This window comes from Perognathus longimembris, chromosome 4 (assembly GCF_023159225.1).
Source record: "Perognathus longimembris pacificus isolate PPM17 chromosome 4, ASM2315922v1, whole genome shotgun sequence".
Taxonomy (NCBI): Eukaryota; Metazoa; Chordata; class Mammalia; order Rodentia; family Heteromyidae; genus Perognathus; species Perognathus longimembris.
This window is the reverse complement of record NC_063164.1, coordinates 10,688,441-10,832,619: the sequence shown is the minus strand read 5'-3', so window position 1 is coordinate 10,832,619 and position 144,179 is coordinate 10,688,441. Positions and strand designations below refer to the sequence as shown.

The window sequence follows — 144,179 nt, the reverse complement described above, 5'->3', positions numbered from 1 at the left end:
ACTGATGGTGACCAGGATTCTGTCAGAAGAAGTCTCGTCTTAAGTCATGAAATGTGTGATCGCTTGTTAAACAGCCTGCGAAGCAAATACAGGCCCAAAGAGAATAAAGCAGAGCCCTGGGCTCCATGTGCCAGACGGTCTCACTTGATCCACATGAGATTCCTCGCTCCTAGCCGGGACCCACGGACACGGCCCACGGGAGCAGTCTCCTCTCCTTACCAGCCACAGTGGGGTTTGGGCCAGGAGTAAACCCTTTCGCCGAAGGGGCCCTGCTTCCGCTCCCTGGCTCTCCCTGTGCTTCCTTAGCCTGCAAAGCAGGGAAGGAACAGGGCCTCTCTCCTCACAGCCACAAAAGAGAAAAGCAGCCCCCAAGAGAGTGGAGCATGAAGGCATCAAAGCCAAGAAAATCCATTTCCTTCCCATGGCGCTCAGGTGTTGGCCTTAGTCTTCACTTGCATCCATGTTATTTTGTATATGAACAGAATCGTTCTAGTGCAAGCTAAGAAAAAAAAATGATCAGAACCCTGAAGAAATGGGCTTAGAGAATGCATAAAAACGAAAGGATCGCCTCACAGACTCACAACCAAAATCAGGCTGTAGAACCAGCCGGTGCCTGGGATCCGGCAGCACCACAGACACTAGACATGGCGACTCCCTGGGGTCAGAGCCAGGGTCCTTGCACACACGTGTGCCCCGTTGCACACATGCACACACACAGACACAACAAAGGTTCCCATCAAACCTCCAGGTGAGAACATATAACTAGTAGGGCAATCTTCTTGGTCATGAACCCAATCAAGGGTCTGAGGGAAATTGCCTAAATAGAAATAAAAGTTTAAATATTCACGATGTTTTCTCTTGGCAACTATCTCCCTCCCCAATCCACACACACACACACACACACACACACACACACACACACACACACACAGAGAGCCCAGAGTAATTTTGTTTGCGTTGCAACAGTGCCCTCTAGTGGCAAATTTATGATTATGTATTTATTTATGTATTATTTGTTTGTTGCCGGTCCTGGGGCTTGAACTCAGAGCCTGGGCACTGTCCCTGAGCCTCTTTGTGCTCAAGACTAGCACTTGAGTCACAGTGCCACCCCCAGATTTTTCTCAGTAGTTTATTGGAAATAAGAGTCTCGTACTTTTCTGTCCAGGCTGGTTTCAAACCACAATCCTCAGATCTTAGCCTCTTGAGTAGCCAGGATTACAGACGTGAACCACCAGTGCCCAGCTGAATTTTTTTAAGGTCATCAACTACACCTCGTAGAAAGGAAACTCTGCTGAAATTCAGTGTTACTTAACTTGGTTTGTTAATTGCAAAAAGACAAGAGACAGTTCCAAAATTCAGCTGCAGTCCTGTGTGAGAGAGATGGACAACAGGACAGGGACTTACAGTGGATATTAGCTGAAATCTACCACAGTCTGTGGCCACAGGAATTTGAACAGCATTTGCGACAAGCCTGTCAGCATCATTTCCAGTGTGACCGTGGGCGTCTCCCTCGACGTTGGCAGTGTTTCTAGATCCTTGTAAGCCCTCACAATCCCCTTGTCCCTCAGCTGAGCTACATTAGGGGCTTTGCCAGTGAGCCTCGCTGGTTAAGACACGGAAGGAAAGCAGATCAGCCTGGGGCCTGCCACACAGGACCTGTTGTGGAATAGGCAGAGGAGACCCAGACCCCAGGAGTGAGTCTCAGAAACAGAGAAACAGAGGGAAGGAAGGATAAGGGAAAGGACTGGCAGGGATGTTCCCTTACTAAATAAAGAGGAGTAACCAGGAGGGAGCCGCTGCCCAGCTGCACGAGGTCTTCCCCAGGCAAAGTAGGAAAAGTGCCTACCTGAGGAAGAAAAGGAAACAGGAGGAACAGAAAATGAATGGAAAGGGACAAGGACGGAGAAGAAGAAACAGCAGACACAGTAGTCCAAAGACAAGAAGGCTTGGAGAAAGCACTAGAACAGCAGGCAGAATTGTTTCGGGAATTTCTAGACATTTTGTGTCATGGAGATGAAACTTTTTTTAATCAAAAAGCAATACGGGGGGCTGGGAATATGGCCTAGTGGCAAGAGTGCTTGCCTCGTATACATGAGGCCCTGGGTTCGATTCCTTAGCACCACATATACAGAAAACGGCCAGAAGTGGCGCTGTGGCTCAAGTGGCAGAGTGCTACTAGCCTTGAGCAAAAAGAAGCCAGGGACAGTGCTCAGGCCCTGAGTCCAAGGCCCAGGACTGGCAAAAAAAAAAAAAAAAAAGCAATACAGTGTGTGCTGGGTGGGACTCCAGCCCCCAGTTCTGTGGGGGAAGAAAGGTCTCTCTCTTTCCACCAGGGCCTCTCCCTGTGTAACTGGAATTGGTCCTCAGGATGGCTGGATGTGAAAGAGACCAGGGGCAGCTGGGGAGCTGGGGCGACAGCGCCACCTGCTGGCAGGAATCAAGTACATCTCCATCTCCGCATCTTCACCTGGTCACCTCCAATCTTAACATCCCTCACTCTACCTGGACTGACAGATATCTTCACAAGCTTCCCAATATTAATTCTGTTCATGTTCATCAATGGCCAAAGGTTGCTTGAAAAGTGTAAAATACTACAAATAAGGTTAAAAGTAGCCCAACAGTTACAATATAGCTGATTTTTAATATACCTAAAAAGAGAAATAAAATATTCTGATCATTGGGTTTAACAGGTGACAACATTTTACATGTTAGACAATGGTTAAACCTAATTTGACAAACTGGATTCAATTAGTTCCTAGTTCATTCTTACTGCATGTCTTCTTTGCCAAATTTCAGGATGTATTTGATTTTTTACTACACATAATTTTCCTCTGAGATTCAGGATCATAAACAATGGCACATGTAGTAAAAAAAAAAAAATCAGGAAAGCAGATGTGTCTTTTTACTGTTTCAGTGATCATACTAAAACTTGTCTCATAAAAGAAAACTATCTTCATGACATTTTAAAATAGTAGGCCTGAAGGTCCAGCTGTATTATTACTATAGTATATAACAATATTGAGGCAATAACAGTAAAAATCAAATCATCTCCCACATGGATCGTGCTTGGTAATACGTGAAAGCTTTCATCAGGCGTCAGCTGGATTCTCCTAATGACCTTTGCTACAGTACGTAGGCTCCAGAGGATCAAAGAGCCTGACATGTTCAAGGTCACATACATAGAAAATGCGGAAGCTGAGCCTTTCCCACGAAGGCCGCTGGCATAATGTCACAATTTGGATTTTTTATATTCTGTAGGACAGAATAGGTGGCATTTTAAGAGTGTCTTACCTTGCAAGTCAATTTTAGAGGGTACTTGCTCAAATTTCTCAATATTCTTTATGATTTCCATTTAGTTATTCTCACTCAGGTATTGAGTGAAAGACATTCAGATAACAGTAAAAAAAAAAAAAGAAAGAAAAGTGAGACGGATATTCTAAAACTCCCCAGCTATACTGTTCCAGGCAACTCAAAGTTCAACTGAAATAAGATATTTTTAAACCCTCTTATAGGAAGCCATACCAAAATTAAGTTATTCATTCTATTTTCTGAGATCAAGCTTTAATCTGGAAGAGCAAAAATAGAAATGAAATTATACTTATACTTTATGGACAGAAAAAAATGCAAAAATTCCATTTTTAAAATATTCTCTTTTTTCTTTTCCTTTTCTTTAGCAGGGTGAGTTTTGAACTCGGGTACTTATGCTTGCTAGGCTGGCACTCTACCCCTGGAGCTACTACTTCAGCCCTGGAAAATCTCATCACTTGAGTTTTCTGAGCAAGCTCAGCCTACACTTGCTTTTACAAGATCTGTTGGAAGGAAGAGAGGGGAGGGGAGGAGGGAGGGAGGGAGGGAGGAAGGGAAGGAGGATGTGGAGGAAGGGAGAGAGGGAGGGAGGAAGGCAGGGAAGAAGGCATTATTTTAGTGTGAGAGCCACTGAATGTATATCTACTATATGTACAACCAACACCTTTTCAAGCAGGAGTGTGCCATAAAATATTTATTGGGTGATCACATAGAATCGAACGAACAAGGAGCATTGCAAAGGCCCTGTGGAATTTAAATATGGTCAAAAGAATCCAAATCCTATGCCATTAACCAGTCTGTCCAATCTCCATAATATTCTCAGCGGAGATCTCAGATTATCCACATGCTAGGACTTTCTTGGTTTGTAACAGGACTTGCTGGCTCCTCAACAATATAATTTTTTTTTTAAATCAAGAGATAGAAAAACAGCAAAACTTGAGAGTGTAACATCCGTGTTAACCTGATTTTCTGGCTGCCAGTGTTTCTGCTCATTAAAAAGCAAACAACAACGTCGTCGACGGTTTTCCCCGCACACTTTGAATTTTCATTCGCTGCGGTGCAAGCACATTTCAAGGCGGAAATCGCAGGGGGGGGGGGGGGAGGTGGCGAACAAGGCTGGCCTAGTTTCCAAAGGAGGGCACATAAAAATTAAAAAGCACGAACGCCTAAGCAGTCCCGTGCTGTCCACGGGGATACACTCTGCAAACCCAAGGAAAACGGAAGAGCGAATGACACATGCTAATGACCGTGCACGCAGCGCACGGGGCTGCAGCCCAGGCCGGTGCGTCCCTCTCTGCGCCCCGGGAAATGCACGCCTGGCCCCGGCTGCCTTCCTCTCCGGCGGGACCCCCGCAGGCTCCTCCGCATGGGGGGGCCTGGAACGTTGGAAGGGAAAGCAGAATGGACTTGCACGTGGCTCGGCCCTTTTCATGGACCCAAGAGCCGGGGCCTAGGCCCCATCGTTGCGTCCCATCCGATCCACTGGAGCCACGCCCTCCGGTTCAGGCTATATAAAGAACTCCTCCTCTTCCTTTTCTGCACCCTGGATTGGCAGGCGATGGGGGCACGGGGAGGTTCCTGTGGCTTCAGGACCGTCTTTACCTGGGGAGGTGACCTGCGGCTGGCTGGCCTGCAAGTCCCTTGGAAATGGGCTCCAAAAGGGCTGGGAATTCATGATGGTGAATCCCGTGTCCACGTCCGTCTCAGCTTCAAGCCGCTGGAAGCAGGCCTCCCCGGGGGCCTGCGCTCTAGATCCGGGCTGGCCGGGCTGAGCCCAGTCCCAGCTCCTGCCGCAGGGCTCTGGAAACTGCAGGGAGCGCGCCCGGAATCTCCTGCTCCGGCTCCTGGGGGGCCTCGGTCCTAGGGTTCGGTGCGCACACCCGGCAGCCAGCCTGGACTCCAGAGCGGCCCGAGAGGAAAGTTCCCCGTTCTGCACACCCAGGCCTGGCCCCAGCTGCACCTACGGGGCCGGAGAGGAGGACGAAATGGAGGTTATTTTAAAAAGGCACCGAGTACCACCCCCATGCCTTGCCCAGGCCCTGCCACACCACACCCCTGCCGGCTCCGTGGAGTCAGAGGAGACCCCGGGTCAGTCTGATTATCCAGTCAGCACCGACTCCCATCAGCTTCTTTCCCTCCGCTCGCTGTGGGCAACAGCAAGAGACTGGGCATGGCGTCTGGGAGCGCTCACCTGTGGCCACAATGAGCAGACAGGCACAGCTAGGGTTCGAGGACCTCACTCTGCAGAGCAAATTTTGGTCTTCAGAACCTATCCATGCCTGGGGCCCAACCCTTAATAAAATAAAATTTAAAAAAACTAAACAAAAAAGGAGCCAGGTGCCTGAGACTCAAGCCTGTCATCCTAGCTACTCAGGAGGCTGAGATCTGAGGATCGCAACCCAAAGCCAGCCTCGGCAGAAAAGCCTGTGAGACTCTTATCTCCAATAAAATACTCCCAAAAAGGCAGAAGTGGCGCTGTGGCTCAAGTGGTAGAGTGCTAGCCTTAAGCATAAAGAGGCTCCGGGACAGTGCCCAGGCCCTGAGTTCAAGCCCCAGGACTGGCAAAAAAAAAAAAAAACAATGTACAGAAAAACTATAAATACATAATACTAATCATAAGATAGATGAATCTATCTATCTATATATATACACTCAAGAAATAAGAGAATAAGAGAAATAATTGACAAATGGATTTGCTTTAAACTTCTTGGATGCAAAGACAAAACAATGATCAGACTAAATAGACAACCCAAGAACAGAATAAACATATTTGCAAGCTATTTATTCCACAGAAGATTAATACTCGGAATATATAAGAACCCTAAACATGCCAAAAGAGCAGATAATCCAACTAATAAATGGGCACGTGAATTGAACAGTTCTCAGAAGTACAAAGGGTTACTAAAGATATGAAGAAATGCTTGACATCTTTAGCTACAAAAGAAATGTGAAGCCAAATGGCACTAAGATTCCATCCCATCCATCGCAACGGTCATCATCAAGAAAACAACGACAAAGGCTGGCAAGGATGTAGAAGAAAAAAAATTGAGTCCTTATACATCGTTGGTCAGAATGTAAGTTAGTGCGATCACTATGGAGATCAGCGTGGAAGTTTCCTCCAGAACTTAGAAATATAACTACAATAGGATCCTGCTATATGATTCTTGGGCACAAAGCCCAAGAGACAGCCTGGCATATCCATGTTTACACTCTTTACAATCACCAGGCTGGAGAATCTGCCTAGGTGCCCAAGATCTGGTGAGAGGATGAGGAAAAGATTGTTTGTACTTAGAGAGTATTATCCATCAGTAAAGAAGAATGCAGTGCTGTCATTGAGAAGAAAATAAATGGAGCGGAAGGAGATCATCAAGTCGAACCAGATGAGCTGAACTCAGAAGAAGAAACAGTGCATGTTTTCCCTCACATGAAGACTCTAGACCAAATAGTAATCGTCACAACAGTCATCATTCTAGTTATTACTAGATGACATGATTGTAAGAAGGGGGGGGGCTGTTTGGGGAAACACCAGTGGGACAGAGGCAGAGCAAAGGAGAGGTGATAAAGGAGAGAGATGTCCCAAGTATATTATGATAGATATGAAAATGGCATAACGAAACCATCAGAACCGCTTGAAAGGAGGGGGAAGAAGGGAGGGTGTTAAGAAAGGGTAATGCAGAGGCAACGGATTTGGCCAAAAATCACATAAAACCTTTCATCTCACTAATTTCGGCGAATGCTCTTTTTTTAAAGACAGAACATGGCCGCTTGTTCTCAGGAGCGTTGTAGGGCTCTCCGTTAGTCCATGGCGGTGGGGGCGGTTACCAGCAGAGCACAGGTAGGTAAGAGCCATGCCAACTCTACCAGTGATGGGTGGGCCTGGTGATGCAGTGAAGAATTTTCCAGAAGACAATCCTTCATTCTCTTGGCAAAAGCATAGAGTTGTAGATACAGAGATATGGAGGAGAGGGGATGGAGGAAGAAGTACGTACATGTTTGGGGAGACTTTTCAGGACCCAAGGGGGGCAGCTGTGAGGATAAAAGGATGCTCTGCTCCACCCTAGGGGCAGACGATCGTGAGGGGATGGGGCTCTTGTTATATTTCTCACGGGTTTTCCCCTTTATCCAACATCATCCTCCCACCCTCCCCAGATGGGGCTCGACTTCACAACAAAACGAATGGCATACACTGTGAGTCCAAAGGAAGCAACGTGTAGCCTTTAAAACAAGAAGAAATAAGGTCGTGCCTGCTGCCGCACAAATGTGTAAACACACACGCACACAGGCACGCATGCGTGCGCATGCATGTGTGCCCCCCCCCCCCACACTACATTGTTATTAGCCAGTGACGTTGACATTAGATCCTGGAGATTAACACTGAAGGAGAAACCGCGGATGCCTTAGGAACTTGACATAGTAGACATTTAAAGAAAACAAGGCAGGCGAACAATTCTGAAATCATGTAAGGTAGAATCAGTCGGAGTCTTGCTTTATGAACTAAGATAAGAGGCTGCACTGGAGAGGGCAGCTTGTTTTACTTTGTGATCTGTTTATCTGATAGACCTGAAGGGGATTTCTAATCATTACTCGGGGACACAAAAGGTGGGATCTTTTCCTGTGAACATTGCGATGAACACATTCATATACACATACACGGCCACGGCCTACTAGACTGAACAATTACTTTCTTTCTTTCACTCATTCTTTCTTTCTGTCTGTCCGCCTGTCTGTCTGTCTTAGCAGTCCTGGGGTTTGAAATCAGAGTCTTGCCTTTGTGAGGCAAGCATTCGATCATTTGAGCCACACCCCAGCTTTTTCTTTCTTTCTTTTTGCTTTAGTTTTTAAGACAGGGTCTCCCTTTTGCCTGGGGTCAGACTTAGACAGTGATTTTACCTCCACCTCCCACAAAGCTGGGATTACAGGTGTGAGTCACCGTACCTAGCCTATAATTGTTAACCACATAGACTTCCAGGCCTGAGAAGCACTTTCTAACTGTATCTCAGACAAGTAACTGAGCTCTGCACACCTGTTTCCTCACCTAAAAATAGGAATCATAGTAACATTGTACATTTTATAAGGATTAAATGAAATTATTAATTTTATAATCTTAATGTAGGGCCCTGTCTTAAAGATGTTTTGAGTAGGAACACTTCCAGTAGATAACTAATGGCCAGTGGCCATCTAGTAAAAGAGCTCAACACTGAGCTGATGAGGAAACTGAAGCCCAAAGCTCAGCTGCCACATCCCACCTCGTAAGAGACAGTACAATGTGACTGTCACATTGGGTTTAACTCCTACTGAAGTTTTGACAGCTACAAAAAGAGGTACAATTTCAAGATTTTTCTTTCTAAGGGGTTCTAGCCATCTAACTTAATTGGTGATAAAAAAAAAAATGGCAGTGATAGGAGTTGCTTAAAAGTGAAGTTGATAATACTGTGATCTCAACCTTCCCCAAGCGCAACCTCCAATTGAAAAGTTCCTTAGGTCTGGTGGGAAAAGCTCATTTTATTCCTGACCCACAGCTTGGACAAAATATGGATAGTTAGCAGATGTGTTCAATGCAGTGCTCAGGAGAGACATTGTCTGACCCCAATTACAAACTGCTTTTCAGGTGCAAGTTCGCCAAACGAGAACTTTCTTACCTGTACATAGGGAGGTTTATTAATACTCAACTCTTATTACCATCAGCGAGTAGCTCCTGTTTGAAGCACCTCTGGGTCCCCAGCAAAGGATTCTGGGTGAACTGGCCTGGTGTTGAGCAGGGTGTGGGAAAGTTTGAAAGTTCCCTGGGACTTCTAAATTGTAACCAAGATGGAAAACCATCTCCAAGGCCTGTCTAGATAGACAATCACCCAGTTCCCGCCCGGTACTTAGGGGAGTCATGCCTGTCATCCCAGCTATTCAAGGGGTTGAGATCTGTGGGTCACCGTTAGAGGCCAGCCCAGGCAGGAAAGTCCAGGAGACTCCTATCTCCAATTAAGCACCCAAAAGTTGGAAGTAGACGCCTGACTCAAGTGGTAGAGCACCAGCCTTGAGCAAAAAAAACAAAGCTAAGGGACACAGCACCCAGACCCTGAATTCAACCCCCTGAACCGGCACAACAAACGCGCACCGTGCCAAGTCCCAGGAACCAAGAGCTACCTGCAGCAGAATCGTGTGGCCATCGTAGTCCTGGGTACGCCAGCGGGTGCGGCTGATGGGCGCACAGGGGTTGGGCAGCAGAGGCACCAGCTGGCCGAGCTCTTGCACCTGGAACTGCAGCACCGAAGACTCTTTGGGGTCCACCGACCTCCCGGGGGGCAGTTGCTTCAGGGAGAGCTGCAGGGCGAAGCGGGGGGTGCCATAGAGCACGAAGACGCAGAAGGTGCTCTTGTGCACGGCCGCCTCTCGCTGCAGGATCAGGCCGTACAGCCGGATGGCGTCCTCGTAGTTCTCGAACCGGCAGCGCAGCGTTACCCTGAGGATGTCGGGCCCTCCGCGGCCCTGCCGCACGCTCCACGTGGGCAGCTGGTGGCCCAGGCTGTAGACCTCCTGCCTGGCGGCGAGGAGGTGTGGGCAGGGCCTCCCCGGGGCCGCCTGGGCGGGGACCCACTGCCAGGGGGGGCGCCGGAGAGACTCCACTATCCGGAACAGCCGCGCCTGGCCCAGGCTTGCATTCAGCAAGAGCATCACCGACTTGCCCGGGAGCTCAGACCGCCGGGCGTGCTTCTTGCCGCCGTTGTTGTCCCTCCCCGATCCGATCCGCTCGGACACCTGGAAGAGCCGCACCTCGGGGCAGATGGGATCCAGGAGCTGATCCAGAGCCTGCTGGAGAAGCGAGCCCTGCCCGGAGTCCGCGAGGAGGTGGACCGTCATGGCCAGAGGCTCCTGTGGGTCCTCCATGGTGGGCCAGGGCGCAGGCTTCCAAGAGGATCGGTCTCTGTGTGACCTAAAAACCCATCCTCCTGAACACCACGGGTGGCTCTGACACACAGCTCAGCCAAGGAAAGGGCGGAGTAGGAAAGGCAAGCATCCCATGGCCCCACAATGAGCTGGGATTTCCTGGTTACCGATCCCAGGCGCTTCCTGCAGGCCGCAGCCATTCCCCACGCTGGTCCTTCCCCACTTCCCCTCGTTTTGTATTTTTGAACAGCTGATGCTAGAGCCTGAAGAGAAGATCATTTAGTCTAAATCACTCCCGCTTCTCTGAAAATTGCTTGCTCTAAGGAATGAAGAGGGTTTCAATGTACTAAAGAGAAAGGGGTCAGAAACCAAGAGCTAAAAGTCAGCTATGATTGATGCATTTCTGTTGTTTTGGGGGTGGGGTTTGAACTCAAGACTTGGTGCTGTTCCCTTGGCTTTTTCACTCCAGGCTGGTGCTCTATCAACTGGAGCCGCATCTCCACTTGTGCCTTTTGGCTGGTTTGTTGCACATAAGGATAGGTGAGATTTTTTTCTGCCCTGGGCTGACTTTGAGCCCCAGTCCTCGATCTCAGCCTCTTATACAGGGAGGATTACAGGCAGGAGTCACCGGCCTGCTAGTCATGCAAATTCTTGAGAAAGGTGAGCATTTCACTGTTAATAACAATTACTTATACCTACCACGTGATCTTAAACTGCCCTAAAACAGTTACATAAATGGATTTAATCATCCTCTAGGAAGAGGTTATTGATAAGGGAATTAGGGCATAGAAGAGTTAAGCCCAAGATTTCACAGTAAAGGAGTAAGTAGTTCAGGGAGTATTTGAATCCAGGACCTGAGACATTCAACTGCTGTACTGCCTTGTTGGAGCAAGAAATTCCCACCTTAGGTATTCTTCCTGGAGGAAAGCAAGGAACACCAGAGCAATTTCTAGTTGCTTTTGCTTCACATTTGCTAGCCACTGTGTACTGAATGAACTTCAATAAGCGGTTGCCAAGCTTTGAACCCAATCCTTCAATGTGTTCTAAATAGCAATTCCAAAATCACTTGCTGGGGGCTGGGAATATGGCCTAGTGGCAAGAGAGCTTGCCTTGTACACAGGAAGCCCTGGGTTCAATTCCCCAGCACCACATATATAGAAAATGGCCAGAAGTGGCGCTGTGGCTCAAGTGGCAGAGTGCTAGCCTTGAGCCAAAGGAAGCCAGGGACAGTGCTCAGGCCCTGAGTTCAAGGCCCAGGACTGGCAAAAAACAAACAAACAAAAAAAACCCCAAGGGGCTGGGGATATGGCCTAGTGGCAAGAGTGCTTGCCTCATATACATGAGGCCCTAGGTTCGATTCCCCAGCACCACATATACAGAAAATGGCCAGAAGTGGCACTGTGGCTCAAGTGGCAGAGTGCTAGCCTTGAGCAAAAAGAAGCCAGGGACAGTGCTCAGGCCCTGAGTCCAAGCCCCAGGACTGGCCAAAAAAAAAAAAACAAAAAAAAAAAAAACAAAATCACTTGCTGTTCTGACAGCTGTACTCCTAAAATTCTGTGGACAGGAACATTATACTAAATGTAATTCTCCTTAAAATTGAAGCAATTTATTAATGCTGGAGTGGATCACATTTTTTTGGTGTATGGTTTAATTTTGTAAATTAAAAACCACTTTGGGGATGCAAGCTATAACTTACTCTAATTGTATGTATGTGGATAAAAGTAGGAATCTTAAATTAACACGATTTGAAGTTTAAAAAAAAATATCATTACCCAAGGAATAATCAATTCTATTCCCAGTTTACTTTCTACATCTACCACTAATTCTAATAGTTTTAGTTTCATGATTCCTATGCTTGTTTCACCAAAACAATACATAAATATATGGTTATAACAGATGAGTAGCTTTTTAATTGCCATGCACAATTCAATGACTAATTCCTTTGCTTCGTCTTTCAAAAATCATTATGATTTTTTTAAAGACATTTCAGCTGAAAAAAAAATTAAGAACACCTTAATTCCTGCCACATGATGGCATTTGAAGGCAATGATGTCTTTTCCTCCGTGCAAACCACTTAGAGAGCTGACTCCAGTGAATCACTTTAGACAAAACCATGGCCTGGAAATTCTGTAAATAGCAGAAATAATTCTAATGACTAGAGGAGCAAAGAAGTTTAAACCCCAAGACAAAAACATCCACACACCACATTCTGTACAAGGCAACAGCTTAGCTCTTCATAGGCATTGGTTTGGCTTCTTGGTGGTTCATTCTTGACTTGGTGTATACTGAATATCTAACTGTATTTGTTTCCCCTTCCTTCCCTCCATTCCTATACCCCCTGCTTACCCCCCCCCATAAAAGGCCCCAAAAAAGGACATCAGAAACAAACAACTACACCACCACCACCACCAAAAACATTTCCATTTACTGGAATTGGTTTTCACCCAGTGATGAAAACACACTTTCTCCTCTGGGTATTATCACTTCTGTCAGGATCCATGACTGCTTTAATCCACTGATAGCCACAATGCCAAGAAATTGGGGTCTAGAGGACCATCATTATCCCTCTGCCTGTCTGTCTCTGCAGTTTCGTTCTCAGAAACAACACAAAACACGGGTGCTTGCTGTTGCTGACTGGACTCCGTCAACTCCTTCCACCCTTATGGACGCTGGCATCTCCGCTGTGCTCCATAATGAACCACATCTTCTGCCCCGAGTGGATCACCCTCCACTTTGACTTTCAGTACCTCAGGCAGCCTGCACTTGGCTCTCCACCTGCTTTACCCCAGACTTGGTCTGGGTGCCCAGGTTCTTGTCAGTGACCAGTGCCTGGACAGGACAGCAGCTAGATGTTCGGCTCCTGAGAGAAAAGTGGAGTGGGCTGGTGACAGGCAGCGCGGGGAGCAATGAGAAATCTGACCCGGGCATCTGTGGAAGACCAGGCCGTCCTCGCAGATTCTGTCCTTCCACATGTGTCACAGACACACGGGCATGTGTGCAATACACAACGGGACTTTACACACCCATTTGAATCGACACAATTACGTCATGTGCAGGGAAGTGGATGGACCTAGAACAAATCATGTTAAGTGAAGTAAGCCAAGCTCAGAGAGATAAACAGCTCGTGTTTTCTCTCATATGCAGAAGGTAGATCTAAAATGTAACTGGACGTGAACATTTTATACAGGACTCTGCATTCACACACAGACAGACTAGTGGAGGAAACACAGGAGGAACTCAAAGGTGTGACCTTGTGAACATCTAAAACACTTCCTATGGAAACAAATTCCAGGAAATGGAAACAAAGTTTTTGTGGTTGGTGGTGGTGATGATGGTGTCATTCTTTGTTTTTGTTGTCTTTTTTTTCTTCTTTTATGGGGTAGGCAAAAGGAGGGGGGGCATAGGAATGGAGGGAGGAATGGTGAAAAATCGCAGTTTTGTTATTCAGTGTACACTATGTCGAAAATGAGCTGAGCAACTTATGGGCAAGAATGGAGTAGGAAAAGGAAGGGGTGACGTTGTCTAAGAAGCACTGTACCTATTAGCTGACTGATGGAATTGCAACCCCTTTGTATAACTCCTTAATAATAACAATTAAAATGGTTTCCCATCATAATTCTCAAGAAAATTAAAAATTTTCCTTTCTCTCTTTAGGGTTTAAGATATGTGTATTCCATGTCTTGAGAGCCTGGCATGGTGCCGGAGGGTAGCCACAGGTCCCACTGCAGAGAAGAGACTGGAATCGTGTCATTTATGCCATGGTGACGTGGATACTTCTGGAAGAAGCAGCTGCGAAGTCCAAGCCATGGCAGGCCTGAAGGAGAGATCCTACTCGAGTCCTGGGACCAAGCAGATCAAGCAAGGACAGTGGATTGGGCTTGGAGCAGAAGGGAGCTGATAGGAGAAACTACAGATGGCACAAACTGGTGGGAAGATGGGTGGGAAGCTGGAAGGCAGCCTGGGGCTTGGTCAGGAAGGCCCTTTTGTCCCTGCAGGAATTGTCTGGGCTTTGTTCTCATGTGAGAGTTCGCTTGAAACAGGAAGCCATGGTTTGAGGAAACTAGGGGTCAGGATGACATATGCAAAGCCAAAAGGCAGCTCGCGAACTGGTAGAATATAGGCAGACAGAAACAGTGGCCCAACCCGAAAAACCTCCCAGAAGTGGAGCTACTGCATGTCTGGGTAAAGCTGCCCATCCCCAGTAAGAAATGCTGCAGAAACGGGCCACCAGGAGCAAGGATGAGGGACGAGATGTGGATGTGTTGAGCAGATGCCTAGTGACTGTCAGGGTGGAGATAATGAGCAGCCATCTGACCAGAGAATGTGGACTGTGGAAACATTGCTCTTCGGATGGCTCTGGGGGTCCCCAGGAAGAGGCCACACAACAGGTATAGGGCAGCAGTGTGAGGAATCCTGGGAGTACTCTGTGTCAGGAATAAGCAACGTTTAAGTTGTGCCGAGAGAGAGGGAGTGGCCCGTTGCTGCTTGTCTTCTAGGTTACAAGGCTCTGGCTGAAGACATCAGCCCCTGGCCTTTCAGAATAACATGAGTGCAGTATCCTGGCCACCCAGGACTTGAACTCACCACAAGAAAGTCACCAGTACTCAGTCAATCTGGCTAGAAGTCTTTACTTAGCTGTGCATAGCGTCTGCTCTCCACCGTCGGGATGGTAAAGAACAGCAATGAGCCACGGCAGGGCTGGGTTTTTCAAGCTAGAAGCCATGCATTCTACAGCAGGTGGTCATGTAGCAAAGACTCAAGGCTAACGCAGGGGGTAGAGCAAGTCACAAATGGGTTAAGCAAGCCGATTACAGAAGCAGAATTTCGCTATCAGGCTGACCTAATATCAACTTTATTTTAACAGTTGTTACCATGTTCCCCTAATATCCACTGAGCAAGCATGAGCGAGCTAAAACAATCCAGTACTCAATCATAAGTGGACCAACCTGACGGTCACCATGGCATTTCCCTAACTACTACTATGGATATTTTTATAGTCTGTTACTATGATCATTTTCACAATCCCTTACTATGATTGCTACCTAGATACAGGGAGGAACAAGGACTATATATTTTTTTAAATGTCAGACTTCAAGGAACTAGTCTCATGGGTGGGGGTGCAGTGCTCTAGCATGGAGTCACCAAAATGGAGTTATAGAAGCTAAGAATAAACTCTAAGACAGTGTAATTTTACAAGCCCTATTGTTTGTAGAAGCTCGTGGGCTACACTTTTCCTTGGTTATCACAATGAGTGGCTCATTCTTCTATTTTCTCAACCAGGAAAACTCAAGGAAGCAATTGTTCCAGCAGAGCCCAGAATCATGCAAGCCTCGGTGTTCTTCTTGTTCTCAAAAGAACCTTAGCTCAGATTCTTTGTCTGATTCTCCCTTTTCCTGTCCAGATGTGAGGCACTGTGGAACTCGGAGCCATAAGTGGGAAGGAATCACATACACATCACTTGAGCTGCTGACAGCAGCCAGTAGCCTGGGTCCTACCTGCTCAGTGGGTACAAAATGCCCTGGCGGGTGTGGGTGAAGGAGTCTGGCCACTCCATCACAATGAGAATTCCAGGAAGGCTGACAGATTTTTCCCAACATGCCAAGCTGGGTGCTGGCAGAGTGTAGGTTCCTGGGGTTTAAATCACACTTCCCCATCATGACCAAGGGGGATAGGATACAGCAGCTGCATGCTCTAAGCCTTTCTGGTTATTACCATGCTGTCCTGGTCCTAGCCACTACACACACACACACACACACACACACACACACACACACACACACACACACACACCCGCAAAGGCCCTTGGGCCAAGCTCCTGGCTTCTCAGGGGAGTTCTGGCAGGAACCCCAGCACACACACACACACACACACACACACACACACACACACACACACCCCACAAAGGCCCTTGGGCCAAGCTCCTGGCTTCTCAGGGGAGTTCTGGCAGGAACCCCAGCAGGCGCAAGGGAGGACTGTGGAGCTCCATAAGGGCAGAGGAGGAGAGGAGGAAGTAGCAGCAATAAGCACCCCCCAAAGCTCTATCTCCCAGTTCCCCAGACACCTCCTGCTCAACCCCAAACAATGCTATCAGGTTCCCATTAAACTGCCATCTGTTTCCCCTTTTCCAGGACAATGGAGCCCAGGGATGATGGGAGCTGATACCGAGGTTGACATAGGTGCAAACAAAGTGGGAACGTTTCCTCCTGGCTCTTTGTTGTAGTCTGCTGCTGACTTAGAAGTCGTCACTTCCTGTGCTCCACCCAGTTAGGATTCAGTTACCCGAGAACAAGCTGTGAGCCACAGGCCGGTGCCCCTCCACCTGCCTGTATTCTGCATCTCAAGGACCTGAGAGTGCTAGTCCCTCAGGTTTGGTTTCATCACCCATTGAAGGAAAAAAACAACAAACAGTAGCCATGATATTAATGAGCCTCACTCTCCCCAAGGAGAGGTTCCAATGCATTCAAATATATTAACATGAAACAATCCACATTTTCTATTGTTTTAGCCCCAAAATAAAATCCAGTATGTGCAGTGAGGGAAAGAGAAATAAGTTCATGTACCTGCTTCTCATGGAATGTTGTGAAAGGTGTTAGCATATATTATTTCCCATAGGATGTTAAACAGCGGTTAAAAAAAAAAATCCACTGGGGGCTGGGGATATGGCCTAGTGGCAAGAGAGCTTGCCTCGTATACATGAGGCCCTGGGTTCGATTCCCCAGCACCACATATACAGAAAACGGCCAGAAGTGGCGCTGTGGCTCAAGTGGCAGAGTGCTAGCCTTGAGCAAAAGGAAGCCAGGGACAGTGCTCAGGCCCTGAGTCCAAGGCCCAGGACTGGCCAAAAAAAAAAAAATCCACTGAAGAACTTGGAAGAAGTGGAAGGATGAGGAGGATGCTGTCCTGTCCTCTAAAACTTGCCTTCCCAAGGGGCACAGCTGGAGAACCTTCCCTCACCTGCCCAACAGAGAGCAGAGAATTGAGCTGGGAATATGGCCTAGTGGCAAGAGTGCTTGCCTTGTATACATGAAGCCCTGCGTTCGATTCCCAAGCACCACATATATAGAAAACAGCCAGAAGTGGTGCTGTGGCTCAAGTGGCAGAGTGCTAGCCTTGAGCATAAAGAAGGCAAGGACAGTGCTCAGGCCCTGAGTTCAAGGCCCAGGACTGGCAAAAAAAAAAAAAAAAAGAGGAAAAGAGAGCAGGGAATTGTAGCATATTCTCACACGAGTCTAGGCTGTGGTAAGGGAAGCGGATGAATTTGAGCTACTCACTTCATTTTTGCATAAATCTCCCAAACACAATTTTGAATGACAATATCAAGATGAAAGAACATGCACACCGCATTCTACTGTTGATATAAAATTTGGACATTTGTAAAGACTCTGTAGTGGTTATAGAGAAAAAAAACAGTAATGGAGGAATGAAGAGGGTTGGGGATGTGGCAGTAGGAATGGATCGAATAGGAGAATGAGAAACACCAAATTCAAGATGGCAGATGGGGCTGGGGATATGGCCTAGTAGCAAGAGTGCTTGCCTTGTACACATGAGGCCCTGAGTTCGGTTCCCCAGCACCACATATACAGAAAACGGCCAGAAGTGGCGCTGTGGCTCAAGTGGCAGAATGCTAGCCTTGAGCAAAAAGAAGCCAGGGCCAGTGCTCAGGCCCTGAGTTCAAGGCCCAGGACTGGCCAAAAAAAAGATGGCAGATACCTTAGGTATGGGAGGAATGTGATCTATGTATTGAAAATCTTCACTAAAGCTAGGTGGAATGTTCAAGAGTGCTCATTTTAGTGTCTCTTAGACCTTTCCTAAGTATTTCATAATTACTTTCATAAGTGAAATCTATTATCTGCGGACATAGAAACAGAAGTCTCTCGTGTAAATTATACAAAACTATAGAGTGTTGAATTAAAAAAAAACAACTATACAGTTCATGACCCCCTGTATGATTGGGAGGGAAATGTCTTGAAATTTGTATGCTGAGCTGATTAATAGTGAGATTAGCTAGGGATAGGAACATTTCTTAGTTCAAGTTATCTCTGCATAATTAGTATTTATTACAAGCATTGTACACCACTCTTGTCATTAAATAATGAATAATACATAAACTAAATTTGACCAATGCATGATTATCTTCCAGTCCATTTCACAACAAATGTCTATTACCCTATGTCTATTATCAACAAATGTCTATTCTCCCTAAATTACTCCATAATAAGTATATATATATATGTATATATATAGTTTCATGTATGTTTATTTATTTATACAAATGCAAAATGAATCATAATGGCTAGAAAGACCCACCTGGCTTTTTTCTTTTGTGTATGTGCCAGTCCTAGGGCTTGAACTCAGGGCCAGAATGTTGTCCCTGAGCGTTTTTGCTGAAAGCTAGTGCTCTACCACTTGAGTCACAGCTCCACTTCTGGCTTTTGGTGGTGAACTGGAGACAAGTCTCACAGGAAGGAAGTCTCATGGAGGAAGTCTCACAGACTTCCCTGCCCAGGCTGGCTTTAAATCATGAGCCACCAGAACCTGGCTCACCTGAGAACTTGCAGTTACAAATCAATGCATCTAAAATTGCTCAGGACAATGCCTCCTGACTCTGTAGCACCCACAACTTTTAAACATTTTCCTAACATGTAATGTGCTTCTTTAAAAGTAAGACAGAAATAGCTAAATAAGATAGAAATAGCTATATAAGATAGTACCGCACCTCAAATAATGCTAAAGATGATTCTCCAACCAAAAGTCTGGCTTTAATTACAATGTAGGTTACAAATAGACTTGGAGAGATGCGTGGCAAGAAAACCAGCTTTTTATGCCAACCTTTAAGTCATTAAAGCCAGCTCAGCATAAAGCCAACAGGTCAATCAGACCGAAACCAGCATGCCTGGGCTGGTCTCTAGGCCCTGCACAGCCAGAGGCTTTGCTACGCTTACTCAGCTGTTTTCTGAACTTAATGGGCCTCAATTCCCATTTTATATTTATACCTCAGCTGCTTCAAAGGCCATGACTGTGCCAAGCAGACAGACAGCAGAAAATAGAAAAGAAGAGAGGGGGAAATAACTATAGAGAAGCATACACACTCTACTGTTAAAACACAAAGCAGGAATTTGGGTCCATTCAGCTTCAAAAAGAACTTTTATAAGACACAAATTGAGCTTGCGGTTTCTGCAACGGGCTTGTACACATATCTTGTGGTTGAATCTTTCTCCAACTATGAATTCTTCCAAAACACTTTCTAAATTCGCTGGTGCCGTCTATTCCGTAGCATCTCACGCGAGGAAAAAAAATTGAGGACAGCTCTTGATTAAGCACAATGTAAATATAAACCATAATATTGCTGAGCTAAATCCTTGTCACATTGCATACAAAGTCAAGGTGCTTTGCTCATCCTCAAGTGGACAGGTCAGCTTTCCCCTTGGGCACTGTGTCCCTAGTTAAGTAACGGTCTGCATGGGCCTGGCCCCAGGTTTAGACCCCAAAACACACTTCTCTATGTAGTATAGACGATACAACTATTGCATTCAGCATCACTGCATTTGTTGATTTTGTTCTCTAAACTCAACTAGTTTTAAGCAACCCACCTTTTTTGTAATTTTAAAAATTGTTGTTATGAAAAGGATGCACCAAAGGGGTTACAGTAACATGAGTCAGATAAAGAATACACTACTTTTCAGTCAAGGTCACCCCTTCTTTTGTTCTCTTGCAGTTTTTGCCTCCTGTCTCCACTCACAAGTTGTATTCTTCATTTTTCAACAGCAGCTATGAGTACCACAGCAGCATTTGCTCACTCTTTGTCTCTGTTTCTGTGTCTCCCTTGCCCTTCCAAAGACAGATAAATACACAAGGCAAAAAGAAAGAAAAACAACCACAAAGAAGAAACCTTTTGTTTCCATTTCCTGGCATTTATTTTTGATAAATATTGTATATGATCACAGGCACACAGGCATTGTACTTTTGTGGCAACCCACATTTTAACCCAAATAAAATGTATGTTTGGCCATGAAGCTAAAGTAGAAAAGGGAGTTGTTTGCGCATAGGAGAAACCTCAAAGCATCCATACATAGACACAAATGAAGTACACAGGAATGTCATACCTGAAGACCTGACATCAGGGATCTCTTGATTCATAGCTCCCTCACCATTACAGAGACTCCCAGGGTACACAGAGGTAAGAACTTATTAGAAAGGCTTACTAATGGCAGGAGAGGAGTAATAAAGGAGATAATTGAAGTTGCTGTTAGCAAGATGACATCATTGTGCTCACCAGCTGGAAAAGTCTAGACTCTCTCAGACTGAGAAGGCGAGGGAAGATGGGTAGCTTACCTTGGGTGACCCATTTAACGACACAACTAAAACTGGAGTCCTACAGGTGTAACATCTCATTTATACTAATTGACAGCTAGGTACCACTTTCTATATTTTCATGTAGAAGTTTAAAATGTTTTTTAATGTCCTTTCATGGTGTAAGATTTTAAGCCTCCTTCCCCAACGTATACATGCTGTAAGATGTAAGGTCACCAGAGAGAACATTGGTACTGGCTGTCATTCTGACAGGAGAACTTTCATTTCCATATGAGAAAACAAATGAAGAAAAGGGTTATATATAGCCAGGTAGAACGGAAACTCCACCAGCATCATTCAACTTAGAATAGTCCCTTACCCTTTGTAGATCTGGTGGAGATTGCACACATTCCCTAAATCAACCCACATATAGAGATGGCTAGCTGGCTGCAAACTGAACTGAGAACCAGGGAGACGTGGGAGGAAGCTACCTGGACATAAGAAGTCACTAGGTTGGTATCAGTGAAGGGCGACCACTGACTCAAATATTCACAGATCCAAACCATGGGCTTTGGCTTCAGGCTGGTCACACATCCAATCAGAGCCAAGTTACGATCATGTATGTTTGTTGTTTTTGCTTTTTTTTTCTTCAAGTTGGGCTTTGGATCAAAACCATAGGTCATAGAATAAAAACAACTCATTTAATTACAATCACAACACAATTGCCGCTATTTGTTGCTGCCTTTAAAAAAAAAAACACACAAATCTAATTGTTGCAGAACAATCATCCAGAGTTCCTCATCCAGTCACTGAGGCAGGGGCAGTAGACAGTTCTAGAATGAAATAGACTTGAGACAGAGTCACCTGGCTTGCCTGGCTCTTAGCTCAAGTAAGCTAACACGAATCAGGGATATGTGAAAGAAAAATGAAAGTTGTCACTACCAGGAATGTTACCATTGTTTCTCTCAAGATGATAATGGGACGGGCAGGGGTTAGGTAAGAGATGTCCTTTCTTTTTAGGAATGTGCAGTTGGTACTTAAGGGGAAAATGTTACAGTCTTCAAGACACAGATGAAATAAATTAGCTACAAAATGAGCATTCTTTCTGTTATGCCCATTGGCTACCCAAGAAAACAGTCCTTCAGATTTCATTAGGAGAAAGCACGGCCATTCAGTGACATTCTCTGACTTGGTTTAACAAGTCCATTTGTTCCATCATCCTGGTATCATGGAAGCTAGATTTCTGAAAAGAAACGAGGCTTTACATTATTGGACCCTTCAAAAGTAATGACTACTATCTGGTGACAGTATTATTCTTAAGTGTTTTGTTTTGTTTTTTCCTTTTCCTTATGCCAGACCTGGAACTTGAACTCAGGACCTGGCCACTCTCCTTGAGATTCCTTTACTCCGGGCTGGTGCTCTGCCGCTTGAAAGCCAGCCCCACTTCTGGCTTTTTGGTGGTTCATTGTAGAGAAGAGTTTCCAAGACTTTCCTGTCTGGGCTTGCTTGGAACTGCGATCCTCCTATCTTAGCCTCCTGAGTCGCCAGGATTACAGGCATCAGCCACTTGTATCCAACTCCTTCGTGGCTTGTTGAAGGGCCTCTGACAGCACTGGCTGTAGGCTGTGTGATGGCTTCAGATTTAGTGCTAAGCGGTAATAAACACGACGAGCACGGGCTGCTGCAGGAAAGCTCTCCCAATAAATTAGAAAACAGATCTATTAAAGCGTTAGTGATACAATCAGAAGTTCCTCATTAGTGTCATTAGCCTCCTTTCTCCACTCATGGGTGCGGCGGGCCACGCGTTCTAGGCTGGGCAGGCTGGAAGATGGAGCCAGTCCCATGGGGTTTGGGACGGCAGGCATAGGTGCTCAATCTCAGATCTCATCCATGACTATCCACTGCAAGCTTAGGCCATGGTGATGTCTGGGGCTTACGTGGAACAAGCTGCTGGCTGGTGGGCTCCACCTATGGGCGCTCAGACCGCCTCAGCCTCCTCCCTCCTGTTAGCTTGGACTCGGCCTTTGTGCCCATTTGAAGTAGGAGCTGTGACAGCTGTTGCCTGGCATTTGCAAGATAAAACCATGGTTCGTTCTTGAGGCCCATCTGCAATTGTGTTCATTAAAACTAAGGTCCTGGCTGGGTACCAATGGCCTACATCTGTAATCCTAGCCACTCAAGAGGATGAGATCTGAGGATTGAGGTTCAAAGCTAACCCGGATGTGAAGTAACCCGGATGTAAGTCCATGAGACACGTATCTCCAATTAACTGGCAAAACACCCGAAGGGGAGGCGTGGCTCATGTGGTAAAGCACCAGCCTCGAGTTCAAAATACTAAGCAATAGCACTTGGGCTCTGAGTTCAAGCCCCAAAATTAAAACTGGAAAGTTCCTTGGATAGCAGGACAGTGATGATGGTAACAAGTGCAGGTTCAAACATGTTCACCCATTAATGCAGTTACTCTCATGACGGATAGCTGCCAGTTTTAGATTGCCAGCTAAGATGAGGAGAATTGCCTGCGGGACATTGGTGCTGTTGTTTTTCTGGTCCTCAGGGACCTGCCTCAGTTGTACCACAGTTCCATGGACAGAGCAGACCCCTGCTGCCCTCGGCCACGCTCAGCCACTTCATTTCTGCTCAGAAACAAGCAGAAAACTGCTTGAAAAGATTCCTAGACATAACATAATCACAGTATCAACACACATGCTTTTTAATAAACTCTGAGCGCTAATCGCCCCTTTGTAGTAGGAACTGCCACGCCTGTCTTCCAAAGCCAGGTGGACAGGAGCCCAGCGACTGCGTCTCTGCACGCAGCAAGCGCCCGAGTGGCAGGAAGTCGGTGCTGTTCATGAGAACCCACTGCGGCCACCGCTCGGGTCCCAAGTGTCGTGGAGGTGCTGGAGGCCTCCTGTTACCATGAAGCCTGGCAAGACGCCCAACAGGAAACGGCCAACCTGCCTACCTGCCTGCCCTGCACCGCCTGGTCCACAGAATGCATACTGTGCCTGTACACACACACACACACACACACACACACACACTCAGAGTCACATAATACTACATACCCAAGGATAGGCACACACACACACATATACAACACACACACAACCGACAACACACACACATATACACTGAGATACACAGAGAAACACACACATGACAGAGACATACACAGTCACTCAAAGATATATACATAGACCCTGACACAAAGGCATATACAACTACACATAGAGACACATGACACACACATCACAAACACATACATACACACAAAGAACACAAACACACCACACACACACAGGCATACCCAAAGACATCCGCAGATGCAAAGACACATACACACTGATGTACACCCAGATACACACACAAACACAATATATAACACATATATGACACACTACATACAGACACACACACACACACACACACCACACAGATACAACACACACAGGCACAAAGATGAACCAAGACACACAAAGACACATGTACAACCCAAAGGTTTGATTTACTTCTTGCTAATTTGCTGTCTTCCACCACATCAAAGCCCTGAGCAATTTCTTGTTGTGCTCAGTCAACGGGAGGTTGAAAATAAATACTTAAGACACAGAAGAGCCAAAAAGATTCACTGGCCTCAGGAGTCTCTCACACCCTATCTCATGAAGAATAAAATGACTGGCCAGAAAACTTAGCCCCTTGGAGTCATTGCTCCATGGTTCTCAGGTTACTTTTTTTTTTTTTTCTTAAATGTCAAGTTCAAGGCTGGCTTCCAATGATATTTACCCCTTCACCTGAGAGTGCAAGACAGAGAGCTGGTTTTCTAACCCACACACTAGGACTTTTGGCAGATTTCCTCTCATCTCTTTTAAATCATGCCCTAAATCTTCAGGCCCTGGGGGGACCGGCTAAAACACAGGTTTCTATTTTAAAAGTGTAGCTTTTCACTGATAGGATAGAATGCTCTCAGAATTTAAAGCAACCTGCCTCCCCCACCTTTCCCTCCAACATAAAGCTCAAGCCACCAGACTTGAAGGCCCACACCTCTTTCTCGAATAATAAAGAAACAAGTATGCAGGAGATGGAGACAGGAGAATACTGCCATCACGCGTATGCACTTCCGGGTCATTCTGGATGAAGGCCTCTCAGAATGGAGGCTTGCTTATACCTTAGGAACACACCTCGGGCAGGAATCCAAGATGAGTCTAATTTGCTCCGATTTCAGCCTAAAGAGGAATGCTAAAGTACCAAAATGAACATGTGATTTTCCTGAAAAACTACTTCTTAAACATGGGTGAACAATGGACTCTAATTTCCTTTTTGGAAGCTATTCTTTTCTTGCTTTTATTTTGTTGTGCCAGTACTGGGACTTGAACTCAGGGACTTGAGCTGTCCCTTAGGCTTTATTTATTTATTTATTTATTTATTTATTGTTTTATTGCCTCAAGATAGAGGCTATACCACTTTAGCCACATCTCCACTTTCAGCTTTTTGGTGGTTCATTGGAGGTAAGAGTCTCATGAAATTTCCTGCCCAGGGTGGTTTCAAACCTCCAACCTCAGATTTCAACTTCCTGAGTAGCTATGATAACAGGGATGAGCTAGTGGCATCTATTTAGCTTTGGTTTGGTGGGTGTTCGTTTGTTTATGTGTTTCTGTTAGTAAGGCTGGGGCCACAAACCTTGATAGGCAAGTGCTCTGCCACTGAACTACACTCCCAGCCCTTCTAGGAAGCTATTTTAAGCAAATATTAGCAATGCTGAAAAACAATTGTGCCCGGAGACATTTGTCATACTGAATGTCTGTAAAAATGGAAACACATAGCTTAAGTTTCAAATACTGAGATAACGTATAATGTATCTGCACCATAGGAGAATGGTAAAGAATGATAGTTACCAGTTGAAAACATTGCCTTCAAATCATACCAACTGATGAAAAAAATCACTGCTGTTAACCTGAACGTTTAAGATGAAACCGTATTATTTATATGATATTAATAGGAAGAAAAGTGTGACAATACAAATGTGAAAGTATGGGTAATTTTGTTTTAGTTTTTTTATCTTTCTGCATTTCCAAATTCTCTAAAATGTGCATTCAGAAATTCAAGAAGCCAGTTGCTGGTAGCTCACACCTGTTATCCCAGCTATTCAGGAGGACTGCAGTTCAAAGCCAACCCAGGCAGAAAAATCTGAGACTCTTATCTCTGATTAACCAGCAAAAAGCTAGAAGTGGGGGTGCGGCTCAAGTGGTATAGTGCCAACCTTGAATAGAAAAATCAAGTGAGAGCTGAAGCCTCTAAGTTCAAGCACCAATAATACCATTATTCCCCCCCCCCACACACACAAATACACAAACTAAGAAGGATAAAATAACGCATTTCTTAAGTAACTGAAATGTAGTATCTTACCCTCCTCCTTTATATCCTGCATAAAGATATCATAAAGAGTACAAATGAATTCAGTCTAGTAGTTGAGACATCAAATACTTACACCTTGCAACCGTTTTGGCAATTGGCTTTACAACACACTGTAGTGCAATGTAGATAAAATATATACCCAGGTATATCCATGATACATATTTATATTGATTTATGAGACAGAATCTTTGTGTGAAGGGGGGAGGGTGAGTGACAAGATCTTGTGGCATAGCCCAGGCTGACCTTGAACTCATGATTCCCCTGCCTCTTTCTCCTGAGTGTTAGGCTTATAGGCACGAACCACCATGCCCAGCATAATGGTACACACATGTCCCAGTATTTTACCATGCCATACCATTTTCTAAAGCTGATTTTGTAAAGCTGATGCCCTAATTTCCTGATATCCCAAAGCATATTTGCACATGCACATGTGTGTATATGTGTTTGTGCACATACACACACACACACACACACACCTGTAATGAGGCTTGACCTCAGAACCTCACACATGATTGGCTTTCTTATTTCAAACTGGTGCTCTATCACTTAAGCCAAGCCTCCTTCCTGGCTTTTGGCTGGTTAGAGATGAAACCGCCTGGACTTTTCTGCCCAGGTTGATTTGGAATCATAAACCTCCAAATATCAGCCTCCCGAGTAGCTAGGACTACAGGTGTGAGTCACCAGCACCCAGCTTAACTACACACTTTCCTGAACACTGATTACAACCTAAGCACTCTACTAACGTCTAATTAGATACAAGTAAATAAAACAGGTGTGTCCTGCCACTTCTTGCACTCTCTTTGGAATCTGGGTGCCAATATGAAGCAAACCCTCAGTACAGATAACAAAGAGTTTCATTAAGGAAAAGGGCCAAGTGAAGACCTACCATACCTTAGGCATCAGGAAAGCCTTCCTGCAAGGGTAGGGAAGAAGCAGCAATACAAATGGCACTCGAGATCAATGGGATACCGATACCGTATGCAGATGTCCTGGGGCAGGAAGACATTTGCTGTGTTCTAGGAACTTCCAGGAATCCAGTGTAGTTGAAAAGAGACTGAGGACAAGTGAATGACTTTGAGTGGGGTTGGAAAGAAGCCTGGCGAAGGTCAAGGCAGACAATGGTTTCAGTAGATGACGGAAAGTCATTGGATTTGCCTCAGTGGTAAATCAGTGAAAGAGCTCCTTTCCACTTACACAACTGATTTAAAAACTTCTTAAATTTTTAACAAATTTTAGACTCTCATGAAATTGCTAAATGCATACTGACTTCTGCCACACCTTCTCGCAGCTTTCCACAATGATACCATCTCCCACGAGTGGGATACCATACATCCAAGTCAACACTCCTCACCAGAATACAGACTTCCTTCAGAACTTAGCCGTGCCCACATGCACTCATCTTTCATTTTATTTATTTTTCTTTCTTTTGTCAGTGCTGGGGATGGAACTCGGGGCTTTTGGCATCCTAGGCAAGCACCCTACTCCTGAGCTACATCCTCGGCCCACATTCTCTTACTTCTATAGTTCCTGAAGTCTTTCCCCCATGTTCACATTCTAGTAAAGGGCTGCATGTGTTGTGTGATCTGATTTGTGCTCTGACACCACCGCTGGAAGACGTGGTTTGGTGGGAGGAGCCATTAGGGAGATGTTACAACAAGGACCAAACAAGTGTGGGAGCAACAGAGGTGGCCAAGAATTGAATTTGTTTGGGAAGTAGAAGAGGCAGAGCTTATCATTCTTGGGGTACACTGGATGAGGGGGTGAGGGAAAGGGAGAAATGAGAATGCTCTCTGGTTTGAACAGCTTGCTGGGTAGGGAGGTGGGGACCCAGGTACTGGGCCTTTTGGTCAAGGAGGAGGCTGAGTTGGAGGCTGCTTTGAATATGCCAACTCGGCAGTCAGATGAGAGGTCAGTGGTGAGAGACACATCTGACGGCCTCCAGCGAACAGACTTTACAGCGCGCCATCGAACCTCCCTGCTTGAGATCAGCTGAGGAACGAGTTGTCAAGAGGAAACATGGCCCCAAGTAGAGCTCTGAGCAACTCATTTCCATAAGTAGCACATGTCCACTGCCCACTCTCACATTTGCTAGTCATTCCACAGGTGGTAATGTCTCCTTAGAAAGAGTGCAAACCTGTGAAGTGGTCAGGAGTCAGCCTATGACAATGCTTTAATCCTGGCCATGCCCGGCATGGTTGGGCACCGTGGTAATGCTCAGGAAGCTTAGTTCTGTTTTGTAAACACTAACCCAATAGACCTTGTTACCTATTGAAGAAACAAAAAGGGACACTGGGAAGTTGGTTCAAAAGTGACTCTTGCCAGGTGTTAAGGGACTCATATCTATAAGCACGGCTCAGGAGGATCATAGTTCAAGCCCAGTCCAGGGAAGAAAAATCCACTAGAACACATCTCCAAAACAGCCAGCAAAAGTCCGGCCTAGAAGTATGGCTGAAGCCATAGAGCATCAATCTGGGGAGGAGAAGTCTCCGAATTCAAACCCCAGTACTGAAAAAAAAAAATCACACTCAATTTTTTTGTAATAAAACAAAGAAATGAGTGGATTCTGATTAGACATTTTCCCCACCTCTGAAACTGACTTGCCTAAACCAAAGAAGATGGCAATTTAGAGCAAGATGTTCGTGCTTTCTTCACAGTACTGGCCCCGTCGTCTCTAGCAGTACTTTTTAAAGGATTTATTTCCGGCAATTATTATAACCAAGCTAACTGTTGTTCATAAGAGACTTCTGAGAGGTTTTGGAAATGATTAAATATGTCTGCTGTGGTTGTACAATTCCTAAATGCTAATGGAAGAAGCACTTAGAAATTGCTTGACTATTTCAATTATAGAAAAAGAGTTTCTTGTACCAAAGGTTTCAAATATCTCCATGGTAAGAAAAATCATCTAATACCCCCCAAACAAGAAAATCCTATTTTCTATTCCATAGACACTTCCATCTGAACCTGTCTGGATGCTTAGTGCAAAACTGAACTGAGTAAGAGGGCGATCTCCTTCCTGTGATCCTTTGATGGATAGTCCACAAACTTCTTCTCTTCAGAAAATCCACAGGAGTTTTATCCCTTTTCAAAAATACCTGTCATTGAGCTTGGCTTCAGTTGATCACATTTTTAATCCTAGCTATGCAGCAGACTGAGATGCGGAGGCTTGAGTTTCAAAGCCAGCCCAGGCAAAAAAGTCCCCAAAACTTTATCCTCAAAATAACCACCAAAATTCTGGGTTAGAAGCGAGGCTCAAGTATAGAATTGCTGTCTTTCAGAACACTATCCTTGATCACTAAAGCTCAAGGACAGCACTCAGGTCCAGACTTCAAGCCCCAGGACCAAGAAAAAAAAGACTAGTGGATGTTTATTAAAGCAAGTTGTTAAAACTCTGCTTTGGACTTGCCTCTTATCCAAAAGAATCTCTATAGGAAGCAAATATTGCACATAAGAACTGCCTTGAAAAATCAAAATTGAAAGTTTCTTTTTTAGTGGTGGCAGCTGAATTTATGAGAGGCGACTCTCAAGTGTACAGAGACACCTTATGGCATTTAAATCTTACAGATTTCTCAGAGGAATGCAGAGTCTTTACTCAATAACTTGTCCCTTGAGGTCACCCAGATTTAGGACTACAAGATCTGAATTGATTTCTTTTGACCCAACCTTCTATGTCCTACAAAGGCATACACAAGAGAGAGATAGAAAGGAACATCCTCAGCTTGGATCACACATTGCATGTCTCATCATTTAAACCACATACACTTCCCATCATTGGCCAGCAAGCAATTCTCCAATCCATTAAAATGATTATTCTTGCCAGACACCAGTGGCTCATGCCTATCATCCTAGCTAGTCAGGAGGCTGAGATCTGAGGATCGTGGTTCAAATCCAGCCAGAGCAAGAAAGGCTGTGAGACTCTTATCTCCCATAAACCACCAGAAAACTGAAAGTGGAGCTGTGGCTCAAAGTGGTAGAGTGCTAGCCTTGAGCAAAAAAAGTTCAGGGACAGCACTCACACCTTGAGTTTAAGCCCTACACTGACACACAATATAAACACATATAATACATATATGTATATACATATGTGTACATATGTATATATGTGTGTATATATATTAATACGGTCTTAATTGGACTGATGTATAATTGCCTTTCTTTGCTCCTTAGTTGAACAAGATACCATGCTTTACAAATCAAGTTTTCCCTCTTTGTGGAGATGAAGCTGTGTGTTGCTCTAAGTTACTTCATATTGTACAGAACTGTAGCCTTCAGGCTGTGTCTTGACCTAAGTGACTCCATTTTATTAGACAGCAGTTGGTCTGAGTAGAAATGCAGCGGGAGAATGACCCCGTCTTCTTTGTTCGAGTATACATGCACCATCTGTCCAGTAAAAACTATGGGGAAGACTGATAAATAATTTATTTCTGCAAATAAAGTATTAGCCTCTATGAACTTACTAAATTGCAACAGAAACACATGAGCAGAAGGGCATATCAAGCTTGTGAGCTGATGGAATACACCAGACTAAAGAATGGTATCACTCTCTTACCTGGAGCACCTAACCTTGCGATACAGCAGCACCCACAAATCCATTATCAGATCTGGTGCAGGTGTCATAGCTTGACAGACCCTCACAATGTCATGCACTCAGCTCATCATGATCCCTTGGTTGTCCTACCCAGTGGAATTGCTGTTTGTCTGAACCCACAATGGCGCCATCTCTGGGCTTTATCAGCCCTGTACTATAACAGCTGTGGAACTGGTAACTTCGGTTAATACCTTATCTAAGCACCTGCAGGTGACACTCTGCATCTATTATCAGGTCAGCTCATGCCTTAGGTAAGGAAGGCCCCTTTGAACTCCACTTAACTCTTTCTTGGCTATTCTGTAATATAGACATACACATGCAATATATAGAAAACATGTGTGTATAACCTATACATGCTATGTATAACATATATCCTACATATTACATATACATGAAGTGTGAAATGGAATATGTATATATGCGCATAGATATACATGACATGTGGAGTAGAATGTTAACATTTGTAATTAAGATGAAAATAAATGAACCTGTCATTGCAAATAGCGACAAATACTAAGAAATCAGGGAATCAGTAGTTCTTGACTGAACAAGACAGTGAAATTGATGTAGCTTGTGAATTTATTGCCTTGCGATAAATTCTGACATTGTGGAAAGAGGCAAACAAGTTCATCTATGTTTCTTACCTAGTTTTCTCATAATATCCCTTTTTCTTTTGCTCAATAGGCTGCAGCTTAGAGCTATGAAGTAATGATTCCTGTGCATTGCACCCTGGTGGGGTACCTCTTTCTGGATTTTTCCAACTGCTTAATGCACTTATTTGAACTAGAATTTCTCTTTCTCCTACTTTGTACTCCTCAGAGTTGATGAGGGGAGACATACTCCCCGCTCTAAATTGAGCCATTATTCCTTTAGGCATTAACTTGACAGGTAAGTTTCCACTGGAATTTTTCTTTTCACTGGCTTAGCATTACAGAAGTTATCAGTAAGCGGTTGGCCTTCATAAGCAAACCTGTGAGGCCGGGGGTGAGAGCCATCCCGGTGGGTAGCGCATGCGCCTCCGGTGCCACATGCTGCTCAGGCTCAGGAAGTTCCCTTCGGCTGGACAATCCCCTTCCCTCCAGCTTGCCTTTTCCTCTAGTAACAACACTGACATCTATAGCTTACCAGAAATCCAGGAAAGGGGGGCGGGGAGGGGGGGGGAGAGCAGCTTTGAAAGCTCAGAGGGGATGGACTGGAAGGCATTTAAATGAGGAGCTCAATGGAAGCAGGAATCAAACCAACACTAGCACCGAGCAAAGTTCGCTGAGGCCCTAGGTGGTCAGGAGGTGGGCCAGTGAGGCTCTGCCCACTCTAGCCCTGTGGAGGAAGTGGGTCCTCCCTCCTCTCCACCCCAGGATGCAGGACTGTCTGAGCAGCCCCCCAACAGCGTATGCTGATGGGGACCCTGGAGAAAGGGTGCTACGGGGCAGAATCCCTGGAGGCTCCAGGGCCGAGGAGAGAAGCCAGCCTTTCCTCAGCAGTTCACCCTGGCTTCCTTTTTTCCCTTGCACTTTCTTTTACGATTTTTCATTAGCAGCGATTAACAGTGCAAGATTTCATGTTGACGTGTGTGTGTCTATAGGTGCCATGTGCCTTGATCACTCTCCGTGCCTCTGTCACTCTCCCTCATTCCAAACCAACCTCAGCTAGTGTCATTCTTCCATGTTCACGCAGGTCCATGAAGTATTCTGGCCACCTTCATCTACCTTCATGGCCTCTATGTGTTGCCTCTCAGTAACCAGAATAACAGTAACATTCCTGGCATTCATTTTTAAGGTATGATAATTGTTCATCCTGGTCTTGCACATATGCATAGACCCCCTCCTTTCCCCAATCCCCACTATCCTCTGCTGTCAGTGAGATCAACTTGCTATCTTCATGGTGTATTTCAGTGTTGTTGACTGTCTATCATTCATTGTCCACCATCGAATTATTATTGTCTTTGCCTCTCTTTGCTCCCACGAATCCCCTCAGACAGCACCGGCCCCCCCGCCCCGCCCCCAGCCATCCCCTTAAGCAACACCTCTTGAACAACCCGTGGCTTTTCATGGCCAGTGCAATGACCCCCAACGCTGGAGGCTTGTGCACGGTTGCTTTGCCTTTCCCACTTTGTCCTTCATGGCCCTCTGCGTACCTGGTGGGTGTGTTGTGTACAGGTATTCTTCCTCATTGTGTACAGATGTTCTTCCTCCCTCGCCCCCCCCCCCACCCTAGGGATAGCATGAAGGTTATCTCCGAAACCCACTCCCCTGAATGAACTGTTTGCAGTTCCCAGGATTGAAGAGCTCCCTGTTGCTCTGTTGATTGGTTTATTCTTCCCCTTCTCTCCCAGGCTCAATACAATGTTAAGGCATTCTTGCATGCTGAATGCAGCATTCACTCTTACAGAAGACAGACACGCCTAGGTGTGCAGACTTGTTCATTAGATAGGTCTCTTCTCTTCCTCCCATTCTCTGTTTCTTGTATATACCATTATTTAGAGGACAGACACCTCGATGTTCCTAGCAGCTGAAGCAGGCTGGGATTTTCCAAAAGAAAACTGGCTCTGAGGCCTGGGGATATGGCCTAGTGGCGAGAGAGCTTGCCTCGTATACATGAGGCCCTGGGTTCGATTCCCCAGCACCACATATACAGAAAAAGGCCAGAAGTGGTGTTGTGGCTCAAGTGGCAGAGTGCTAGCCTTGAGCAAAAAGAAGCCAGGAACAGTGCTCAGGCCCTGAGTCCAAGGCCCAGGACTGGCCAAAACAAACAAAGAAACAAACAAAAACAAAAACAAAAAAAGAAAACTGGCTCTGAAAATATCTTTAAGAAAAAAAAAGTGCTTTTCTTTTAAAGGCCAGTATTACAAATGTCCCCATGAAATCTGCCCTGTATAATCAATGGATACTAATGAAAAACAAACTATTGCTAGAGGGACTTGAATTCTTAAAAAAAAAATAAACATCAACACTGATTTGGTCATGTTGTGGCACAAAATGACAAGGAAATGTCCTAGTTAGTAGTTCAGGTTTTCAGTCATATTTCTCACTACTTTCTCCCAAGTCTGACCCACAGACAGTTGCTCTCTAATCATTGAATCAGGGGTGCCCCTGTTTATCAACCCCAAAATCTTCTCCTGGGAAAAGCTGGGGTCCCAGCCAGAGCTGTCATGGCCATCACTCTGGAGAGAATTGCAAATTAAATGTGCTCTCCACTGGAGACAGCCAACTTTATGAGTTACTTGTTTTAGAAGAAGCTTTAGCTATCTTCCATCTATAAAAGCCACAGTCGGGCTGAGTGTGGATTATTAATTTTCTTAGAGTGACATCATGTGGTGAAGGAAGGGCCAGCCAGCGTGTTTTCTGAAGTGCCCATATACATGGAGAAGGTGCTAGAGGTAGGGGGTGGGACAGATGGACCCAAACACACGGAGCCAAACAGTAATTGCGGATTTGGGAGCTGCACTAGACTTAGTTTCACGTTTAAAATACCTCCCACACGACTGAGAAGCCCCAGGAAAGGCTGTTCCAAAACTCCCTGGGCACCTGGGCACATGCTCAGAGACTTTGCCTTCCAGAGATGTGCCCTCCAAGCCCTGGACAGGAAGGAAAACAAGACTATGTTTTGATGGGGCTTTTGTTCTTGGATGGCAAGAAGAAATCTTATAGCCCCAACAAGTGCCAAGGTCAAAACAAAGATGCTGTTTACAAAAGGTTTTCTTCCTTCAGGACTAGAAATGTGGCTTAATGATAGAGGGCTTCGCTTGCATTCATGAAGCCCGGGGTTCGATTCCTCAGCACCACATAAACAGAAAAAGCCAGAAGTGGTGCTGTGGCTCAAGTGGTAGAGAGCTAGACGTGAATAAAAAAGAAGCCCAGGGACAGGGCCCAGGCCCTGAGTTCTGGACTGGCACCCTCTTCAAATGAAGAGTAAAATGTCTTCTAAAGCACATTCTAGGAATCAGAAGGTCTCAATGGCCAAGCAGATGGGATTAAACAAATAATTGGGCTTTGGAAGCATTTTACAAGGCAACATGAGGGCCCCTTGTGATATAAGGGGACCCGGTTTCTTGTTTCCATGTTAACTTCCTAGTTATGATATTGTAGTGTTTTGCAAGATGGAATCATTGCAGGAAACTGCGCAGAGGGTGAATAGAATCTATGACTCCTATATAGTTTCTTACATTATATATAAGGAGCATTTTAATATGGTCTACAATTATCTCAAATAAACAAAGTTATTTTTTAAGTGGAGCAATTTTCAATGCGATGTCTTTAAATACTTAGGAGCAATGTAGACCTTTACTTTACAAATGTCATTGCCAGCCTCCTACAGCTCCCCCCAGTGGTCCTGGTTTCCTGGCATTGGGCAACTCCTTTACTGAATGTGCCCAAGACCAAACAGCAGAGGGGGCAAAAAGGCCTGAAGCATTGCATATTGTCCTAAAATCTATTTGCTGGGATGTTAATGAGAAATTATGCATCTAGCTCACACATAATTTGCCTATGACCTTATTTTGTAGGGGCTTTGGTCTAATTAGGTACCATGATTACATACATTAGTTGTTTCCTCTTCCTCCTCCTCCTCCTCCTCCTCCTCCTCCTCCTCCTCCTCCTCCTCCTCCTCCCCCTCCCCCCCTCCCCCTCCCCCTTCTCCCTCTTCCTTTTCCTCTTCCCTCTCTTCCTTTTCCTCCTCCTCCTTTATTTTTTTTCTAGTCCTGGGGCTTGAACTCTGGTCCTAAGGGACTGTCCCTGGCTTCTTTTTGCACAAGTCTAGCACTCTACCTCTTGAGCCACAGCGTCACTTCTGGCTTTTTCTGTGGTGCTGAGGAACTGAACCCAGGCTAGGCAAGGTCGGCATGCATGGTAGGCAAGCACTCTACCGCTAAGCTACATTCCCAGCCCCAGTTGTTTCATTCTTTATCTAGATTTCCCCCCCCCCCCCCCATAAAGCATATTTTGTCAGAATCAATATTGTTGTTCTAGCTGTTTAGGTTTATTATTTATGTGCAAGATACATTTTGTTGGTGCTGTTGTTGACTTTTTTTGCCAGTCCTGGAGCTTGAGCTCAGGGCCTGGGCCCTGTCCCTGGGCTCCTTTTGCTCAAGGCTAGCACTCTACCATTTGAGCCACAGCACCACTTCCAGATTTTTCTGTGATTAATTGGAAATATGAGTCTCACATACTTTCCTGCCTGGGCTGGAGTCAGAATAGATCTTATTCCAGGAGTCACAGACTCAAAGGCTTTCAGAGGCTGGGCGGGTTTTACAAATGTGTCACATAGCTCTGTGCATGACAAAAGATCAAGGTGTTGAATGTGGCAAAACTGGATAAGGCAGGCTCCACCCAATGCATATAAAATTGATGTCTTAAAAAGTTGAGAAAACATAAACACATAGGTGTAATGTAGAGCCAGAGCTTAATTGGGCCACAAGGTTCTTGGTTCAAGGTCTCTATTAAAGTTACTAACAAAGGGGCTTGATTCCCATGGTTTCCCCAAAGCTCAGCTGTGAACTAATTGGGAAAGTTCTTCCCACTCTTACTTTTCAAAAAATTAGCAAACATTCATTAAGACTGTGTTGGGCTTGTTGGATATTTGCTGGCAAAATCCAGTAAGGAAAAAGTTCATTGGTGTTATTTCTACATTTTAAATTAAAAGAAAAACTCTCTATATGATTTAGATATCATATAGCAAAATTCACTACTATAAAAATTAGATACTATACTAATTAGTTTCTACCTACACTTTTATACCAGCTAAAAGTTGAGTGACTTCTATGGAGAAATAAACTCATCCTGATAGAATGTGATGTGTGTGTGTGTGTGTGTTGTATCAGTCCCGAGGCTTGAACTCAGAGCTTGGTACTCTCCCTGAGCTTCTTTTTGCTCAAGGCTAGTACTCTATCACTTGAATTACAGCTTCTGGTTGTTTCTGAGGAGTTAGTTGGAGATATGAGTATCACAGACTTTTTTTTTTTTGCCAGTCCTGGATCTTGAACTCAGGGCCTGAGCACTGTCCCTGGCTTCTTTTGTTGCTCAAGGCGACCACTTGAGCCACAGCACCACTTTGGATTTTTCTATATATGTGGTACTGAGGAATTGAACCCAGGGCTTTATGTATACAAGGCAAGCACTCTACAACTAGGCCATATTCCTAGCCCCAGTATAACAGACGTTTTTCTGCATAGGCTGTCTTCACAGCGAGATTCTCAGATCTTAGCCTCTTGAGGAGCTAGGATTATAGGAGTGATTCCAGCCTGATAGTCTACATTTCTTTCTTTTTTTTTTTTTTTTTTTTTTTTTGCCAGTCCTGGGCCTTGGACTCAGGGCCTGAGCACTGTCCCTGGCTTCTTCCCGCTCAAGGCTAGCACTCCGTCACTTGAGCCACAGCGCCGCTTCTGGCCGTTTTCTGTATATGTGGTGCTGGGGAATCGAACCTAGGGCCTCGTGTATCCGAGGCAGGCACTCTTGCCACTAGGCTATATCCCCAGCCCGATAGTCTACATTTCTAAACTGGCAGCATAAGTAGAATAAGAATGGATTGCATAGAAATTAAAATAGCAGTAATACTCTGGGATAAAATCCTATGTTACATTCCCCCCCCAAAAAAAATCCAAATTATGTTTTAAATTAATTATAATTGATAAAGGACATAACATCTTGCACTGTGATTGAACTTATGCAAATTCTTTCTCCAGAGATTCTGATGTCTCTCTTCAAAAATGTTAGTGGCTCTCTATTTTCTACCTATTACATACCCAAGCTAGTCCCATCCAGTCCCCCACCATCAGCCTCTGCATCTGAAACGTCAGTCTTCTAGGCTTCTCCATGCCACTCAAGAAAATCTGTCAACTCACATCTTCCCCTAGTCCTAGCCTTCCCCACGACTCACAAGCCCACCAAGTGGAGGGTGGCATCCCAGAGGCAAGTTTCCCATACAACTGTCCCTCCGGGCAAATGGAGTCCTTGGCTCTGATGCTTTCCCCATGTTCTCTTCCCTTCATGCATGTTATCTCTGTTACATAGCCCTATTCATATATTCTGTTATATATCCCATTATATAGCCCCCCAACTTGAATGGCTGACACAATTTATGGTACAGTAGGAAACTTGAGGAATTGATGTTTTTCTGTATAGGTGTGCGTATATAAATACAAACACTTACAGGCACGTACACCCATATGTATTTTGATTGGCTTGAAATAATTGTCTAAGAGAAATTACTATTTAAAATAAATATCCAAGCTATGTACTAGTAGCTCACACCTGTCATCTTACCTACATAGAAACTGAGATCAGGAGGATTGAGGTTCCTGGTCAGCCTGGGCAGAGAAGTTCAGGGACCCCCTAACTTCTCAACTAACGTCTGGGTATGGTAGCTGACGCCTGTCAGCTCTGCAGGAAGCTGAGATTGGAAGGATTGTTTCCAGAGCAGTTTGGGCAGAAAAGTCTGTAAGTTGTCTTCTCAGCGGAAGAAAGTGGCATGGTGGCACACATCTGTCATCCCAGCTATGATAGGAAGCCTAAAATAGGTGGACTGTGGCCCAAGCAAATGCCCAGACAGGAAGTGAGACCATATTTAAAAAAAACAATTGGCACCTGAAAGGGCTGAAGTGTGGCTCAGAATCAGGGTATCTACCTAGCAAGGACAAGCCTCTGGGTTCAAACCCCACTGCAACCAAAAATAAAACAAGCAGATTCTTATATAGGATGATTCCAAAGATTCTCCATCAAAAAGAATTATACGTATACACAAACTGTTAAAGATACCCATGACAGTTACACACATACACTGGTAACTCTCTATTAAGATAGCATTGCCACGTTTTAGCAAGCAATAGAAAACTGTGTGATGCAGGGCGCTGGTGACTCACACCTGTCATCCTACCTACTCAGGAGGGTGAGATCTGACGATCACAGTTCAAAGCCAGCCTGGGCAGGAAAGTCCATGAGACTCAGCTTCAAGAAACTACTGAGAAAAAGCTGAAAGTGACACTGCGGCTCAAGTGGTAGAGCACTAGCCTTGAGCATAAAAAGGCTCAGGGACAGCACCTAGGCCCTGTATTCAAGCCCCAGGGACCAGCTTAAAAAAAAAAGAAGAAGAAAAAAAAAACAATTTTGTGGATATGGTTCAAATTGAAAATTCCTAGGTCTACTCTTCAGAGATTCCTATTCAGTACTATGAAGAGAAGTTCAGGCATTATGGCTGGTTTTAGCAAGTGTCTTTCTTTGATTTCTATCACTATAACCAAATACCTGAAATAGTATAAATGAGCTTAATTTAGCTCATAGTTTAGGAGGATAGGTTGGAACTCAGATTCTTGTCCTTTTTAGGTCTACGTAGCCGACAGAGTAAGTCTGTCTCAATGACAATAATAATAATAATAATAAAATAATAATAATGATGATGATGATAGGAAAAAAGAAAAGAAAGAGGAGTCTTAAATTTTCTACATAGAATTAGTTTTTGAGTAGTGGAGCTCTAGTTCTACTGGCACAAAGAGGCTCAGAGACAGCGCCCAGGCTCTGAGTTCAAGCACCACAACTGACAAAAATAATTTTAGGTTTTGTTATCCTTTTCCTTATTAATGTTGAACTACTCAACAAGAGAAAGTAGGCCTATAAGACATTTTTTACAAGGCTTCTTTTTTATATTATGTCAATCCTGTTATTGAATTTTTTTGTTATTATAAAGGTGATGTACAGAGAGGTTACAGTTACATAAGTCAGGTAAAGAGTACATTTCTTTTTGGACAATGTCACTCTATCAATCCTGTTTTTAAACTTCTGTTTCTAGCATATATCAGCTTCATAACGATCTTAGGAAAATCATTTATATTCCACAGTAAAATTTAAGTAGCAGAAAACTATATATATGTACATATATATATATATTAAAGCATGTTCATTTCCTCTGCCTTCCCATATATGAATGCAAGGTGTTCATCCACTATCCACCACCAAAAAAATGCTGGATAATGAGGATTGTTAAGATTCCTTTTTAGAAAAGAAATGCAATGATGAACAAAGAGGCTACAGTTTCTGACATTTAAATGGAATTTTGCAGTAAGAAAACAGGCAAAGAAACTTGAAAGTTAGTGGAAAACAATGAATGCAATTAAAAAAATTCCCTTTCTTCTCCTCAATGAATCAAATGCTAAACTTGTCCCAGAACAATGAAGAAGAATCTTCCCAGAGTTCCTCTGCCTCGAAGGATTAGCCTGGAAGGAAGTTGTCCCCATGGTGGAAAGAGGAAGACAAAGAGCTGAGAATGAGATATAGGAGAAGGCAGAAGGTAAATGGGGGGGGGGAGTCTTGGCAAGGGAAGCCCCTACCCATTAACGTGGTAGTGGGGGGGAGGACCAGGTAGTAAGACAACACTTGGATGGTGGTCCCATCCTTGTTCAGCTCTGAGGGAAAGACCTAGGCTGCAGTATGGATTACCAGTGCTCCTGCCGGGGTGAAAGGGGAACTGCAGCTTCAGGGGTCAGTGAGAGAGGCTGACAGGGAGAAAGGAGGGGTGGCTTTAACAGAGCTTGGAAAAATCTCCTATGAACTCATCCCTTGCAGAGGCCAAACGCATCCAAGATGCCCAGCACCCTGCAGATGCCAGCCAGTGCAGGCCCAAGGACCAACTCAGGAGATTCCATGACCACTGGTGTTCCAGATCACGCCAGGCAGAAGAAAGGAAGATACAGTGAATCTCCAAGACGGTCCAGTCAGAAGTGGGGGTGGAGGGCAAGAGGGGGAAGCGTGAGTCCTGAGTGAAAAAGCAAAGGGACAGCAAGACACTCTTGAGTTCATGACCCAATACCAGCAAAAAAGAAATTCGAAACAAAAAAGAAATGTACAAGCATGCCTTAGAAGTTGAGGGAAGCCTGGACATTGTACACTTGGAGATTTTCAGCATAAAACGAATCGAAGTACAATTAAAATTTACTATTTAAATTTCAAATTTACTAAAATTTACTAATTTAAATTTAAATTCAAATTTGCCTTTGAGCCAGGCACCACTGGCTCATACCTATAATCCTAGCCCTTCGGGAGGCTGAGATGTATAAAGATCCTGGTTCAAAGCCAGCCCAGGCAGGAGAGTCTATGAGATTCTTATCTCCAAATAACCACCTAAAGAGCCAGAAGTGGGGCTGTCGTTCAAGTGACTGCATGCCAGCCCTGAGCAAAAATGCTCAGGGCCAGCCCCAGGACAAGTACAAATTAAAAAAAAAAAAAAAAAGAACTAAAAATAATTTACCTTTGGCTGGAGAACTTAAAAATAATTCTTTTTAAAAAGTTACATGACTGGCCTGAAAATGTCTTTCTTTTGTCTTCAGCAATAAGTCATCAACTTTCTAATGCAGAATGCGCAGGAAATTTCAAGGTGTTTTATTCCTTCCCAGAGATGTGTCAACATTGCTCCATGTTGCATTTGGCATTGAATACTGCAAACAACATTTCCCAAATCACTCCTTGGTAGGCAAGCCCTGGAATGTATTTCTTAGCTTGTATTTGTTGACTTTATCCTGAGAAATAAAATGCAGGATTTTCAGTTTGTCTCAGCTTTTTTCAATACTTCTGCTAATCGCTGGCAAGTCAGCCTTAAGTGTGGGAAGATTTCCTCTATGTGTTTGTTTATCATTTGTCTTCCCTCTGCTGGGTAGTTTCTTGGTGCTCCTATTACGTGACTATGGGACTTCTTCCATGTGTTTGTTATACTTCATTTTTCTCCTGTCTATTCTCTTTGTGTTTTCTACTGTACTCTTGAGTCTTTTACCCATCAAATCAGTATCTACATTTCAGTGCTTCTAATGAGTTAATCGTATTTTTTGACCATTGTGTTTTGTTGCTGTTACTGTTGTTCCCAAAGGGCTTGCTTAGTTTGGAAATGAAGCGAATTTATAGTTGGATGGGCCATTTGAAGGTGGGACCTCGTAGGAGGAAGCGGGTTCCTGGGAGTGTGTCTTTGAAGCATAGGATACAGAACCTTTCTCTCTCTCCCTCTCCTCCCTCACCAGAGGTGAGCAGGTTTTTCTGACCATGCCTTCCTGCCATAATGCTCTGCCTCATCAAAGACCCAGACCCATGGAGCCAAATGAGGCTGAAACCTCTGAACCATGAGGTAAGTCTTTCCTCCTTTAAAGTTGTTTATCTCAGGCATTTTGCTACAACAATGGAAACTGATTAACACATTCTTTCTTATTTTTATAGCTAGAGTGGTCTCCTGACATACTGATTTATGGTTGCAACATCATAAAGTCAACAAGCATGCATTTAAATATTGTTAAATTATCTTCTCATGGTCAGCTATTTAGTGGCTTGTTTGGTCTGATATTCTCAAGTGGTCAGTCCTGCTCAGTCCATTTTTATTTGTCCTCATCCTCACCTAGCCCAGTAGATTCTAATTGTAGTATAGGAGACATGGACTCTTAACATGTTGGTTCAACCACAATAGGCCCCAGCTTACATTACTCCAAGTTAGGGAATTATGTGGAACACTTATCTCTTATGAGTCAGGGGTGGTTTGTCCTGGGCTTTAAAGGATGATGTGACTAATTCTTTTCCTACATGGACCATAGAGAAATCATCCTGTAAGTCATCTTTTTCACTCTAAAATAATTGATGGTAAATTTTCATCCTGGTTCTTACCACTCAGGTCAATATCTGGAACATCAACATAGAAGGTGGGACTCCATCTCTAGTTATCAGTAGTAAGAGCATTTTCTTTCCACATTAGCCAAGATAGCTGGGTGAAAAACTAGGTGAGGGATGGAGGAGGGCTGGTTCCTTAGGTTGTACTCTTAACCACAGCTGCCTGATAATGGGTAGCTGGGAGTGGAAAGAACTTAGGCATGATGCATTCAGCAGAACAGTCCCTTTCATGAAATCATACAGGCTTCAAAGAGGACTGCTTTGTTCCCCTTACTAGGTGATAAGCTTTTCCACTTCAAAGTCCATTGGTATCTGAAATCATTTGAGAAAGGTTGGAAATAAAAGTCTTCTGGATGGCACTTGGAGCTACCATGAAATGTAAGAGGATCATGGTCACTATGTAGAAACAAATTTAAAGTAATAAAAAATCTTCTACCATATTTTTTGTGGAAATGTCAGAGAGATGTATTGAAAACTCTATATTCAAGTCACTCTATCTGACTCTATTTGACTTAAAGACTCATTATAATAAATCTGTGATTTGGGTTTATTGGGGTTTTTTTTTGCCAGTCCTGGGACTTGAACTCAGGGCCTGAGCACTGTCCCTGGCTTCTTTTTGCTCAAGGCTAGCACTCTGCCTCTTGAGCCACAGCATCACTTCTGGCCATTTTCTATATATGTGGGGAATGGAACCCAGGGCTTCATGTATACTAGGCAAGCACTCTTGCCACTAGACCATATTCCCAGCCCTATATGATTTGTTATAATAAAATATTAGAACCCTAGAGTCCTGTAGGGACTATGACTAACTACCATAAATTTAATTGGTATTTGACTGAAACAAGTGGAGAGCCCTGTTTGTGTGGTTGTTTACACAGGATTTTACTTTCTACAGTAATCCTGTCAAAGGACAGGAAGAGTTCCTTCTTAGTAGTTCCAGATTTCTTGTTATCTCCTCTTGGAACGAGCCCTTTTGTTTATTTAGGCTAGCCCAGAGACAATCTAAACCTATAAAGACAGAGGTTGTGGAGACATCTTGGGTTTTGCCTTGTCTGTTGGTTAGTCCTTTCCTCAAAGGAGTGTTATTAAAAGATTATGATGTAATATTGAATGGGCATATTCCTTAATTCATTGCTCTGGAATCTCCTAGTCAGAACCAGAAATCAAGACAACATAATACGGGCCAAGAATAGACACACAGATCAATGGAACAAAACAGAAAGACCAGAAATGTACTCACACAAATATACTCCACTGATTTCTGACTACAGAACAAAGACAATTCAATATAAAAGCAAGTGGAGCTTGAAGTTGAATATGCTAAAAGCACAAAGAAAAAAGCGAATCTAGACATAGACTTTGTACTAAAAATTAGCTCAAATGGATTACATATGAAAATTTATAATTGTTTTTGAAAACTACTTGGAAGGAAACTGATGTGATCGTGGGTTTGGCAATGAATTTTCGGATTTAACGCCAGAATCACAATCCATGAGGCAATCCAAGGTTGGACTTAACTAAAATATAAAGCTTCTGCTCTGTCAAACACATGGTTAAAAGAATAAAATGTTAGTGGCAGTGGACTGGAAGTAAAGACTTGCAAAACATTTATCTGATAAAGAATCTACATCCAAGTATATGAAGAAAATTGGACACTTAACAAGAAAATCCAATTTTAAAATGGGAGATTAGTCTGAAAATATGCTTATGAGTAGATACTCAACATCAGATGTCACTGTGGAGCTGCAAATTTTAAAAATCAGATTTTTTTTTTTTTTTTTTTTGGCCAGTCCTGGGCCTTGGACTCAGGGCCTGAGCACTGTCCCTGGCTTCTTCCCGCTCAAGGCTAGCACTCTGCCACTTGAGCCACAGCGCCACTTCTGGCCGTTTTCTGTATATGTGGTGCTGGGGAATCGAACCTAGGGCCTCGTGTATCCGAGGCAGGCACTCTTGCCACTAGGCTATATCCCCAGTCCCAATAAAAATCAGATTTTTAAACGTACACTATTTTGATATTTTCTTCTTTTTTTTTTTGGCCAGTCCTGGGCCTTGGACTCAAAGACTGAGTACTGTCCCTGGCTTCTTTTTGCTCAAGGCTAGCACTCTGCCACTTGAGCCACAGTGCCCCTTCTAGCCGTTTTCTATACATGTGGTGCTGGGGAATTGAACCCAGGGCTTCATGTATACATTTTATTCTTAATGTTATCTTATTATCTATTTGACTAAAAGTAACTCCCCCTCCCAAATACTAACAAGGATGTGGACCAAGTGGGTCCACATTCAGGAGGGTATGTTGGTGCATATCTGCAATCCCAGCTGAGGCAGGAGGAAGAGTCTGAGACTGTCCTGGTTATACAGTGAGATTCTATCTTAGAAACCAAAAAAGCAGAAGAACAACAACAAAACCTCTCACCCATTGCTGGTGGAAGGATCAAATTCCAAAGTAGCCACTTTGGAAGGCAGTGGGGCAGTTTCTTACCAAAGATCCACCTCCTTGGCCTTTCCCAAATGAGTTGAAAACTTGACTCCATCCCACACCCGCATACTAATATTTACAGTGGCTTTACCCATTACTGCAAAATCTGGATACAACCAAGATAACCTAATTGGTGAACACATGAACAAACTATAATACCTCTATAAAACAGAACGTAGTACTCTGGGGTGAGGAAAGAATGGGCTATCAGCCAGGCACCGTGGCTAATTCCTGTTTCCTCCAACACTTTGTGGTCTGGGGTAATGAAGATTGTGGTTTAAGGTAAGTTTTAAGTGGGGGGAGGAGGGAACTAGAATGACCATCCTGCAAGTCTAGCTGGCTGTGGTGATGCATGACTATGCTCGCAGCTACAGGGAAGACATCGGTTAACAGGACCACTGTCCAAGGTAGTCAGGGAAAAAGCCTAAGACTTTTCTTTGAAAAACCCAAGCAAAACAAAAAGTGCTCTAGAGATGTCCCCTGCCACCGCGTGGCCACAGTCACCGGGCAAGCGTGGGAAGGAAGGCACAGTGGAGAGACGGAGGAAAGGCAATGGAGGGGCCAGCACACCAGACACAAGGGGAGGGACACTTCCAAGTTTTACATCCAGAAGGAAATCATCATGGCAGGGCTAAAGCTTGCTAGAGAAAAAGACAAACGGAATTAGAAATGGCTTGGGATGTTGTGGTGCTACGTAGAAATAAGGACACCAACTCAAAAACTTGTAACTTGTGGGAAACAGTGCTCCCTAAGCTAAAACTTCAGCAGGCTGCTTCCTTCGAACCTGGTAGGCCCCGCCCCTCTGCTCTCATTGGCTGAGCTCAGGTTCACAATCTGCCAAAGGATGATGGTTAATTAACAGGTTGTAACTAAAATCTAAGGACCTTTAGGACAGGATATCATAATTAAAGTGCAGCAGGAAAAGGATGTAACTAAAATGTAATTAACAAGGGCCATGCCACCTGGTCAAAGCAGGCATTTTTCAGGAAAACAATTCTCACAAGTTTAGCAGAAAGGAAGCTTTTGATAGAAAAGAAGCTTCCCCCCCCACCCCCCACAACAGGAACCTCATAAAGGCCTGGATTTCTAGTGGTTTAAGGCAAGGGGTTAATCTCATGGGGTCTGAATTGCATTCATCTCATGGTTAATCTCATCTGGGCTCAAATCAGGTTTATATTTTTCACTTTGTCTTTACTCCCAGACTGTGTATGATTTCACTTTTCCCCCTCTTTTTGTTCATAGAATCTACAAAGCCTCTGCTTTTCATTTGCCAAGCACTCTACGGGAAAGGCTCTTTGCCCTCCTTCCAGACTCCATCTCAGCTCAATGCTCATACTTAGACAGGACTTTCCTAACTACTGGTACAAATATACACTGCTATTCAGTGTATTCACTGCTGTCAGTGTGTTTCATTTCCTTAATTGCACAACATCCCCCCCAAAACTAGAAAAATATTTATTTCCAAGTTTACTACCTCTTTTCACCTTCAAAAATGTGACCTTCAGGACAAACTCTTACTCCTTCACCATCCCACTTCTTAAAACGATGCCCTAGATAATAGATGATCAATAAAACTACTTAAATTCTTATATGCTTTCTAGGTTTACAATAACTGTTGCTTTTAATGGTTTTAAAATAATATCAAGCTCTAAACTTAACACGTAACTAGTAATATTCCATGCAAACTCAGTATACCCATACAGGTACATACAGATGTGGTAGCAGGTATGTCCTGGGTGCAGGCTGAGAGGGGTAGGTACTCTTCATAGTCTGTGAATAGGAGTGATTTCCTTGTAACTGAACTCTACATTTAGTTTTCAATTCCTGTTGAATTTTAATAGGCTAATCATGTTCCTTATTAGCCTTTTTTTTTTTGGTGTCCTTGGTATAATGCTGTGATATAATTCTGATTTTTCTCCTTCATTTGCCATTTGTTAATTTTAACTCCTCTTTCCAACTTCTATTAAATTTAAAGAATTTTAAACAATACTTGGGGAGGGGGAAGGCATGCAAATGCCAAGAGCATTCTCTTGGGTACTGTAAGGCTAAGGCAGAGTACTCCAGGAGGAACTTGGGAGTTCAGCCTTCTGTAAATGGGGTGAAGGTGTGGAAGAGCCATGGGTCCCTACACGTGGGAAGCAGGAACAGCAGCTCTGAGATTGCTGGGCCCAGGCAGGTCAGCAGGTGTAAGGGATGGGCTGCATGAATGACAGCCACGGTAGGTCACGGTGGATGCCCCCCCCTCCGCCCCCGGGGAAGTTTAGGAATCAGTCTTCCAATGTAGACCACTTGGGCCCAGCTTTTTAGATCCTTTTTAAAGCATTTTTTTTTCTAATGAACATGGGCTGAAATTTAATTACAACTTAACATGAGAGGCAACTTTAAGTTACAGTTGCTAAAAATTGACACCATAAATTATAGCAGAGATATAAATAAATCTTTGGCCGCACTAGATACATGTAGCTTGTACATATGTAAACATATGCACACATGTAGCTTTGTGCTTTTCTAGTACCTTTTTTAACTAAAGGGAGATACTCACAACATGTTTGGTAACAATGCACTTAATAATGGGAAGTAAACTTATAAATCCTTTACTTCTTAGCAAATTTCCTAAAGCTTCACATGTGTGGATAGTGAAATGAAACAAGGGCTTAGATCATTTTATTACTATGACATTTGACAATCCCTGAGCTTTATATGCATTAGTACATAACAGAAATTATCTCCCCCTCAGCTAGCTCCTAAATCCAGTTCCCAGTCCATTCATGATGCACATACCATGCACACACACACATGCAGAAACATTACAAAAATCAAAGTTTCAATATGATTGCCTCCTACCCACCTCTGTAACTTGTATGTTGGTCATATTGACTGCAAAATATAAATCAGAAAAAAAATGTGATTGTTAAGAACTATGGGAGGTATGAGATTTATTTCAGGCTAATAATTTTGGCCAGTTACATTGTCTAAAAACAAGGGATTATTTTAATTGGGTTTGGCTTATAAATCAAAGTTTGCAGGCAATCAGGTGAGTTGATTGGAACATGATGCAATAAGGCAGATAGGCAACTTGGGTCCAGGCACAGGAAGACATAAGGGCCCCCAGCTTTTTTACTGTGTCATAAATGAATGCTGTTATTATCGGTGGGCCACAAGCAAGTTAGCAGTTAGTTAAAAAACATCAACAGCAACACAAAAACTAACCTTACACGTGTAAAGCCATTACAGCATGATACCAACTGTGCCTCTGGTCTTCCAGGAGTAACTGTACCACACAGAGAAGTCTTGCACAGGAGGGGCAATGCCCCCACCCACCAGATCTGCCACTCGATTCACAGTGGAGTCCATGGAAAATGAGAAGTTAGCAGAGAAATATTACCGGGTTGTGCATCTCTCCGCAGGCTGAAGCTGCAGTTACTGCCTCAAGGCGCCTGAGAAAAGCAATCATTAGTGACTGAATAGAGGATGCTTGCAGGACACTGGACAAGCTGAAAGGGGTCTTTCTTGTTTCATCAACTTTGAGAACTGAAGATTGTAGAAGAGCTTAGACTGTATATAATCTATGCGCCAATCTGATGTTAGTGTTTGTGGGTTTTGTTTTGTTTTTAAAATTTTGGTGCCAATCCTGGGACTTGAATTCAAGGCCTGGGGTACCATCCTTGAGATTTTCTGCTTACAGCTAGTGCTCTACTACTTAGGTCACAACTCTACTTGTAGCGTTTTGGTGATTAATTGGATATGAGTCTCATGAACTTTCCTGCCTGGGCTGGCTTTGAACCTTGCTCCTCAGATTTCAGCCTCCTGAGTAGCTAGGATGACAGGTGTGAGCCACTGGCACCTGGGGGGGGGGGGTGTGGTGGTGGTGGAGAGGACAACCTTCAAAACCATATTTTGCTTAAACTGTGGTGCAAGAAATAATCCAATAAAAATTCAAAATTGGGAAAGTTAGGAGTTACACTTGTGTATTAGAGTCTGAAGTGGCCCCTCACACACAGTGGCTGCTTATTAGTACAATTGTACTGGAATAAAATGAAGACTTTTTCTCACACTCAATTTTTCAGTCTCTTTGTCTACAATGCTATTTAGAAGATCAGGCTAGTGGTCATTTTTAAAATATAAAGTATTCTATAGAAAGTGAAACAAGGGTAATTCTATAGGTACTGGCATGTCAATTATCTAGTTGTTGTTGTTTTTTTAAAACAAACAACAATTAACATACACAGCTAATGTCCACCACCAACTTTCTCGGTGCAGGCCCCATAAAAGTCACACACCAAAGCGCTTATGAGTCAATGTAAACTTTCCCAAAGTATTTGCCAACGAAGTCTCCTTTTTAAGACCCGAAGTCACAGAGAGTTCGGTCTAGCTTAGCTAGACTACTGGAGACACACGAACAGTCATTTTCAAGCACTCCTGGCACACCACGGTTACCGGGACCTCGCAAACATTTTCATGTCATAGGAACCCATATCCATTTGCTGTCCGTGGGGGACGCCTGCCTCTGAGCTACCTCAATGCTCAGGATGCAGAGACCTTAGACACAACTCACTGCAACATGGCTAGTCGGGCTGCACTTAGCGTCAGCTCAGTGGTGTAAGTCACATAGGCTGGGTTTTTAACCGATGCTTGTGTAATGAACCACATATAAGGTAGACTGACCTGGCAAAGGGCTTATCTCTGTTGAGGCATCCAGAGTGTTGAAGTTAAGAGTCCAGTGCAATTTGGAATGATCCAGTAGCTGCTAACCACTAGTGTTAACCTAGTTAAAAACCAAACATCAAGCAACGTCAAGGTGTCAAAGTGAAACATACCTATGATCATGGTTATACCTGGTATGGTGGGTCCTATAGGATTAAGACATTTTAATTTAAGTTGCTAGAAAATTAAGTGCATACTTACCTGGTGCTTGTGTGTAATTTTAAAACTATTTTTGCATAGCTCATTCAAGAACAACTTAAGTGTTGAGGATCAAACCATTTAACTGGTGTGTTTACAAATCTGTACTTCTAAAATTATTAAATGGGGTTTAAAAACATTCTGGCTGTTAATCTCTTCCTGAGAGCTAGCTTCATGACCAATTTGATTAATTCCGATACCTTTCTTGTTAAATGACTGGCTTGGTATGAAAAGGGCACACAATAAGGAAAGGTCCACTAAATCTGTATAGTAGAATATAAGCATCTACATATGTAGGACCCACACAGGTATGTAAAAACTCTTGCTAGACTGTAGTGGCAACAAGCTTTTCTTTTAAATGGATTATTCCAGAATAGTGGACATCCACTGTCCGTCCCTGCTTCCTTTCCTGCCAGGTTAGTACTACTAAAGGTGAAGCCAGCAAAATACATGTAGAACTCCTGTTGAAAAGCTCACGTTGTATCTTCTTCGTGTAATTTTGAAAAGTACGTCATGTCCATTTGCAACATGGATAACTTTGAAGGGCAGAATCTATTAGACCAGGTCCAAATTACTACGTTGTTTTTTTTTTTGAAAATAGCAATAACCTTGGTCAATGTGGGTGTACCTGCTATCGTGTAGCCAATGTGATGCCTAAATGAACTACTATACAAGTACTGTCACGTGGCACAGGGCAGTCCTTGTTTGTACAGCTTAACATTTCTGATTATTTCAGAAAATACTCTTGGAATGAGAAACTTAGATTTTGCTTACCTGAAATGTTTTCAAATTATTGACAAAACGTGAATATGTATTGAAGGATCCTGAGCCATAAAGTAAACTATATGATCTACACGGATAGCTATTGGCCTTCTTGCCAAGACAAGACAACCCAGTAGCATACCTCTTGTAACTTATGGAAATTTAGACTATGCCTCAAAGTACTATAGACAAAGATAAATCCTGTTACTAGTCATTCAATATGAATATTGAAAAAAAACCAAAAACATTATTGCTTGGATTGAAGGTATTTTCCAAGTTGAGGAACAAAGTAGTAAAATGCAAGCGTACTTGTCTTCTGGAAAAGTATGTATATTCTAAAGATCATTGGTCCAAATCCAAGCCTTTCTTACTATACAGCAAACTTGGCTGCTAACAAGGATTTTGGTAGGTTGTGGGGCTTGCAATCAGGGCCTGGGCACTGTCCTAAGCTCCTCTACCACTTTGAGCCACAACACCATTTCTGGTTTTCTGGTGGCTTAATTGAAGATAAAAAAGAGTCTCAGGACTTTCCTACCAGGGTTGACTTTGAACTGTGATCCTCAAGATTTCAGCCTGCTGAGTAACTAGGATTAGGCTTGAACCACCAGTGCCCTGCTGGTAAGGATTCTTACTAAAAAGCTCCACACTGGGGATCTGGAAGGTATGCACTCTTTGATAACAATGCCACACGGCATGCATTTCTTCTTCTAGCACAGCATGCATCTTCATTCTCTTTCTAAATGAACTGACTTAAAAGAATCTTAGCAATTACAACCACTTTGTGTGTTTGTGTGTCTGCAGGTGCATGTACATGCACCAGTACTGGACTTGCATCAGGGTGTGGGTTGTTCCACTGTCCCTTAGTTTTTGCTCAAGGCTGGTGTCCTACCACTTGAGACATACCTTGTCCAGCTTTTTGGTTAACTGGAGGTTAAGAATCTCAATCAACTTTCCTGCCTGGGCTTCGAAACTACTCTTCAGCCTCCCGAGTGGCTAGCTAGGGTTACAGGTGTGAGCCACTAGAGAGTGGCTGGCTCACAACCACTTTTACTTTGCCAGGCTGTTTCCTAACTGCAATGTTTCCAATTTTCAGGTAACAATTTCTAGGATGAAAATGAACAGCCGAACAGAAATTGCTTCATTTTTGCCGTTGGAAAACTGTATAAACAAACACCTTCCCTGAAAAAGTCTTTAATTCACAATAGTTTAGTCACACCAACCAGATTAAGTAGAATGCACAATTCTCTTCAAATTAAAACACTGAAAATGGAGCACAGTACCACCAATGCCCCCCAGAAAACATCAGTCTTACCTTTAGCTGAAATAATAAGGTGCTTAAAACATTTTTCAGTAAGTTATTTTTTCAATATAGCACAGCCAACCTTCTGTAACAACTCAGCTCTACTTCAACTCTGGTGTTTAAATGTTCTTTGTAAGCATCTACAAGCATGAACACTCATCCTGGGTCTCTGTCAACTCTAGATCTGGTTCCTATAGCCATATTGAAGCAATAATTTTAATGTAATAATCTTTTCAATTTTTCCAGTATTGGGGTTTAAGCTTAGGAGACCACACCTGCTCAGCTGCTAGTGTTTTAGCCCTTAACCTAGGCCTTCAGCTCAGCTTTTTGATAGTTATTTTGGAGATGGAGCTCCACACTTTTTTTGCTCATGCTGGCTTTGAACCTTGATCTGGATCTCAAGTCTCTTGATTAGCTGGCATTTACAGGCATTAGCTACCAGTACATGGCAACGTAATGATTTTTAATGGTTTATAGTGGCACTTAAAATGTTTGTTTTAATGTCTCAGGAGATGTCAAATACAGTAGTTAAAATGTTTGATCATCTGTGTTTATTAACTGGACAGTCTGAGCTCTATCATTTTCCAAGTTGTTATACATCATCCAACCAGGAAAGGCAAACAATAAAAAGTTTCTCAAACATGAAATAGTGATCCTTAATATACACTCCCTTAAGGAAAATTTCAATAAAATCAGAGAGTGAAGCTCTTCACTGTTTCATGTTATAGTTCAGGTATGGTTAAGTGTCATGAGAATTTATGTCTGACATTTTTCATTGGAATCCTTAATTGTATCATCTAAATGTGGAAAATACAGAGGCTGTGAGCATAAAGCTTATACTTTTGTAATACAGACGAAGGCAGAGTGGTATTCAATAAAAGCATATTTGTAAATCTAAAAGGAAAAGTATAATCCAAGACGCATGGGGGAAAATATTTATGTGGAGCTTTTAATCCATATTAGAATTCAGTTGTTGTAACTTTACCATAAATTTCAACAGAAACCATTGTCTGAAACATACATTCTAATAAATGTATCAACAGCATTGATAGTCAATGGAGGGTGGGCTATTTTAACTTATTAGTAACATTTCATTTTTCTATCTAACAGAAGACTATAGTGGTTTGCCCCAATTACATATCTGAAACATTGTCTTACAAGAACAAAAATGAAACAAAATTAAATAAAATTTAAGATAAAAATACTCTGAAGTGAAAGCAAACTATAATCCTTGGCAGATCAATCAGGTAAAAAAAAACATTGGTAACAGTTGGAAGCACAGAACAACATGAATCTTCAGCACAAAGCACATCTTCGAAAACATAAAACGATGACTCGTCAGAGGACAAGAATCATCATGTCTGAAAAATATTGCTCAATCACTTTCTAAAACACAGCTGCAAGAACTGAAGATTTCATTAAAACTATCAAGGTCATCATATTTATTGCATCTTGAGACTGCATTTTGAAACAGAAAATGAATAATGTACCACAGCTTCACCAAAATATATATATTTAAACTGTGTATGGGGAGGGACCTAAGATATTTATTTATGGACAATGTGTAGACTATATGTGCTTTTCAAAGGGGCTGAATTAAATATAACCAGCTGCCAACTTGTGCTCTGACGTACTTGAATTAGTGGGTATGTGTATCCTAGATTCATTTATTCTTTGCTATAATAAATGAAAACACCACCCTATACAATCCACTATTAGCAGTTAAGTACAACAGCAAAAAATTATTGTACAATTTATACATACTAAAATATTTTCTTTCTCTAGAAATAACTCAGAACAAAACCTAATCATTATAAGACTTCATTTGGGAAATCTCAAATTACAACAGGGAAAACCAAATCAGAGTATGTACTGAGCCCAAAACAAAAGTTCTTGGTCATAAGGCTATAAGATTAGTAAGTGCAAGTGGGAGGATAAAGCATGCTCAAATTGAATGCTTGGGTCTTTGTATATATTTAATCAAACCTTTAAATTAAACAAGACTAGCTAAAAGAAATGTCATAAGCAGAGCAAGATAACTAGGAATTTGTATCTCTTTGTCGTTTCTGTTACCCAACTTACACAATGCGCAAAGTGCTAATAAGCAACACTACAGAAACACATTTACGTCAACACTGAAGACCTGGGGAATGAAATCCAACAATTTTATTTTAATGAGCTGTATTTTTCTAAATTTTTGTTTTATTTTTTTTCCTGCTTTCACACAGTATTGAGAACAGAACGCGGCACATTCACATTTTTCCCGAGGAACTGTAAAGATGATCTCTACAGGGATAAACGTTGAAAAGCCTGAAGCTCAATCAACTGATGTTGAAAACTCTCAAAGGGAGTAAAGGCTTGATCTGAATGGTCTAGAACATGTACTGCAATTTAATAGAAGAGATGGTCGTCTTAATATTAATGATTTAAAAGAACTTCCCAGTCCATGCGAAGAGTACAGTCCAAGAATAAATTGAATTTCTGAATGCATTTTATGCTACGTATGTGTATACTTTGCGATCCTCAGGTGTTCGTGCCAAATATTCTCTCTCAATAAGTCCTTCAATACGTTTCTTAATAACAACTGGACTTGGTAAGAATCGAGCCTTTAACTGTTGAGTTACCTAAAGAAAAAAGGGCACAAAGACTAATGCTTACCAGAAAGGTTTCTTCAACTATAACATTTCCATATAAGCATACAGCAATTCATACTGTCAAACTTTAGTGATATTATTAGTGAATTAAAAGTACAGAAAACGTAAATGGTTTTAGTTAAAAATGTAATGTATGGATTGAACACACTCCATTGTATTAGAATGTGAAAGATAAATGTGGATTAGTACTTGAATTAGTTGGATTATTTTAATATAATATACCACTTTATAGTTCAATCATTTTGATAATACAATCTACTGACTCTTGTTTACTCTCCTAGTTCACAGAACTGAGTAACATGACTGTACAGCTGCCAGCAAACTGTCCATGCATTATATATCTATCTTTTGTATTATTTAATTCTCTTTGTGCCACAAAGTAGCCTGTCTTATTTAATCAAGGAGTAAAATAAGGCAGAAGAAACATGAAGAAGTAATAAATAATAGAGCAGAGATGAATCTAAACAAAATAATCCTGCTTCTCTTGTATATCATCCATCCATCCGCTATATATATTTTTTTAATGTGGATCATGTGTTCTCCAAAAGCAGAGTGAATTGAAATTCTTTCGATTTCTGAAACTATGTAGTACTTTAGTCTCTATCCCAAAAGCTATCATCCTTCTAGGATTACTCTTCCAGAATTAAAACTTTTCTCAGCCCAGTGGAATTCCCAACTCTTTTAACACTGTTTTCTTCCAGGCTACGCATACTGCTTTCCTAGACTTCTCTTCCTTCCTTACAGGGAGACTTGGTTGCATTCTAGACAACTTTAGCTACAGTTAACATGCTTGATTCTCATCCCACAAACACCCTTTGATCTAATCTACGTTCTGTACCTATGACTTCACTTTAAATGTACTAGAGTCTCTGCTGAGATTAGCTGAGTACTATCTGAACAGATCAGGAAGCAACACACTACAGTCAAGAGTCCAAACAACATCTAATGCTTAGTTTTTGAAAAATTTCACATTATAATGTGTTGCCTCCATCTGTTTTTACTCCACAGCTGGCCATTTAGAAAAAGGGTGACCAAACTCTGGAAAAGACTAGGCTTAACACAAATTTATATTAGATGCATCGGAGTTCTTGAGCATCATTCTTCAAGAGATATTACTTCCAATTTCTGACAAGCTTCTTAAGCTCTTTGCTTTAAGTGCTGTACCTGACACCTCCTGTTTTACACAGGAGTAAGAAATCCCTCTGTTTGAAATACCCCAAATCCACCCCCGCCCATATTTATGTTTGTCTACCTTTTTATTACTCCCAGCTTAGCACATAAAGCTGACATCTGCCTTGCCCTCTCAGGAAGAGGCACATTTATACCATTAATACTGACTACCACCCACCTGCATTCCTATCCAACCTTCGCCTTGCTTTTCCTAATGTTGGTATCTTCTCATTCCACTTTTTTATTTGTTTTATTTTTAAGCATCATCCCTCTCTTATCCTTAACATATAAACATCTTTAATATCCTCCTATTTGGGGAAGTTCAGAAGCCTCTAACTTATCATTAATCAGAGTGCTCTTCTCTGTCCTTTTCTGAAGCCAGTATCTGAAAAGGTTAAGCCACTCCATGACTGTCACCTCCATGTACTTCCAAGGCACCCTTTCAAATGTCTGGGTAAATTAACCAGTAATCTAACTGCCAATCTGTCTGAAATGCACATTCACTTTAATCGTTTGTTTACCCCCCCCCCCCAAATTACTGACCACCCATTCCCTGTAATTCTCCTCTGCCCACATGACATTATCTTTTTGATTCTTTGGCAGTGCTCTCAAATTTGAACAGGCTTCAGAATGACCTAGAGTGCTTAAAGGCAGATTATATGCCCTAGCCCTAGGGTTTCTGATTCAACAGATTCTGGGTTATAAACTAAGAATCTGTAATTCTAAAGTTCACAAGTGATGTTAGTGCAGCTTAGCAGAAAGAATATCTTGAAATTCAGTGCTCAAAAGGCTCTATCTCAATGCCATTTGCTATTATCATATTCCTTACATAGTAAGGAACATGCTATCCCTGAAAATTTAACTTAACCCAATGGTTTTAACTATATCCCTAATATAGCTAAATTCTCAATTCACTTCTTCCTTAAAAAAAAAAAAAAAACTCTCATTTTCCCTTTCTGAAATCCATTTTGACAAATATTATTTTATATGATCAGATGCATTTAGGTAAATCCTCATTCCTCCACCTGACCATATTCTTAGCATTTTCATTATGAATACATTAAGTTCTTATAGTATACACAGACTGATGTACAATTCTGCTATCAAGTGTCTTGTTTTAAATGTGAAATATATATGTTTCAATTAATTGAATACTTCCCTAAAATCTGTAACAACGCTATTTTCCTTTTCAGTAATAACCAGTCTTTCATTGTGCTTACCTCTGCTACTAACACATTGTGTTGCATCTTCTTTCTAGATTTCATTATCCTCACTATAGCAGCTTCTATCTCATGCTTTCTGTCATCGTCTACTTTCTGCCTCGTTTCTTTCCTTTCTGGGTCAGATTCACCTTGTTTGGCAGCAACTGCAACAGAAACAAAGGCATTTACTGTAAGTATAATGGGAAGAAATGGTTTATACGAAAACTTCATACCATTTCAATCTCTTAGTATAGACATGCATTTACTCAATTACTCAGCAAATAGTCTATGTCCAATTGTAAATTATTCTCTTTAAAAATTATGAATTTTAATTTTAAAGAAAACAAAATGAACTTTTCTTTTTGCATTCGTCTCCTTTATTTTGAAATTATAACCACCAGGAAAATGAGATTGTGAACCACATACTGGGTTTTCTTTCTTTTATCAAACACACAAGCAATTAAAATAGTCAACAAAGTCATTTTTTTCTGCATTTCTTTGCCACTTTAAACAATATAAAAAAGAATAAACAAAACAACAACAAAAAGCATAAACAAACACCATCATCATGACCATTGTCAACAATAAAAACTCATGCTATGATTTCCTGGAATTTGTTTTAATATAAATCAGTAATTGTTTTCCTACGAGAAAATGGTAGTTGGATATTTTCAGTAGTAAAATGAGCAATAAATATACTTCTTCATTGCTTGTGCATTCCATTGGTGACTGAGTATTATAACATCATGACTCCAAGTTATATTTCACCCAAAAGTAGCTCATAGGTGAGTATGTGTTTAATGCTAACTCTAAGACATCAGAGACCAAGTATTCGTCAAAAGCTTATCAGCTACACAAACAACTGAAAAGCTCCACTATGATTAGGGACAGCAATAGTAAGGTAATTCACCTGCACCTCTAGTGAAACCCTGCCATGGCATCATTATCACACACACTGTATTCCAATCTCTAGTAGGAGAGTCTGCCCTATACATCTGCAAAGCAACTGCTATGGGATGAAATACAGAAGACCATTTCTTCTACAACTGTGCAATAACTGAAGTAGCAGAAAAAGAAAACTGGTAACTTTCCTGGCTTATTTGCTCATTAAAAAAGGTATCTGTAATGTGTCTGGTAGTAGAAACTGAGAGATACACCAAAAAGTACCTGGAACTTTGTTGACTAGGCACGTGTCTAAGCCAGGAGATAGCAAGACTTAGAATATCATTCTGGTGTTCATAACCATTCAGCTGTTCCTAATTAGTCCTTTTATTAAGAATAGTACTTTTAGCCAGGTGCCACTGCCTCATGCCTTTTTGATCCTAGCTACTCAGGAAACTGAGATCTGAAGACTGTGGTTCGAAGCCCAAGCAGGGAAATCCATGAGACTCTAATCTCCAATTAACCACTCAAAAAGCAAGAAGTGGATCTGTGGCTAGCACTGAAGAAGGAAAAAAAAAGGCTCAGAGACAGCACCCAGACCCTATGTGCAGAAAGGCAGAAAAAAAGAACAGTACTTTTAGTGACCTTTGCTAAGATAATCAGTATCTTTGAAAAAATAGCACATGAGATGAAAATAGTATAAAGAAAAGAAATGCTTTTCTTCAAAACAATGTCTGGGAAAAAGTTATAGAGGTACTGACACAGATTTAATGAAAGTAAAAGTAAACTGTAATGTGGAAACCTTCATAGGATCATGGATCTACAAAGTAATACATGAAAGAATGAAAGAACTGAACACATAAATACTGGTGGTATACATGTAATGGGAGGCGGTAATTTTCCTGAGAATAATGTGATATCTTAGACTAAGGAGGTATATGTTGAAGCATTAGAGAAGCATTAAGATGTCTATACTTCATTAATTTCAGGGGCTGGGGATATGGCCTAGTGGCAAGAGTGCCTGCCTCGGATACACGAGGCCCTAGGTTCGATTCCCCAGCACCACATATACAGAAAACGGCCAGAAGCAGCGCTGTGGCTCAAGTGGCAGAGTGCTAGCCTTGAGCGGGAAGAAGCCAGGGACAGTGCTCAGGTCTGGAGTCCAAGGCCCAGGACTGGCCAAAAAAAAAAAAAAAAAGATGTCTATACTTCATTAATTTCAACTGTTGTAACATAATCTTTGTATCTACATACATACCTGCAAATACCAATAATTATACACGTAATTATGGGAGGGCAAGCGAGAAAAGGAGAAAAGACTGACATGGAAATACTTTAATGACTGTTTAGGTGAGCATATGTTATATCTACACCATGATGTTCATTAAACAGTCATTTTAACTTTTTTAATGGGTTTGAAATTATAGAGAAAAAAACAGAAAGCTGGAGAGGAAAATTCCTAATTTTTAAACAATCTATTTGGTTCATTCAGACTTGGTCAACTAAGGAAGTATATTTCTTAAATTCCTGAAGAAAAATTAACAGGAAGACTACATGGTGCACAATAAATTAGGATGCTTCTGAAAAACGAGGAGCTCACTTTGAGCCAGGTTAAGACAGTCCTCTGCATTAAGAGCAGTGTATGAGAAGGCACTGCTGGATGTGTCCGCAGATGCATCAGTATGTAGGAGGGGTGGACAGACACCGGGACGGGATGCAGTCTTGAAAGGGAAGTAGTAATGGAAACAATGGCCAATTATGGGAATGCTGGTGATTACCAGGAATCTAATTATTTTCAAAAATTGTTTAAAAAACTTTTTGTTGCAATTTCTATTAGTAAGGTAACTACCTTACTATAAGGTAAAAGCAGTATAAGTATGTATGAGTTATTTGCTTGTGTTGCTTATTTAAGGAAAGTGGTTATAACATTTACCAGCAAAGGAAAGTTTTCACTTAAAATGTATGAGTCAAGATCATCTAAAAAACCATCCCTCAATTGAAAAGCGTATTTTTTTTTTGGGTGGAATTTTATCACTGAAAAGAACTTTAAGAGAACCTACATAGTCAAGTCCTTCATTATGGCATTGTATCTCTATTTTTTATTTTTTAATCAGTAATAGGGTTTGAACTCAGGACCTGAGCTGTCTCTGAACTCTTTTGCACAAGGCTAGTGGCTCTACCACTTTGAGCCAAAGCTCCACTTCTGTTTTGTAAGACGGTTAATTGAACTGGAGCTGAGTGTCTCGTGGCCTTTCCTGTCCTGGATGGCTTTGAACCTCAATCCTCAATCCTCAGCCTCCTGAACAGCTAGAATTATAGGCATGAGCCACCAATGCCCAGCTTGTACTTCAAACATACTTAACTATCATAGGCACATACAACACACACATACCACACAAACACACACACACACACGATATATGCACTCAACAGTGAAAACTAAAAATTCAGACTAATTTATGGTAATACTAATCCTGGTAATATTAATGGGGGACAAAAGGTGGAAGTAGGCAATTCAGATATATATATATCAACTTATATTTTCCTCCAAATCTAAGAGAAGTAAGCCTTGAAATCTAAAACACATTTCCCAAACCTATAGTCCCATGTCTTGCACTGAAGGGGAAAAATGAGCTTAATTCCATCATATATGTTAGTAGTTTCATTGTTAACATTCAAGTATATATCAAACGACATGGTAATCTGGGTGGATTAAGTTAAAAATGCTATGTTTTGTACCTATGGGGCAAGGAGTCAAGGCTTGAACAGACATCACTCTAGTTCACTAAAGCACACATAAAGAATTGGTTGGAAGTCGGAAAGGAAAACAAATTAGAAGCGTATCTATAATAATGTTCTTGACTCAATGTATATTAATAATCAATTGTGTTTTAACCATTAGGTAACTTTTATTGTTTTTTTTAATAAGTAAAATCTAAACATTTTAGGGTAGAATTTTTGTGTGTGTGTCAGTCCTGAACTCAGGGGCTGGGCTCTGTCCCTGAGATTTTTTTGCTCAAGGCCAGAACTCTACCACTTGAGCCACAGTGCCACTTCTGGCTTCATGCGTACTAGGCAAGCACTCTCTACCACTAGGCCACATTCCCAGCCAACATCTATAAACATTTTAAAACATCATTTTATTATACAGATATATTAGCTATAATGGAGGAGTTAACAATATTAATACTAGTTTTTTAAGCCAAGCAGCAAAATGCATTAATTTTCAATATCTGCAAGGGAGTGCCATCTTTTGTATTTAAACACACAGAAAACACAAATCTTGCACATTATGTTACATATAATAGGATTTTCTGTGTCAAAAGTAAGGCTATATAAAAACTGTTATTCAAAATTTCCGTTCTGAAGTCAGGAAGATAATTTCTAATATCAAAATATAAGTGGCTCCATCTAACAATAAAACTTCAAGTAGGTAACTCCAACCCCCCGAAATCTGTAGAACTGCTTTAGAAAGTAAGTTCCATTGCTTCTCAATGTTTTGTAAGATCAAGTGTAGCAAAAGTTAGCTTCCATTGAGAACAATTACCTTGTCAGTCCTAACATGTTCTTAAAATTGTGTTTCATTTGCTGAAGAACAAACACATGGAGTACCACGTTCCCACTATGAATCACTTTTACCACACTTGGATTCAGCGGCATGTGCCAGCAGCAACATCAAGGAAAGCTGCTTTACTTCTCACGCCTAAATGTCAGGCGGCCCCATGAGCACTCCCTTTGTTACAACGAAAAGCATCACTTTTTAAACAAAGAAATCCAACAGATCACTTTTTTCTACAGAAAAAATATATATGATTTTTCAGAGAGAAAAATAATTAACGATACCTGTTTGGATCTTGACTCTGTGTAGTTTGGATGTGAACTGATCATTAACTGTGAATATATGACCATTTTCTATTTCCTTAGACTTAGGTTCTTTTGTAAGAACCCGCTGTGTTGGTTTACCACAGGCAAGGGATTGTAGGGCTCTAACAAGCTCTCTTTCAGGGATATCTGTCTCCTGTTGAATTTCCTGAAATATCACCAGATTGACATAGTAAGACTTTTTGAAAATTATAGTTAACTAGCAAGTAAATTGATCAAGCAGTGGCTAAAGAGACGAAATCACATTAAATAATTTGTAACAAAAATGCTCTGAATATTAAGAGTTGTCACTAAAATCTGATTATATGAATAAAGAAGCGGATTCAAGTTACATTAACACTTTAAAAGATTCATAACATTTCTTGCTTCAGATAATACAATTACCATGCTAAAAAAGTCACCCTTAAGATAATACTAGGAACTTGCTTCAGAATTAGGTAAAAATGCACTGTTAACCACATGTTTCTTTTCCTAATATTTTACTATTTTCCAAGTTTTTCCACAGTACTATTTTGCTTAGCAATGTGCTTTCATAGAAAAAAAAAGTAAATCTGGGCTAAGGCCTTCTACCATAAAATCAAAATTTAGAATCTAAGGTGACCAAATCTATACTGTCTGTGTGATGAACAACCTAAATACCTAAATATTAAAATTAAACATTAAACCCTTAAGAAATCTGCTTTTAACTCCACATGAGAACTTTAGGGTATGAATGACACACACCAACAAAAAGAAAAAGGGAAGCAGTTTGGAACAGAATGCCACACAGTTTTCAATTCACAATTTCCTTCTCAGGTTGATGGGACATCCAGAGAATTGCCTACTTGCATGATTTAGTACTCTGGGGCTGTATAAATTTCAGAGGTCATGCACATTCCTTTGCCTCAAATAATTTCTGCGTTTATAATTGCTATACGTGTGCACTTATACGTGTACATGTGTTTGTAGGCAGATATGTATATATTTTGAATACCAATATGGAGGCTTGAAATCAGGGTCTTGTGCCCACTTGCCTGGCTTTTTCACTCACACGTGGCACTCTACCACTGACCCATACTTCAATTTGGCCTTTTTGCTGGTTAACTGAAGAGTCTTGTGAACGTTTCTGCCTGACTGGCTTTGAACTGTGATCCTCAGATCTCAGACCCTGTAATATTTAGGATTACAAATGTGATGCAACTGGGCCTCACTTTACTACTACATTAAACATTACAAATAGAAGTTAATCTAAAAAATTAAGTGTTATTATTGAAATTAAAATGTAGTAATTATATTGTGCACATGACACAGTGATTTATGTATTTATATTCAAAACACAAAAATATTTTAAGTGATATTTTAAAATTATAATCACTAAGCAGAGCTAACTACAGCAATTTAAAATGTAACCTTCTGGAATTTTTCCATTCATCTCTATCTGGCACATTTTAGTATGTTAATGCTTATGCATGAACATACCCATTTACATACTAGTAGTAAGTATGAAAGAATCATACGATGAGATCCTTTCCATTGATTTCTTCAGATTTCCCATGTTAGGGACAAGATTAATCTAAGGGGAATTCCCTAGTTTTTGTTATGATACAAGAGGAGAATGAGATGCATCCAATTTTATTTTGATCCATGTATTTCGGTACTTTTAGCATAACTGAAGACCAGTATTCCAGAAATATTTTTTCTCAGGTATAGTATTTAATTTCTTTTCAAGTTGCTTAAATAGTTAATTGAAACGGAACCTTAAAACCTATCTATAAAAAGTAGCTACTGAAGATAAAAATTAAAGTTTGAATAGTCCTAATAAATAATGTTTGAGTAAGGTACTCAACACTTGTTTAATCAATATTTGTGGTACTCCCAACCACATGATTTGTGCATAAAAACAAAAGCTATTCTCTAGGTAAGACCTAATAATAGACATAATCAAAATCCTTACCTCAAATGTGTATTTTTCTCTATTATTAAAGAGCATAAGTATGGTCATCTGGAAAGTGGAGACTTGCAATATGTGCTTCCGTGTATTAGATCCAGTAACTTGTGCACCTCCAACACCAACTTCAGATCCATCTTCCTATTTCATTTAAAAAAAAAAAAAGAAACAAAATACAATTATCTCAGGGTAACTAGAGCAGTGTTTCAGAAATAAGTCCTATAATCTTCCTCCTACTACTTCCTGAAATAAAACTACTTCACTCATTCTTATATAAAAAGGAATCTATTATCATCTGCATACACATTCTTTCCTTAGGACTTTCTCATTTTTCCCCATTGTCAACATTTCCAACAATTCCAATTCCTTTACATTTAAAGCTCAAATTATTTTAACAGTACACAGTGGGACAATAATCACAATGCACTGACAAAACACCACTAACAATCTTGTTTCTTTTCCAATAGTAGCACTAAGAAACCAAAAATGCCCTTCTCAAAACTGTTTCTGCTTTATGACTTAAGAGGTTTAAAGTGGAGCCTTATGTCCTCAATAATTAACAAGAGCATGTTTGAAAAATCTACTTCTTCTAAAGAAACTGTCAAAATGCTATTTAGAACAACCCCAGGTCTTTAGTCTCTGTTTTTGGGCTTCCCATTCCCAGTTAAGTATGTCAAAAAAACTTTCTACTGAGTAAACTGTAAAAGACTTTGCTTATTTCAAGTATAAAAAAATTATAATACTTACATACTTCCAACAATACTAAAAAGTACTTTGTTCTTACAGTAATATAGGTGTACGTATTAGGATTCTAAACTTAAAACCTAGAATAAAACTATTGGATGCCTATTGTAACAACTAGGTTAAATTTAAAAAATGGTTTCCTAGAGGCTTTTTATTAACTTTTACTTTTATGGGAAACAATTAGTATGAATCACACCACATAGCTTGGGTAGGAAAGTCCTTGCTTGAGACTCTTACCCCCAATAAACTACTCAGGAAAAAGCTAGAAGTGACACTGTGGCTCAAGTGGTAGAGTACTGAGCAAAAAAAGCTCGGGGACAGTGCCCAGGCTCAGAGTTCAAGCCCCAGGACTGGAAAGTAAAAAAACAGGGAACAAGCCATCAATGTGCCTTATAATTATTTGATTCCACTAATAACTACAAGCCTAACAAATCTCAAGTATCATTCTCCTGGTTTTGATTCATTAAAAACAAATAAGTACATTTATTTGTTTGTTTATTTATTTATTTTTATGCCAGTCCTGGGGCTTGAACTCAGGGCCTGAGCACTGCCCCTGGCTTCTTTTTGCTTAAGGCTAGCACTATACACCTCTTGAGCCACAGTGCCCACTTCTGGCCTTTTCTGCTTATGTGGTGCTGAGGAATCGAACCCAGGGCTTCATGGATGCAAGGCAAGCACTCTACCACTAAGCCACATTCCCAGCCCCACTAAGTACTTTTTTTGAAAAAGGATTCATGGCCTTTTATGTTCTCAAATCAATTCTACCTATCATTTTATGCAACATGATCTTGAGTTTTACCTCATCAATAAAGTTACTGTCTTAGTACATCATTATTTGAAAGAGAAAAACAAATTCTTTTTTGAACAAATTCAAACATACTCAATGAGACCAAGTTCTTTGGAGTAAGTTTACTCAGAGTGATAAAAATCTCAGATCAGTTATATAGATTAATTTTAATTCACCCAGTATGTTCAAACTATTAATATTTACCTTTTTAACTGGACCATAAAAGGTGGCATTGAGATCGGCGGAACCCATATGATGCTGGAGTGTGAGCTGTCGACCACTGTGTTTGGCTAAGTAGAACCTTCAGTGGATCAAAACAGGTTTAGAGAATCATGCAATTCACATACCTGACATACACACTACAATATAGCAATCCTTCACAAACACATTCAGTCGATACGAAACACAGGCATTAAGTTCATTCCCAGGTCTTCCAGAGAGGAAATTGAGGGGCAAAGGGAGATCACACCATTTAGCTAGGTTTTAAAACTTTCTCCATAGTAACCCAATAGTTATTTATACCAAGTCTCACTTGCTTACCTTCTAAATATCTCAAAAGCATGTCTTGGTGCTGGTGGGATGTTGCACTTTGGTGTGGCTGATTGAGTGGGCCAGTATCCTGTTGTGAGAACCCGTACTGTAAGGTCAACACCACCTAAAGAAACCTATGCAAAACAGAAAGAGACAGTCCTCTAACATTAACTAGGGCTTGCTTGTTTTCCATTCCATGCTTGTGTTTGAATTCTTAAAGCATTTGTACCAAAGTAATTATCTCCATGTCCAATGTGTAGTAAGTAAAACAAATTTTGGGAGTTGGACTGCTCTACAACTTCCTAAACAATCCCAGCAGAGAAACAATTGCTGCATAAACTGCTAACTTGAAAATATTGAACAAAAGATAATTCCTAGCATGTGTCTTACTGGGACTGTTCAAAAATACAAAGTTTTGTATTAAAAAAAGTTTTAGGGGAGTTGGGGATATGGCCTAGTGGCAAGAGTGCTTGCCTCATATACATGAGGCCCTGGGTTCGATTCCCCAGCACCACATATACAGAAAATTGCCAGAAGTGGCACTGTGGCTCAAGTGGTAGAGTGCTAGCCTTGAGCAAAAAGAAGCCAGGGACAGTGCTCAGGCCCTGAGTCCAAGGCCCAGAACTGGCCAAAAAAAAAAAAAAAAAAAAAAGGTTTTAGGGAATGGGAACATGGCTTAGTGGTGGAGTGCTTGTCTAGAATCATGCATGAAACCCTGGGTTAGATTCCTCAGTACCACCAATACAGAAAAAGCTGGAAGTGGTGCTGTGGCTGGAGTGGTAGAGTGCTAGCCTTGAGCAAAAGAAGCTCAGGGACAGTGCCCAGGCTCTGAGTTCAAGTCCCAGGACTAGCAAAAAAAAAAAAAAAAAAAACAGATAAACTGCAAAATGTATAATATCTTTTGCTTTAGATTTTCATACTACACCAAACAAGTAACATATTCCTAACACCCAGATTTTAACTACAGTGATGAAAAATTCATGTTTTAACAGTCAATACGCTCACATTCTAACAACCTAACACAGATGCATTGATAGCAGGTGCTCTATATTGTTATTGTTATTATATTCCAATATTTCTATAGCATATGCTGGAAACATCATCATCAGGTATTTTGTGCTTTTCAAAATTTTAAGTATTTCAAAATAACCTATGGATAACCCTTATGACTTCTAAGCACTCCTCATTCACATTTCTTCACCAATTATCTACTAAATGATTAGTCTACTTTATAGAAATTGAAACTAAAAATTTTAGGTGGTGCTGAAAAGAGAGCATCATACAGAGACTCTTTTATTATCACCAGCCAAGGTGGTGAACTGTTTGTAATTTGCAAACTGGCATGTGTATGTTACTATTTGAACAATCCATATACTCCTTATCAATATATATGCCCTATCCATAATTTCAAAGATGAAAACATAAAGTCTCTAATTTCTTCTATGTATACATCTTGTTCCTTAATCTCCTTTAAGATACTTTTCTCAAAATGTCTTTAGGCCAGGTGTTTCATTCTCCAACTATTCACTTACTTATGTCTTGGTTAGAATATGAGGGCTTTTGTCCCATTTACTGTTACATCTGAGGTAAACTATAAGAATGCTCAGCTGCCAAACACTTGATGAATTATGAAATGGGGAGAATTATGATTCTTGCACTGGTTAGTTTTTTTTTTCCTCTTAGCAATCCCACTAAGCTTATATTGAAACATAACAAGTACAGAGTTAAAAGTACCAGTAATGTCTGCCCATGTATTTTATGGCTTGCTGATATAAAAATATGCAACAAGATGGCATGGAGGTTTTTCTGCCCTCTTTAAAAAAATTCCTTAAAGCACATTATAAATAAAACTTATGTAAATAAAACATTATTCTTTTATTATAAAATAATTTCAACACAAACTTAGAAAAACATGTCACTCTCTTATTAGAAGTCTCAACTATCAGATATGTTTATGTAGACAATTCCAAAAACAATGGAGCACTGGATCTATCCTAACAAATTTTCCACAGAAAATTCATCCTTCTAAGGTGAGCTCTCTCTCTGGCTCTCTAGCTCTCTCTCTCTCTCTCTGTGTGTAAGAAATATAATAGCAAATAGAAGTATGAAAATACAAGCATTTATCAGTTTATACAGGTTAAAATCCCAAAAACAATAAAGAAGAAATAATCTGGGATAATACAATCACTAAGTTCCTATTAACACACATTTCTACTTCTTAGACTCCTCTGCTATGGGTTCTTTTACACTATTAAACCATTTGTGAGGCAAATTATAGTTATTTAGAAAGGACTCAATGCTTCTATCTACACTTACATGCCCAGACTATAGAGTTATTTTCTCCTATTTCATGTGATGGGACTGTGATAGCAGTAGAAATGAAGGCCTCTTATTTAAATATCAAAAGAAAGGCCTCCAAGTCTGTTAATGATTCTGAAAGTTTCTTAACTACCAAGTCCTAATGTGGTCACTTATAAAGAAAACTTTAAATGGCTATTAAATTCCCTAATTGAAAATAAAAGTTGAAAAATGCCACAAGAAGTAACACAACTCCCCTATCAACTCCAAAGCTATAAAACTTCTAGCTCAGCATCTTCTAGGAGTCACAACACAAAACACATTGATAACACACAAAAGCTGCACTTTTATAGTTTATTTCCCCCCTTTCTTTAGGATATGAGGAGTTTATGTTAAATTTACAATAAGAATGAAAATACTGAAATAAAAAAGCTTAGGTAACAATCCCAAAAGAATTCAACCCCAGGAAAATGTAAGAAACAACTCTAGGAAGCTTTGGTTACAAAAAAGTAAATTCATTAAATTTTCAATACAGTGCTTCAAATGAGAAAAACAAGCTTAAATTTTAGGAGAATTAGGAGAATTTAAAATTTTATTCTAATAGAGAAAGAGAAGACAGATGGGAAAAATAGTTTTAAGCACTCGCAGACAATAGACACTGTAATGCATTTAAATAAATGATTCCAGCAGACCAGTCGTCTTATTATGAATGAAAATTTCCATTACAAAGGACTTTAAATAAATAGCCTTACCCCAGTTGCCTGTAGATGTTGCCTGAATTCATCCATAGTTGTGTTTGAGATGCTCATATCCCTAAACATTCCTTCCAGTTTTGATGTGAACTGACATCCACATTCAGTCTGGAGGAAAAACACAGATATACACAAATGAATGGATTTTTCTCTACAAACTCTTGAAACAAAATTTTCCACCTATTGCCAAACCTTCCCTCTAGTTGTGATATGCACGTTTACTAAACTTTATAATATTTACTAACCCAATGATTTAATTTTCAAGTTCAAATTCCCATGAGTGTTCAGATTCCAAAAAGCGTCATGGAAAGCAAGGCCAAAAACTGCTTTTTTCATAAGCTCCTCAGGTGATTAGAGCAAAAGTTGCTCATAGTGTAGCTCAGAGTGGTCTCATGCTCAGGATCCTCTCTCTCTGCCTCATCCTCCTCGTTATTTACTGGTGTGCACCACCATGGCTGGTGAGACCCAACGAGGATATTCTTAGGAGAGGATCACAAAGGCTCTATAGCTATGTGCAAATGATCCTACAAAATGATGTTTATAGAAAGGAACTCCAAGAAATGGAAACAAGAGGCTTTTTGGTGTTTTATCTCCTTTGCCACTGATCAGTTTGGGAGAGGGTACGGAGGAACACGGAAATGGTGGGACAAAGGGAGAACAAATGTAGCAGTGATACACTCACTAGACACTATGTTGAAAATGACCTATACAACTTCTGGGGAAGGAGGGTCAGGAAGAAAAAAAACGGGAGAAAACAAGGGAAGAGGTGACACTGTTCAAAAAGAAATGTATTCATTACCTGACTTACATAACTGCAACCCCTCCATACATCACCATTACAATAAAAAGGTATTTTTTTTAATAAAGAATTTTTTTAAAGCAGCTCACGGATCATTCTTAAAGAAACACAACTATTGTAATTCTATTAATCCTCTTCTAGACCTCTGTGGATATATCCCACCACACCAATACAAACTCCAAAGAACTCTGAATATCCCACAACTTTAACAAATAAGCATAGCATATGTCTTGTTCAAACACAAATCTACATTTAATAGGTTCAGAAACAAGCAAGCATTTCAAACCATTTAGATGAAAGTATCACAAGGAACTTCTTTGTATAGGTAATACATGTATTTTTAAGTTAAAAAAAAATCAAGCCAATAATTTCCAGTCCTAGTGCTACATAATGTAATGACATTAATTAAATACCATCCATTCTCTCTTAAAGATATACTTTACCTTTAATTTAGATATCATATTCTTCTCAGAGTCATCAGAAACACTCTTATTTGTGAGCAGTCTCCTTGCCAGGTGTTGTTTATAATAACGTTCAAATACATCTTTTTCTTGCATAAACCTAAAAAGGACCATTGCCTTATCCAATATAGTTTCTACTTCTTGTTCTGTTAGCTGCAAAATTCATTAAAAGATGACTTAATAATAATACAGTGATGGTTATTGGAAAGCAGCACCCCTTCTCATCTACAAACAATCGTGTCTGGTAAGAGAAGAAGGGATCTGCTTTTAAAACATGCCTTCCACACAGCTGTATGGTGAAAGAGCATGAGATTTTAGTCACAAAAAGTATTTAGAAACTTGTATAACATGTAGGCATAAGTTTATGTAGTCAAAAGATACTTTCCTTTAAACTTACCTAGATTTTTCAAACAGAAGGGTAAAAATACAAACAATAGACTCCTTGCCCTTATGAGACCATGACTGATTATATTAAGCTTATTTAAATTTTTAAAGGGGGTGGAGGGGCAAGACTGGTAGGAGCCAGTAGCTCACACCTGTAATCCTAGCTACTCAGAGGCTCAGTTCTGAGGCTCAGATTCAAAGCTAGCCCAGACAGACAAATCCATGAGACTCTTTTCTCCAACTAACCTGCTAAAAGGGTGGAAGTATGGCTCAAGTAAGAGTGCCAGCCTTGATCAGAAAGGTCAGGCAAGAGCATAAGACCATGAGTTCAAGCCCCAGTACAAATACAAAAATAAAAAAGGAAGAGTAAATGGATGTGATTTTTATATATCCTCAGTAATCTTAACTTTCTTATAGCTGCTGCTTGTGTAATTGGTAAATATTTGATGTATTCCCCTTTATCTCAAATTCCAAGATGAAGCCAAAAGAGCCACACTCCTAAGATCAAAATATGCTTAAACTGATTTTCTGTGCTTCCAAATAAGCTCAAGATCCCAAAGATATTGTAAGGGTTTGAAACTAAACTTTAATACATAATTTCAAACCATTTTCAGTGAGCTATTCTTTTAACTGGGCTCACAAATTCCCAGAATTCAATTATTTTTTATATATAACCTTTACGAACCGGATGTTTCCTATACTACTGGAGAGTTTTTCAGATTATTGTCATATGGTACATCTAACTCATAGCCAAAAAATACATCTGTTTTACGCTACGGCTGTTCAGTTCATTTGTATGCAAATTATATACACTATCATGACTGTCCAATACACTGTTCAACACCTCACAGCTTACCTTTTCTATTTATAAAATTCCCTCATTTTTAAATTTCCTAACTTATCAACAAATAACATCTATTTTCCTGTAATCTATAAATACATGTTTGAATGCACTTGTACTTACCCCTTTGACTCCCTTTTTCAGCTTATCATCAATAAATAATGAGAGGTATTCAGGAGACCTGGAGTTGAGGTTGAGAAAATACTCAAAGTCACCAGCAATAGTCTGTTTAAAGAGCCGGTCATTATTGAACGATTCCTGGAGGAAGCGATCAAATCTACTCTTCAGATCCAATAAACCCTTGTAAATAGAAACAAAGAAATTTACAATGTATTGTAAACATTTCCATAAATAATAAATATACTTTTGATTGTGTGTTTTACCTTAATTCCCTTGGTAATAAATGTGAGTTCAGAATTATATATAAGGTCTATTTTATTGGTATCCAACTATATCTAAGCCTACATTCAAAATATCAGTGATAAGAGGTACAGTCCATCTTCCAGGTAGCACGCTGTATGGAAAGTACAACAAAAGAAAACTTCCCAGATTCTCAATTCTTCTATCTTGACCAAATGGGTAAACCACACAGAAAATTAAGTTAAAATAAATGCATTAAAAGAAATGCATTAATATACGAATAACATAGGGCAAAAATTATTCACAGGAGTATTTAAAAAATAAAGTGTTTGGGGATAAAACATATTTGGCTAAAATGCTATTTTGCTTTTTTCAAACACTCAATAATAATAAACTCAATATAAACAATAAAGCAAAGTTATATAAACAATAAAGCACATATAAAATACATTGGCTTTCATTGACAGTCTTTTCTTTTCTTTTTTGGTACTGGGGATCGAACCCAGGACGTTGTACTTGCTAGGCAAGCGCTTTGCCATTGAGCTACATCCCAGCCCCATTGACATTATTCTTAAAAGGTCTTGATAAAGTCAGCAACAAAAAGCTGCATATGACACCCTGATATAAATACACACCTTGACAAAAAAAATTCTGAGGTATTAACATGTACTAGTTTGCCAATCGGACAATAAAACATTAAGTGTATAATAAATATACGGCTTAGCCAAAGTACTTGTCAAAATGACTTTTATCATAAACTTAGAATCTTTGGAGTTCATTTTGCTTAGCATTATCTTATGTGTTCATATGGACATAGCTATTGAGCCACTGTGATCTTCTGCTAGGACATTGTTATTTTCAACATGCCATGTGAAATTATGCCTTTTTTCTTTTGTATTTCTTCCTCATGGTTTTACCCCTGATATCACTGTAACTGATTTTAGTACCCTGGATATTGTATATATGTGTATTAGAACTAGGGAAGGGAAAGGGAATACCAAAATCTAGAGACAAAAGATAAAAAGACAAACCTATGCTACAGCAAATCTTACAAAACTATATTGTGTAAACCAACTGCACAACTCATGGGGGGAGAGGGGAACGGGGAGGGGAGGGGAAATGAGGGAGGAGGTAACAAGTTGGATAAGAAATGTACTCACTGCCTTATGTAGGAAATTGTAACCCCTCTGTACATAATTTTGACAATAATGAAAAAAAAAAAAGAATCTTTGCTTATTTACCTGGATATAGTCAACAGGATTTTTTCCTTCTCCTTCTTCAGAAACAAGGGCTTTACCTTGCTCCCTCAAATAGGAACTCATACATTCACACATTGTCTTCAAACCATTTGGCACACGACTAAATAACTTGTACATGCAAGCAAGGTCTGTAATCAGAAAGAAAACAAATTAGAGCCACCAGTATTTCTGCCTTTTCAGCATCCTTACCAGACCAAATCCCCTAAAAAACTTATAAGCATTTAAAAGTGAAAGTTTAAGATTTTTTAAAAGAACAACAACAAAAACAAAAACCTGTATGAGTATATGTGGGAACGAAGGGCATCAAAACCTAGTGACAAGAAAAAGTATAGGAATTCATGAGGAGCTCACTGGCCTAAATAATATTTAATCTCATTATCTCCTCCATCATGAAAATATGAGAGAACTTCAAATGAATGGAGGGGGAAAAGCTCCAGTGTGAAATCTTCATTTATAAGGGGTATAAAATTTTACCATTAAATCCTATCAACATAATCAGTAATATGTCACAACCTGTAGAAAACTGGCATTTATAAATCTACTTTCCTTCTAAGAGAATTAAAAAATTACTGGTAGAAATGTATTTATTTTTCAAGGGAACACTTGCCTTCTGTCTTCCCATTTTTCAACATATGTACTAGACCAGAGTTCTCCATTTCTACTATAGTCTTCATGTGCTTAGAAATGAGCTCCCTCTCCACAACCTTTACAATGGGCTCTTCAGTTGATTTGTCAAGGCAGTGCATTACCCGTTCTATTTCTTCATTAATTCTAGCTTCTACTTTCTTTATATATACTGAAGCACTGTTTTCTGCTAAAAATTTCTGGCTTTCCATCTGCAATTAAAAAGCATGGCATTAAAACAAGGATAATGTATCTGTTTTGTGGAATTTCTATACTGTTTACCACAAATCATTAGTATAATAAGCATAAGACTTATTTTCATGTTGTACAATTTCTCATTAAACAAATTCATACATAGTCTGTATTATAGTTCTTAAGCATTTATTTACCTAAGACTAAAAATTCTGTGAGCAGTGCTTTTGTTTTGTATTCTTGCCAGTGCTGGGGCTTGGGACTCAGGGCCTGAGCACTGTCCCTGGCTTCTTTTTGCTCAAGGCTAGCACTTTGCCACTTGAGCCACAGGGCCCCTCCTGGCCTTTTCTATATATGTGGTGCTGAGGAATTGAACCTAGGGCTTCATGTATATGAGGCAAGCTGTAAGCAGTTTTTTAAAACGGCTACAATACTTCAAATAGAAATATCTGACCCCAAGTGTACATGGGAAATTCTTTTATGTTCTATGGTAAAATTATAATAAGAAGGATTACTGTTTGGTAAAAGCTTTCCTGGCACACTGCTAGTTACCAAGTCCTACTCCCATCGTAGACTCACACTCAAAGGAGGATACATTTCAAGTTTTGAGAAAAAGAGCTTTTACGTTAGTACTAATCTTGTCTGTAACACCAGCCTTACAGAAATCTCACTAGATTATTCCAACTTATTTTATCCTATTTCATACTAGTATCAGTGACTATTAAGAATAGGACATACTGATATAAACATTTTCAACTTTCTTAGCAGGTAGTTTTAATTTTTTAAATAGCCATAAATTTTTTTAAATAACCAAATTTCTAAGCATTAAGAATAAACAAAACTCTTACATACAACTCCATTAATTACTATAAACAGTGTAAGTGATCACACAAATGCACGCATGCATCTGCCACTGCAGCTTATTGTGGTGGTATTAGAACTATGAAATTTCCAAAGTATCTATAAACTAGGTGACATTGCAAAAAAATAAACTTTCCTATATTATAAAGCATAGTCCAGGCACACACGTGTGCCCACAAAATTCTTCGCAGTGGACTACTGAATGATTTGGAATGAAGCAGCACGTTTTTCCTTTTGCTCCTTTATGGGTAATCTGACACCTGAATTCCACTTTGGCATTTACCTAATGGCTTTTATGAATGATCTATTGATTATTATTAAGTGAATAGTTTTATATTCATTTTTTAAAGTATATTGAAAACTTTAAGTATCCTTACACATCTATCAGAGTAACACTACAAAATTGTGAAAAACTCAGCTTTCAAGATGCAACTTGGTTATCAGTACTTTATATTTAGTACTCAATTACTGTTAATTACATTACTTCATTACAAACTGGTTTTAGTGTAGCCTCAATTTTAGAAGTTAGCTGTACTGGAGTTATATAAACTTAGTAGTAATTTATCTGATTTTGGATTGATCTGTAATTTCATAACCATCATTCAGGCAAATATACACTATCAAATTGTACATATCTGTTCATTTTGTAAGAACTGGTGCTACTAAAACACACACAACTATACCTCATTAGTGATGTGCCTGTGTTATGTAATTTGAGATTCATAAGGCATTAAAACTATTGTTAAGTATATATAATTTTTGGGGGGGTTGAATTCAGGGCCTGGGCACTGCCCCCGAGCTTCTTTCACTCAAGGCTAGCACTCTGCCACTTAAGCCACAATGCCACTTCTGGATTTTTCCGTTTATGCAGTACTGAGGAATTGAACCTGGGGCTTCATGCATGCTAGACAAGCACTCTACCACTGAGCCACATTCCCAGCCAAGTCTGTGTACTTTGAAACATATAATTTTAAAACAACACAGGTTAAGTAAAAAATTTTCAATTTGTTACCAACAACTTCATTTACTTGAATGTGAGAATGTGGAACAGAATGCTTACAAAGCATTGTACAATCTACTCCAATGGGTTTCAGTCAAAAGGCTGAAATCACAACTACATTCAATTTAGTTACATCTTCATTAATTACCTGGAAAAATTCTGCAGACATTTCCAAAAAAGGAGCCTCAAAATCTTCTTCATAGACTGATCTTCCTTCAAGACCTAAAATCATTAACATCTGGCAAGCATTTCTTATTGCGCCCCTGTTAAAAGAAGTTAATCACATGATAATGAAATTATATTGAAGATTCGAAAGAAGATTTAAAAATGCGAAAGTAGACTCAATCAAATGCCTTTAGAACACTGCAATTTTTTTTTATCAGTGACCCATCTCCCAGTTGTCTAACATAGGATTTGAAAAGTTATTTTAACTGAAAACCAGACTTTGACTACATAGCTATTTAATTGTCATATCCCACTGTAACTCAAATTTTTTGAGGAAAACACATTTAAGATGTTTAAGTATTTCCATTAATTTTACTTGTTTTTGATGCCAATCCTGGGTCTTGAACTCAGGGTCTGGTACTGTCCCTCAGCTTTTTGCTCAAGGCTAGTACTCTACCACTTGAGCTCCAGCTTTTAGTGTTTCATTGGAGATAAAAGCATCTCATACTTTCCTGCCCAGGCTGGCTTCAAACCACAATCTTCAGATCTCAGCCTCCTGAGTAAGCTAGCACTACAGGCATGAGCCACTGGTGCCCCGCTCTCCACTAATTTTAAACTCCACTAATTTTAAACAACACAGAGAGCAGTGGCATTCAGTAGACACTATGTTGAAAAGGAACTATATAACTTGTGTATAGGTAGAAAGGGGAGGAAAAAACTGGAAGAGAGCAAGGGAAGGAGTGGCATTGTCCAAAAGAAATGTACTATTTACCTGACTTACATAACTATAACCCCTCTACACATCATCTTTACAATAACAATTTTAAAAGTGTAAAAACAAAACAAAACAAAACAAAACACAGAGGGGCTGTTTATAAGGCAGGAAAAAGGAAGAAGGTAGACAGATAAGTCAGGCTGTACTGCCAGCTACTACTACTGGGCAATCTAAGTTTTTGCACTAAATGGCTTTTTGGGAATCGTAATCAAGCACCAATGCTAAAATCTAGCAACAAGTTTAAGTTTCCAGCTAAATGTTGCTCTGAAAACAGAGAACTCAATAAGGAACTCATGTTTCAAGCCTCTTCATAAGCAGTATTGCGAAAAGTTGCACTGCAATCCTATCAGGAAAAGGCACCAAATGTAACTACTGAGAATAGCAGTTCTTAGTCATTTTAGACTACACTCAAAATTTTTGTTGAAAAATAGAATGCTTCAGACAAAAGCCAGTTGGGCATCACAGTACATGCTTATTTTTTATTCTAGATAACTGGGAGGCTAAGGTAGGATCCTGGATCACTTGCTCAGAAGTTCCAGATCAACCTAAGCAAAGTAACAAGACCCCCTCCTCCTCCCAAAATAACACACACACACACACACACACACACAGAAGTCACTAAGAAATGAAAATGTTACTACCTAGCAAAACAAAAAGAAACAAAATGTCAATGTGGCTATTATGTTTCAACAAGTATGTTAAATAAAAGATGAAGTGCTTAAATTCTAAGTAACCATGTCAATGGTGATAGGATGTTGTGAAGATTTTTTACTAGTGCTGAACATTCAAGCTTCTTTTTATTTTAACAAATCTATGACAGTGAATCTATTTTAAAGAAATTGCCATTGACAAGGAAAGAACACCAGGAAGTGCTATACCTGTCTACGACTTCTCCTTTTCGTTCTCTAGCAATCATATCCAATAGAGTTTGTCGAAGATGGTCTCTAATACACCCATAACGCACAACTTGATCTCGAAAAATAATTAATCCCAAATTGTAGACATTCTCCACATTATTTTGTTGTACATATACACGGTCCTGCAGTTAAAACAAATCAATATAAACTTGCGTATATTCCTTAAACATAAAAATCAATAGTACCTCCAGCAATAAAAAAGCAGTATTTCAAAAACAGTCTTTTCTCGTGAAAAATAGTTCAAATTAACTTAAGCACTGTGGAATTTTATAGTACCTCCCAAGTTAAAATTACATCTACCCTCTTTTTTTGGGGGGGGGGGGAGGGGGGCGTTGGTTGGTTGTGGGGCTTGAACTCTGGGCCTGGGTGCTGTCCCTGAGATCTTGAGGCACAGCACCACTTCTGGTTTTCTGGTGGTTAGTTGGAGATTGATGAGTCTCACGGACTTTTCCCCTGCCCCTGCTGGCTTTGAACGGTGATCTTCAGATCTTAGCCTCCTGAATAGCTAGGATTAAAGGTGTGAGCCACCGGGTGCCAACATCTACTGCCTTAAAGCTAATTATACTCCAAAGGTCCTTTTTAAAATACTTCACTTGAAGACCACATTCTTAAAAGCTGAATGAAATAGAGATCCATAGAACTTAGCTGACTGCCAGTGGTTAACATTGAACGCCTCTAAAAAATACCACAGAAACACATTCCTTCTTACATAATTCAAATACATGGAGGTGTCACTTCAAATTCTGCAAGCTGTATATGATTACAGGTATCACCTTTCACAGAAAATAGATAATCTAGAATTATCTGTTGCACAGTACATTATTTGAAATCCATACTTGTACCAAAATATAAGGGGAAAACTGACTTTCAGAAAGGATTAGTAATTCCTTTCTGTTCTTAACAAGGATCTTTGTGAGCATTGTAGCAGTCTGCCAACCTATGTTAGGAAATTATGTGCTTGTTTAGACATTGGAACGACAGCCCATAAGCTTTCACTTTAGTCTTAAAGGCCTGTATAATGAAAAAAGTTGATATTTGGACTTTCTGAAAAGCTGCATTGTATTGTAAAGCAACAAAACGAACATGAACAGAGCTATAAACAGTGTAACCAGAAGGATGCTACTAATCAACCTTCCAAACATTTAATTAAATTTTCTATGTCCACTTCTCACTTAATACAGCACCAATCCTCCAATCCTCTCTTTCATGCAACTTCTCACTTAATACAGCACCAATCCTCCAATCCTCTCTTTCATGCAACGTGCGTAAGACACATCTACAAGCCAAAGGAAAACCCTCTTTTTTATTAACACCTTCAGTGCTCTTTTGTTTCTACATTCTATATATTATCACAAGTTCGTTTTCATCACCATCACTGATAAGTTCTCTATTAAGTTCAATCCTCAAAGTCTTAAATTCGAAGTTTATCTCCTTTGATGGTTCTCAATCTCTCTGAGCCCCAGCCCTACTTCCAGCTTTCTCGGAGTAGTTAATCAGAGATAAAGAATCTCACTTTTCTGCTGGGTTGGCTTTGAACCTCAATCCTCAGATCTCAGCCTCCTGAGTAGCTAGGATTACAGGTCTGAGAAAATGATGCACAGGTGAACCTCTTTCTTATCCTCTGTGACCTTCAGGTTCAACCCTTCATGCTTGCCATTTTGATTCTATTTTTTTCAGTATAAAACAGATTTATGCAGGAAGAATTGTCATGGTTGTTTAAACTGCTGCTAAATTAACTACTCTGTAAATTCCTGAAAGTAAATTTCTGTGACACAGAAAAGCAGGAGAATCCTTTTTACCTGATGTGCTCAAAAGCAATATCTGATTGGTTAACTAAAGACAGGCAGTAAAACAGGGAAATTATCACTTGCTTGAGCACCCCCCACCACCTCCCAATACAGTCTGAAAGATACAAATGTTTATTCTAATACCAAGACAATTTGGGAAAGGGGTGCTATGATCTACAACTGCATTAACATCCCCAAATTCTCAGGTATAGACTTTCTTTGAACATGAATCCTGTGATCAAAGTTCAACACTAATTTCTTACATGCACATGAACATAACAAACTGCTTAACATTCCTAGTTTTAGTTTCATTAAGGTATAGCATGAACTAGAGAAATGTGTGAAGTAATTTAAATGTAAAGTCCTTCTATTTTTATAAGTTCTACATTGCTGTTTTTAATTACTCATGCCTCATTCAAATCAAGATGTAGGCCTTTGCCTTTAATAATGCCAAAGAAATTCATTTTTCAAACCACCTTATGTAAAAAGCAAGAACTGGCATAAACAAAATACAAATGAGTTTCAGTAAGCACAAAACTTACCTGGACAGTATAAGCTTTCACTACAAAGTAGCCTAACAACAGTGAAAGAAGTTATCAGTCAAGATGTTTTACAAGTAGAAAAGAAAGTTTTGGTAGCTGTAGCAAATTCTTTATGTCTCAACTAGAAACAAGTCTAAGAGACATAAAGCCATTTTTGAAAAGAAAAAAACACACATATGCACATAGTTTAGTACACACCTAAGATAGTAACCTTTTTCTGAAGAAAGCAAATATGCTTGGTTAGGTTAAGATAATCATCAAGTAACCGGGTCAGCTTTTACTGTTTATTTTGGCGAAATGACACTACCAAGAATTAGAGAACAGGGCTGGGGATATAGCCTAGTGGCAAGAGTGCCTGCCTCGGATACAGGAGACCCTAGGTTCGATTCCCCAGCACCACATATACAGAAAACGGCCAGAAGCGGCGCTGTGGCTCAAGTGGCAGAGTGCTAGCCTTGAGCAAAAAGAAGCCAGGGACAGTGCTCAGGCCCTGAGTCCAAGGCCCACGACTGGCAAAAAAAAAAAAAAAAAAGAATTAGAGAACAAATAGTATAAGTAATGCAATTGACATATCTAGTGTTTTAGTAGTATTTTAATATAATACTGCTTCACACTGATATAATTTTTTTTTGTAGCACTGGAGGAGTTGAATTTAGGGCCTCACACTTGCTAGGAAGGTACTCAACCATTTGAGCTATATTTCAGCCCTTTTTGTTTTAAGTAGTTTTCAGATATTTTCCCATTTTTGGTCAATCCATCCTTGACAGAGATCATCCTATTTATATTCCCTCCATAGCTGAGATTACATGGCTTTCTGTCTATATCTCTGGACATTTATACAATTATCATATACATAACGTTTGTGTCTGATCTCATTCACAATGCACAGTTTATAAAGCTTAATGCTGGTATTCTGTTCTTTACAGTGCTAAACAGTATTCCACTGCATGTGCAAACCACATTTTGTCTACCCTATTCATCAGCTGTGAACATTTTGGTTTGTTTCTTTCTCTCTTTCCCTCCTAATCTTCCCCCATCTCTCTTTCTTTCTTTGTCTACTATAGTTAATGTAGCTATAAAAATTTGGGTACAATCTTTTTGATGATATGTTTTCATTTTCCTTGATGAGTTCTATCAGTGGAATTACTGGGCCTGATAGAAATTACCAAGCTATTTACTTAAGTGGACATACATACCAGTCACAGTAATATTTTGTATATGAAACTACAATAATGCTAAGAATGTAGAATTATGGATTTTTTCATATGATTCTAGGCTGGCTCTACTGTTTACTAGACCTTGAATAAGTCATTTATCCATCCTGGTCCTCAGTAAAACAAAATGAGCAGAAATAATCTCTCAGTTTTTTAACGATTTCCTCAGATCAAAACTCATGCAGATAAGGTTAAGACATTTTTACAACAACAACTATTATTTCCTTTTGTTTTTACTATGTCGTCCCTGGCGTGAGTGTTCACAATCCTAAGCAGAGTGCAGCTGTCACAGAAGGTGAATAAGAACCTGACTACCTACAATGTTTGATAGCTCAGGCCTTGTAGCAAAAAGGCAGAGAGCGACTGGGTACAATACGGGTGGAGAAGGGGGTAGGAAGAATACAGGAAGCCAGGAATGATAAGAACACAGGCAAAAGGTGTAGACCAAATATAAAACACTTAAAGCCATGGGAAAAGGGAAACAGGTACTGTAATAAAATAGCCAATCCTCTTTGCTTTAAACTTGAGACTTTCATTAAATGATATGTATAAGAAAAACTAGAGGAGGAGAAAGAAAGAGTAATGGAATGAGTAAATTTGATCAAGGCATATTGTATGCATGTACAGAAATATCAAAAGGAAACCCCCTTGTGCAATATATACTAATAAAAAAAACTCTGAATAAGGTAACAAGAAAATACTTCAAATTACTGTTAAAAACAATGTTTCATAAATAATTACCACCAAGTAAAATATAGGCTATAGCATAAGTAATTCAAATATTTATGTGTATATGTTTAACAGAACTGTAGGCACACATTTACAATAAACTTGTGGTAGGTAACACGTTGAAATATTTGCTGACTGAGCATTCAGCCTTTCAACAGCATTTTAATAATAGATCTGCATAGGAATACCCCCTTTGAAATGTTGTTGATTTCACATAATGCATTATTATTTGCCATAACTATGGTCCCTTGAAATCACTTAGGTTTTTACTTTTTCCATGTTTCTACTTCTTAAGGTCTCAGCTCTATATAACCTCTACCTACCTAATACCAGATATGCACAGAATGGACAAGATTAAGAAATCATTCCCAAATACCAAAATTTGTTCAAGATTAAAATATTTTAATCACAGGCTTAGACCAAAATGTAGCTTTGTCTGAGTCCAACATCAACCACTTGTCTACTGCAGGTGGCCTCTATTTTAGAGCCAAAGTACAAACATACTTTTTTAAAGCCAAGTGTACAAAGCACATTTGTGTCAATTTAATCACCACAGAGATAATATCAAGACTTCAAGTGGGCAAGAACCTATACAAATTAGGCAGGCTCAATCTTGGAGCAAGAAGGAAGGAACCAATGATATGATGGGCACCACCTCACGTCCACATTTTACAGAGCTGGGTAGAACCAGAACTCTAAACCTGATTTCACTGCCATGTTAGCTTGACAAACCAACTTACAAATACTTCATATGTAATATAATTCTATCTCACAATGCTATTCTAATCTTGAAAAAAAATCACTTCTATAAGAACAATTTCCCTGTTCAGCAATTTGTCCAGCAACAAATGATGAACAAAAAAAAGAGAGAGAGAGAGAGAGAGAGAACTGGGTGCTGTTGGCTCACAACTGTAATACTAGCTATTCAGGAGGCTGAGATCTGAGGACTGCAGTTCAAAGCCAGGCTGGGCAGAAAGTTCCTAAGACTCTTATCTCCAATTACAACCCAAACCCAGAAAGTAGTAGAGCCCATCCTTGGGTAAAAGAGCTCCGGGACAGTGACCCAACAATGAGTTCAAACCCTAGGACTGGAACAATAAGGGAGATCCTTAACAAGGTGACCTTCATGTAACTCTAGGACCAATTTTTACTTTGGGTTTGGGGTTCTGGCATCTCCTAAAAGATGAGCACTCCAGAAAATATAGCAATTGGCATCATCTTAGCAAAGACTTGTCATTTTCTTCTAACTATTGGCTCAAAAACACCAACACATAGAAATCATTAACTGACATGACTGACATGAACAAATCACATGCAAAAGTATGCTCAGAGATGTTAAGACCTGCTATGCAAAGACACAGTTCTTAGGAAAGTTAAACTTATATAAAGTCAAAAGAATGTCTCTGTAAGTGAGTCAAATAGCGAAGCATTATATTGATAATAAAAAATAACTCTTCAAAATAACTTTACGTTCTTTCAGTATTGCTATTATTTAATGCTTTATTTTGGACAAAGCTTGCTTGCAAGGTTAAAATAGGAAGCTTAGGAAGCAAATTCTAAAGCTAACCTATAGATCTCACTCAACTATTCAAAATTTAGTGGTCCTTTATTTCAATCTCAAAGTTTAAAGGAAATCTTTACAAAATGTCTGGTTTATTGAAGTCCAATAGTTTTCTACTTTTGGTAATACAATGTAATACACACGATATAAATGTGGTTTGGATTATTATCATGCAATTGCACTTCACTGGCCAGTGTTACTTATACTAATGGTACCTGTTTATTCAGGTAAAGTTAAAAATGTAATGAAATATTGTGAATGGTGGTTTATTATTTATTTCCATACTATACATAAAATTGTGTCCTCACTATTTTTTATAGTAGGAAAAGAGAAACATGAACAGTTAAAAGTTTTTAAAAATATTAATATACTGATTGTGTAAACTACAGCTAAGCCCTGAGAAGTTAAACCTGGTAGCTAAAAACAAAATAAAGATGCAACTCTATGGCAAGCCCATCAGGAATGTTTGAGTCTGCCTTAGCAAGCTTAATCACCAAGCAACCTTTTCTATTAACAAGTAATCAAGTGCTTTCTGTGTTCACTTTTAAGTCATGAAATAAACACAGGTTAGGGAAAACTTGACATAGTGAAGGTTGGAAAAGGAAACAAAAAAAGAAAGTTTAATGCCCAAATTTATACCGCAGAATTAGAGTGAGAAAAGGTCTCATTCTATTAGTTTTTACAAAACCCAATATTTTCTGGTGTGAGTGCCTGACTGTATTTTTAAAAGGGCACCAATAAGATAAAGAAATAAACTGTACAGAAAAGTTTCTGAATTATATAATAGACCTGATACAGAACAGTATAGAATAGTATATGACACCAAAAAGCAAAAAACCTTGTGTAAAGACTTACACAGGACTTAAGCTTGGAAGTTCTGCCTGGAGCTTTTTTAGTGTTGTGAAAGATTTTAATAAAAATGTGCTGCAATTTGTCATTGCTAAAATATAGAACCAACTCAGATGCCCCTCAGTAGAAGAGATCAAGAAAATGTAGTACATATACACAATGGAATTCTATGCCTCTATCAGAAAGAATGACATTGCCCCATTTGTAAGTAAATGGAAGGACTTGGAAAAAAAAAAATCATACTAAGCGAAGGGAGCCAGACCCAAAGAAACATAGACTCTATGATTTCCCTCATTGGGAATAACTAGTACATGTCTAGGACAGTCCTAGTAGAAGATCACAATAGTTCAATAGCTCTGTCCATATGAACACATGATGCTAAGCCAAATGAACTCACAAGTTAAGGAAACAAGTGGCATATTATTGTTATTTTCAACATGCCATGTGAAATTATGCCTTTTTTCTTTTGCATTTTTTCCTATGGTTTTACCCCTGATATCACTGTAACTGATTTTAGTACCCTGAATATTGTATATACGTGTACTGGAACTAGGGAAGGGAAACAAAATACCAAAATTGAGAGACAAAAGATCAAAAGACAAACCAATGCAACAGCAATACTTACAAAACTATATCGTGTAAACCAACTATACAACTCATGCGGGGGAGAGGGGAATGGGGAGGGGAGAGGTGGGGGAAAATGAGGGAAGTAACAAGTTGGATAAGAAATGTACTCACTGCCTTATGTAGGAAACTGTAACCCCTCTGTATATAATTTTGACAGTAAAGAAATGAGAAAAACATAATGTGCTAGTTGTTAGGGGGAAAAAACTACTAAAGTAATTTCCATTGATGTCTACCAAGGCACAAGATAATAAAGCTCTTGTATGTGCCAAAGCTGTACAAATAGCACATTACAAAATAAAAGTGCAATTTTCAATTCCAACATTTTACAATTTACAAGCAGAAAAAATTTTTCCAAAGAACACTTCTAATTAGAACCACAGGTGAAAGGCTCAGGGAGATTAGTTCAGTATCTTCAAAGAAGATATGTATTAGAGAAATGTTATTCAATGGTTAAGAGCAATGACTCATACAATGTCCTATCTTTTCATATAACATGTAAGACAGACCATCATATTTGTCTGTTTCCTCATCTGTCCAATGACATTAATGTCAAATGCCATTCCATATATTTCTGCTTATAGTATTGACAGAAGTTGGTTGTTAATATGCTATTTAATAAGCCAGTAAACAGCAAGTGTTGACAGGAGTGCAGAGCAACTAGAACCCTTGCACACTGCTCCAGGAACGTAAAATGGTACAGCTGGTATAGAACAAGTGCAACAGTTAAATAAAATTATCTATCATGTAATTGAGCAATTTACTCTTAGTATACCAGTGTTCACAGCAGCAGTATTCACAATAGCCAAAAGATGGCAACAATCCAAGTGCCCACTGATGAACGACTAGAATAAAATGTGAGAGATACAGTGGAGTTTTTTTTCAAACTTGAAAAGGAATCTGACATATGCTATGACCTGGAAAAGTGAAATGAAGGTTGCAAAGGAACAAATATTGTAGGATTCCACTTAATGAGGTACTCACAGCAGTCAAAATTCATAGACACAGAACAGAATGGTGGTTAGTAGAATTGAGGGAAAGGACTAATGGGAAGATACTGTTTAATGAATAAAGTGTTTCAACTCTGCAAGATGAATAGTTTGGTGAAAGATGGTGGTGGTATCTAAAAAACAAAGTCCCATACTCTACTGTTTGCAAGCATCAGAGTAACAAAGACAAGTTTCTGGAAAAGAAGCAAGTATACCTAAGATAGCACAATATGTGCTGTCATTCTGACCTTGGGTTATTTGCTGTATATGGAGAAATAGAAGAAACCAAGAGGCTAAGCAGAAAGTCAAAGTGGTTACTAGCCTGTAGGGCCAGTAACCAGACAGCTGCAATGTAAAGGCAAATGTTCTGAAGAGGACAGAAATAAAAAGAAGAAACATACTTCTGCAACAAATTTCCTTCCAGTTTTGGGGTTATGGAGGGGGAGAAGGAAGTAGGAATGAGGAAGAAGGGAAGGAGGAAGAAAAAGGGAAAAAAGTGAAGGAAGAGAAAGAGGAGAGGAGGAGGAGGACGGGGAAAAAAAAGAGGGAGGAGAGAGGAGGAGGAAGAGAAGGTGCAATGAGGAACCTCCCTTCACTCAAACACCAAACAGAAAGCAGCACTGGGAGGCTAATAACCTGAACACATAAACGGACTACTGCACACTTGCCGTGATAAGAGGACTGAAGAGGAAGAAGTTGGGAGTTTGTACAGTAGTGCAAAAAGAAATGTACACAATACCTGACTTATGTAACTGTAACCCCCCTGTACATCACCTTTACAATAAAAATTTAAAGACAGAGAGAGAGAACTGAAGGTGCAGTAATATGGAACATAATCTGGTAAACACTGCAGGTTTTCAGCTGAATTTCCAGAAGGGCTATTTCGTGGGTAAAGACATATATGTCATGGGGAAAGGGAAACTGCAAACAAGTCGGCACTACCAAAACCTAATAGTAGCTCAACCTAATTATGGTAATGTGTCCATGCCAGTCCTTTTAACTCAGTTGTTTTTGGAGGAAGGCATCATCCTGTGTCCTCATAGTTTCTCGCATGTAATACTAGCATCCAATCCAAAATTATTGTGCTCACTTCCGTCCTCTGAAAATAAAATAGAACCAACAAAAAACCACCCAGGACCAAATATGTGAAAATTGAAGCGGAAACAAAGCAGGAAGCCAAAGTAATCTAAGGTCTTTCCACTGTCGAGAAAGTTTTTTTTTTTTTAAGGCACAAATCTGACTATCAACTATAAATGTACACAAATCACAAATTTATTAAGTGGGATAGTAAAATGTGCTTATAAACTTAAAGCATGGCTTCAACAGCTGAAAATAAGGAGATCAGATAAGACAAATGGAAAAAAATAAGATGGTAAATTTAAACCCAATCTAACAGTAATTACATAAAAATGAACTAGCCTGGCGCTTGGTAGCTCACACCTGTAATCCTAGCTACTCAGAAGGATGAGATGTGAGGATGTTGGGTTGAAGCTAGCCTGGGCAGGAAAGCCCATGAGACTCTTAGCTAGAATTAACCACCAAGAAGTCAGAAGTGGGGCTGTAGCTCAAGTCAGAGCACTAGGCTTGAGCAAAGAAGCTCAGAGATAGCACTCAGGTGCCAAGTTCAAGCTCCAGCTGCCACCCCTCAAAAAAACAAAACAAAAAACCCAAACCAAAACAACAACAAAACAGAAATAGAAATGTTTCAATTTAAAAATAAAGATTGTCAGATAAAGTTAGAAGTACATTACTATATTTTCCAAAGATGATACAGAAGAGATAAAGTGACGGAAAGAAATTTTTCTTACAAAAACATTAATGAAAAAGGTTAATATAGGTTTAGGTAACACAGACTGTATTACTGGAAACCAATAGTTATCTATAAAAATGAAAGTCAACAAGTTTCTAACAAAACCGCAAAACATATCAATTAAGAGAGCAACAAATCTAAAATCCACTCTAGAAATTACAGAGCACTCTCCAAAAAAATGGAGAACATGAAAAATGTCTAAGAACCTGGTTAAGCTGGGCACTGGTGGCTCATGTCTATAATCCTAGATACTCGGAGGCTGAGATCTGAAGATTACAACTAACCATTCAAAACCTGGAAGTGGGGTTGTGGAGCAAAGTGGTAGAGTGCTAGCCTTAAGCAAAAAAGCTGAGGGACAGCACCTAGGCCCTGAGTTCAAGCCCCACAACAAACAAACAAAAAAAACTGTTAATAAATCTGACCAAACTGTTATTTATACAACATCTCATTCAACAATTCTAGGTTAAAAACCTACAACTAAAATTAAAACCTAAGCCCAGGTGGTTCATGACTATAATCCTATTTAGGAAGAAGAAATAAGAAGGACTGTGATTTTTAGGCCAGCCTGGACAGAAAAGTCTGTTAGGTTCCATCTCACCTATCCTAATAAAAAGCGGTAGAAAGCCAGACTGAACATGTAGCCTAAGCGGTAAAGTGTACCAAGTTTGAACCCCAGCACCACAATAATTAATTTAAAACTTCTATTCAAAGAACACCATTAAAGAATAGGTAGTATCTTGAAATTCGTATCTGACTAGACTTTTATCCTGAATAAAAAATGTGAACCAATCACCAAAAAAGACAGACAACTCACATTTAAGGGGGGAAAAAAGATGAGGAAAAACCAAACGTGTAATTCTATGCTATACATAAAAGAAGTCTATTTGCATGCAAACTGAAGATTTTGGTTAAAGACTGGTAGATTATCAAATGGGTAAAATAAGTGACAGTATATCTAAGATTTTTAGTGAATTTCTAAGTACTTCAATAATGCTTTAAAATAACTTCGATGACCATCTTACTCAAAAATTACTTCTTTTTTTCCTTCTCTCTCTCTAGCAGTATTCCTAACACAATGCTAAGTAATTTCAATATTCACATTGGTCAATACAGAAGTGTCCTGACCTCCATTTTCTTTTTGCTTTTCAAATGAGAATCAGGCACAGTGAGACCATATCCTGTACCTCAAGAGTTGGTAACAGTATCTGGCCCAGCAAGCACAGGTGGCTCATGTCTATAATCCTACCTACTCAAGAGGCTGAGATCTGAGGATCATAGTTCAAAGCCTGCCAGCCAGAAAAAAGTTAGTGAGACTTTTTTTTTGCCAGTCCTGGGGCCTGAGCACTGTCCCTGGCTTCTTTTTGCTCAAGGCTAGCACTCTGCCACTTGAGCCACAGCGCCACTTCTGGCCGTTTTCTATATATGTGGTGCTAGGGAATCGAACCCAGGGCTTCATGCATATGGAGCAAGAACCACTAGGCCATATCATATTCCCAGCCCAAAACTTACTTCTTCATTGAGAATATTACTATCAAATTAAAAAAGTGATTAAACACAAAAAATTCCATATGCTTTGATAGTTTACAATTGAATCATAAAGCCACTGTGCCCAAAATGGGAAACTAGGACTTCCACATTAGCAAACTGCCCAATGAAAGAACCAAACAGTTCTGGCATATAACACATACTCAGTAAATACTTGGGAAATTTAATCTCAGAAAAAAACGTGGTTATTACTCTGGGCTTACTTTCAACTCAAATATATAGAATCAATATAATTCTTCTGCTCTGAATACAGCAAAGGAGTGAACACAAGCTTCTTTAATTTAAAAAAAAAAAAAGGTGTGCTCTGGGTACTTGTGGCTCATGCTAGCTTATCCTAACTACTCAGGAGTCTGAGATCTGAGGACTAAAGTTCAAAGCTAGACTGAGCAGTAAAGTGCATGAGACTCTTAGCTCCAATTAACCATTAAAAAACAAAACAAAACAGCACCAAAAAACAACCCATAAGCTGAAGAAGAGCTGTGGCTCAAGTAACAGAGTACTTAAGTCTTGAGTAAAAAGCTCAAGGATAGCACTCAGAGCCTAAGTTCGAGCCCAGTATGGCATACAAAAGAAAAACATAAAGGCTTCATCTAACTCTCTACTTTGTCTACATCGCAACTATATCATCTCTCTAACCTCAATGCTTAATCTTTCTAACCTGAATTTCTTTGTACACAAAATGAAGACTAAGCTGCTTAAAGGTCAAGAATATAAAACATTCGCAGAGTGATATAGCTATGTAATAAAAAGATGAGCTACTGTTATATGCTCAGAAAAGTACTTTCACTTTTCAAAGCAAAGTTTTCCCAAAGTATTGCTTTAAAATTACAGCTAAACATATAACGAGGACTAGATTAATTAATATAGAGTGCATAAAACAATGCTTGGTCAGGATTCTGACTTCTAGAAAGATAAGAATTAGAGTTCTTGTCCAGTAAATTTACTTCACAAATATGGACAAAGTCTTAACCAGAAAGGTTAGAGCACTTACTTAAGCGTATTAATGCCAAAGCCAAAGAAGTTTCTTATTCATCACTGAATGTTTTTCTACTTCAAACTTAGCATCTATATTGGCAGCAGTCTGACCTTTGTATCTTTCATTCCAGTAAGTGTTCTAGGTTGGGCATGGTGGCTCATGCTTGAACTAGCTACTTGAGAAGTATAGATTTTGCATAAAGTTGTTGAGGACCCCACCTAAAGCAATAACCTGGGAGTGATGATGTACACCAGTGAACCCAGACACACAAAACACAAGAAAATAAGGAATCTGAACTTTCTCCAGCAAAAAATTAAGAGCCTTTCTGCAAAATAAGTAAAAAGGCTGGAGGCATGGCCTTACCCCCAGTACTGTAAGTACTCTAGGCCAAGCACAATACACACCTATAAAAACCTTGACACTTGGAAGGCAGAAGTAAAAAGTTCAAGCTACATAGCCAGACCATCTCAAACAACAACGTGTTGCTGAGTACTTCATGCTGAGCAGTGTCAACCCTGAACACTTGTCCTCCACACTAATGTCAAGGATTGCTATGCCATCACCACACACACAAAAACTAGTTCAAAAGAGATAGGGATTGAGGTGTGTTTATGGTACTATTAATTTATTTCTAACAGAAGCTGAAGATATTAAGTAACAATTACAAACACCAAGATGAATAAAATTATGTACCAAAGTAAACAGGAACAAATGCAGAGTTAAAAACCCAATCATCTCCATGTTCTCATCCTATCTTCAGACCGAAGGGAAGATAAATCATCCTTGACAGCTTTAGCCAACTGTTTACAGTCTTCTAAGGTCTGCTCCTTGATGTTACCTTTGGTAATTATGGTATTTAGACTAATGAGCAATTTCACCTACTCATTGCAGATGCCTAATTTTCAACTCCTATACCAACAAAATCTATCCAGCCACATACAACATGAGCAAACCTTAAGTCTCAGCACAAGACCTCAGATAACTCTGGCACTGAAGTTCATCTATTTCTTCCATCTTGTGATATTTAAATAAGCCTCCTATTGTTGCTGAAGCTCTAGATCTACTAATTTTGACTCCTGACAAGGTCCACTATTCAAAATTTGTGAGGCACTTAAATTACACCCTCACCACTACAGTCCATTTATTTATTTTTTTTTTTGGCCAGTCCTGGGCCTTGGACTCAGGGCCTAAGCACTGTCCCTGGCTTCTTCCTGCTCAAGGCTAGCACTCTGCCACTTGAGCCACAGCGCCGCTTCTGGCCGTTTTCTGTATATGTGGTGCTGGGGAATCGAACCTAGGGCCTAGTGTATCCGAGGCAGGCACTCTTGCCACTAGGCTATATCCCCAGCCCTACAGTCCATTTATTTATACCTAGTTCACAATGCTGCATAGTGGGTACCCTAAATGGTTTTCTTTTATTAGTTTCTTATTGCTGCTACAAAAAACTGTAAGAAATTTAGTGGTTTATTTACTCTTTTTAATTCTAAAATGAAAAGGGTAAAATAAATGTCAGTAAAGAGGAATCTACCTCTTTGCAGCTTCTAGTGGCAGCATCTGTATTACTTGGATAGAAGAAGTTCCTTCTCCATCTTCTTAGGACATCTTTCCAATTTCTACTTATGTTGTGATTTAACTTTAACCTTTCTAATTCCTCCTGAGCCCCACTTGTGAAGGCAACTGAGATTACACTGACTAGGAAAATAGTGGAGGACATCTTATCTAGTGATCCTTAAGCACATCTGTCAAGTTTCTTTTGCCATAAGGCACATTTTCAGGTTCCAGACATTAGTCACAGACATACTTGAAGACAGGGGCATTATTCATTCAGCTTGTAACATTCTGCAAACTCCCAATAATTTACATGCTCTGTCTCCCTAAACTGATAGTCTCATTTTCTACTTTAGATGAGGGAGATTAAGCAACAAAAAGAATTTTGGTGCTTGTCTCCACTTTGCCTCCATATCAATCCTTGATGACTTCCCAAATAGCTTAAACAAGTAGTGACTCCTCTTTCCCGCGTTACTTTCTACCCATGTCTTTAAAATTATCTCTTCAATTTTTTTTTTTTTTTGCCAGTCCTGGGGCTTGACTCAGGGCCTGAGCACTGTCCCTGCTTATACCTTCTGTAATATCTTCACACTCTGATAATCATCATTGGCAATTTTCTCTTTTTCTTTTTTTTGCCAGTCCGGGGCCTTGGATTCAGGGCCTGAGCACTGTCCCTGGCTTCTTTTTGCTCAAGGCTAGCACTCTGCTGCTTGAGCCACAGCGCCACTTCTGGCCATTTTCTGTATATGTGGTGCTGGGGAATTGAACCCAGAGCCTCAAGTATAGGAGGCAAGCGCTCTTGCCACTAGGCCATATCCCCAGCCCCTTATCTCTTCAATTTTTAAGAACTTGCAATACTACTCTATATTTTTATTGTAAAAATTCAAGTAAAAATGTATCTTTAAATTTCACCATAAAAATTTTATGTACAAAATTCCTATTTTCTAAGATTTCATTTATACAGGCTGACATTGGCTCTTACAAAGGAAATACTGTTCATTTAAGAAATGAAACCAAAACCACCATCCACACTCAATGTACCGAGTAAATTTGACAGAAAATCAATATTTTAAGATGCTTAACAAGTAAAATTGAAAAGCAACAATCTGTACTTACCATATACATTAAGATGTCTCTAATCATCACCATAGCTGTTTGATGATCATTCCAAGCTTGATTTAGTGTTTGAAGAAAGTTGTTATTCAATGAATTTAATACATCTTCTCGCACCTATTAATAGAAGAGTTCATTAGTTTGTGCATCTGCATTAACACACATACACATTCTATGTATTTGTTTAATAAGATAATTTTAAGTCAACATAGTTAAGCAGACAGAAATATTTTAAGCTATAAACTATGCAGAGATGGCTACCAAATGTGTACAGTCCAGACTTCTCTTTGTACTTTAAGAAACAAAGAGAAACAAAGCAATCTCCTAGCATTTTTAACTAACAACTAATGGTTCGAATAAGATCCTAAACACTTGTAAGAGCCTGTAGACTGCTCCTCCAACTAATTTCCTACTACCTTTCCTTCCTACCTGTCTGAGTAATTATTTAAAGTACTGAGACTTTTGTGACTTAAGACAGATTAATGTCAGGGCCTCAGTTTCCTTGCATGTGAACTGGTATCACTTTTGTAGGACTTGTGTAAGGACACATAATATAGTGAATACACTTAGGACGATGCCTCACACTCAGTAAACACACAGACATAACTGGCAGAAACTGTCTCCCCTAACACTCCATCTCAAATTATCCCCATCCATCTCTACTTCCTAACGTTTAATTTTTTCTTCCTAGTATTCAGTCCTTTGAGTTTAATATCCTTTTTAATAAGAGGTTCCTGACCACTATTCCGTCCTGCCATGTTGCCAGCCCAGTAAGAGAATTTGTTGGAAAAACAGGCTCTACAATGAAGAAGCAGTGTGTCCATGCCCTAAGTTCCTTGAACACTTGGGGATTATACAGTCAGATATTCATACCCATGAATTCCACACCTGAAGATTCAAATAACTAGGAATAAAAAACACTTATGAAAAAAGCACTGTGTCTGAACTAAACACGTATAGAACTTGATTCCTTGTCATGATTACCCAAACAATAAAATGTAACAGCTTTTTATATAGAATTTACATGGTAGTAGAGGACCCTTGCAATTTATTGATGACTTAAAAGTACATAGGGATGACTACTATATTTTTAACTTGTATAATTACTCCAATCTAACCAACCTCATAGCCTACTTTTATTTATTTATTTTTTAGGACAGGAGGGCGAAGACCAGTTTAAATTCAGGGCTCTTCACCTGCTGGGTAGGTGCTCTACATTTGAGCCATAGTCTTAACTCCTTTATGTTTTTTATATAGTCTGACACTTATCCCTCAGACAGCATTGCTCTATTTCCCCACAGCTAGAATTACAGGAATACTTACTTTATCTACCTTAATTGTTGAGATTGGGCGGCGGGGATGGGGGGGGGAGTGGGGTTTCTCACTAAACTTTTTGCTTGTGCTGGTCTCAAACAACAATCATCCAGATTATAAATAATCTGTACTCATAACTGAAACTTTTCAGGTTGGGGAGAATCTGAAGTCATGGTACTGTTTGAAAAAATATGCACTACGTGTGCTAATATACAGCTATCTACAATAAAATGCCATTCCACAGTAGATAAAGTAGAAATGGCCACAAGCATCAAAGACTCAGAAGTCAATGAACTATAGGAGAAAAAAATTGAGGTGTTGTTTTAACAATTCTAAAATTTGAACTCAGAAGCCTACACTAAGTGAAATGTTGCTCTACCTACTGAGTCATGACTCCAGAGACGGAGTCTAAAGGAGTCTTCTGCCCAAACTGGCTTTCCAACAATAAGCCTCTAGAATAGCTAGAATTGTAAGCGTGAGCCGGGGGAACCTGGTTACTTTTTTTCTTGTGTGTTAGGGGTGTGGGGCTGAGGATTCGATTTTAATTATATAATAGTACAGATTATACACTGTGCTCATGGTAAAATCTATTAGCCTATACCACATAATTTAGATTATATATTTTGTGCTTTGTTCCTAACACCAAGCTTCCTGAATCTAATTCCCTGTAACTGTTCCACAACTATACTGACTATAACAAGTTACAAACTTTTATATTAATAGTTTATAGTGCTATGTAAACTTTTTTTTTTGGGGGGGGGGGGGCCGGTCCTGGGGCTTGGACTCACGGCCTGAGCACTGTCCCTGGCTTCTTTTTGCTCAAGGCTAGCCCTCTGCCACTTGAGCCACAGCGCCACTTCTGGCCGTTTTCTGTATATGTGGTGCTGGGGAATCGAACCCAGGGCCTCATGTATACGAGGCAAGCTCTCTTGCCACTAGCCCATATCCCCAGCCCCGCTATGTAAACTTTTATCCAAAAATGGATATACAATTGACAAATTATATTGATAAATGGATATATTGACTTTACTCCACTGATTTCAAGACATGAGCAAAATGCAAAGCATTAAATTTAATGTCAGACACAAATTTCAAAGTAGCTAAAAGTAAAAACAAAACAACAAAAAACCCTACCAAGTTGGTGCCTACGGAAGTTTTCACCAGGCTTCTTATATTTAAATTTAACCACTAACTTATGAATAGCAATTAAGTTTGAATTGTGACAATGTAAGCTGTGTGGTGATGTATTTTTGCAATGCCAGAACACAGGAGGTGGAGGTCAGGAAGATTTCAAGTTCCAGGTCAGCCCGGGGGCACATTGCTAGAATAAAGTACTATATACTATAGTACACACAAAAATAAAACTATACTGAAGATCCCAGAATATGTAACCACCTATTCTTTTTTGTTTTATTTTGGTTTGGTTTGTCATGGCTTGGGCTTCAGGCCTAGGCACTGTCCTGAGCTCCTTTGCTCAAGGCGAGTGGTCTACTACTTTGAGCCACAGCACCACACTTGTTTCATGTACTTTCCTGCCCAGGCTGTCTTAAAACTATGATCCTCTCAGATCTCAGCCTCCTGAGTAGCTAGGACTATGGGCCCGAGCCACCAGCACCTGGTCATCTATTCTTAATAAAGAACTTCGTTATGACAGCAAGTTTAATGTAAATTATATTAAAATTATTCTGATTTTGGAACATATTTCAAATTGGGAAATGATTTCCAAATGTACTTGGCACATCTGTCCAATGAATGAAAAATTAATTAGAAAAACTGATGTTATAAAATATTTTCTTTAAAAAAGTTTTAAATATTTTTATAAAGGTGATGTACAGAGCAGTTAGTTATGTAAGGCAGGTTTTATAGTTCAAAAGCAGGTTTTATAGTTCATTTTCCACACGGTGCCTGAGGACCACTGAAAATGAAAATAATCCCTAAATCACTGACTGAAGTACTTTAGAATAAAAAATACCAATACTAAACATATAATAATTATTTATACCTGGCTTTCTGCAAACAAAATGGTATCAACTAGCACAATGTCATATGTGACTAATCAGTAGCAGTAAACTACCAGTGAAATGACAGTAATTAAGAGCTAACTTTTTTATTATTTTTGTATGTGCATACAAAAACATATTTTGTTTACATACCTAAAAATGAAAAGTCTGTAAAATTATTGCAGGTCATTCTAGGTACAAAATAATTTTCCTGTAGTATTTCCCTAAAATGTTTCGTAATACATAAAAAGTGATGCATAATAAAAGACCAGCTTAAGATTGTAAAATATGCTTTAAAGTACTGTCATATAAACAAAAATGTACATTAAGTGAAAAACATGTAAAATTTTTTATTACTATTACATACAAAGTTGAAAAAGAAAGTTGGGACAACAGTTGAGTGTGTGTGCACCAACACTGCCAATATTATCCATTAACCATTATTATTTTGCAACAGCAAAGCCAATGGTTAAGAAATCTTGCAGAACAAAAGTAGACTAGACCTAAGTTCTACTGGCATAATGAGGGGAAAAAACCCTGTACTGAGGTTATCCACATACAGAGTGCAATTTGAAAATGAAGACAAGAACAGATTCAGAAGATTAAGGGTTGAGGGTTAAAAAAACAACAACACAAAAAAAATGAGTACCCCAAAAGAACTATGAGAAAGAAATAGCAGAGAACAGTAGATCAATCTGCAAAGACTAAGAGTACTTGAAGAACTTTTAAAAATAAATTTTAGCCCAGAGAATGAGAAGACAAGTTTCAGGCTGGGAGAAATATTTTTAAAACATTTATAGCATATTTTCAAAGAGCAATGGGCTATACTACAATGAAAAGACAACCTGAGAATTTTAAGCAACAGCCATGATGTAAAAATATAATAAGTTGGACTCTATCAATTCTCCTTAAAAAGCTTTGTTCTAGAGATCCTGTCAAAACAAAATAAAAGCTACCAACTCAGAGAAAAATGACTTTTACCCAGAATTTTTAAAAAAGACATGATCAGACACTTCACCAAAGTAAATATACAGAAAGCAACTGTGCATATCAACAGATGGATCCAACATTACTCATGGGAAGATACAAATTAAAACCAGAAAGGTCCATTAGAATGAGTAAAGTGAACTAAAACAATATCAAGTGCTGGCAAAGATTTGGAGTAACCAGAACTATAAGTACAGCCTGTACAGGAAAAGTTTGGCTATTCCTAGTAAGTTCAATACACTTACCAAATGACTCAGCAAATAGAGGCATTTAATCACAGAGAAATGAAAACTTATGTTCATAATAGCTCTACGCACAATCATAAAAAGCCATATTAAAAATGTCTGTTATCAAGTACACAGGTAAATGGGTAAGGAAACTGACACATATTCATACAATATCACTGAGCTTTAAAAAAGGAACAAATTAGTGGCATTTCCAACAACTCGATTCCATATCAATTATGCTGAATAAGGTCTGGAAGCATGGCCCAAGCAGTAGAGGTAGAGTTCCAATTGCAAAATCTCTCTCTCTCTCTTCCTCCCTCTCTCTCCCCCCTTCTCTCTCTCTGTCACACACACACACACACACACACACACACACACACACACAGAGTAGAAAGAAGCCAGACTCAAAAACAAAAGATTACTACTTATATGATATTCTTTTATTGTTTTTTTCCCGTTTTGTTTTGTTTTAGTGACAAAGGTTTCACTCAGTATGCAGAAAAGGCTAGTGTGGAACTTGTCTCTTGCCTTTGCCTCCGGAGTAGATTATAAGGTGTTTAATACCATATCAAGTTTGTATGACATTCTTGAAAATACAAAACTTTTTTTCATAGTATGAAGGGGCACAGCCTTTGGGAGTAAAGGGACTGTTCTATACCCAGGTTAATAGTGGTTACATGAATCTATCAACATGTTAACATTCAAATAATTATAGATAAAATAAGAGCCAATTTTGTTGCATATTAATCTTTAGAAATTTGTAGCAATTATGATTCTGAAGTTGGGTCCTGTTAGCATAATTCATGTCGCAAACTTTGTTTATAAAAAGCAACTTAAATGCCAAGCAATGTCATAACTTACTCTGAAACCAGCCCAGGTTAAAAAAAAAAAGTACATGGGACTCTATCTCCCAAATAACCAGCAAAAAGCCAGGCTGGATAAGTGGTTCAAATAGTAGAGTGCCAGCCAAGTAAGCATATAAAACCCTGAGTTCAACCATCCTCCCCACCAATACTGGAAAAAAACAAACAAAAAAACCCTAAGCTGCAGGTCCCTATCAAAGTAAATCAAACTATGGGTACCCTGGGTATTTTATGTATGTTTGTCTGAATTAAGGACGGGAAGGGGAACATCAAAATTTTGAGACCAAGGGTAAAAGGCAAACCAGTGCAACAGCAAGACTTGCAATATGTTGTAAATTAACTGTTCAACTGGGGTGGGCGTGGGGCCTGGGGAGGAAGGTGGGAGAAAAATGAGGGAGGAGGTAACAACAGGTTTGACAAGAAATGTACTCACTACCTTACATAGGTAACTGTAATCCCCTCTGCACATCACCTTGACAATTTTTTAAAAAAGTATGGGAGTTGACAAGAATCCTCACAGGGAGGAACAAGCATGAGCATGCTGTGCTTAGTTTTCCTATCTGAGCATCTCCATGGATTGACGGAAGGCTGAAAATGGAGACTTAATCTGCACAGTACCCGTCAGCAGGCATCCTCTATAAACACTCATAATGGTAACCATTTGCAGAAGTATGTTCACAATTTAATTTTGATTCATCAGGCAAAATTCCAGCCATCCAATCTTAATTACATATTGAGTTAAGACAAAAGAAATCACATAGGACAAATTATAGACTTTAATTCTAAACATCATTAAAAGCAGAACAGGATCATATAGTGGATAATCCATGGAACACTAAAAATTAGACTCCCTTCTTTAACAGAATAAAAATGACTTAAAATTTAGGACAAATACTCAAATCCTATAAGCACAGAAACTTATATCTAACATTATATTATTTATATATTTCATTATACTGAAAAATATAAATTATGCACTAGAAACATGGAATAGGACATGGATAACATGGACTACATGCTAATAACAAAAAAAAAACATAAAAAAGTAGAAAAGAGTAAAAGTGTGACTCATGTGGTAGAGCACTTGACTAGTAACACAAAGCCCTTAATTCAAACCTTAGTACCAACCAAAAATAAAAAAGTTCAAGAGTTGTAACTTCAAGAGATGTGCCCGTCTAGAAATCTGTAGTCTTGTAACATTCACCCAAAAGCAAAATAATCAGAATTAGTATTTGTAGACAAGGGTGCACAGAGTAGGTGCTAACTAGGACCCTGACTAAGTCACTGTATTTAGTCTATATCCCTCTTTTCTATATCACTGTGACTGATTAGATATTGAATGCATCATGCTCTATTGAGATGACTCACTCAATTAAGAAGATTCAATTACTCCTGATTTACTTACATTGATTTTGTATGACACTTTAAAGTGTTTTTCATAATTTTAAAAGAACTGACCACTTGATGCCTCATAAGTACCTTTCTGGCCTAAACTAACTCTATAACGTTGTTGCTTCATCCGATAAAGCCAATGTAATATACCAATAAGCAACATTTACTATGATCTATTAAAATAGCATTTGTCTCACGTGATAGTATTTAAATTTGAGTACTGTGCTAATCATGTGTGGTCATGATCAGCTTTTGTCATTTTACAAATTTTTCAAGTTAGTAAATTTCATTTTTCCAACACTAATAAAAATTCTAGACCTCAATTCTAGACCTCAAAACAGTTCCCACATTACCCAATCTGGCACAGATCTAACAATAAAATTAGCTTATTAAAGCGATGAGTCCTAATGGGAGGCAAGCCTTGGGATACAGGCCATCTCTATCAATCTGACAAAATAGAAAAAACTCCTCCAAGGCACTTTCCCTCAACCTGGTAATTCCTTACTTGAAAGGTTAAGAAGACAGACAGTGCAATGGATTCCTATTTTCATAGAAAGAGTACAAGCATGCACACACATAAAGAATGGTGGCAGTACAGGATTATAAATGACTGCTATCCTTTCCTCCTGACTGGAAGACGCCTTCATACCTTGAGAGGTTCTTAATAGTCAAAATCCAATTTATATAGTCAAGAGGACCATATTGACTATATAATCAACATACATAAGGTCAATTGAATATATAAATATTATGATAGCATGTGTCTTTTCCTGATTGCTGTCAGAAGATTCTTCCATAATTTTACTCACTTACAGTTGATAATATGGCTTAAAGGATTTTACAAAGACCATGCTACTTTAAATTTCAAATCAAATACACTTCACTTTTCACCTTTACTCTTTTCTTCAATTGTCATAAAGAAATGAGGTCCTAATATCAGTATCAACTACCCAAAGATAAAATATTTCCCCCAACTTAGAATCCAAATGCTTATAACTGCTTTCTTTCAACATGCAAAGCCAGATGTTAGGTACTATGAGAGGATATAAGATGTGATTATTTACTTTATAATTTCTACAGGGAAACAGGAGAAACCTAACATTAGGATTAATGTGATCTTAAGAGATGACATGACTTGAGGGAAGCACAAAGACAAGATGTGTAGCCAATATATTTTCATATTCATAAGTAATCTGCAACATTAGGGGCATATTTGGCACCATTTTTAAGATGCATTCTTGGTTCAAATGTTCTTTAAAAAAAAAAAAGTTAACAAATGTTAGAAAACTACAAGCCCAAAACAGTATCCTGAGCCGGGTGCTGGTGGCTCATGCCTCTAATACTAGCTAGTCAGGAGACTGAGAATTGAGGATCATGAAAGAATGAAGAAAGATAGTTCTTCACAAAAGTATTACATTGTAAATTATCACTTGTAAAGCACTCAATTCCCAATGATTAAGATAGTAGGTACACTGAAAGTTATCACAGTACTATTATCACTGAATTCTGAACAGTGTCCATGTTGCTCAGTTTAACTGTGAATAAAGTAGTAATAGATATGTAAACCGTATAGTATGACCATTACCATTTCTGTTCTCTTGGTGGGTACCATGGAAAAAAATGAGATACAATTTCACAAAAATCACCATGTGTCTTGAAGCAGGAACATTTGAATCTTAAAACAAACATTAAAAACAAGCAAACAAAAAAAGTTTGAAGGTACAAAGTCCCAAAAGCAAACAGCATAATTTAAACTGTAGTTAGGTTTAGCAACTAACTTGGGGAAGTAGAAGTATTTTCCTATACCAGAAGATAAAATCAATCTCAGCAATTTGTGGTTGGTTATAAACCACAGTGAGTTCTACTGAACTGCTGGTATTCTGAGATTTCTTTTCAACAGAAATCAAATGTAAATTATATATAAGAGTAAGAGATACAAAGATGAAAGGTCCTATAGCTCATTCACTCATATATTTACATCACTAAAACACCAACAAAATGGGGGAGTGGGAGAATAATTGCTCCCACAGCCCTTGCAGTTTCAGCAAATTACACAAGAATGGCTAGTTCTTGGTATCAACCAGTAACAGCTAAAAACCTGGTTCTTCCCTAACACCAACTCTCTTCCAACCCCTTCAAAGAAAGCAGCTATTAATCTTCTAGACTCTATCTCAATGGTCTCTACTTCATACTCAAGCCACTTATTCCACATATCAAAGGATTTTATATCCAGCTCAGCCTTTCTTTTCTCTGATTCCTATTGCCACTCCAATATTCAACATAATTTGTTTTTTTCTAACACCAGTAAGTTAGAAAATATAAGATAAGAGAACTGAATTGTCAGTGCAATACTGAAAACAGTGTTCATTGCTAACTACACCTCCACTGCAATCAATCTTTTTGAAAGGTTAAAAACAATGGCTCTTTCATCAGTGAAATAAAACTGCAACTCCAAACACTAATTTGCAAACCTATTTTAATCTGTTAAACACTTTCATATCCTACAAATACACTTAATGGCTTTTTATATTGTACTACACTGATCCATGGCATATACGCTATTTTTCCATACTAGGAACGTGTTCTGTCTTTGATTACATGATAAATGGGTAAGGTCCATCCAAACTGATATCTGCTTTGTATCTTGCCCTAAATCAATCAGCAAAGTAAGTCCCTATCAACTCTGATTACCACACTAAAACTGAGTTTCTTGCTGGCATCATGTCTTATTTGCTGGTGGACAAAATAAAAAAGAAATGTATTATCTGTGGGGCTATGAACTGAATCTACCTTTGTTAAGAAAAATCTTACTCCTAACTCATCAACATTCTTCATTTACTGCTATCATTGTATTTATATATTACACAAAATCACATTAAAAGTCTATTTCATCCATATTTGTCTACAAAAGAGGGAAAAACAATCAAAAACTTTATTATAAAAATCTACTTAAGTAACTGGCCTACAGAATGGTTCAGAGCTTACCTTAAAGTTACCAACTTCATTTCCAGAGGCATTAGTAGTACCCTCACATACCATCTTAAATTACCTATAAATGAATATAACACTTAAAACACTTGCTCTTCTCCTGCCCCCTCCTAAAAATGGAGAGAAAAATCAATATATTCAAAACATAGCTTACAAGGGGACTTCATTTTCAGTATCCATGCATACAAAAAAAAAGATAAAATGTTATTTGTTCTACAAACGAGACTTTTCAGTTTACAAAGAAATTTAAAGAAGAAAACCATTTAAAAATTCAAACTACTAGGCTGGAGGCATTGTCTCAGTGGTAAAGCCCCTGCTCAACAAGCATGCAGCCTTACGTTCAAACTCCAGACCATCAAAAAAAACAAAACAAAAACAAAAAAAAACACCCCAAAACCCAAAGAACAAAAAGAAGGGGTTCCCTTTCCAGGTTCCACTGTCCCTACCTGCAAAACAAAGAGCTCAGAATTTAAATTAGGATTCCAAGACACAGATCCAAATATGTAAGTCCAAAGCCCACCATATGCACAAAGGCAAGGATCTTTGCTTGATATACTGAAATGCCTAAATCAGTCACTGGCACTTTAATAGGTCCCCAATCAGCAGTTTTCAGAAGAAATTTGTTCTGCCTTCTCAATCGTTGTAAATTATTACTCAAACAGACTATATAGGTAGGAAGACTTTGGGAAAAAAATCATTGAAGTAAATCTTTTTATCAATAAGAAACTGATTCTGGATTTTCAAAGCTAATATCCTTTTTCTTTTGCTATTTTTCCCCAGAGGAAAGCAAAATTTCAAAGTACCATGTTACTCAATTATCACTACAAAGCATTGCTTTGAAAGATGACATATCTATAAAACCTGTCAAGCATTACAGATGATAAAGTTCTTGCCAAATTAGTTTCCCCTCTCACAACTGAAATGGTTTTAATTTGTACATACTATGGCAGAATATGAAAGGTAAGCTTCAAAAACTATAATGTTTCTAAGTCCTAATAACACAAATAAGCCAAATGTGATGACTCACATCTATAATCCAACAAACATCAAACTAACATAGGAGCATCATAAATTTCAAGCTATCCCAGACTACACAGCAAGGTGGCAATGAAAGAAACAGCTGACTCTACTCTTAAACTGTCCACGAGTGAGAGGACTGATCAATATTTCTGAATTTATAACTGTTTCTCAACATTTAAAACACATGCAAATAAAATACCCATGAAAAGCTGTAACTGTTAAATGAGCTGAGTCTTAAAAGTACCATTAAGCTGAGGCCAGATGTGATAGTATACAACTGTAATCCTAGCTACTCAGGATTAGAAGGCTAGAGAGACACTGTCCAAGGCCTGTCTAGAAAAACAAAGTAAAGCAAAGGAGGTAATGGTTTAACCAGCAAGCACAAGGCCCTGAATTCAACCACAGAAGGGGGAGAGGTGACCATCCATTAACATTCTGCCAATTTCAGTCTCCACTACAATCTTTCATCTATCAAACATAAAATACTGGAACTCCTCAGGTTCCTGCTTGGATCTTTTGTCTCTGATGTCATCAGAATACCAACAGCACCTTAAGTATCATCCACACATGTTCACAACCCCACATCCACATTCACATTTCCAGTTCAATCCTCAAGAGAACCACATTCAGTTTTATAGGCACCTTAAAACGAATCTGTCCAGTAAGTAGAATCACCTAGCTAGCTGTCCAGGACTCTCAAACCAAGAAATTACCTTGGAATCTTCCCTGTCATGTTTTTACCATCAACCAGCAGGATAACATTCCTTCTGGGCATGAAATATGTACTGGATCTGAAAACTTTTCAGTTACCACTGTCACTACACTATCACTTACCTCAGCCACTGTATTGCTCCTTTCTAGTGCCCTCACATTTCACTCTTGAGCCCTCTAATCCTCCACACAGCTACCACAGTAACATTTTAAAAAATTACATCACGAATGGCTTCTTACCATGCATACAAGTAAGCAGTTCAAAGCCCTTCTGTCACAGCTTCAGGGCCTACCTGGCATAAGAGCTTCCGATTTCCTCATCTGTCCCATTCTTCCCTACTACCAACTCTTAGACTCACCATTCACAACAGGCTTGTCAGTGGCTCTGCTCTAGGAAAGATGGCCCACTGCCCTTCATAAAATGAGGTTTTACTGGCATCGTGCCATACTCATTCACTCACATATAGTCTACTGCTACTTTTGTCTTATAGCAGCAAAGCTGTGGAACTGTGACAGAGACCGAATGGCTCAAAAAGAAGAAGAAAAGAAACCAAAACCCCAAATACTGTTTCGGGCTCTTTACAGGAATGTTCTTCAATCCTCTTTGCTAATGCATACTCTCTCATTTCAAGACCCAGTTTAAACATTACCACTGCATGAAATAACCGTTTCTTGACCTATGTAATTTACCTATCTTTTTGCCTCTCTTCCTCTATTACGGTTGGCTATTTTTATTATATTTCATACTGTATTTTAGAATCATTACTGTTTATTTCTGTTCCATGAGTATAGCAATCAGATATGTTCTGTTTATCAATTCATGTGTCTTGTCGAACTCAGAGCCTCACAAATAGTAAGCAAATTTGCATGATGAATTATCAGGATATCTTTGAGGCTCTGACAAGGTGACATATAAAAGCGCTTATACTCTGAAAAGAGTATCTTTTTTCTCCAATATAACCAAGCTTTCTAAGTAATTTTCTTTAGATAAGGGGAAAGGACTGAAACTGAAATGTTTCCATATTTACAAAAGTAAGATTTTTCATACAGCAAGGCACAAAGGCCACATCACATCCTGCATTTTGCTTTGAGCTGTAAGAATGTCAGCAAATTCCTCTGTTTCTTCAAAGGACACACTGCTTTAAAGATTGGAAGAATGATGCACTGCCAGAAGTGAACTAGAAATGTAGGACTTAGATTTTCTGTGCCTGTTTCTATTTGGGGGACGTTATTTCCAAAGTCAATAATCGACTTTAATATTTAACTCCAGTGACCTCTTTGGAACTTCCTGTCATCTGTTCTGTGGCTGATGTACTGCTCTATTTTATATATATCAGAATGTTCACTATTAAAAAAAAATTCATGTAGCACTTGTGTGCCTTTAATTTGTAACAAAGCCTTACACACAGGTGCAAAGAGTAAATCCTCTTGCAACTTTTAGGGGCTGGGAATATGGCCTAGTGGCAAGAGCGCTTGCCTCCTACACATGAAGCTCTTGGTTCAATTCCCCAGCACCACATATATGGAAAACGGCCAGAAGGGGCGCTGTGGCTCAGATGGCAGAGTGCTAGCCTTGAGCGGGAAGAAGCCAGGGACAGTGCTCAGGCCCTGAGTCCAAGGCCCAGGACTGGCATCTATCATGGCAGCTCAACATAGGACCTCTTTTAAACAACTCAGTATCTCTTCAATTTCTCATGGCATTATTACAACTTCAGTATCTTCTAAAATTGATTCAAAGTTCGAAAATCTTTCATTTAAGCCTCTTTTCTCACGTTTTCCATGAAGCAATTCTCAACTGTAACACATAACACAGATACCTGTGTCCAGACTACAAAGCACTGCTTTAAAAAGAAAAATAATACATTTGACTCCTAATACAGTCTTCAACTGACACACTTGTCAATTCCTCAGTATATTCCTCACCGGAGCTATTCCAAAACTCCATGTTACAAATGTAGAACTGTCTCCATAAAGATATGGTTTATTAGATTCAACTAACTTGGAAGGCCCTTGCCAACCTCAATTTCAGCACCTTATCCCTTGATCAATTCATTCTTTCCTCACAGCAGATCTAAAGAAGTATAAGGGCTCAACCTAAAGCCGTAACACCTGAATTCATATCCAGTTGACTTGGTTACTATGTGTAACTGGTAGTTGGTTATAAACTGCCAATTCTCTGTGCCAGGGTATCTTTCTTTGTAAAATAGAGGTAACAGTATCACTGGATGTGACCACTGGCTAACTTAATATACAAAAAGCAATCATAAAAGCAGTAGGCAAAACTGAGTCTAACAAACAGCAAACACCAACTAATAGTTATGAAACATATAACCACTCCCTAAAACTTCTGACAAAGTCAACCATGCTTCTCTTTCTATATTTACTTCTCCATTGCTCTTAACCCCATAATCTTTCCATATGTAAGACCTCAGGTGTTCAAATCGTACACCTTTCAGTGACTTTAAGCAAAATACTTCTCTACATTTTTAATGCTAAACTTCTTAAGTCAATCCTCATTTCCCATGACTAATTTACCATAGTTTGCTCCTTAACATTCATCTATCTTGGCTCTGGACTTCATTCTCTGAAATCTAACATATACCACTCAATATATGATATCAAATTCCAAATTTCTACATCTAGGTCTGAGCTCCTGCTCTAGCTTTAAACATATGTACTATATGCTGTGTACTTGAGCATTTTATGACTCACGATTTTTCTCACACATAACATTGCTTTCTAAGGAACATTCCAACTATAAGAATTGTCAAAATAAAATAATTAACATATAATGAAATCTATCTATCATACATCAAATCATCCCAAATCAGAGTTTTCCACTCTATTTCAAAACACAATATTTCTACAGGGGGGAGGGGGGAGCAACAAGGGACTATAACTTGCACAGAAACCAAATTCTTCTTAATCTTAATCTAGTATTTCTGACATCTAGTCATTCCTAACATCACTTTTACTCAAAAAATTTCCAGATTTTGTCTTTATTCTAGGAAACATTCTCCCAAGTCTACATTTATATCATTATCACATTAATCTCCAAATATTGTTACATTATTACTGATTTTAAAACTTCAAAAAATCTCTACTATTCAGTCCAAATTTCTTACCCTGGCATTCAAATTTTGTATAATCTGTTCCTAGAGTACTTTGTAACTTGGTTACTCACTAATTTCACTTATCATCTAAAGGTAACAAGTTTACCTCTTTATAATCATATGCTACCTTCCACCCTGGAATGCCTTCTCTATTGCTTATATATATTCTCCATTTTTTAAGGCTTAGTTCAGTTTCTTCATTTGCCATGAAGTATTATAGCCCAGATAATTTCTCCTTCAAATGAATTTCTAAAATTATTTATGCATCTATACAACTTATTTGCCACGTGTACTTACATAATGCCTCACACTGTTACCTGAATGTGTCATCTCTCACACAAAAGTATAGATAATCCCAGGAAAGGATAGAATAGTATTTTCCTAGATTCCTCTATTTCTTTGAGTGAAAGCTTTGAATAAATAATAAAGCTTTAACAAAAAATGATTGCAGGAAGAACACACTTTGTTTCATGAAATACTGAACTACTTGGGTCATGAAATCCCCACCCCTTTCAAGAGAAAGGTAACAAAGAAGTAGAAAGTTGCTATTTTATAACTACCACAGTAATAACAGATGAAACAGTCATCAGTGTATGCTAAAGTCATCATATGATAGGGTCCTAAAGGAATAGGTTATTCAAAAAGTTCCGAATAAAACAGAACAGATTATTAATTACAAAGGGAAAATGGTACCTTCACAGTGAAGAAATCTGGCGAACACCAAGTGATCAAAGTTAACATCACCAATAATGGGATTAACTGACATCATGTGCCTCCTGGTGTGGTGCACTGAGGACACAACATCACTATGTATTATTCCTGCCAAAAATGCATAACCTGAAACTAGTCATGAGGAAACAATCAGACAAACCAAAGCTCAGGGATGGTCTAAACAACTGACCTATCCTGACAAAGAACGTGTCAGGAACTGTGTATATGATCCTGGATAGAATCCTGGAGCAGAAAACAAAGGACATCACTGCTACACAGGATAACTGGTAAAAATTGAATATCAACTGCAGAACAGTAACATATAAAAACTAAAATGCTTAATTTTGATCACAGTTTTGATTTACTAAAATGCTGTTCTTAGGAGAAAGGTTACAAAGCATTATATAGAATAAGTGAAATCTAGAACTTTTCTCTATCATTCAGACACAACAATAGCAACAAGAACAAAATCAATGGGAAGAGTTGCAACAAACAGCATATAATACACAAAAGCTCTTTATACTACTCATAAAACTTTTTTTCAAAATAAATTTAAGAAAACCCTAAAACTAAAAGTATAGAAAGTATTTTATGAATTTGTTTATGTTATACTTTAATAATCTTAAAGGAAGACACTATAGAAAAGTCATTTTATAACTAAAGTTACATTTTTATTTGCAGTTTTCTCTATAAAACCATTTGTTCCAAAAAGTACATGCTTTCTTGGGATCATAAAAACATTTTTTAATGTTTGTCCATCACTAATCTTATCTTATTCATTTACCACAGAACTTGAAGCAAGTAGAGTCAGTTTCTACTAGTGAATATATTTTATTTTTCAAATGCAATAAAAAGGAGAATTAAAATGGCTGGTTAAACTACATTAAGAAATCCTAATTTTATGTAACATCAATAAGCACTTGTAAATCAGTGACTATTTGCTTTACTGGGTATAATTATCAAAGTTTATAAACTTCATTTTCCCTCAATTATCAAAAATTCTTAGTCAATTTTAAATTTTGAGTAAAGTTTTGTATTACAGGTATGAATTGTAATTTCTATAGGCTTCCTGGAGACTTTGAAAAGAATATTACAGTCAAAACATAATATAAAGGATTTTCTATAGTCAATATTGTATTAGCAACAGTCCTTTAAAGTTGGATACCTTATTTATGAGATGTTCGGTAACAACTTCTCTTAGTCCAGTGTAGAGCTTTTCTCCATGTTTATGCAAAACCATTGTATATGCATTTCTATATAGCTCCTCAAAACTAAGACCACTGTTATTCTTACGCTGGATTTCTTGAATTGCATTTTTCAGAAGGTCCCAAATGCTGTTTACGTATTTTTCATCCATGGTCATCTGTAATATCCAAGAGGGAGACAAAAACAAAAACCAATGGTTGAAATGTTTCTGCATTGGTCCATACAGTAAATATTTTGTTATAGGATTATAATTATAAATCCCATGATTTGTAAGGATGCTAACTTATTTTAACAAAAAAAAAGTTTCCAAAGCTAATAAGAGCAATTCTTCTCTAATCTTAAAAGACCACCTCTTCCATTCTTATCCACAGAACTCTCTACTTTAAAGATCATCATAATCATCTATTTACCTATAAATCTACCAACCCTTCCACTCTCCTCCCATGTACTTGTAATGCTGAATACCAACAGTACATGTTCTCTTGTGCTCCTGACATGAACCTATATCGTTAAAAATAACATATACCCCTATTTACATAACTGAAGTCTGAATTCATGACCATTAGCATCAAGGGTACCCCCCTTCCTGCAACCCTACTTTTCTAGTCTACTGATTCTACTTTTTTTTTTTTCTGATTCCATTCTTGTAGATAATTTCACATCATCTCCTACATCCTCACTCTAGGATAACTGATTCCTATTCTACTAGGAAAACAGAAAATAATTTGAAGAAGCATGTCATGAAGTTTGACCACATTCAATACGGTCAGATTATATCAATATCATCTGCTAGTTCTTGTGTTCAAAGCACCAAGATCTTGTACCTAAGTGATAGGAACACTTTAGAAATGTACAATTTCAGGATCCTGCCACAAAAACAGAACTTTCATTTAAACAAGAACACTATGACTAGGATGGACACACACACACACACACACACACACACACACACACACACACACACACACGGGAGGGGGGAAATTAAGTGACAGAGTACTTCCTTCTTAATTAGCCTACAAGGTGCCTTCATTTCTACCATTTCACTGAAACTACTCTTAAGAAGGCCGCCAAAACTTTTATATTACTAAATCTAACCAAATCTTTACCTACCAAGCAGCAATTAATAGAGCTGATCACTCTTCCTTAAAATAGATTCCTGGCCAGGGTGGGTGCTTCATGTCTGTAATTCTAGGTACCCAGGGGCCTGGGAGATTGTGGTTCAAGGCCTACACAGACAAAAAGTTTTCTGAGATCCTTTCTCATCCCATAGCTGAATGGAAATCACCTGCCATCTTAACTTTCATGAAACACAAAATGGTACCTATACACAATGGAATACTACATAGCGATTAGGAATGGTGAAATATTGTTATTCGCAGGGAAATGGTCAGAACTCGAACAAATAATGTTGAGCGAGACAAGCCTAGAACACAGAAAACAAAGGGGCATGATCTCCCTGATATACGACTGTTAAGAAAGGGTGACGGAGAGACAGTAGAGACCAGGTCTGTGAAACCAAAAACTGCTTGTCAAATGGTATTTCCCACAGGATTGGGGCAGCGACCCAACAGTATGTAACTAAAACCAAACAACTACTCTACAACTATAAAGGTCAAAAATTGACCTCTCAGTGGAATACAATAGCCCAAAAGCTATGTATGTACGTTCATATAAGACTACTGTCGACATATTGTCTAATATCGACATTACATTTAAAGCCCATGCGAATTTTCTTGGGCTTGGCCACGTGGATACTGTATATGTTCTTGATACATTGTGTATTGTATATATGTCTACCTGACCTAGGGAAGGGAAAGAAAAACAGGGTGTAAGATATCACAAGAAATGTACACACTGCCTTACTATGTAACTGTACCCTTTTTGCACAACACCTTGTCAAAAAATTTGTGTTCAATTAATAAATAAATTAAATTTTAAAAAAAGATCTAGGCTGCCTAGGGCAAAAAGGAAGACTATTTCAAAACTAATAACGTAAGCAAACCAGTCAGAATTAGGGGCACAGCTTGAGTGGTAAAGTGCCAGCCTTACAACTACAAGGCACTGAGTTCAAACCTCAGTCCCATCAAAATAGGACTCCTTGCTTACCTTACTTGGTTCTTACCCATTACCACAATCCCTAATCCTAAGTAAGGTTCAAGTTCTGGATCTCTAGTCTATCTATACTCAGTTTCTAGGTGAGGCAGATCTCTTCTATTCACATGGCTTTAAGTTAACCTCAAATTTTATATCGCCTGTTGGCCTTTTCCTTGTACACCAGTCATATACCCAGCTACCTACTCAATTTCTAATTGAATACCTTAGTAAGCCTGTCAAATTTACCACGTACTGTGTAAGTTCTAATTCTGTCCCCAGTCTTCTTGTCTTGTAGTCTTTTCCCAGTGAATAAATGTCTACATCATCCTTCAGTAGACAAAGATTATAATCTTTACTTAACTCTCACCTCACTTCCAGCCTGACAGGCTAGAATACTGTTGTCTCTACCTTCAAAATACATCCAGGGTATAACTCCCTCTCACTACTTCCATTGCCACCATGATGGTCTAAACCATCATTAGATTATTCAACTGCACTCTTCACATTTCTGTCTGCTATAAAACATGACTCCTCTGTTCAGAACCTCCAAATGACTTTTCATTTCTCTTAAAAGTAAAAGTCGAACAGAGCTAAAGTCTAATCTTCACAATGTCTTACAAAGCCTTATTCATGCTATTTCTTCTTAATTCATCTCTTTATATTCCTTGTTCACACCATTTCATGCACACCAAGCCTCCTTACTATTCCTTCAAACATATAATCAAATTGATTTCAGTGTCTTTGTATTTGATACTCTCTAGAATGCTCTTTCCTTGGATATCTGTATGACCCAATGACCCAAACATCTGCTTAACAGTTACCTCAGAATGAATTTTTAAATGTCTATTCTATGTATAATATCAATATCCCTTCACTACTGACCATTCCAACTCAACCTCATTTCTTTTTTTATTTTCTTGGTTTCCCTTCCTCAAATGTCACCTCCACAAAGAGTATATTGCGTATGCATATATGTATAACGTATATGCACATATATACTGTGTACATGTTTAAGTATGCGCATGCACGCATGCACACACACACACACACACACGCGTGTGTATGCTACTATCCCTGTCCTGAAGCTTGAACTCAGAGCTTAGACTGCTTGAGGCACTCTGCCACTTACTTGATCCATATCTCTACTTCTGGCTTATAACTGAAGAGTATCAATGACTTTCCTGTCTAGGCTGGATTTGAAACAGGATCCTTAGACCTCAGCCTCCTGAGTTGCTAAGATTACAAGCATGAGCCACCAGCACCCCGCATGTGTTATTTAAACAGCTGAATTCCTCTGTTCCTAACAAGCAATGCTGAGTGAAGTTCTGCTGATAACTAAAAAACCTTGAATAATGTAAATAGGCATTATGGCTTCTTCTCACCTGAACTAGACTAAAAACTATTGAGCTAGTTCAATCCTTGCCAAAATCTATCAGACATGAGTGTGAAAGAGCAAGTTTTCCCACCCTAGCTGGGAAAGAAAAAGATCAGATCAATTGGAAATCAAGAAAATCCTTAAGTAATAAGCATGTGATTCAAATTATGTCTTATTTTCACCTTTTCTTTTTGAAGGACTGAATGAATCTTGGAGCCTGATCTGCAGGCAGCCAGTTGTTACAAAGGCCTGCAGCCTGCAAACACCCTTAACATTATCAGGAAACAGGCCAGAGAGGAAAGACAGAACAAAAACAATACCAACAAACCAACTCAGCTCCACATTCAGAGCCGACTTGGGACGCCATGGTGACCGGAGGTAAGCCAGAAGACAGGACACAGGATGTGAAGACAGACATGTGGCATAGCCTTATTTTAATCTTTTATGAGGACTTTTTTTTAATGCTTTAACAGGTCATTTTCTTTTTTCAACCCAAGTCCTAGATCCATCAGTGACCTTACTTGTGACTTTCAAAGAATCTGCCACTATACTTACAGTGATATATGTATATATATTTTTTAACCAGATACCCTGATACATAGAATAACACTCATATGAAACAGTAAAGGTGTGGTTCTCCATCTAATTATTCCAAGAAGAGTAGCCTAATGTGACAACAATGGTCTCAAATACTATGTGAAATCTGGTTTTAGTTTGCTTACAGAATACAACCAAGTTATAAGTAAACAAAGACATTATCTCCTGAATTTTTTTTAACTAACAAATATACAAAACTATTGCAAAGAAACATCAGTTCCAGAGATTCCTACATTGCTACTAGTTGAGCAACATTTCAAGTGATCTTTTTAAGGTCTTTAAAGGCCAATATAAGCTAGAAAAACTACAAAATGTCTCCATTCAGCATAATTAACTAAGGTTTCTATAAGAAACTAAAGAATTTCTAAAATACAACCAAGAGTCTTCAATATTATACAAGTACTCACATTATGACAGAACTAGTTTCCTCATACATAAATCAAGAATTATTTTACATACATACAAGGCCATTTCCAAGTGCACTAGAACAAATTAACCATATGGTATATGCAGAAGAGAATTCAAATAGTGTAATTCCTTAGAAAAAAAATCAGTCCAACAAAATAAAATACCAGGAAGCTGGTACTTGAGATGGGGGAATGTCAAGTGGAGAGAGGGACAGATGAGTGAAAAGAAGGAGGAAGAATGAAGTTAAAATACCCAATGCATATCCTACGAAACTAGGAAAATTGAGGGAGGTATGTATGTAGATAGGGTTGGGAGAGATAAGGGATAATGATGAAAGGGATGATACCGATTAAGATGCACTGTACATAAAAACTGGCAAGCTGAATAGAAAATCCTTTGTTCAATTACATAATTTTTAAAAGTTTTAAAGAGTTGTTTCATAAGCCAGGTGCTAGTGGCTCACACCTGTGATCCTAGCTACTCAGGAGACTGAGATCACAGTATTCCCCAGGAGACTATTATTTCCCAATTAACCACTCAAAAAAAAAAGTGGAGATGTAGCTCAAAGTGGCAGAGCACTAACTTGAACAAAAGAGCTCAGGGACAGCAGCTAGGCCCTCAGCTTAAGTCCCACAACCAACAACAACAAAAAGTTGTTTCACACTCCAAAACTATATGCACTATTATTTTGTGCTCATGTCTTACAAATACAGCAATGTTTGTAAAGTAACATTGTAAAGTAAATACAAAGGAAAACAAAAACAAAACAAAGACATTAAGTAACTTCCTCAAAATCACAGAGCTGAAATTAAAACTCAAATATCCCCAAATCCTAAACAACAGACTCACCTATTTCACTGCACTAGCATGGAAAAAGCAGCATCAGAATGTGACTCACTGATCTGGGTAAACACCGCACAGCTTAATAACAGAGACTACAGGTTTTGCTGTCAAAAGAACTGTGTATCATGGCCCATTACTCACTATTCATGTGAACTTGGGCACATTATTAAACTCCTTTGAGCCTTCATGTCCTCATTTGTAAAATGGGTTTAATAACATTATCAATCTCAAAGGACTGTCATGAAGACAGTCAATAGAGGTGGCTTAGCAAAGCCCAGGATATAGTATAATCTATCACACAAAGAAGACTAACAGAGTGACCACTGAAAAGAGTCTCCTAAACTCTCAACATTCATCAAATAAACATCAGAAAGGAATATAGCTTTTAAGCTTTGCAGATAAATAGATATGAGATAAAACAAAAAAGCACATGAAAAGCATAACTTTGTCACAAACCATAATGCAGTTTTCTTTCAGAAATATTATTCTTTTTGTCTCCTCATTTTCCTAGTCATATAAATTAATTTTTAACCCCATTACTCTATCCCTAACTCTTTTAATTCTCACATTGAGAATCTATGTATTTTCATTCATTATCATGGTTACAACTTCCAATGCACGCACAGTTCTAAAACTTAAGAAACATTAGGTTGGCTTCAAGGGAATCTAAACTGTATGCATTTCTTTCTACACAGAAAAAAATGTCTTAGGATTTTAGGTGGGATTTTTTTTCTGGATTTTTCTTTGATTAATTGGAGATAAGAATCTCATGGATTTTCCTGCCCAAACTGGCTTTGAACCACAATCCTCAAGATCTCAGCCTTCTAAGTAGCTAGGATTACAAGCGTGGGCCACCAGCGCCTGGCAGGCTTTCCCAGTTTTAATCAAATTTCCAAAGTTTTACCCACATCTTAAAAATAGGATACATAACTGGTTTATATTAAGAGTTCTCATATCTACACAGCCACCTCAGATTTTCCCCGGAAACCTAAAATTATTTAACTATCTATACTGCACATGTTCAAATGCTCCAGACATTTCCAGAATTTCCTAGGAAATTCAAATCCAAACCTGCCCACACCTGACAGCACACAGCACCTAATTTTATAAAATAAAAGCATAAACCTTACATTTGGCATTTGTTCCTGTCTAAGACCTTCAATGAAAAAAAGATGGGGTGGGAATTAAGTACCTTAAGGGGGAACACATCTTTCAAGATCTAGTTGCAGTTTTTACATCAGTTGCTGTTACAGAACCTCCCTCCCCTTACTTCCCACCCCAAATTTTCTTTATATCCCCCATCTTCTGCTCTTATTTATCTGATTCTTCACATGTTCTCTTGTACTAAGCTCAGACATCATAGTCTCTAAGGAACTAAACCCTTCCCTGACCTCAAAATTAATGATCCTCAACAGTTCCATACTACCTATAATATACCTATCCTATATTGGGTCATCTTCTTCTAGATCATGACATTATTAAGGTATTTCACATTTTTCTTTATCACTTAGACAATGATAAAAAGATAGCTACTGAATTTTGCTCATCTTACACCAATGCAATTTTGAAACGGGGATAGTTACTAGGTTCAGAGGTATGGAAAATCATTTGAATGTGCTTGTCTGCAACAACCTAAATTTTAAGTATCTTTTTCAAAGGAAAAGAGGTACAATAATAGACAATTCTCAAATGTACCTATCCAAAACACTGTCTCCCTATTTATTTTAAAGGCTTCGGAAGGCTATTAACAAATATTAAACAGTATTAAATGTATTCATGTTAATTGGAAAAAAAAACACAGCAGAACAGAATATGCCCTCCAAGAGAGATAAGTAAGCTACAGTCTTTCTTTCTCTAAATAAGCAAGTCCTAAAACAACAAAGTGAAATAATGTACCAGCAGAAATCCCTCCGTATACACGATTTGGTCCTGGCATCAAATATATCAACACTAGCAAAATAATTGTCTCAGATAAGCCTAAAATCTCCTACTCATGTATCCTTGATATGGAAACACTGTCACTGAAAGTTTCTCAACACGTTATCAATAAAAATATAAACTGTACTTCACTAAATGATAAAACGTAAAGGCTCTGATTTAAGTACGTTATTAAAGTAGGCTTTTAAAAATGTTTTCTCATAAAGTGGCAGACTAATTATTTGAGCAGAATTTTAATCTCATTCATGGCACTGATATGAGGTTTGCAGTAACTGCAAAAAACCAAAACAGAAAAGGACACACACACACCAGGTGGCTCAAGTCTGTAATCCTAGGTACTCTGGAGGCTAAGATCTGAGGATTGTGGTTTGAAGCCAGCAGAACAGCAAAGTTAAGAGTCTTGCCTCCAATTACTCACCAACAAGCCAGAAGTGGAGCTGTGGGTCACAGCCCAGGATCCGAGTTCAAGCCCCAGGACCAACACATACACAACACACACACACACACACACACACACACACACACACACACACACACACACACACACACACACACACACACACCCAGGAAGAAAGGAATGTGAGCACCAAGGCTTCAGCTATGTTCTATTTTAAAGCAAAACAGTAAAATAAAATGTACAGACACATATGCACTTTAATGTTTGCTATTTAATTATGAGTTCCATATACAACCCTGCTCCAAGAAGCTCAAGTTATAAAGTAATCAGAAATTCATTTAATAGGAGGATAAATAGATGTTTTTAAAGGGAACATATCAACTATTCTTATATGATTAGTTAAGGAAATTTTTAAAACACAAATCAATACTTTTTAAAAAAATTATCTTACCTCCTCCCAATCCAGAGCTGTTTCCTCATTTTTAAGTGCCAATAAGAAAATTAACTCAGTTTTTTCTTTCAAAAATACCTGACCATCTACATTACCTCAAAGGATAACAAACTTCAAAATGCCCACATTTAAAAGCATGTAAGTCACACCTTCACAGTTCTCTAATTATCAAAAGTTGGACAGAACTACATCATAAGACAAACTGAATCTGAGCTGAAAAGAACTGTAATCTTTGCTTCACTATATACAAAGCACAAGAAGTCTTTAGTCCCTTGTGAATATCATCTACATGAAGAAATCTGAAACAGGGTGGGTGGGAGAAAAGGGTGAAAATTTGAAATTCCAGGCAATTCAGAATGACACAGCTAGAAAAAAATACAGAAGGAAAAATGCTTGACTTGAATTTCAAGCTTCAGCCTCAAAAACAATTTCCTTGGTACAAATACCAGGAATAGCAGTATAAATGCAGTCAAATGCAAATATTATGTAAGAAAGCTCCAGCTCAGAATATATCAAGTCTCTCTTCCTTTTTTATTATACATGGCATGATGCCAAGTGACATTCAAAAATATTATTTGAACACTATTTAACAGTTAATAACATAGATTCTTACTTGATGACTAATCACTCAAGGACATACGACATCTACAATAATTCTTCAAAAATGGTTTGAGACTCTGAGGCAAACAGCCCAGTTTGGCACATTCAGTCTTTAATAAAGCACATTATTATCAAACTTCCCAAACCTCACTTTCCTCATCTCTTCTTGGCTTGAGAAATGGATGCTGGTGTACTCTGTGGCAACTAAAAGTTTATGAAAGCATATGGCATAGAGCATGTGCTCAATAAATGTGGTTGCTTCTTTCTGCATGATTTGATCCTGGCATCAGGACTTTACTACACAAGACACATACAGCCTTTATTAATGGCTTAAAAATGACCGTAAAGATACTAATATTTGGGTGACTATTTCTCTTTTGTGACAGTGGAAATCATGGGAGTGGAAGTAAGATAAAGGAAGGAAAGGAAAGAAGTATCAACTAGAAAAGTGCAGCAGCTTAGAGTAATTCCATGAAATCGTATCTATTCAACTAGCCCCTTGTATCATTTAAATACAGGACAGCAATGGCGTTTATAATGAGAAATTTAATCAACAGGATTCAATTATAATCAGCATCCTTAATACATGAGAATACTCCAAAATCAAGCTGTTTGGGAAATGTGGTATATATTTTTTTCAACAACACAAAGTAAAGATCAAGTATCCAGATTAGTTTACCGAAGTCCATTTAAATAACAGAACAAATGATTTAAGAGTACCAACAATAATTAAACATATATAAATGTATACATACATGTGGATACATAACATTTCATAACCTCAATTATTTGGCCAAAATAAAAAATAGTCATCCCTTGATATAAGTTGAGGACTGAGTCCAGAACCACTGTCGATACTAAAAATCCAAAGGAGTTCAAGATCCTTATGTACATTATCCTTATACATTATATCAATTCTAAGTTACTCTCTAACTATAGATAATGCAATGCAAATATTATGTAAATAGTTGTAGAATAGGAAAAGACAAGAATCTGGAGATGTTGTTATACCCCCAATTTTTCCCAAATATTTTTGGTCTGCTACTGGTTAGATGGGGAATATACTATGTTCTCACTAAGGCAATTTGTCAGTGTCTGCTCTTTTTCTGTCTGTTTTCTACATAGCTGAAAAAAATTAAAAAATTGTGAGCGGGCTCCAGAACGCAATATAGCCATACAAAACATTTAACTTGACTGTAACTCTGCAAGCATCCTCAAAATGTGCTGTATTTCATAATATGCTATTCAATCTAAAGGACTACTATTAAAAGGTCATGTAATTATTCTTTAAGAATTTATCTGATGGGGGCTGGAGATATGGCCTAGTGGCAAGAGTGCCTACCTCATATACATGAGGCCCTGGGTTCGATTCCCCAGCACCACATATACAGAAAATGGCCAGAAGTGGCGCTGTGGCTCAAGTGGCAGAGTGCTAGCCTTGAGCAAGAAGAAGCCAGGGACAGTGCTCAGGCCCTGAGTCCAAGCCCCAGGACTGGCCAAAAAAAAAAAGAAAAAAAGAATTTATCTGACAAAAAGCAAAAACGGAGAAGTAGGAATCATGTACTTTACATAGAATCTCCAGATAGTTGCTGTAATATCAGGGAGGAAAAAAAATTTGTATAATTGAGTACTTGGAGTTCATACTTCTACAGTCTAAAATTATTCATTTTAATCACAATTATATCATTGTTATTACTTTTCTCTCTAGCTGAAGTCCCTAAAGTTTGTTTTTAGAAATAAATAAACTTTACTGGCTTTTCTTAAAGAAAAATTCTACAAACTGAGGTGGGCATGTCTGTAATCTTTGCTACTTGGCAGGCTGAGTTATGAATAATTGTGGTTCAAGGTCAACCTGAGCAGAAAAGTTTGTGAAACTCCTTCATAATCCACTACTATGCACAATGGCACTCGTTATCTCAGCAAGGACAGGAAGCCTAAAGTAAGGGGATCGCAGTGGCTCATGGATGCAACTGAGTGGGAATCGAAATCCTAAGGAGACCCAATCTCAAAAATAATAAGGTCGCCAGAGGCTCACATCACCCTGGACAGAAAAGTCCCCATGAGACTCTTATCCCCACTTAACAACTCAAAAACTGGAAGTGGCATTGTGGCTCAAGTGGTAGAGCACTAGCCCCAAGCACAAAGAGGCTCAGGGACAGCACCCTGGCCCTGAGTTCAAGCCCTACAACTGACAAAATAATAATGACAATAATAATTTTTTAAATGGGGTTTTTGCAGGCATGGCTCAGGTGGTAGAGCAATAACCTAGTGAGTATAAGGCTCTCAGTTCAAATCCAAGTATCACTAGGAAATAAAGTCCTCTAAAACTTTTAAAACAACAACAAATTGTGTTTATATCCAAATCAACTACACATTATTACCTAAAGGGGGAGAGGAGGAAAAATCTGACAGTATAAACTATCACTGTTACCTTGTCTTTGAATGAACCTAACCGTAATTAGATGAGATGACAGTACAAGGCTCATAATATTGAATTTGGGGCAGAAGGGCTGTGGCAGTATTTTTTGAGCTCAGATCTAGTGCTGCCTAGGCAGGTGCTGTTACCAGCATAATATTTCCAGTCTTTGGCTTGTAATTTTGATCCTGTATTAGGTGTCCTCTTGAAATCCTTATTAAAAAATACAATTCGCAATCAAGTCTGCTTGAACTTCTCTAAATTTTTCTCTTTATCATACACACACACACACACACACAGTATACAAAACTTAGCTAACTTTCCTACTGTTTTGTGTCAAGACCTAACCATCAACACTGAAATATGCTATTCCTATCTTAAAGAAAGATAAATATAAGGCTGAAATAAAGCTTATCAAAGACCACAAAGCTAGGTAGAGCTACGGAAATTCACAGGACCTAACTCAAGTGTCCTTCCACTCGATGTCCATGTCAACTTAATTCATCAAAAAGCTCAATGAGAAATTATTCTGTCATTAACTAGGTCACTGTGATCCTATCACTATATCTATTTGAGTCTGGTCGAGAAAAAAGAACTAATTACCAAAAATCATATTTTTGTTGTTGTTGTTGTTGTTGTTATCAAGTTGTGGGGCATGAACTAATAAGGGCCTGGGCTCCGACCCTGAGCCTCTCTGTGCTCAAGGCCAGCACTCTACCACTTGAGCCACAGTGCCACTTCCAGTTTTCCAGTGGTTAATTGGAGGTAAGAGTCTCATAGGGACTTTTCTACCCTGGCTGGCTTCGAACCACAATCCTCAGATCTCAGCCTCATCAGTAGCTAGGATTATAGGCATGAACCATGGTCTCCCGTCTCTCAAATTTTATGTTTTAATCATAGTTGTTCCATAAATTCAAGTTAGGAGCATATTCCTGTCAAAATCAGTCTGTCTCCACATCCTCATCTGTGAAATAAAGATAGATTCTTTCTAAACTCACAGTGAAAAACACCAATTCAATAGCACTAAGAGGTGAGGCCAAAAGAGATTAAGTTATGTGTGGAGTCCTCTGGAATAAGGATTGAAGTAGTGAACCCCTTCTGCCTTCTGCCATGTGAGAAACAGTATTCTTCCTCTCCAGAGCATGCCCCATCTAAGTACAACTTGGGAAAAAGAGGGCCCTCACCAGACAAATGAACTCTAGTACTTTGTCGATGAAATTCTCAGCTTCCCAAAGTATGAGAAAGTAATCTGTTTTTTATAAATTGCTTCCTTGTCTGTGCCATTCCTTCATGAATCTTTGCACATCCATGAGAAATAAATTATTAATTTGAAGCACCTATCTTTGTGCTTCTGAATCATTTCACAGTTATTTTAGTATCTTCTTAAGGACAAAAATTACATTTTAAAAATATAAACTTTTTTGCAAAAGCTGTATTATCAGCCTTGTAATTTAAAAATAGGAAAGAGTTTCTTTTCAAAGGGTAAGTCAACTCCTATTTTTCTTCTAGATTACAATTCTGGTTGCCTTACTTGAATCAATTCACACTAAGCACCCCTTCTAAGCAATTTATATATCTAAATGTACAAAAAATACAATCTAAAATTTGTATAACTTGATTTACTTTGAACCTAGTGGAGCTCAAATCTCTTTCCAAGAGCTATTACTTGACTTTTGAATTTTTTTTTCTCTATACTATATAAGCTTCAGAGCCCCTGGATCTGCCTGTGATCAATAACTTAAACTAATCTTCAATATGTTTCTATTACAAAAGTAAATTAATTCAAAATCTACAAAACCATTAACAATGTAGTCAGGAAGTATGGTATAATGGAAAGCACACAGAATTCTGTGTCACATACACAATTGGAGCTCTGCCTTTTCTTTAGTGTTTATATACTAGTTTACTCTGAACTCCATTGGGACTTAGAATAGGACTAACGCTAGACCTAAAACTGTTTTGAGAATTTGAGATAATTCATAATTCCTTAAAAAAATAGTCTAACTCAAGACAGATATTCAACAAGTTGTAGTTACTAATCTTATAAAGCAAGGTCTTTGTACTAGAGATTAAAAAGGCAAACAAATTAGTTATAACTTTGGAGAGGATGAAGTAAATAGAAGTGTTGTTCAGCTAAAAGATCCTGTAGGTAATAACTTGTAAAGCACTGTGTTAAAGAAATTTTTTTGTACTGGTCCTGGGGCCTAAACTCAGGAACTGGGCACTGTCCATGAGCCCACAGCTCAAGGCTAATGCTTTTAACACTTAGCCACAGCTCCACTACTGTCTTTTTGGTAAGTTAACTGAAGAGTCTCATGGACTGTGTCCTTCCTCAGCTGGCTTTGAACCAAGATCCTCAGATCTCAGCTTCATGAGTATCTAGGGTTACAGGCAGTAAGGTACTACCTCTAGAAAAGTAGATCTAAGAAATCTTACTCTTTGAAGTTTATTCATTTGCTCAGCAGTAAACAGTGAAATTGCAATTAAATAGTAAAGTTGAATCCATTCACTTTCTTCCCAGAATCGAAGTCCTAAATGACAGAAATCAAACGACAAAGTCCTGTGCAGTTTCCATTAAATATAAAACAAACTTAAGAGTACCACATTAGTGCATTTATTCGACATTGCCTACTATATATAAAAGTAAATGCTTTCTAGTAGCAAAGGCTCTGGATTAGGAGTAAAGCAATTACAGAGTTCAAATTTCTTACTATTGTCAAGTTGGATGCGTAAAGCATCATTATTTTTTTTTTCTTTTTGCCAGTCCTGAGGCTTGAACTTAGGGCCTGAGCACTGTCCCTGGCTTCTTTCTGCTCAAGGCTAGCACTCTACCACTTGAGCCACAGCACCACTTCTGGCTGTTTTCTATATATGTGGTGCTGAGGAATCAAACCCAGGGCTTCATGTATACAAAGCAAGCACTCTACCACTAGGTCATATTCCCAGACCCGTAAAGCCTCATTCTTTAAGAGCCTGGACTAATGACTAGTGATTTTAAAGTAATAACTAACAGAACTCTTTTACTGAATTCCATGTGTAAATTGCCCAACAGGAACAGCTCTAAGTAATCAAAGGGAGAGATACCAACGCTACTCCTTACCTGGACCCTAAAGACCCTTCTAGACCCCTAAGAGTTTGAATGTGAATGTCCTAAGAGAAACAACATATTTTAGTTGAAAATTCTAACTTTCTGATTAGGAAGCTCTATTAAATACCTAGTAATACTACTACTTACTAGAAAGCAGTCTGACATCTCAATCTTTCTAACTATTATTCTTTGAAAAACTTTCATAGTTCTCAGTATGAAACAAACTAAAGAGTATTAACATTGCCTACTACATATATACTGAGGACTGTTACACTGTACCAATACAGACCAATACAAACAGGATAGGATACCCCCTCTAAGAAAATTAAGTTCTTAAAATTACATCTTTAAAAAGGCGACAGTAAATTCTTTCTTATTTTCTGAGCTATAAAGAACAGTTATGATAGTGATCATGATGATGAAGAAGAAAAAGAAGAAAAAGATATCTTCCTTCTCTGAGATCAGAGGGAAGAGGTGATATACAGACTGATGGACATAATTGAAAGACTACTGACATTTTTCACAGTAAAGCTGTAATTAAAAAGTTTCTTGAAGAAAGATAAGAACATTATCAATAAATAGCTTAAGGACAGTGATTAAAATTGCAAACGACTCAGCAGGAAAAGGGAGAGGGAGCTTACAGGGAACACAGAAAAACTGCCCTGAGGCACTGACAGGCCAGCTAAATTAGAGACCAGGGTCCTTCAGCTTGTCTCCAAGAAAGCCTAGAAAGTATGAGCAGTGAAGGCTGATGCATGGAATTACCCAAGATGCTTTGTTGCTGGCATGTCTGGCCTTATTCTGGGGATGTAGGGAAAAAGAAACAATAGTACCATGGCTTAGAGAATGCAGAAATCTTCTTGACATGCACAGAACATATTAATGTGAGAAAGAAACAAGCAGCAAGAGGACAGAATTACTAAACAACAGCTTACGTGTATTTATAGTGTCTATTTTGTGCCAAGCACTATTCTAATACCTTTACATGTATTAACTACCTTTTTTTTTTTTTTTTGCCAGTCCTGGGCCTTGGACTCAGGGCCTGAGCACTGTCCCTGGCTTCTTCCCGCTCAAGACTAGCACTCTGCCACTTGAGCCACAGCGCCGCTTCTGGCCGTTTTCTGTATATGTGGTGCTGGGGAATCGAACCTAGGGCCTCGTGTATCCGAGGCTGGCACTCTTGCCGCTAGGCTATATCCCCAGCCCTATTAACTACCTTTGAACAGTCTTATGAGGTAGGTACTATCATTTTCTTGTTTTATAAAAGTGACAACAGGCAGAAGGTAAATAAAATGAATGACAAGCCCCAAAGAGAGTGAAAATCACTACAACAAAGAAGTCAAGGTTGTTTGATCACTACTGGACGTCCAAGCTTGACATACAGTAAACACGCAATGAAACTATTAAAAACTGAATAAATGAATTTCTTTCTTTTTTTGCCAGTCCTAGGGCTTGAACTCAGGCCAGAGAGCTGTCCTGGCTTCTTTTTGCTCAAAGCTGGCACTCTACCACTTGAGCCACAGCGCCACTTCTGGCTTTTTCTATATATGTGGTGCTGAGGAATCAAACCCAGGGCTTCATGTATGTGAGCCAAGCACTCTCCCCAACCCCAAATAAATGAATTTCTATTCACACATGCCAGTGGACAAATGGCTAGCTGGACTGGCAATGTCTGAAGAAAGTATTAAAATTTTCAATATCTTAAGGACCCTAAATAAAAGTTAGTACATGGTCTGAGAGAGAAGAGTAATTCCCAAGAGTTTCAGCCAAAAGACAAAATGATGGATATGGCAATAAACACCATCAGGGATCAAGGGCTGAAGGATTATAAGATAAACAGGTACCTCACTTCAAGAAGGTAAGCCTGTTCCTCAGGGTAAAGTTAAGTCAGCTTTCACATGGTGAAAAAGCAGAGAATTCTGAGAACAGACAATACATAAGGGAGTTATTAATCTACAAGGGAAGTAGGGGATCAGAGTAACTGAAAGGAAAGAGACAAAAAAGTCATGATGGAAAAAATTAGTTTAGCTAGTATACAAAAAACACTGGGACTGAGAGATTAAGATCTTCTGATGCTCAATTTGAGGTTAACACCAACACAATACTACTTCAGAGACTAAGAATATCCATGGGGGGGGGGAGGCGAAGAAGCCACAATATCATTAATGATGTAGTACTTCAACCAAGTTTGCTTAGCATTGCAAAGGAAATTCTAACATTTTAGGGCATCATTTGCATTGACAATCGATTACTACATGATTCACCTTTGAGGGCTAGTAGTTTTTCATTTAATCAATCATTCTCAAACCACCCACACTGTGCTAAGTGCTCTGTGGTTCAAAATGGTGCCTGGTATAAGCACTGGGCAAAAGCCACAACCTACTGTAGCTCAGGGTGATAACAAAAGGAGGAAACATGGAGGAAGAAAGGGACGATTACTTCAGATGAACATTAATGAAAAAGTAAGACGTACATAGTAAAGAACTGCTTATACCTTCTGTAATATCTTCACACTCTGATAATCATCATTGGCAATTTTCTCTTTTTCTTTCTTTTTTTTTTTTTTTTGCCAGTTCTGGGCCTTGGACTCAGGGCCTGAGCACTGTCCCTGGCTTCTTTTTGCTCAAGGCTAGCACTCTGCCACTTGAGTCACAGCGCCACTTCTGGCCATTTTCTGTATATGTGGTGCTGGGGAATCGAACCCAGGGCTTCAAGTATACAAGGCAAGCGCTCTTGCCACTAGGTCATATCCCCAGCCCTGGAAATTTTCTCTTGAAGTCTCTCTTTCTGCACAAGAAACAACAACATTCCGCCAGTGTCTCAAAGTACCAAACTTGTATATATACAATAATATTAACATGCACATATAATATGTATATATTTGAGACTGGTATCTTGGAGTGGTTCAAAAATTGTTCTGTAGGCTTTTCAAAATGTAAAAATTTGTACAAAAGAATGGGGAATATCACCAAAGTAATTAAAACATTTCAACATGATTTACAAAAAACAATCAGTTTTAATGCTTGGATACTGGCATGATCAATATTGAAGTAAGCTAGTATTAGGTATGATTCTAAAGCTTACTTTGTCACAAAACATGCTATCAGTCCTTTTAGTATTCTCACTTTATAGGAAAAACCTGATAGAGGAGGTGAAGTAAAAAAAAGTGCAGCTATAAGTGTTCAAACCTACACTCTAATTCATTCTCATTCTTTGCCGTTACACTCCTGTAACACATATGCTCAACATGCTACTTTAAAATGAAATAAAAATGCATTCTGGACTATGTATACTTTTATTCTTACACTCAATCAAGAAAATGAAAATTAAAGCACTAAAGTACTATTTCTTTTCACCTATGATAGTTAAGATACAATATGTGGCTAATAGCTACAAATAACTTGAAATGATACAAACTTGGGATATTCACATTTAAGCCAATCTCTACTTCTGCCTCTTGCACAGAGTAACTTTACATGAATTACTTAACTACTAGAGGCTTCATTTGTACAACAGATGACATTTGTGTTGCACAAAGTTGTGTGAATTAAGTAACTGTAGAGAAACAAAGCACAAATAACAGTGTTTGGTACACTATAAGCATTCAGTAAGTGTTAGCCTTTCCTTTTCTACCTTTCTGGGCATGTATGTGGTGGCTTATGCCTGTTTTTCTAGTTACTCTGGAGGCTGAGATGAGGATCAAAAGTTGAAGACAAGCAATTGCAAATAGAAAACACACACACACACACACAACTTCAGTCAAAGAGAAGCTGAGCACAACAGTGACTGACCTGTAGTTCCAGCTAGGAAGGAAGCAAGAGCAGAGGGGAAAGAGGTGGGGGAAACAACCCTGTTTAGAAAAAGGGCTGGGGATATGGCTCAAGTGGTGGAGCACTTGCCTAGCAAGCAAGCACAAGGTCCCAAATTCAAACTCGTGTGTGTGTGTGTCTCTCTCTCTCTCTCACACACACACCCCCAAATATGAAAATATACATACTGTAAGCTTTTTAAAAGGCAATACATAAAAATGCATATGAAATATTAGAGCACCATCAAAATGTTAATTCTTTTATTTCCAAGTGGTAAGATTGCAAATAATTTCTAAAGACAGACATTTATCAAGTTTTCTGTCATTTTTATAACTAAAAAAGCTACTAAAATGATTTCTTCCCTGACAGACCGTATATGACTGAATAGTTTTCAATGTACACTGAGAGACTAATTGCAATTCATTATTATATCTCACTAATTCATAACGCTTTTACCATAAGCAAACAAAAATATTTTCAAAACTGCCTTATTTAAAATGATAAATTGTCTAAAGATCTTCTTTCCAATCTTGGAAAAATAACTTTCTTCTCCAAATAGAAGGCATATTACTTTTTGTAGTGATAATTATATATTCTTTCTGGACAAATTCTGTTACTACTTACCTACATCAAATGAACAAATGACATACAAGAGCTTTCTCTATTTTTGTTTGAATGAATGAGCTTTGTAATTAATGTACTATGAAAGCCCAATTTTCACATGATGGTCTGTACTATTAAAAGTTTCTATCATTTTCTAGTCTTCTCTCAACTGGCTAAAACAACAAAACAAAATAAACACTATTGATAACAGCTTCAAGCTCCTTTTTTAAATTTCTAACAGCCAATACAGTAATAATGTAGCAATAGCTTGGCAGTCCCAATACTATTAACAGAAAAAGAGTCAGTCTAAATGTAAGCAACAAGAGCTCATGGCTCACACCTGTAATCCTAGCTTACTCAGGAGGCTGAGATCTGAGGACCATGGTTCAAGGACCATGGATCTGAGGACCAGGGCAGGAAGGTCTGTGAGACTCATTTCCAATTAACCACCAGAAAACTGGAAGAGGCTCAGTATGTGGCTCATGTGGTAGAGCTCTAGCCTTGAGCTGAAGAGTTCAGGGACAGCTTTCAGGCCCAGAGTTCAAGTCTCATGACCAACAACAACAAAAAAGTAAAATAAAATAAATGTAAGCAACAAGTTCGTGAATCTGCTAAACCTTACTCCATAATTTCTGTTTTTATTGCTAATTCCCTGTGCTGTGATCTGCAATACTATTATCCAGCTCTAAGCAATTGTTACCCCCCTAAGAAAGAGAACCTATTTTGAAGATCAAACTCAAATCTGGCTGATATTACTATAGTTAAAAACAATATAACAACAAAAACTATTAACTTATTCTTATCTGCCCTTATCTCTTTGTGCCTTTAAGTACATCACCAATAATTTAAAAACATCTCTTCTACTAACATCAGTCACTTTGTGGGTTCCACCCAAAAATAATCTGTATATCCTATCATTTGCTGTCCATACTAGAGAGGTAGAGCTCATCTAAAATATGAAGTGAAAGAAGTCTTCCTTGTCATGGATTTAACATGTTCCATAAACTAACAACTGATATGATTGCCTGGACCCTCAAGAAAGAAGTAGGTCTTAAGCAACAGACTAGATCACATTCTAGAAAAACAGTAGCTTTTTCATAAATGTCCCCAAAACACTAGTACAATCCCAGGAAAAGCAAATAGAAGAGGACAGCATTTTCATTCAAAAATCACTCCCTCCAAAGCTGGGCAGGTGGCTCAAAACTAGATACTTGAAAGGCAGCAGAGACCTTACCCCAAATGCAAAAAGGCACTGGATGTTTCAAAGGGTAGAGTGCCTGCTTTTCAAATGCAAGGCCCTGAGTTAATCCCAACTACTGGAGGAAAAAAAAAAGCCCAAACCAATTCCAACCAAGCTTGTACAGCCATGTAGAGTGAAGAAAAGCTCAGGAGTTAGGACAAATGGTATCAAGGGAAAAGATATCTTGGAGTGAAATTATCTGTTCCAGGCCTCTCACAACTATAACCTCTTTTCTTAAAAAAAAAAAAAAAAAGTTTTGAGGCCCCTTGTTATTTTATGTATTATTAACAAAAAAGGCATAATGAGATATATCTGTGTCACACAGAAAAAGCTTACAAACTGGAATAAAAGTTCTCCTCTGCCAACAGTTTTTAAGTACAGAAACTCCCTTCTTGTTCTCAATCTTTACAAAATCATTCCCTCTACATTTGTTTAAAAATGTCAATTGTGGCCGGGTATGGGGTAGCTCACACCTGTAATCCTAGCTACTCAGGAGGTTGTGATCTGAGAATTGTGGTTCTATGCCAGCTTGAACAGAAAAATCCATGAAACTCTTTTATCTCCAATCAGTTACCAAAAAAGCTGTAAGTGGAGCTCTGGCTCAAGTGGTACAACACTAGCCTTGAGCAAAACTGCTCAGAGACAGTGCCCAGGCTCTGAGGTCAAGCCCCAGGATGAGCACCCCCTGCCCACAAAACAAACTGTGCATTAAATTGCTGTACTATAATTTTTACCCTTTTGAACAGCAGTGACAGCATACTTAAAATCTGCACTCAAAAACTAAAAACAATCTGATTTAATGATGGGACTCTACTTAGAATAGCTTCACACATCTATGAAAAAGTTTACCTACTTTTTACTTTATCAAAAAACTCCAAAGCATAGTTTCATTTCTTTTACATAATTTTATAAAAGAGAATTTGAAATAAATCATAGAAACACCTATCCAAATGGTAGAGGTAAGATAAAAGAGTTGTAATTATGTACAGTATAAGCATAAATCATTTCTCATGAACTATATACATTTACAACTTCTGATTAGCAATTCAGGCAGGCAGTAGCTATAACTAATATGAACACAGGAATTTTTTAAATCTGTAAGTACACACATTTACCAGACGTTAAGTCAGTGAAGTATCTTATCATTAATGCATGCATCTATTCTAACTGATAACTTAAACACTGACTTAAATATTGTATGTTAAGAAATGTGATGGTTATTATGCAAGTGATGTTAACACAAGGTAATAATGAAAACAATCTTAAGCTTTTAAAAAGTAGTATGAATTCACACTGAATACTAAACACTAAAGACTTCATGAAGAATTTAACAAAAACATTTAGAGCAAGATCCAAACTAGTTAATACTGTAGTGCTAATTTTTTTAAAAAAATCATTTCTAGTACTGTGCTAACCTATCACACAAAGCTATACACTGGATTAGAATAAAATTCATTTTGCTTCTTATCCTAACAGCATTAGCTCCACAAAGCAGAGGTCTTGATCTTTCAAGTTACACTGGTAAATCTCAAACCCCTAGGAGCAAATTACTACTCAGTATCTCTTGAAGCAATGAAAGATGGCAGAGGAAAATGGGTAAGAACTAAGTTGGCAAGTCTAAAGAGAATGAAAAGTTGGTTAAAATCTGGTGTGTTAAACTACTTACATCATTTTTTAAAAATAATCCTGAATTTTGCTAAAAGGAAAAAAAGGTAAGATCTGACCATCAACAGAGTGGCTGATTTAGGAAGGAGCTGAACAATACTATTTCATGAAAAGAATGCTAGTGAACTTCATTCAGTACTTCTTTTGTCAACATTTCTCACTCTAGTTTCTTATACTTACTTAGAAAGAAAATGCAAACACTCAAACCCCCTTGCCTCTGAAGTACACCCAACGTATTTACCTAAAGCTAGAAGTTTCCACACGTGGATGCTAACAAAATTTTCCTTGCAATTTTTGAATTCTGCATCGGGCATTTCTTTCCTTTAAAATTTTAAGAATTCATAGAAGTCTCCCACAAGTTCTCTTAGGCAAGTTACTTAATTAAAAAACAATCAAATATTAAGGTCAGCCAACCCCCATCCCCAAATGTACTTCCGAAAAACCATGCTTAGAAAATGAATACAAATGCACTCCTCCCACAAGATACAATGAATCTAAGAAGGGTAAACTAAGACATTCCTCTTAACTTTTACTTTAAAACTCTGCAGCTCAAGTGCCAATTTGTCTATCTCGACTTACTATACCTGTTACTGGGGCGACAGGAGCCAGTAGGTCCAGTTTGGTTAAAGGAATACATTTTAATTGTTGACAACCAGCTAGCTGAATCAGGTATGAATGACATCCAAAGTTATGCCCTAATCTACTGAACCCGAAAGCGCTATGACTCTAACGATTTAAAAAATGTCCCCCCCCCCGCTACCCCACCCCAACCCCACCCCCCCAAAAAAAGTTTCAGGATCAGGATACTTTTTGCTGTACCTAAAACTGACAGTAAAGAAAAAAAAAAAAAAAGCAGGTTGCATGGCGACTCCTCTTTCCTTTGGGGGCTTCCATGGCTAAGAAACGAGAAACCGATTGTCTTAATTCGTTCTGTCCAGCTTCCCCCCCGGGCCCTGCTAGGAGTGGCCTGGCAACTCCTTGAACAAGAGTTTTGCAAAGTGCTTAGATGAAAGAGGCTACAAAAGACGCATCGATGGGTGGTGGATCAGCACCGAGTATTTTCGTGGAACCCCCTGTCACGGCGTCGGGGATAGGCTGACGACGGCTTAACCCGGACCGAAGGAGGGGGAGAGGCAGAGAGGGGGACAGTCCTCTCCATCACCCTAAGACCTAGCTAGGATGGGTCATTCTTTAAGCCGCAGTGCAAACACACGCGAAAAGTTACGCACATGCCCCACGCCAGGACTCCGGCAGTCTCCATCCATCCCTGCAGGGCTGGAGGAGCGGAGGCCGAACGGCAAGGAGTGCAGGGAACCGGGCCTACACCCCATCGACGCGGGAAGGTACCGGGACCGGGCGGTGGCCCAGTCCGTCGCCGACGCCCAGGGCTCGGTACCGGGGTGAGGGGGGACCCGGGCGCTGGGCACGGGGAACGGCCCGGGAGGGAGGCCACGGCGGGGCCCGCGCAGCCCCGTTGCCGGGAAGGCTCGCGCCCCGCGGCCGGCGGCGTGGGGGGAGGGGAAGGCCGGCCTGCGGCCTGTTGGGGGGGAGTTCAGCCCGGGCCTCGCGTGCGGCTCCCGGCCGGGTCCCCGGCCCCAGGGTCCCGGGCGCCGAGCAGGGAACTCACCGGAAAGGCCCGGATCCGCATCTTGGTGTCCTTCCGGCTGCCCGTGCCTTTGCTCAGATTCGACATGGTGCTCGTCCCCTCCCCGGCGGCGGCTGCTGCGGGTCGCACTCCGAGGCGCCGGTGTCACATTGAAGGCGGACGGGCAGGCGAGGGGGGACGCTGCGGGGGGGGGGGGCGGGGGGGGCGGCGGCGGCGGCGCGGCCCCCGGGCTGGGCCGGGGAGCAGGCCGGCCCCTGGGTGGCCGCGGCGGCAGCGGCAGCGGCGGCGGCAGCAGCGGCGGCGGCGGCGGCCCGGGCTCCGGCGGCTCGGGCTCGGCTGGGGGCTGCGCTGGCGCGGCGGCTCCGCGGGGGCCCCCTCACGCCCGGCTCGGCTCCCTTTATCGCGCTCCTCCGCGATGGCGGCGGCGGCGGCGACGGACAAACATCTCACTGCGCAGGCCGAACGTCCTCCTCCTCCTCCTTCTCCTCCTCCGCCTCAGCGAGACGAGATCCGGCCCGGAGGGTGGAGGGGGGAGGAGGGAGGGAGGAGAGCCGGAGTGGAGATGGGGGAGGGGGTGGGAGGACGGGAGGGAAGACGGGCGGCCCCGGCGGGGGGCGGGGGGAGCGGGGGGGGGGGCGGAACGCGCAGATCTCGCGAGAGAAAGGACGAGCGCGCCGCTCCGGCCGGGGCGGGGCGAAGCCCGGGAGCGGGAGGGCTCAACGCGAGGAGAGGAAGAGAAGAAGACGACGACGACGGTGGAGGGGGGGAAACGGCGGGGAGGTTGAGGGAGAGGGCGGAACCCGGCGGACGGGGAGGCGGGGAGAGGGCGGGGCTGAGAGCGGCCGTAGCGGGAGAAGCCAGCTGGGCCTTTTGGAAAGAGGGAGGGGGGTGGGGGGGCTTCGGAGACCCGGTTCTGGGCAGAGGTGGCTGCTGATTGGTGGAGTGCCGAGGGGGCGGGGGTAAAAAAAAAACGTGGTCACGTGGGCAGTGGGCGGGAGAAGTTCCGGTAGCCACAGCGAGGTTGTTATAGGCTGGTCCGGGCTGGGCTGGGTGGCTGCCAGGAGAGGATTGTCTGGGAACGACAGCGTGGGGTGCCGGCTAGGTGGGTATCCGAGTCGCCCTCGAACTGGTTCCTGTGTTTTTCTGGGGCATGTGGACTAGGGATGGGTCCTTGAGCGGGAGCCAGACACTTGAAGGGAGAGTTTGTCAGGGAGTTTCCTGCAGTATCGGGAATTGGTGTGCGGCTGTCTGCCTCGCTAGGTATTCATTACTTGCACACCTCTGCTCCGGCGGTTGAGGTTGATCCACAAAGCTTCCTGAAACTGCAGAAGCTCCGGGACTTCTTCATTTTCCGATATTTTCTAGAGGACCCAGGGATTACCAGAGTTTTGTTGTTTTTTTTTTAAATACAAACCTGCGTTTTGTTTTCTTTGAAACATAGTCATTCGGCAACTCCAGTATTTGCTAATGTTAAATGGAATCACAAACCTATCTTTAATTTGCCGAAATTTTTTTTTTTTTTACCATTATCAAAGAGCACTGCAGATTAGCTGACTCGATTTGTTCTGTAGTTGGAAGAATTTTGGTGCTGTTTGGGAGAGGGCTTGTCAGGTTTTCGTCAAGAAAAAAAAAAGTCTTGCTTGACTTAGTTTTGCTTTTTCGTTTTTTTTATGAACCGTACTTCCTGGTTTGCCTGCCTGATCAATTGCTGTTGTACTTAACGTTTCCAACTCTGAAGTGGAAATGTGTGAGTTCCTACCTAAAGTTGTTGATCCTCCCATCTTTTATAAGCTACTGTTGGGGTGGATGTCTACATTTGAAGGCTAGGGTTTAAACTTAAACCTTCTACCCCAGGCAAGAAATTCTCCAACTACAAAAAAAAAAAAGATATTTTTAAGCTGATAATGGAGCTGTGGTGAAAGTGGTAGAGCACTCGCCTTGAGCAAAAGCAGCTCAGGAACATTGCCCAAGCCCGGAGTTCAAGCCTCAAGACCAGCACCAAAACAAAAATAAAACCTTGAATAAAATAAATTGAAATACACTTCATTTTGCTAAGATTGGATTTCCCCTGGATTAATTTCTGACATTAAGTTTGTGGTGTGCTTGGTTGGTATGGCGCCATCGAAAATTTAATGGTGCTCCATTCAGCAGTGCCTGTACTAAAACTAGAACATAAATATTAGCATGGCCCCCTGCACAAAGGTGAGATGCAAATTTATGAAGCATTCCTATTGTTTTAAGAAAATACATCCTCACACTTTGATTTTTTTATCTAATTAAAACAAAAGCTTAAGGAGAATGTTACTTAAAGCAATGTCTGTGGAGATACTAAAGCTAAAAATAGGCCACTGAGAATGAGTCAATAAGGTAAAATGGGAGAGGCTCTGACTTGAATTTAAGATAATACAAGCCTTGATTAGGAATGTATAATCTGTATGCTAGTTCAGTATCCATGTCCATGACCATGAAGATATAATGACAGTGGCTTTTTTTTATTATTGGTTGCCCTGTTACAGGGCTCAGTTTTGTTGTCATGTGAGAATATGTGTTCTAAGGGCTATGGGTTCAGTGCAAGTGGTTGACTCTGAGCTGCACCACTTTGCCAGCTGTGCTGTTTTTTTAGGGCAAAGACATGACTATGCCTAGACGTTCGTGTCAGTAAAATGGAGGCAATAAGAATACCACCCCTATACGCAGGAAATTCAAATGTGTAAAATGCATTTTGATTGTTTTTTGCCAGTCCTGGGGCCTTGGACTCAGGGCCTGAGCACTGTCCCTGGCTTCTTCTTGCTCAAGGCTAGCACTCTGCCACCTGAGCCACAGCGCCACTTCTGGCCAGTTTCTATATATGTGGTGCTGGGGAATTGAACCCAGGGTTTCATGTATATGAGAGGCGAGGGCTCTTGCCACTAGGCCATATTCCCAGCCCGTGAAAATACATTTTGAAAGCTCAAAGAGCAATGCCTGTACAGAGCAGCCACACACTACTGTTTGGCTAGCATTATGAGCATTAAGGCCCAAGTTTTGTTGTCTACCTTTGTTCAACAAGTAAGTTTCTAAAAGAAATAGATATATCATCTTCATATATAGATCATATCTTAAAGCCAGCCTCCAGCTTGGATTTCAAAAAAAAAACCAAAGAAATAGTTTTCAGTAAGCTGGAAGTCAAAAAGCGTTGACTATTCTGGCCAGAAAGTGAATTAAACAGGACAAACATCAATGACTATCCCTATTGTTTTATGAAATAAAAAGAATAATCTCAGAAATGGGGAAATGTTACTTTTTAATAATAAATGTTTCTTTAAGTTGATGAATTTAGTCTTATGATAAACAATAGACTGCACTAACTTTTTTCTTAGCACCATAAACCTAAGAAAACACCACTGGCAAGCTTTTAGAAATATGCTTTATCAAGGTTTATTTCTATTTCATTGGAAACCAATAGTATCACTGTAATAGGGAGGTCAGATCTGGCCAGGGCCATCATTAACTGTGGAGGAACTTCAGGTTGACTCCAGCTGAGATTAGAGCAGAAGCCAACTCCATCTTCACTAAGATCTCCCCACCCTATCCAGGGAAGTTCCCTTTGCTGTGATAAGATTGTGTAAACTGCTTGACCACCTGAAGCATGCAAAGTTCAAGGAACGTTCAAGGTTAAACCCGTGCCCTCCTATCAGTAGGCATATTCACCTGCATCATGTGAGCCCCGCCAAATCCATGTGCCAATTCTAACTAGAGTGATAGGTTGGTTCAAATAGATACTTTGAGACAGACCGTAACTCTATTGGCCACCTGTGTGTGGCCTAGCATGCTCTGTAAGTGCTGTATCCTCATTGGCCACCTGCGTGTGGCAAGTTTGACTGTGATGTTTGCCTTATAACCAGGCTGGAAGGCCACACGGGCACGCGGTGCCAGCTCCCGAGTCTGGGCTGCACACGTACGGGCGATCCCAGCTCCCGAGTCTGGGCCCTGATCCAGCACACGTGGTCGACAGTTTCGGCTCCCGAGTCTGGGCTGTGACCAAGGCTGGTTGGTTCACTTTTTGTTCACTTTTTACTTCCCCAGTAAATCCATCTCTTTGTCATCTTATAGCTGGAGACTGTGTGGTGGACTCTTGGGGGAACCAGGAATCCCCTCCCTTGGGGGCGGGGGGGGGGACCCGTTTCATCGTAGCGAACCCCACTCTACTTCAATCACCATTCTTGGGATCCTACATTTCCATATGCTTCGTGTTACTTATGCAAAATTTCACTACCTTGAAAAGAATCATTATCAATTGCTACTTTCCTTAGGCTTTTAAACATTAAGAACTAGAAAAATCCTTCAATAACAATTTTTGTCATTAAGAAATTTACTGTGTGCTTATTTACCCACTCATCTATTCAATAAATATTTATTGAATGACTACAGTACATATGAGAAACATTACTCACTAGGTTGAATAATTGAGACCTGCCATCACAGAATATGTGGTCCTTTTTCACATCACAAAATTTGGAACCCACAGACCCAACCAAGATGGATTTAGCAATTATTTCCTATATACTTCAGACCAGAAATCAGAGGGAGGCAGCATCCTCAAAATGTGTGTGTATGCCTATATATGCAACACTGTTCTGTGCCAAATGATATTCCATAACTTGCAAATTGAAAATGAACTCTCCTAATAGTCAGTTTTCTGTTAACTGCCACCTGACCCAGCCGAGGAAGCTGCAGTGGCATAGGAACTCACTAGATCTCACGTGTCTGACAGTTGGGATTTCTACTCCTGCTGACAGTGGCCTGCCGCAGGAAAACAGAGGCCCCATTCCATTTATCCTTATGAGCTCACACAAGCTGACAGGCAGTTCAGTCAACCTACCTCTTTTCTACATCCCATTGTGAAAAAAAAGCATCATGAGGTGGTGAATTAAAGGGAATATGGCCTCTTCTTTGCTGTGAGTTCCTAGGTATCCAGGATAGCAAGTCACTGAAATTGTTCTTACAGACCTGAGGATTTGATTGTAAAGGTATCGGTTATTAAATCAGCTCCAGGCCTATCAATTTAATTAAAGATTGTTCAATAGTTTTGAATAGACCAAGACTGTGTTAAGGAAAGATTAATGTTTTTCAGGTTAGAAAATGAAGATATAGAGATATTAGTGGCTTTTTGAATAAAAGGGCTGGATGTTCTATTTTCCTCCTTGTCCTCACTAGGTAACTGGTAAGTGTTATAGCCATGAGTTGTGGCTTTGTACATGTGAAGGGCAGCATGCGAATGTGCATTATGAGATGATAGGTTATTGGGGTAGGGGGAGGAAATTGAGTAGAACATTGACAATCCAACTACAGGCAACTCTGGGCCTTTTCTCTGGACTTTTTCTGATTTGTCATTATTTTCCTTGCATCATTGAGACAAGGAGCATATGAGATATATCAGTATATGAGACAAGTTACATCTAGGACCAGAGAAAAATCTTCAGTGTCTGATCATATCACAAAGCCCCTCTGTTTTTCATCACACTGTCATGTAAAATAAAATCATCTCACTGACAGCTATAGAAACTTCCTAGTTGACTTGGACAATGTTCTGTTTATTCCACATTTACCCAGAAAATTAATACTTTGAAAATAAAAATATAGACCTGACCAAATAACAGAATATAGAATATAAATTCTCAACAATTATAGGCATTACATCCATGTAGTTATATTTTGAGGAAATGAATTTTTTATTGGTAGTGTTATAGCAGTAACTGTATCAAGAAACTCCCAAGGGACAGACATGTATGCATATCATTTCATTTGTGACAAGTACAGTTTATATAGAAATTTGTAAGTCTTTAGCTCTCTCTATGTGAAGTAAGTAAACTTTGAGTTTGAGATGAAATACCTAAAAAGCCACACAAGTAAATAATACAGGTTTTTAGGGACATTTAGTAAATACCTAAATTATAATAATAGGCATCAACAAATGTTAATAAAATAGCATCATCTTTAAACTTCTTCAGTAAGCTTTTTTTTTTCATAAAAAATACCTAAGTAAAAAAATCTAAGTAAGGTAAAGGCAGTCCTCATGGAGAGAATAATTATCTTTAAAAGGACAAAAGGAATACAAATTGCTAGAATCTACAATTTAACTTAAATTTACTTAAGTTCAAAGTCATGCCAGGTGCCAGGGGCTCATGCCTATAATCCTAACTACTCAGGAGGCTGAGAGTTGAGGATAGTGGTTCAAAGCTAGCCCAGGCAAGCAAGTCTGTCAGACACTTATTTCCATATAATAATCAAAAAATGGCTGGAAATGGAGTTGCAGCTCAAGTGGTAGAGCGCTAGACTTGACCAAAAAGTGCTCATGGGCAGTGCCCAGGCCATGAGTTCCAAACTGAGGACCAGCACACACACACACACACACACACACACACACACACACACACACCTGATGTCTGGATCCTATCATGGTCGTACAGATGACAAAACATCCACCTTTAAAGAATAAACACACAGATCAGTATACACTGACTCTTCATAGTATCATTGTTGTTCTTATATTTGGGTACCTTCATTACATCTGAATCAGAACCCTATTTCTGCTCTTACATTGCTTTCCACTGTGTTGATGACATTTTTGTCTTGTAAAACAAACCAGTAAAGCCAGACCTTACCTCATTACAACAATAGAAAAATAACAAGTTTCACACTAATTTTAACTACATGGCTAATTCCATATGAAATTGCTAGAGAGAATGCCACTAAATTATCTGAAGCACTTTCATCCTGTGAAGAAGGCAATTCTCCCATAATTATGTTTAGAATTTTGGAAGTAACAGAATGATCCATGTGGTTCCAGTTTGATCAAAACTATCTTCCAGTTGTTTTGGATAAGCTTGTACGGCTACTACTTAATAGTACACTATTCAGTACTATGTGGTAATGAGTCACCATAGCCATAGAGGATTAAAAATTAATTAAATACAATCAATATTGTTCTTTTTTAGTAGGCTAGCAAACTCTGTATCAATACCTGAAAAAATTTAAACTGATAGAATAATTAGCAAATATTGCATTGCAATAACAAAGCACTATAGTAGATGAACTATTGTAGATAAATGGTAAGCTATTAAGGCTGTGGGTGAAAAATACAATGTATCTAAATCAGGTACATTGCCTTCCACTGCAGGTAACAGAAAGCCAAACTACAACTGGTATAAGCAATATTCAGGTCTATTGTCTCATGTAACAAGAAGTCCAGAGTTAGGAAAGGATTCAGGCCTCCTGCTTCTAGGCTCTGGTCCAACTCTGTAACGGTTTTCTTGATCTCCTCCTCCTTAAGGTAATTGCATAGTGGCTATAGTCACTATAGTTATCCCTTATAGACTCAACATTGTCCAGACCAGAAATAGGGTCTACTTTATGATCTAGGAAACTGACCCTAGAGGCACTCCTTGAGGACACTGTCATGGGTCATTGGCCAAGAATACAGGCCTAATTTATCTCATTCAGTGGCAAGTAGTTATAGGTATGGCTAATAATAGTCATTGGGGAAGAATAGACCTGGCAGTCAGACCTATCATCTCTTAATGTGAAGCATAGTTATCTATGTTCAGAGAGATTTGTCCTGGAGACAACTAAGTTGTGGGAGTATAAAGGGGTGTGTGTGTGTGTGTGTGTGTGTGTGTGTGTGTGCATCTGCTTATTGAAAGGGAATAATTTTTAGTCCCTAAACATCAGTGAAAGGTAAGTCTTTCTGAAAAGATAAATCTTTTCTCACCACAGATGGTAAGACCAAGAAGAAAAAGTACATCTCACCTAGGAATGCATAGAAAGGAGAAGCTAGTCAGGAAATGACACCATGGGCACACATGTTTACACAGACACTTGAACACTCATTTCAGAAATAAAGTTAAGGGTTCCTTTGAGAAACTTTATTCCCTGTTATCTTTTTTCATGTACCCCCTTAGACTAGAGTAGCCATAGGAAAATGAAAACAAAGTAGCTACCTATATACTCTTCTTTGATCTGGTGACAATGAGGCCTCTTAACACTACTAAATTGTCTTCTCTAGGAAGAGCCTAACTATCCTTATGTTTAATGAAGTTAGTTAGATTGTAAGCTATGAGATGTGGCCTGGAGTTCTCTCTGTGGTCTCTCTTAGTAGTATAGTCAACTGCTCTATGTACTTCTGCCCTACGATGAAGCAGTGGGCTCTTTCTAAGCTGTTTACAAAGGTAAATGCTGTGGACAGAAGATTATTACATTAATTACCAACATGCTAGCCTTAATAATTACAAATAAAAAAAGTAAATGCACCTACAATCAGGCTTTTCTGGTGCACCTACAATCACCCTTTTCTGGTGCCTTTCTGTGCTCTGAAACTTGGAATGTTAGTTTCTTCCTCCCAACAGAAGAAGGATATACTCAATAATAATGAATATTTCCTTGCTATTTAATTTCTTTTGCAGCATGATGACAAAGTACTTCACATGAATGACTGAAAGGGAAGAATTATTTACTTAAGCTCGTGGTCTGAGAGGCTTTAGTCCATGGTCACTGATAGCTGACTCTGAGCAGAAGAACATCATGGTGGAGGGAGGATGTGGAGTGGGAGTTTGTTTACCACCCGGTGGACAGGAAGCTGAGAGAGGAATCAGGTATAACAAAGGCATGCCACCAGTAACCTACTTTCTCCAACTAGTCATGGCCTCCTAAAGTTTCTAGAACCTCCTAGAATATCACCACCAGTTGGAGATCAGGTGCTCAACACATGAGCCTAGAAAGGACATTCACATTCCAACCACAATATTAATTTATGTCTGCAAGTACATCCCGCTGGTCTTCACGAGTAAAAATCATAGTAATATAGGTAGAAATAGAGAAGCTACAGATGGCATGAAAATGGATGGATGGTACAACCAACCCCCTCATATTAAGCCCCCATAAGGAGCTGTTTTCCTTTAAAAAGGAAATAAAGTAAAAACACCCAAGCTTAAAAATTATTTAGTCGGGGCTGGGCATATGGTCTAGTGGCAAGAGTGCTTGCCTTGTATACATGAGGCCCTGGGTTCAATTCCTCAGCACCACATATACAGAAAACGGCCAGAAGCGGCACTGTGGCTCAAGTGGCAGATTGCCAGCCTTGAACAAAAAGAAGCCAGGGACAGTGCTCAGGCCCTGAGTCCAAGCCCCAGGACTGGCCAAAAAAAAAAAAAAAACAAAAAGAAATTATTTAGTCCAGATATCCATTAAGATAGATATATCTGCCTATGAAACACATGAAAAAGTGATGTAAATGACCAAGAGACTGACCCAGTGCATGGGGAATGAATTACAAATACAAGACGCCCAGGAGAGCAACTTGCTTGGCCCTCTAAGCACATCTTTTTCTCTAACTTGGCTCCTGAGTGGGAGTTTGGGATTCTGATCCTCAGTCCACTTCCTATTCATTGATAAGAGGTTGGTTTGTCTTAAAGAAAATTCATCAAGATATCTCACAAGGCGGAAGTGTCCTATTGGTTCATTTTATAACCCTTCTATGGGAGTGAGTGAGCAGCTGTGTGAGAACTCTGTGTCAGGTTGGCCAGCTCAAAAAGGTTTATACCTGAGTAGTGAAAAAAAGTGTCTGTCCATGATTGTGAAACCAATCAAACTCATCATTACATCTTTACTCTTTGGTAGCAAAATTGTACATGTCTCCAAATCTATGAAGAGTTGGTGTAACTGGGGGACTCATTTTGGAAATAGAAGCTACCACTTCAGGTCAGACCCCTTCTTAACATAGTTCTGGGGCAGGGGGAGAGTAGAAGGAGACATCTACAAACTTCCTAAAAGTAAGATAGCATGTAAAGTACAGTGTCTGGACTTTTTATTAGGGTGCACTTTTGCATAGGGAAAGCATACTGTGAAAGGAACACCAGTTACACGCCTGTTTTACTTTTGCTTTGCTCATTTCTTCCTCCCAGAGTGCCATAGGATTGAGTACTACTAGCAATGTGAGGAAGAACACTGAGTTCAGCCTTAAACTCTGTACTAATTAGCTGAATGACCCTGGGTAGGCTTGTATAAAAAAGGATAATAACAGTGCCTGCCTTTGGAGGTAGTTGTAAGAATAAAATGAGCTAAGGTACATTATATGCTCTTAGCCGGGCACCTTGCAAATAATAAGCACTTAGAAAATGTCTGCTCCTGATTCATTGTTATCTTCATTTCTACAGTTAAGAAAGTCATCTCAGAGACATTAATTAACTTGTCATATCTGACAGAGGTGAAGTATCTCCAATAAGTACACCACAAGAGAGAGATTCAAACCATTTTACCTATTTGTAGTTTTGCCCAACTCTAGAGTTTGTACTACAACTCCCATCATTTTTTTTCTGTTGAATCGTTTATTTGAGATACTTGAATTCAATTGCACAAAATAATAGAATAAAACCTTTAAAAGCTTGGGATCAAAACATTTTTTATCTTTGATGAGCCCGGCTGTGAATGGCTCATGCCTATAAATCTAGGCACTCAGAAGGCTGAGATCTGAAGAGCATGGTTCAAAGCCAGCCTGGGCAGAAAAGTCTATGAGAATCTTACCTCTAATTAATTACGAAACAACTGCAAGTGAAGCTGTGTCTTAAGTGGTAGAGTGTCAACCTTGAGTTTAAAAAGCTAAAATACAGTTCCCAAACCCTGAGTCAAAGTCCTAGTATTGGTACATGCATATGAGCACACCACAAACAATTGTTGGTATCATTTTGAGCATTTGAGCCTACAAGTAACTAAGTGAATGAACAACCCATGGAAAACATAGTCCTAAGACCCAACAAACTACCTTGTTGCAATTTTGAGTGATGAGCTAAAAACACAATAACACCCATAGCTTAGCAAAATAAAGGAGCTTACCCCAGATCATATAACTAAGATAGAGCTCAGGCAGAAAGTACACATGGCTTACACCAAGCTCTTTCTTTTCATGCCAGTACTGGGGCTGGAACTCTCAGGCTCTGTTCCTGAGCTTTTTTGTTTAAGGTTGGTGTTTTATCACTTGACCCACAGGTCCGTTTCTGGCTTTTTGCTTGTTAATTGGAGATAAGAGTCTTGCAGTGTTTGTTGTCCAGGCTAACTTCCAATGATGGTTCTGAGATCTCCATCTCCTGAGTAACTAGGATTACAGCTGTGAACCACCACCCTCCTGCCCTACACCAATCTCTTGACCTTCTTGTTTTGGTAAAATTTACATTGTGTCTTTAGTACTCTAGTACTTTATACTCTAGTATTTTACACAGTACTTTAGTACTGTACACAGAAAACCTTCCACTGACCAGAACTTAAGAACCAGGTTCAGTTTGCCATGCTCTGGTAAGATAAATGACATGAAATTGGGAATGTAACAAGCAAACCAAACCAAACCCACAAGTCAATAAAGTAAACAGGCTTGTAAGATTGATTTAGAGTGGGAAGGGGGTTGTAGAGTCCGTCGATTTTCATGCCACCTGAAACTTTGCTATTTCTAACTGTATTTCTAACTATATTACATGTAAAGATCACCTCTGGGTACTTTAAAATATAAATTAACAAATACTTAGTTTTGTTGAGTGTCTTTACTATGTTAGACATGGAACAAAAGTATCAACTTGTATTTGTTTGGTACTCTGTGTGGCATGGGGCTTCATCTCAGATCCTAGGCTGCTATCTCTGAGCTTTTGTGCTCAAGGCACATGATTGGCACGTGATTTATTACTTTGAGTCACAGCTGGGCTTCCAGTTTCCTGGTGGTTACTAGTCTTATGGACTTTCCTGCTCAGGCTGGCTTCAAACTGCAGTCCTCTGATCTCAGCCTCCTGAGTAGCTAGGATTACAGGCTTGAGCCACCAGCACTCAGAAGTTTCAAGTTTGGGAGCAAAATAAATTTTCTCAATTCACCAGAAAATTGAGATATAGCCTAATGTCTGTCTGTGCTTACATGATTATTTTTTTAAATGACTGGAATTTCTTTTTATCACATTTTATTACTTTACAGATATTGATCTGCTACAGATTGGGTTGATGTAATTCAGCCTATAAATGAGATAGTCATTCAACACTAGAGTTTTAAATGCATTCCAGTGCATTCTGCTAGAATTCAGCTTTAATGTAAAATATACAAATCACTTCAAAAATGTAAGAGTAAATATATAACTTTATTATATGTTAAAGTTTAACTAATAGGGGATAAAGGAACACACAAATAGTGGAAATCTATTACACAAGACACAGGCTGACGTCTT

At 39.5% G+C, this 144,179-nt stretch overlaps 2 protein-coding genes and 1 long non-coding RNA gene across 5 annotated transcripts; 1 reads left to right on the top strand and 2 right to left on the bottom strand.

The window, feature by feature from the left end:
- Window positions 1-4,451: 4,451 nt before the first annotated feature.
- Fam124b (family with sequence similarity 124 member B) lies at window positions 4,452-10,233 on the bottom strand. The gene is made up of 2 exons (XM_048344153.1): window positions 9,445-10,233; window positions 4,452-5,266 (listed from the first exon to the last, which is right to left on the bottom strand). Exons 1-2 carry the CDS (start codon window positions 10,183-10,185, stop codon window positions 4,814-4,816), a joined length of 1,194 nt encoding a protein of 397 aa, XP_048200110.1. The 5' UTR covers window positions 10,186-10,233; the 3' UTR covers window positions 4,452-4,813.
- A 42,228-nt stretch (window positions 10,234-52,461) lies between these two features.
- On the bottom strand, window positions 52,462-132,493 carry Cul3 (cullin 3). Of its 3 annotated transcripts, XM_048344654.1 has the most exons (16): window positions 131,971-132,493; window positions 108,779-108,976; window positions 92,291-92,404; window positions 76,962-77,122; window positions 75,292-75,406; window positions 73,074-73,302; window positions 72,449-72,594; window positions 70,971-71,147; window positions 69,605-69,775; window positions 68,363-68,470; window positions 65,322-65,446; window positions 64,986-65,082; window positions 63,257-63,391; window positions 61,285-61,471; window positions 56,578-56,723; window positions 52,462-54,157 (listed from the first exon to the last, which is right to left on the bottom strand). In XM_048344654.1, exons 1-16 carry the CDS (start codon window positions 132,034-132,036, stop codon window positions 54,026-54,028), a joined length of 2,307 nt encoding a protein of 768 aa, XP_048200611.1. In that variant the 5' UTR covers window positions 132,037-132,493; the 3' UTR covers window positions 52,462-54,025. The 3 variants fall into 3 exon arrangements, with proteins under 3 accessions (XP_048200611.1, XP_048200612.1, XP_048200613.1); XM_048344655.1 differs by lacking the exon at window positions 108,779-108,976 and having other exon boundaries at window positions 131,971-132,492; XM_048344656.1 differs by lacking the exons at window positions 108,779-108,976; window positions 131,971-132,493 and adding an exon at window positions 107,596-107,731.
- Window positions 65,457-66,043, top strand: LOC125350249. Its single transcript, XR_007210707.1, has 3 exons — window positions 65,457-65,741; window positions 65,847-65,848; window positions 65,966-66,043. It is a non-coding gene; the product is annotated as an uncharacterized LOC125350249 (long non-coding RNA).
- Window positions 132,494-144,179: the final 11,686 nt, after the last annotated feature.

What these genes read in the sequence shown, in the direction of transcription:
- Fam124b (XM_048344153.1), bottom strand. Translation starts at nt 10,185, where the DNA reads ATGGAGGACCCACAGGAGCCTCTGGCCATGACGGTCCACCTCCTCGCG. An exon ending in GCCACACGATTCTGCTGCAG is followed by an intron (nt 5,267 to 9,444) that starts GTAGCTCTTGGT and finishes CCGGCCCCGTAG; the next exon opens with GTGCAGCTGGGGCCAGGCCT.
- Cul3 (XM_048344654.1), bottom strand. Translation starts at nt 132,036, where the DNA reads ATGTCGAATCTGAGCAAAGGCACGGGCAGCCGGAAGGACACCAAGATG. An exon ending in ATATGATATCTAAATTAAAG is followed by an intron (nt 68,471 to 69,604) that starts GTAAAGTATATC and finishes TTTTTCCTCCAG; the next exon opens with ACTGAATGTGGATGTCAGTT. An exon ending in ACAATGTGTTAGTAGCAGAG is followed by an intron (nt 54,158 to 56,577) that starts GTAAGCACAATG and finishes TTTTTTCTTTAG; the next exon opens with GTAACTCAACAGTTAAAGGC.